Source organism: Aedes aegypti, chromosome 1 (genome assembly GCF_002204515.2).
Source record: "Aedes aegypti strain LVP_AGWG chromosome 1, AaegL5.0 Primary Assembly, whole genome shotgun sequence".
In the NCBI taxonomy this organism is placed as follows: Eukaryota; Metazoa; Arthropoda; class Insecta; order Diptera; family Culicidae; genus Aedes; species Aedes aegypti.
In genome coordinates this window covers 227051447-227181661 of record NC_035107.1, presented here as the reverse complement: position 1 = coordinate 227181661, position 130215 = coordinate 227051447, and the positions used below count along the sequence as shown (strand labels likewise).

The 130215-nt window shown below is 38.9% G+C and overlaps 1 protein-coding gene across 2 annotated transcripts; it reads right to left on the bottom strand.

The window, feature by feature from the left end:
* Positions 1-38879: 38879 nt before the first annotated feature.
* LOC5580178 (sodium-coupled monocarboxylate transporter 1) lies at positions 38880-119135 on the bottom strand. Of its 2 annotated transcripts, none has more exons than XM_021857725.1 (3): positions 118887-119135; positions 45328-45695; positions 38880-40434 (listed from the first exon to the last, which is right to left on the bottom strand). In XM_021857725.1, the coding sequence occupies exons 1-3, from the start codon at positions 118932-118934 to the stop codon at positions 38979-38981; spliced, it is 1872 nt and encodes a 623-aa protein (XP_021713417.1). In that variant the 5' UTR covers positions 118935-119135; the 3' UTR covers positions 38880-38978. The 2 variants fall into 2 exon arrangements, with proteins under 2 accessions (XP_021713417.1, XP_021713418.1); XM_021857726.1 differs by lacking the exon at positions 118887-119135 and adding an exon at positions 77435-78055.
* Between the last annotated feature and the right edge of the window lie 11080 nt (positions 119136-130215).

The window sequence follows — 130215 nt, the reverse complement described above, 5'->3', positions numbered from 1 at the left end:
TTTTGACCATTTACCATATTTGGATGGGTGGTCAGAAATTGCAACAATTTCTGAGCAGACAGAGCGGACCAAGTGTTGAAAAGCAAAAAACTGATAGATTATTGCATTTTTGGGTCAATTTCAGAGTCCGATAGAAGTTTATGGTAGTTCTATGGTGTATGTATGGAATGTGCTGGAACCCGCTCATTGGACCTGTGTATTTTAGTCGGTACACAAGGTTTTCACTTGGTCCACTCTGACTGAACACATATTTGAATATTTCTGGTCTTCAATGCTCCGACCCTGCAAAACCTTAATTTTCAAGCTATCATAATGCCACTGATTTCGGTATTGACGAACGGATTATTAAAGAAATTACGTTAGTGAACCATATATCTTTATAATCTGCTTGTATTAGAGATATGCACCCAGTTTGACCATGCAAGCATTAAGGTGAAACATCTCGGAATCCAAAGATGGCCGACTTCTCCCCCTACTCATGTTTTCATAGGCACAAAACTGGAGAAATAGTTGGCAAACGTTCTTGATCTTCTTATTTTAAGCTTTCTGCTAGTGCACAAAGCCAAAATAAAAAGTGCACTGTTGTGGGATGCTTTCTTCGCAAGATTTGTGACTTTGAAGTTTCAGTGCAATCTTAGAAAATGATTCCAAACTGTTTCAGCTTAAATGATTGTTATTTTCCTAGAAATTGTTCAGTCAGAGTGAACCAACTCACTGAACGGTGATCTTTAGTTCAGTCAGAGTGGACCAAATACACATAGTCCATCAAAAAATCGTTCTATCAGAGGTTTGGATTATGATTTTTCATGATTATCACTTCACATTATATTATTTGGAAGTAACACAAAGATGCGTAGAAATATTGAACCAAAATTTAAACGAGTTCGAAAATTACAGAGCGTTAGACTTTAAACCAATTTTTCTCAAAATATGCAAAATGTTACTTGGTCCACTCTGACTTAACGCCGACCATTTGTTTTTGCAAAAAGTGAAATGTTAAAGTTGAATTTGTAGCAAAATCTCGCTTAAAATTTCAGCAAGGCAAAATTGTACTTCGACCAGGTCCGTCCCACTCGGGCTCAGATTGGGTACCACTTCTAGTACTGCATTTGGTCCCTCGGTAGTGCAAAAGGTACCCAAGTTTGACAGATCGCAGTACACTTTTCACGGCATTCTAGATTACCTTATGAGACATAAAATTTTGGGCAACTGCAAGGGACCCGAAGGTCTTTAATTTGTCTTTGCTTCGACCATCTACTCGTAATGATGCTAGTAATACATTTTTTTCAATTGCCTGGGTCTCAAGAATTTTGAATTACCGCCAGATAGCCCTTTATATGCCGAACCACCTTGCCGAAGACACCAACCTTCTAGCTAATAAGCATATTAAGATACATTTTCAAATTTTAGTGTTACGTAATAAATGGATGCCGCATTTATGTACTTTAAAATTTATTTCAAAATTATGGATATACTAGTCTCCGAATAGTGGTCATTTAAAAAATCAAGGTTCGGTTCTGGCTTTTAAGGTGAATATAAATCGAAGCCAAACCTCAAATTTTCAAGAGCACAAAGCTGGAGAACCAAACACCCGTTTAAGCTGAAAACTTAATCGATTGATCACTAGCTGGTGGTGACCAATCGATTAAGTTTTCAGTTCAAACGGGTGTTTGGTTCTCCAGATTCGTGCTCTTGAAAATTTTAGTTTTGGCTTCGATTCATCTTCATCTTAAGGGTTAAAATATTTTAGAGAACATTTCTCATGGTAAGTCCATGATTTTTCAAAGATTTTTATAGGAATAGAATATTTACTGAAAATTTATCAATAATTTCTTCAACAATCAATCCTCTTTAAAGTGCCATCTTACAACCCTAACTTTCCTTTTGATATACACTTATCTATGTTGCATTCTCTTCCCAATTGGTGATATGAAACCATGGTGAGGGTCACCTCTCGAACAACATATTCAGTTTTTTTTTTACTTACCGTCATTCGGGGTGTAGTTGATCAGCGGGGAGAAGTTGATCATTCCCGTACCCACATGTATAGACTGTTATAAGAGCTATGACACGATTTCAATTATCACAATTTCTGAGTTGTGGCATTACCTGATAGCCACTCTTGATTTTCATAAATTCGGTTTGGCATTCAAGGTAATTATTTCATAGAAAAACAGATTTTTTAGGAAATGTTTTATGAACTGTTGAAGGGTTCTTCTCCAAACAATCGACTTTTTCCACGGCTATACAAAGCTACACATTTAATAAACTGTTTCATGCATTCCAGATATGTTTTGTGCACCCAGTTTCGAATTTGTATTGAGGATACAAATTCTATTTTTAGAGAAAAAATGATCTTTTTGCAAGAGGGTTGCTAATTTCTTAGAAAATTGCCTACCTTTAGGCGTTTAATGTGGTGTAATATGTAATTCACAACTTTCAATTAAAAAATTATCCGATTTATCAATAGGTTGTAAGATTTTTAAGTATTGATTCAGATTCAGAGACCCCAAATTTAGTGAATAGCATACTTCTTTATTTTAGAAAACCTATCGCAGTAATTGATCAACTTCACCCCGGAATCAAAAACACCACTTTTTGATCTCCAAAAATTGTTTTTTTATTACAATAATAATTCGTCAAAATTTCGTTTATATAATTCGCTTAACATTCAATCAGTACAGGTTTTAAAAATATTTGGATGATAATACATGCATCCCACTAGGAATTATAGCACAGAATCGCTCAAAAGTGATCAACTTCCCCCCAGTTTACGGTACTACTAGTTATTGTTACCACTCTTCGAAAAAACTCGTTTCAAAACTTATCAGTCGTAACAACTTCATTCAATCTTTGATAAAACTCCGTTTAACCTTCCTAATGCATTGAGAAAAAGTCACACATTATGATGGGTCAGGTACGAAGATACTTTATGCTCTGGGAATTTGATAAAATTCCCAACTCGGAAAGATCCTCGTCCGATAGGATTCAAATCCATGTCCCTCAGTTTGGTATTGCTCAAAAGCAGCGTGTTTATCGCTTCGGCTATCTTGGCTTCACAAACATCATATATATAAAATCCCAGAGTTGTCTGTCTGTCAGTAACGCTTTGAAATGTTTCATAGAAAAGTTTCGTTGAGCACTACAACAGCAGTTTAAGAGCACTACAACGGCCAATTTTAATATAAGAACAATACGATTGCAAATTGTGGAGTACTACGATAACTCTTTGACATAATATTCTGGAGTTCTCTGGAACTTTGTTCATTTCAATTCGTAAAATATTCTCGAACCCTTCATCATTGTCGTTTGTTTAGGAATTGGGTTGGTGACATGAACGAATCAACTTCAAGCAAATTGTAATTCGGTCGATCTTGAATCGGGTTGGAGTTATGAATATGAATCGAGTTTCTCCAGTTCCAGCTCAGGTTCAAACCGAGTTTGACATATCTAAAAGCAAGATAAACATGAATGGAATGAATGTGCGCCGAATATTCGAGTTTTATTAATATACAGTAGAACATCCATGAGTCGATATTCATCGATTCGATATCGACACATGGATGCATACTAAAAAAATATGCATACTATGATCGAGGATTCCTTAAAACAGCTTTCCTAAACATTTCCGTTCCATGACTCGATATTTCCTTGAGTCGATGGTCTTTTCACCACCACTGTGATTTTGAAAAAATGACAATGAATCACACTACTTTGCACTTTGCTAGAAGATTCTACTCTCTAATTCACAGAACCTTCTGGAACTTTTGAAATATTTCAGAACAGAAGAAACACTACAACAGCATATAAGGCTATAATTATTTCAGATTAGAACACTATAACATTATTGAGGCGACGTGCTTGATGGAGTATGGCCAGAGCATAAATTTAGGCGATTTTGAGGTCATCAGTATCATGCGATATGAAAGATTATGCATAGCTTTTTGCTTTTAAATTTTGTTGGAACGTGGCTAGCCACGTCGGGTAAGCTAGTAACATTATAATATCCGAATATCCGTTGTTGGGAAGTCACTACCAGGAGAATGCAAACGCCTTTTTAGTAGCCTGTAGTCAGCGCAGCTTTAAAGCTGAAAGTTTATTTTAAGCGATGGATTATCTCTAATGATTCTTTATATAGTAGTTCATCTTACGTTTACGTTTGTTCCTACAATTCTGGTGAACTTCCTAACGTAGTGCTGACTCCAACCGATCTATACTATGATAACAACGATGTCAATTGAGGCCTTATGTAATTTCAGATCTAATCACAGTTCCAATTACGTACTAGTCGGATCAGGTTTAGTCCAGTAATCCGTATAGCTAGCCGTGTATCGCTCCAACTGCTAAATATGTTACATTTAGTTGTAGTATAATTACATTTTAGCTTATTGTCAAACCTGTCGGCCGAGAAATGCTCCCCAAACTCTAATTTGCCACTTGTAGTATAATTTATAATAGAATTCACTTTAGTTGTGCAAATACCTTCCTAGCTCATAACACGTTTTGAACGATCTATGCTTCACATGACATATGGCTATGCTCCTATTCATACGTCGCTGACAGACGATAGACGTCAGTTTGCCAGATCTCGGTACTCACACTACCCAGAATCGGTCGCACAGTGGGTCCGACGACAATCCCCCTCCCGTGTAGCTCCGAGATCACCAGATTTGTATTCTGATGTCTGCCCCACATCCAGTAATGCTAGGTTCACAGCGGCACGTGTCTGCACCCCGTTTGATGTCAGCACCGTAGCTTTACGTACCTGACCATCCTTCCCTGTTTTAACATCCAAGATCTTTCCTCTGGTCCAACCGTTACGCTTGCCTTCGTCGATAATTATGACTAAGTCCCCAACTTCAAGTGGCTTCACAGGTTGATACCACTTGGTCCGTCTTGTCAACTCTGGAAGATACTCGCGTATCCATCTCCTCCAAAACTCATCTACAATGTTCTTAGCCATATTCCAGCTGTCTCTGAGGGGTGCGTGAGTATCTTTCAAAGGTATCGGAGGTTGATTGACACCCTGGGTGCCATATAAAAGGAAATGATTGGGTGTTAGTGCTTCGTCACTGGAAGAATCTAATGGTACGTAGGTTAACGGTCGGGAGTTTACTATTGCTTCCGCTTCCAGTATTACAGTCTCCAATACCTCATCGCTTGGGCGATGAATATGCTCGTTGATGGTGATCATAGCCGTTTTGACCGACCTCACTAACCGCTCCCACGCACCGCCCATGTGAGGAGCGTAAGGAGGATTAAAACGCCAGCTAGTTCTGGCATTGGTGAATGTCGCTGCACAGGACTCATTGATTTTCAGAAGTTGCTCTTTCAGAATATTGTTAGCCCCAACGAAATTAGTGCCATTGTCCGACCAAATAGTCTCAGGCGCGCCCCTGCGAGCAACAAATCTACGAATGGCCATCACACAAGACTGAGAGGTAAGGCTATGTGCGATTTCCAGGTGGACTGCCCTTACGGAAAGGCAGGTGAACAGCACCACCCACCGTTTCACGTTATTGCGGCCCTGTTTCACTGTTATTGGACCAAAGTAGTCGACACCGGTGTTTGTAAACGGACGGATGAACGATGATAATCTTTCCGTCGGCAGAGGGGCCATTTTAGGAGGTTGGGGGGTTGTTTTATGTATACGACACCTTTGACAGTCCCTGGAAACACGCTTCACCAGGCCTCGTAACTTTGGGATGGAGAATCGTTGCCGTACCTCGTTCAATACTGTTTCACTGTTCCCGTGCAGGAATTTAGAGTGAAAGCTATCAACAAGGAGATACGTTATACGATGATTCTTCGCCAAAATGATAGGGTGGGTCATATTGAAGGTAGTATTGGGGGCAGCTTTAATCCGGCTATCCATTCTAATAACTCCTTCACCATCAAGATACGGTGATTGTGGTACCAGGCAGCTTGACTTGTTGAGCTGCTTTGGTTGATCCGGGTGTTCCCTATTATGGTACAATGTTTCATATTCTTCTGGGTAACTCTGCATTTGTACCTGACGCCACAATAAGTTCTCTGCGTTACGATATTCCTCGCTGGAAATCCACGCAGATATTTGTTGTCGTTTGAACTTCTTGATTGCTCTCAATACGTATGCAGCTGTACGAAGAATCTTTGGCCACTTAGAAAAGCGGGCGGCATCAATCAATGGTTGACTAACTTTGTGATGCTGGAGGTGAACGGTGCGTAGCTCTTCGGTTACAGGTACTATGTGGTCGACAAGCACCGGCCAGTATTCCTCCGGTTTACTTAAGAATGACGGTCCGCTGTACCACCGATATTCCGGGTTGAAGCTTGGCCCAGATCCCCATTTCGTAGCATCATCGGCTACGTTGAACTTGGATGGTAGATGTCGCCACTCGTTCACTGCTGTGAGGCTTAAGATCTCTCCAACTCGAAAGGCCACAAATGGATGGTAGCGGCGACTGTCTGAGCGTAACCAAGCTAGTACCGTCGTTGAGTCGAGCCAGAAGAATCGTTGCTTAACGGGAATACTTAAATAGCCACAGAAGATATCTGCTAAACGACTCCCGATCAGCGCCGCTTGTAATTCAAGCCTAGGGATGGAGACCGGTTTCAGAGGGGCCACTTTAGACTTCGCAGCCAGCAGGGCGCAACGTGGGACTCCATTATCGACGATTCTCAAATACGCTACGCATGCGTATGCTTCTGGACTAGCGTCGACAAAAACGTGAATTTGCATGCCCTTCATTGCTATATGGTCTGCTCCACTGAAGAAACATCGAGGTACTCGAACGGCCGCCATTTCCTTCATGTGTTGACTCCATTTGATCCATTTATCATGCAAGCTGTCTGCTATCGGCTCATCCCATTCGGTTCCTGATCGCCAGATATCTTGCATTAGGACTTTTCCTTGTATCACAAAATGCGCTATCAATCCAAGCGGGTCAAAAAAGGACATCACGGTACTCAGCACTTGACGTTTTGTTGGGGCAGCATGCCGCGTAAGCAATTCCACAATTCCAGGTCTTAATGTTGTATCGAAAGTGAACACGTCTAGTTTTGGTTTCCATACCATTCCGAGGACTCGTTCATTATCCTGCGTTTCATCCAGATTCATAGACTTGACTGTTGTATTACCGGTCTCTCCCACGTGTTGCATTACCTCAGAGGAATTGCTGATAAGATTTCGCATCTCAAATCCTCCTTGTGCGTGAACGTACTGCACGTCATTCCAAAGTTGAACTGCCTCCTCGACTGTATCGACGCTATCCAGGTAGTCATCGACATAGTGACTCTTAATTATGGCATTTGCTGCTGCTGGGTACTGTTCTGCAAACTCTTCGGCATTCTTGTTCTTAATAAATTGGGCAGAGCTTGGAGAACAAGTTGCTCCGAACGTTGCCACGTCCATCACGAAACATTCTGGTGAGCAATCGGATGATCTTCTCCAGAGAAATCGTTGAGCTTGTTTGTCGAGATCCCGTATGGCTATCTGGTGGAACATCTCCCTTATGTCTCCACAGATGGCGATGTTCCTTTGTCTGAACCTGACGAGAACAGCTACCAGAGATGTCAGTAGATCAGGCCCTTTAAGTAGCATGTCATTGAACGAGACTCCGCCAGATCGTGCCGCTGCGTCCCAGATCAAACGAATCTTTTCCGGTTTTTTGGGATTTTGGACCACATTTAGGGGCAAGTACCAAATTCGTTTGTAGTCGGATGATTGTTTTTCCTCGTCGGTCAGTCGATGCGCATAGCCTTTCTGTTCGTATTCTGCAATTTGAGCATCAACCTTTTCCCTGAGTTCTGGGTTTTTAGAAAGTCGCTTTTCCAGTTGTATTAACCGTTTCTCCGCCATCTTGTAACTGTCTGGGAAGCAAACTTCCTCGTGCTTCCATAGAAGTCCTGTCTCAAACGCTCTACCTATTCTTTGTGTAGTACTCTCCATAATTTGCTTCGCTCGTCTATCGTCATCTGATTCCAGCTTCACTGTTATAGCTGCTTCTTCGATTGCAAAGAACCCTTTCATTTGCTCGTGGAGTTCCCGATTTGAGAGAATGGAATGATGATTCAGATGTCCTACAGATACATCGCAACAGGACTGTTTGCCATATACACACCAGCCTAATCTCGTTTTCGCTGCTACTAGATCATCACAACTGCCCTCTCTAACTTTCAGGGTAGTCAGCAGCCGTGCGTGTTCCATTCCGATGATGATCCCAGGGACCGCCTTTGAGTAGCTCTGTACTGGCAATCCTCGAAGATGAGGATATGCGTCTTTCAGAACATCGTATTGTAACGTCTGCTGTGGGAGACGAAGACTTTGAACAGTTCGGACATCGTTCAGCTGGAAACGATTCCCCATCTCACGTCCAGAAATCATTACTGATACACGTTTCGAGCCTTTCTCCTCTCGACTAACATTGCTTGTCCAGCTGAGCCAAAGCGGATCAGATGGACCATCTACTCCGAGTTTGTTAGCTATTCCCTCCTCCATAAGGGTCGAGGACGAACCATCATCCAAAAATGCAAACGTATGGACTGACTTCCCATTCGAACCCTCTATCAAGACTGGCAGATAACGAAATAGAACAGTCGGCAGAACGTGATGCACGTTATGGTGAACTATTTGGTTATTTCTCGAGACGCTAGGACCTGCTTCAATGTGATCTCTAGGGATATCGTCATCCAAAAGGTGTAGAAGAGCGTGATGACGTAAGCGACATCCGTTGACGCCACATTCTTTCCCAGATCGGCAAGGCCACCTTCGATGCGGTATTAAACAGATTCTGCACAAACCGTTCTTTCGCATTACCTTCCATCGTGTGTCAACGTTCAAATCCTTGAACCGCATACAACGATGAATTTCGTGATCTATGCTGGAGCAGTACGAACATCTTTTCTTGTTGTCTTCTAGTGTTTGGTGCATCTCTGGTTCATCCTGTGGCGCTTCTTCAGTGTGTACGAACAGTTTCGACTTATGGCGCTGACTCGTTGGCCTTGTCGACTTTGATGATGAGACCGAAAGGTCTGGTAATGTTACGTCGGATGCAGTGTTCACCAAGTCCGACATGAAGTTGCCGAAAGTTGCCAGATTCACAATCTGACTCGCTCGTTTGTAAGCCGACCATGCATCAACGAGCATATTCATCGCCCAAGCGATGAGGTATTGGAGACTGTAATACTGGAAGCGGAAGCAATAGTAAACTCCCGACCGTTAACCTACGTACCATTAGATTCTTCCAGTGACGAAGCACTAACACCCAATCATTTCCTTTTATATGGCACCCAGGGTGTCAATCAACCTCCGATACCTTTGAAAGATACTCACGCACCCCTCAGAGACAGCTGGAATATGGCTAAGAACATTGTAGATGAGTTTTGGAGGAGATGGATACGCGAGTATCTTCCAGAGTTGACAAGACGGACCAAGTGGTATCAACCTGTGAAGCCACTTGAAGTTGGGGACTTAGTCATAATTATCGACGAAGGCAAGCGTAACGGTTGGACCAGAGGAAAGATCTTGGATGTTAAAACAGGGAAGGATGGTCAGGTACGTAAAGCTACGGTGCTGACATCAAACGGGGTGCAGACACGTGCCGCTGTGAACCTAGCATTACTGGATGTGGGGCAGACATCAGAATACAAATCTGGTGATCTCGGAGCTACACGGGAGGGGGATTGTCGTCGGACCCACTGTGCGACCGATTCTGGGTAGTGTGAGTACCGAGATCTGGCAAACTGACGTCTATCGTCTGTCAGCGACGTATGAATAGGAGCATAGCCATATGTCATGTGAAGCATAGATCGTTCAAAACGTGTTATGAGCTAGGAAGGTATTTGCACAACTAAAGTGAATTCTATTATAAATTATACTACAAGTGGCAAATTAGAGTTTGGGGAGCATTTCTCGGCCGACAGGTTTGACAATAAGCTAAAATGTAATTATACTACATTTCCGTTCGGTCAAATTATGATAATTTGATAACATAGCGAATCGGCATCATTCGATAGGCCATTACTAATGATTTGCACCTATAAGTAAAAATAAGTTTTATCGCTGACGATTAAGAATATTTGTTCGCAAACGTAATTTTGGGACCAGCTCCAATATGGCTCCAGGAAATCCCCCGGAAAATCCTTCAAGAGAATCTTAATTGATTCCATCAAGTATTCCTCCCGATATAACTTCAGAAATTTCTCCAAAGGCTCTTCCTGAGATTTCTCTCGGAATTCCATCGAAGATATGCTGCAGAGATCTCTAAAGCGATTTCTCCGGGAGTTCCATCAGAGATATCACCAGTGATTCCTACGGGAAGAACTTAATCACTATGACTTTTGAGTCCAGCATCAGTAGAACTCCAGGAATACCTTTCGCAATTCCTCCCGAAATTCTGCCAGGAGATCTTGCAGAGAATCATCCACGGATTGTGCAGCGATTTCTGTAGGAAAATCTGTACAGGATTTTCTGTAGAAATTTCGCAAGGATTTTTCGTAGTGAATCCTTTATGCATTTCTCAAGAGAAATTTTTACTGGGATTTATCCAAGGATTCTTTCAGGAATCCTTACAGATCAATCCTGGAATTCTTCAAGCATTTTATCCTGATATACTTTCAGAGATTCGCTAGACTGCAGCGTATTGGGAGTCGTGGGATCGAAGCCCACCAGAACGATTCTATTATTTTTCACAATCTTACATCTAAATTTGTCCAAATTGACTTTTGTGTCTACGACCTTCAGGTTTTTTCAAAAACACCGTCGGCTTATTAGGCCGTAATAGACATGACAACCCTAGTTGAGGTCTATGAGCCTATGCATGCTATAAAACGTTTGACTTTTACTGTGAGCCCTGTTTTCAAGTTGCCCGTGAGAGAGAGCGAGACAACACCAACACAAGGCGCATTATGTTACTTCAGGAATGGTAGCGGCCGCTTTTCGAGGCACTCATAGACGTAGATCTTTTGATTGATGGTTTCCGTAGAGATGAAAATGTCACTTTTTATACCACATGTGCTTATGACATGTTGGACGAGGTATTTTTTCTGGAATTGCGACAGCTTGATGGTTTTGAAAGTTTAGGCCATCCCTTTCCTGATGTGGTTTGAAATTCCTGTCCCGGAAAATGTTTGAAATCCGCTTTCACATAAGTTTTGTGCAAGAACATAGGATTTTCTTGCTGCGCGAGCAAAATTTTACCACGCTGCTCCTCTTACTTGCACATCATTTTGAAAACTGTAGAGCAAAATATGAAAACTCATCATAGCAACCATTGTAAATACACTCAACTTTCAAATGCAGCATTTCAAGGTTTTTTAAACGCATTTTCAATGGACCTTTGCACGGGTTCACTATTTGACGTTTTAGCGGTGCCGTGTTATTTATGTGACCATGGAAACGAGTGAATTAGGCGCCGATCAAACGTCAATTTAGTAAACTTGTACATCCGTCCATAGAAATACATCAATTTGAAGTTGATTAATTTTTGCGCGTTCCAGTCTTTATCAAAAGGAAACGTTTGAAGAATACTTGTAAAAATCTCCGAAGGAATCTTTCGAATAATACCTGGAATTATCCCTGGAATAATTGCTTGAAAAGTTCCCGGAGATATCCTTAGAGATATTGCTGGAAGAATCTCAGTATAGATGATACTAGAGGAAGCTCTGGAGGAATCACTGACTCTTCGCGAAAGCTCTAGGAGCACCCTTGTAGAGATTTTCCTGCACAAATCTATTGAATAATCTTTGGAGGAATTCCTAGAGGAACACCTGACAAAAATCCTGGAGAAATTGCTGAAGGTATTCCCGGAGCCCTATCGGAACCGGTCTAAAATATCTAGTAACGATCAAAAGTTCTCCCTGAAGGAATTCAAAAAAAAATCTCGAAGGAATCTCTGGCGAAATCCCTAGTGGAATTCTGGGAGGAAAAAATAAAAAAAATTTGGGGTGGGTAATGTCTATTACATTACCGCGGGGTTGACGTAGAACTACGATGATTAATAATTTGATTTGTCAAGTGTATGAATTTGTAAGTGTACTAGTTTTGTGTTGTTATTGATCGGATGAAGTTTTCAGAAGTTAACTCTTTTTGGACTTATTTTGGTAGTCCTGAAAAGAACCATTTGTCGTTCTGTGGTTTCGAGAACCAGTGTTTGGTGTTCCAGGAATAATGCCTGATGATTGAATTTGTTTGTTTGGTCGTTGCTTCCTTGTGTTGCTTGGTTGGGTGATCGGTTTCTGGCCGGTTTCGCCAAACTCCTCCAGTAGATTAGATGTTTGATAGCTCGGGTGCTTCGATCGTGATAATCGATAGAATCGGTCCAGTGCTTTGGTCTGTAGCAATATCCATTGCATGAGCATTTAGGCTTTGTACATTGATACTCATCAATATGCAGGCTTGGCCGCTACAGATGTTTGATAGCTCGGGTGCTTCGATCGTGATAATCGATAGAATCGGTCCAGTGCTTTGGTCTGTAGCAATATCCATTGCATGAGCATTTAGGCTTTGTACATTGATACTCATCAATATGCAGGCTTGGCCGCTATGATCCAGTATTTCACGCAGTTCTTCTCAAAGCGTCACTAATCGATGATTGCCTGAGCGCTGCAGCTCATTCCTCAAGTCAACCCTCTTGGGGGCTGTCCATTTATTACGTAAGACATTTTTCGGGGTTTTTCAACCCCCCCTCCCCCAATGGTAAGATTTTTTGTATGAAAATGAAAAATAATGTTTATGGCACGTAAGAAATCTCAGACCCCCCCGCCCCCCATAAACCCTTACGTAATTAATGGACCGCCCCTTGGTAAAATTGCTGCCTTTGGCGTGATTGAACTAAAAAAGTAAGAGGTTGTTTCCGAGATACGACTGCCAAAGTGACGTTGGATAACATTAGCATCTTCTATTTCCTGGCTTGAGACCGTCACGAACTTATGAAAGATTTCTGAGAGAACAGCACCAATTTTCGACCCAACACTAACTTTCGACCGATTTTCGATACGGTTTTGGCCTACTTTGTATGAAAATCCGAAAATTGGCACAGGATTCTTGTATGTCGAAAATAAGTGCTCTTCTAATCAATTTTCACACTATTTGTTGCATGCCATTGTTGACCTATTATGAACATTTTGTGTTATTATTTGGTTGGTTCGATTAACTCTTCAACCGGTCGATGGAAGAAGAAGCATGAGCGATAACTTTTGCTCAACAAACAAATATTCCGCTTGAAGGTCCACGCATGATCCACTAAGATTGATTGCTTAAGTGGGTTCCGAAGTCTTTCAATACTCGTCGTATCCGTGGCGAACGTGCTGAAATTGCATTGAAGCACAATTTCAAACAACTGCCCTTTTCAGGGCCACAATTGATTAAATAATTAATTTAGTTATCAATTATAGTTTCGGATGATTAGTTTTCAACGGAGATAAATGGCAAACAAAGTTTAACATAGGTTCCCGTCGTTCGGGTCGGGCGGCGGTAGCAGTCTTTTCTGTGTGCGTATTTCCATTCGTTCGACAATGTCTTACCAAATCGAAACGTCAACAAAGCGGTTGCTTATTAGTTTTAGCTCTGTGTTCGACGAGTTGATACTGATCGCTCTAGTATCATTTAGGTAGCGACGGCGACAACGGCATTATGCGATCATCTCTAAATGCGAAACAAACCGGGAGGAATTCTTCATTCAAGTGCCGTTCGCAATTTATCCGACTCATGCACACACTGTCGAGGATCGCCCCGCGCGCGCACAATGGGAAATTTATTTCCCATTTATGGTTGCGTGCAAATGACTGACCAAAATCTGAATCAATCACATTCAATCATCAGTAATGTCGCTCTTCACGGTGGAAAATTCTCACAACTCTTTTAAAATGAAATTGTCGTCCTGAAAAGGACGGTTGGTGGTAGTCACCGTCGATCAAACTGGGTTTTCATTCCATTGTTAGACAGAAACACACCAAAAGATCACCGAAAACGATTAAATTAAAATGCGGTCGGTAATTTTGTGCTCTCTTGTCCATTCTTGTATTCGATGGTTTGCTCACTCCTCCGACGGTAATTATCAAGGTTTCTGGACGCATTCTCTACGAATTCGATGGGCTAGCTGGATGCCAAGGGCCATGATGAGCGATTACACGGAACCCGCAGCTTTTAGCTTGGGAATAAACAGCAGCAGCAGCGACGAACGTGTAAATTTTATTCCGATATGAGTCCTTCTCCGGTTGCTGGTCAACGATTGACTGATGCGCGCGTGAAGTCGAGTTTGGTTGGCTTCGACTGAACACGAGATAATAAAGAGAAGTAAGAAGAAGACCGAAAGGGGCGTTTCCCTTTGAATGACGAAAGTGGCTAAGATATCGCGCAATGATGTCTGTGTCAGGAATACACAAGAAAAATGTGCTTTTCTATGAAAAATAAGACATGCTTCGATATTTCCCAATTTTTCAATAGTTTAGTCATGATAATCAATAGTTTTCATTGTTGGAGTAGATTCGAAAGATTTCCAATCGATTGGTGCAAGAATCTTGAAAATCTATCCGGGCGTTAGTAAGTTATTAACAGTCAAAATCTAACAACTTTTCGTGACGCGAGCGATTTTTCGTTTTTCGAAATTGTACCCCAGTATGTTGCCGTAAGACGTTATCCAACGTCAAAAAATTGGAAGAGTTTGTCAAAAATAGTCCTTGCAGTGAAGTAACCCGCGACAAACCAACATATACCAATTGCTGATCCTGGCTTTTGTCATAGTCGTACACGACCTCGGGGAAAGTTCCACCTTGCGACTTATGAACAGTAAAAGCACAGGCACTAACCATCGGGAACTGAATGCGTTTGCATTTGATTATGCCGCACAGTTTGAAAGTAAAATAAAAATTCTCTATACAGGAGTGAAATTGGAGTTTTAAAAGCAAGAGCCTTACGTTGGCATGAAATATTTTGAACTCTTATAACTGTTTTCTGGTTTAACGAAATTCCTTGAATGGCACCTCAATTGAAAGACAAGACATCAAAGCTTCATGTCGTTTACTTACTGAATCCCACATAACTGTCTAAATAGTTTAATAACTGTTTTAGAAGAGAACGTTGATTTCAAGCAAATCTATAAATAGGGGTGGCTAGAGAAAATTTGACGTCATTTGCTTTCCATTCTCCGCTTGGATCGCATCTCAGCAGGCAACAGATCGTCTTGCTCTGACCGGGCGTGCTTCTCAGGCACAGACTTCGATAGCGAAGGACTTCCCCGTTTGTCTTGCTTTGCTCAAATCAAACTGTCGAGCGAGCGAGAGAAGATGCCGTCCGAAGCCAAAGTCATCACCGCTGCCGCCGCCAAGAAGAAGAAGAAGAAGAGAAAGCAGTCCACAGGAAAATTTGCGGTCGAAATGTGAACACGGTCGGGCAAGTCATTCTGGCTTTGTGCTTCACCGCTTGTTTGCGTTCACCCAGCCATCGTCATCGCCGCCATCATCAGATTTCAACTTAAGCCCGGTGATCCACTACCTGTTATTGTTGTGCGTCATCCACGCCACGAATCTTTCGGTTCGTCGTATAAGCAAATTACTTGCTCAAATTTATACATTTGAGTTGAGGATTCCCCGTTTGACCATGGCAATCAACTTATAACATCCCGCAGTGTTATTTATCTGTAAGAGCATCAAAGCTAACAAAGCCATCGGCCCTTTTCAGGGCCATCAAATTGGTGGAAAAGAGTTAAAAGAGAAATATTTCCGACTTTATATATGACTTCTTATATTCCTAAATCAATTTCACAGCTTCATACAAAATTTCATTTGTCATGAATAATTTATGACTAAACATTTTGAGACTGTAATCGCGGACGCTGCTGCAGTGCCGTCGGGGTGAGTGCTCAACATTCCACAACAATTGTAAAATAGAGTGGCATTTCCAACAGCGTCTTTGATGTTCCATATTTTGTGGGAACACTTTGATTAGCAAAATTATCACATGTAACAAAATTGCGACATTTTAAGAATGCATTTGAATAGACATTCTCATTGAACAATTGTAATAACTTTGGCACCCATGGATCAGAAATTTACCGTCATAATAAAGAAAACTATTGAATATCATGCGTGATTTTAATTTATTGTAAGCTATTAAAATAATGTTGATATTTTTACTGTCCATACGAACACGCATGTGAATTTTCCAAGATATGTAAATCCCTAACCAAGACATCAACTTCATGTACCTTATCCTAGATTGGTCAATCAGAAGAAGGCGAAGAATACGAAAGGGAGGAGCATCGTCTGCAATTCAAATTATGTAAAACATACCGTCTTTGACAGATTCGGTTCATTTAAGGGACGAATGACCTTCGGATTAAAATCCCTCTGTAACAACAACAGGATTCGGTTCATTTCATTTACACTTTCGAGTTAGTAAGAACTTCTCGTGATAATATAGCTAGTAATATTTCTTAATGTGCTTACCAAAAACTTGCTATAATCTCTAAATTCATTTCGTAGCATCATACAATATCTGATTTATCACGAATAATCGACAATACGACAATTTGAGGATGTTCCAAGAACGCTGCTGCAGTGCCGTCGGGATGCAATAACAGCATAATGCTCATCTTGTACATCCCTTGCCAAGAAATCAATTTCATATAGCCTATTTCTCAGATTAACGCAATAGACAACATGTAGAAAAATCAATTCAGATCAATAGTTGCTCATTACAATTGGTCAAGAAACAATTTATTGATTTTAATGTCGCAATTTTAATACATTTTCCAATTTCCGTACTCGAGAATTTTGGAAGCGGGGGCCGTGATGCTCTGGATGGATTGTCCTCCATGACTGGTCCCCACGAAATATTCGTGGGGAGAAACTCGACCCTTTACTGCAGGAATTTCATTAACAACTCTTTGGTAAAGCAGAAATTTTCCGAGGAAAATTCTGATAAAAGTGAACTTTTTCAAAACAACTCTTATTGATTGGAATACTGATCAACAACTCTTTGTTAAGTAAAATCATCCTTAATAACTCTTTGCTTCATCACCAAACCAAACCATTTCATTGAATTCATCATGTACAAGAATATGAATGGTAAGGAGAGGCAGATGGTGTATATTTCGCTGGCGTTACTTTCCAACAGGTCGCCGGTTGGCGCTGACTACTAATCCGTCCACTGAATGATTTTCAGTTGTTGCTTTCGCTTCGTTGATCTCTGGTTCCGTTCGCTACTCGCACACTGCTGTGGCTTTCACGCGCTCTTCTTTGCTGCTCCGCTGCTTGATCCGTTCGTTATGCCGTTCGATTTGTGAATGAGCTTGGGAGCAGAACAACCAGTGGTTTTATTTGCTCGAGCTCCGTTCACCGATGGCGAGTGGTGGGGTTCTCGCTTGGTTGTTTCGTCACTCCGTTTGTTACTCGCACGCGATTGGTTATTGCTTTCGCGCTATTTTCGTTGATGGTGTAATTCTTCGCTGAGAAAAAAAAGGCAACTCTATTGATTTTTCATGCAAAATAACCAACTTTGATAAACCATATCTTTATGGTTATTTATGAATCGATTTGAATGAAATTTTTACAGAATATCAGACATAACTTAAATTTTAACATATGTTTTTGAGTGATTTTTCCAATCACATGTTGAAAAGCAGTTACGGTTTGACTAAAGTGAATATTTTGACGATTTTTTATGATTGACATAACTAAACATATTGAAGGAATAGCTTCATGGTATCTTCAGCAAAGTTGTAGACTTTGACGAGATGAATAAGTTTGCTGAAGACAGTTTTTGTGTAAGGCTATGAAATTTTAAAATAAAAAGTTTTGAATTTTTCGTCGAAAATTACAGTTTAGTCAAACCGTTATTACTTATAAACTTGTGATTGGAAAAATTATTCAAAAATATATGTTAAAATTCAAGTTACATCTGATGTTCTGTGAAAGTTTCATTCGAAAATATTTCCATAATAACTGAGATCTAACTTACCAAAGTTGGTCATTTTGTATGGAAAATCGAAAAAGTTGCAAATGCATGCGAATAAGTTGGGGCCTTCCTTAGCCGAGTGGTTAGTGTCCACGGCTACAAAGCAAAGCCATGCTGAAGGTGTCTTGGTTCGATTCCCGGTCGGTTCAGGATCTTTTCGGAATGGAAATTTTCTTGACTTCCCTTGGCATAGAGTATAATCGTACCTGTCACACGATATACGAATGCAAAAATGGAAACTTTGGCAAAGAAAGCTCTCAGTTAATAACTGTGGAAGTGTCATAAGAACACTAAGCTGAGAAGCAGGCTCTGTTCCAGTGAGGACGTTATGCCAAGAAGAAAAAGATGTGAATAAGTTCTCTATTTATTCAACAAACCAGCTGAATAATTCATGGGTGCACAACAGAAACAGGGTAGCGGATCACAGGGATTTAGTTGAAATCTGGAAACGTAGCTCAATCTTGAAATCTTGAGCGATTTCACAAACCAGATTCTGGATTAACAGCTCAGCAAGCTTCTAGCAGCGAGGTACTTCTCGCTAAGCAAGTTCGGAGGAGCTCTTACCAGCTCGAAAGCGGAAATGGAATGAAACTGAATCCAACGAAGGCAGCATGTTTTATAACATTGGAATAGCAGATGATGCTCCTCCCTTTTGTGCTCTTCGCTTTCTGAACGACCAATCTGGGAAATGGGTATGTGCCAATAATGTGTTGTGCTTGGAATTACTTGAAAATTGCGGGGAATACTATTATGTGAGAAATTGGTCGAACATGAATTGTTGGAATGATTGGCATTCCCTAAATACTCAATACGAGCTATTGATAATTAATAGTTTTCTTTATTATGACGGTAAATTTCTGATCCATGGGTGCCAAAATTATTACAATTGTTCAATGAGAATGTCTTTTCAAAAGCATTCTAAATATGTCGCAATTTTGTCACATGGGATAATTTTCCTAATCAAAGTGTTCCCATAAAATATGGAACATAAAAGGCGCTGTTGGAAAAGCCACTCTATTTTGCAATCGTTGTGAAATGTTGAGCACTCACCCCGACGGCACTGCAGCAGCGTCCGCGAGTACAATCTCAAATGGTTGAGTCATAAATTATTCGTGACAAATGAAATTTTGTATGAAGCTGTGAAATTGATTTAGGAATATTAGAAGTTATAAATAAAATCGGAAATATTTCTCTTTTAACTCTTTTCCACAAATTTGATGGCTCTGAAAAGAACCGATGGCTTTGTTAGCTTCGATGTTGTTACGGATAGTTAACACTGCTCGGACCAGCAAAACTCAGGGGGCTTCTGGTATTTGCTCCTAACGGGATTGCTTTTTGACCACCAATGATGATTTCATCACGAGTCGAAATTTTGAAGCGCGGGTCAACAGCTTCTCGACCGATGAAATTTGCGGCGGCGATGACGATGGCTGGGTGAACGCAAACAAGCGGTGAACCACAAAGCGAGAATGACTCGCCCGATCGTGTTCACAGTTCGACCGCAATTTCTCCTGTGGACTGCTTCCTCTTCTTCTTCTAGGCGGCGGCAGCGGTGATGGCTTTAGCTTCGGACGGCATCTTCTCTCGCTCGCTCGACAGTTTGATTTGAGCGAAGCAAGACAAACGGGGGCGTCCTTCGCTATCGATGTCTGTGCCTGAAAAGCACGTCCGGTCAGAGCAAGCCGATCTGTCGCCTGCTGAGTGCGAGCCAATCGGAGAGTGAAAAGCAAATGACGTCAAATTTTCTCTAGCCACCCCTATTTATAGATTTGCTTGAAATCAACGTTCTCTTTTAAAACAGTTATTAAACTATTTAGACAGGTATGTGGGATTCAGTAAGTAAACGACATGAAGCTTTGATGTCTTGGCTTTCAATTGAGGTGCTAATCAAGAAATTTCGTTAAGCCAGTGCAAAGTTATAAACGTTTAAAATATTTCATGCCAACGTAACGCTCCTGGTTTTGAAATTCCAATTTCACTCCTGTATAGAGAAGAAAGACGTACTTCTACGTCAAAAAAAATGCTATTTGGCATGGTGTCTATTTAGATATGGATGAAAAATCATGAATTTTAAGCTGTCGCATGATCGTATCCTACCGGAACCGATTCCGCAATTTTCCGACCAAATCCGGCCACCCTTGGTGCTTTTGAAAAGCGGAATGTAAAATCATGAAATTTGAACCATCATATCATACATGCGTATGAACATCTGGATAAGATACAGTGACTGGCGAAAAAAAAAATTTGATTTAATATATTTTGAAAAGTATGAATTTTACAGAAAAAAAAGTTGTTTCTCTTGTTAAATCAAACATTTTTGCCCATTATTGCTCTCAAAAATAGTTCAAAATGAAAAACTTAGCATTTTTTACAAAATGGGGCATTTGCAAGTTCCACGTCACCAAACTTAGTCATTTAGCATGGAAACCGGTAAAATGGTCTTTTTCATCGCCGGTAACTGTATGTCGCATGATCGATTACTCTTCATCGGCCCTCTCTTCTGCGAATAAAGGTGACAAGATACAAATTTGTCAGCATTTTTTTCATTTTAGGACGTAAGATTACTTCGCTGCCTTGCGGTATGAAGTGAAAAAATGCTGACTAACTTGCATCTAGTCACTTCCATTTACAGAAGAGAGAATTGATGAAGAGAAATCGATCATGCGACTTACGCCTTTATTCTGGCGCACGCCTGATTTGGAAGACGTTTAGTCCAGATTTGCATCTCGGCCGACTTCAAGAATTTTTGTTCATATCCCAATATTTCTTAGCTTTATTTACAAATAAACCATCCCACAGTGAATCACCCTCACACAAATTCTTTCCATTTCTGTCACTAGCCGTTTTTTCAATCGTTTTCGTGCTATCTTAATGTTATCTGCACCACAACAGACTGTGACATTAGCCAAATACCGGACCCTCTGATAAAGGCCTTCCTTTCGGTTTACTCAGCCAATCAATGCCAGCACCAATTCACTTGACCGACTGTTGACGATTGATTTATTATTCTTTTTATCTGTTACCTCCAGTTATCTACATATAGAGTAAGGTGGGGCAAAAGTAGGACCTTAATGAAATAATCGACATTTCTAGAGATATTATACTGTTTCGCGTTAGAAAATGGGTTAACCAAGGTGCGAAGTATGATTTTTGACCAACTTCGCCGCGTCGCAAGTCGATTCTCAATAGTGCGCATGATGCACACGGCGGAGGCCATAGATGCGCACTAGAGTGATGCAAATTTTGAAATGTTTGCTCCCCTATGCTTAAACGTTTTTTATTAAAGTAAATAGCATCCTCCCAAAGTTTGAAGTGATTGGGGAGAAATTTGACTGTGCACACGCCATTTGAAGTTTACATGGAGATTACTTTGGAGAACGCCAATCTTTTGTGTTCAGCTCTCTATCTCTTCGTCATAATATTTTATGGAAAAGTGAACAAATTCTTCTAATGTGAAATCCTCCCAGCTACAACTTTGCCGAAGACCCCTTTTTGATTGGATCTCAGGATAAATTGTTATTCATCATCATAAAGTTGTTTTGCATGTAGCATGCTTCACCAACTGTTCGGCAGGCAACATTGGAGCTCCTGGCAGAAAGAATAGATCAAAGTAATCCAGGCTACTATGTTCTACAGCAAAAAAGCAGTGCTCTGAAAGTAATTGAATGATCATCTCAGCATGATTTAGACTTTGTTATCAATAATAACAAATTATCCTTACGTCCTATCAAAATGTGATCTTCGGCAAAGTTGTAGCTGGGAAGTTTTCACATAAGATGAGTGAGAAGTTTTCACATGAGATGAGGTTTACCTTTCCCATAGTAATTTCCATATAAACTTTAAATAGCGTGTGCACAACCAAATTTCTTCCGAATCGCTTCAAATTTTGGGAGGATCATTTTCATCATAATTGACATCGTTTAAGCATAGGGGAGCAAAAACTTCAAAATTTGCATCAGTCTAATGCGCACTATAGCGAAGTTACTCGCGACGCGGCGAAGTTGGTCAAAAATCGAACTTCGCACGTTGTTTCATCCATTTTAAGTCGCGAAGCAGTATATAACAATTGTAATGAAATAAATTCCTCACAGTGAAACTACAACATATTGGTTACAATTTTGGTTAACGAACTTGTGTTGAAAAATTAATACATTTTTGGATTTAAACCGTTATAAAAATGGATTGACACACCAAAGCTCGCTGACTGAAACAAATAATATCAATACTTTAATGGCGGACATACTTCAAACAAACCACAAACTTATGATTGCAGAAAAAATGTGGACTTCGTGGCCGTGTGGTTAGATTACCCAGCATTTACCCACATCGAGTCAAAGAGTGTGGGTTCTATTCCCGCTTTAGTCCGGAAATTTCTTCGTCAGGAACGTATTTCGACTGTGCCACTGGGCGTTGCATGCTAGTCCATTGTATAGTGCAGTGCTTCCTTCAAAGGACATAATCGTCCATTGGAAGCATTTTAGTGCCGGTGTTTTAAAATATATACTTGGTTTTTATCAAAAAATTGATCATCATAGCATTGATTTTAGTATATCCGAAAAATTCAGTTTTTGGTGAAACTAAGGTAAATCTTGATATTTTGATACCTTGTTTCGCACGATCAGAAATATTTCGCCAAATATATTTTTTTCCCTTACATTAGAAATTGTTTTTCTCTTTGCATCGTGCAATGAAAGATCGGCTGGAAATTTCAACTTTTACGCCTCAAACCAACAAAATAGCCATATCGATACAATCGAGTCTCTTACATGAACAGCATTGAAACGACCACAACATTTATGACATGTGTTTTGAATTGAGCTAGAAATCCTAAACAGAAGCTTTTGCTCCATTCGAAGTTTTGCCCCACTTTACTCTACTTACCGTGCGAGGGCTCACTTTTACGATCCTCCTTCATTATCATCATGGCTCATCCGGTTCGAATTGGTTGTTTACATTCCGAATCGGTAGGTGTTTTTCGTTTATTGAGCTTAATCCACCACCTTGGTGCTCTTATCTAATCAGTAGCTAAATGGTTCACATTGTATTGGCGGAAAGCGGCAGCTAAGCGTTGTGTATTCACGAGACTGAATGTGAGGAACGTGCTGTCGGTCACGTGGTTGCACGTGTCTTCAATGTACCGCATGTTACCGTAGGTCTGCATCCGAATCAGGGTAGGGTGGTTGAATGCCAACTTGAGCTAAATCGCATTTTACAGAGAAAAAACAATAAGAAGAATTAGATGCATATCATATTACAGCTATAATAGCATAGGCGGACTGTACATGTTAATGGCTGCTACTCCGTGATTTATAAGAACTGGTGAGGATTGCACTTAGATCCTAATGAATAAAGGATGAGACTTGCTGCTTACTCTCAAAGTGCATACCTACTACTATTACCATTCCCAACCCTGGTAGCCATTCTGAACCCGACAACTATGTCTCTATTCGTCTCTGGTAAAACTGTATTGTATGCGGAGTGGCAAAAACTGTTACATCTACCCTATTTTTAAATTTTAAACCTCTTAGCCCTACTCTCCACTAGAAGCCGAAACTCGCGTAGACGAGCCTTGGTTAACACGTTGGCGCTTTGGTGAATTGACCTTCTCTCGTATGACTTCGTGCTTCCACAGAACTATCCATCGATCAATAGCCAATTAATTCTCCACGCTGTGTGAGGAGAGGAGGCAGAGGCTTGTACGTCCATAAATCTATATTCATGTATTTACACCGTCTGAGGCTTGATACCTACTAAATTGCACATTAGACCGTTTAATTTTTGTCAGTGACATTGATTGCTTCGATCGTTTCTGGCATCTTCAAGGGGGCACTCTGCATGGCGCGCTAGAAACCGGTTTGCTACGATCCGGCGGTAAAGCCCATTAGTAGCACATTAGCAAATCGGAACTAACCGCTCGTTGGTTTTCAACACGTGGCTTTGCGGTGGCAGGCGGCATTTGGGAATTTCGCCTATCTTGCAAAAAAAAAAAATAACTTGTTTTCGCTTCTGATCGCTGCCAAAGTTGTAACTGAAACAGTATGATACATACCTACGATAATTATCTTTTGGCAGAATCTAGTTTTTTGTATTTACTTCCTGGTCTATTCTGCAAGGCATTTGCAAACACATTGACTATGGGGAAAGGATCCATCATCTTTTAAGATAATTGAAAAGCAAAGCAACATTCAGGATAAAAACTATGTTCACGAAAAAACAGTTAACTGTGCTCCTAAACAGAAATTTCCATCAAATGTTCGTCAAGGAATTTCTCCGAGGATTCCTTTAGTAATTTCTTAGGAAAATTATATTTCAGCAGAAATAGTTCCAGGTAGTTTTGCAAAGATTATTTCACTTTTAGTTCTTTTTGGAATTCCTCCAGAGTTTTTCTTATGGAGGTCTAAAATTTCCTGTACGGATTCCCCGGGAGAATCCTCGAGTTATTACTCGTTCATTTCAATTTTCTGGTTCATCCAAGATTTGCTCACAAGTTCCTCCAAGAATTTGTTCAATCGATTGGTTGCTGACTCTGTGTTCTCCATACTAAATGGTCTTTGTAGCCCATACATTGGCTCATATTGAACAAGGCTCACATTTAAATTAACTTTTCGACACGATTGAAAACCGTGAAAATGTTAAATTTTATTAAATATTTTCATGGTGGTTCTCAAATAATCATAAGCATTTATAATAAACCCTAAATAAATATCATGGATGTACACTAGGGCAATTCAAAATTAAAAATGTTTGAAAATTCAATCTTTCATATCTTTCTTACCATACCAACCATAAAAATAGTGTTCTGTAAAATTTTTAGCTTTTTCGGTGGTGATTTAAAGGTTAAATATAAAGACAATATGGGTTTATATGGAAATTACTATGAAGAAATTTTGAAAAAATGTAATGTAAGTATACTAACTTACCATTCCAAAGTTGAAACTCATTCTTTAAACCTTAATGAAGGGTGTTGCTGAAGATACAAATCCCCTTTGAGCTAATTTTGTTCGGGATATTTGTAGATGTTTCCAGGGATATAATCCCATATTAACCTAAACCTAGTAAATAAACTCTTCTGCTATCCGTCGGATTGAACTGCTCTTTTCAGCAAATTTCTTTATTATGTTTAGGAGAATTACTATGTGAAGCTGAAAATTCACAGAACACTATTATTACGGTAAGAATGGTAAGAAAGATATGGGAGATTTGATTTTAAAACTTTATTAAATTATGAATCGCCCTAATGCACACAGGCATCATAGTAGCACTAAAAATGCTTACACACCAAATAACAGCACTTCCACCGCTTATAAACTCTGTTACTGCATCATTAATGCTTCTGAGTCTGATGCTTACAGGCATTCAATAAGTGGTCATTAACAAATATCATATTTTCGATACCCACCCACCCTTTTGTGATGCTTTTTGTATGTACATTTTTAATGTTTTATATGACCTGTAACATCAAGAGAACATTTGTGAATACACCCTAAGCACTATATTGGCTCTATATTCGCATATAGGGCATGTTATAATGCTATCCAAAGTTTTAGCAGATATAGCACGTGCTTAACGTTTGCATTTAGTGGTACGAGGAAGCAGAACATAAATTTTCTCACTGGGAAGCCCTGGCCCAGTTGTTCCACCATACACTTAAGTTTATGCCAGAAACACATGTTCGCTCAATGTTTAGGCGTTTTTCGTAGGGTAGAGTCTAAAAAACTTTAGAATAAAGCGCATTGAACTGTCTATTAATTTGATGTAGATGGGTACGAAAAATGATAATTTTTCACATGGTTCAATGTGGAAATTAAATTTAATTAGAATATATACAAAATGAAATTCTTGTTTTGTGTGTAAGCGAACACCTTGGTTGCCATCTAACGGCACTTAAAGAAAACAGAAACGCGAATTGATCGATACCGTTTTGTCTCAAATTCCGAACAGACTCATATTCCGAACACTCGGTTTTTGTATGGCGATTTGGTTGAAATGTTTCGCTGAAATATGTCACCACATTAGAAAGAAATTGCAGTCATTTGCAATTCAATTTAAACGTCTTCTAATCTATTTTATACCACGGGAGTAGTGATGACTCTCTAGTTTGAGGCCAGTAGAACAAGTTAAGATAAATTGATATGCAAAATTATTCATTTGAATATGATTTATTCGTGCTGTTCGGAATTTGAATCAAGGTGTTCGGAATATGAGACAGAATGAACGCAGTGTTCGGCATTTGAATCAAAATGTTGTTCCATACTTTTACGTAAAAACAATACTAAAACTAACTAAATCAACATTATTATCGATACACCCAACAGCTAACAGTTAGACTTTGCGAAGAAATTAAAATTTAAACAAATATTAGCCAATTTATGCCCATCAGATGCACTTGAAGTCACTGTTGGCCTTAAGTGTTCGGAATATGAGTCAAAACGGTACATCGATGATGAAATTCATCGCGCCTGGCGGATATACCACATGTATGGCATGGATGTACACTAGAAGCTAGCTGCCTTCACGGCTGCACGCTGAAGAAAAGATACACTCAACTGAGTACAATCCACGCATAATTGAGCAAAATTGATTTGAAATTACTTGAAACATATATCTTAGTATTGTTTTAATTTAGTTTTAGTATTGTCTTGAATATAAGGACTGTTCATTGTTTAAAGTGAACACCTTGTTTATGCTATATCTCATATATTTATTAATGAAATCGTAACCTATGCATCGTTTTCTGTGCATCATTTAACTACTTTTCTACTATGTTTTGAAAATATAAGATTTTAAAAAGCGCTTTTGGTTGAAGAACTAAATAGTTTTTCTCAGAACTTTTAAGAAAAGTTGTTCTTGAAAGTTAAACATTATTTTTCACATCACAAAAATCCTCATTTTTATGAACAATTTACATATTGGTATGCTACTGAGGGTAGAGCTTAAAAACCACTAACAATATTCAAACACAAGCTCACACTAGTGATTAATCAGTTCATGGCCAAAACTAAAGTAAAAAGCATTGTTACAGCATTGTTGCCAATATTGATGATTTTCAGTTTTGCTTGCTGATAGATCTTCTGGAAATAACGCATATTTGTCTCTAATATGCTTATATATGACGTGGGGACTTATTACGTCACTCTTTAAAGACGAATGTTATTTTTCATGTAACGACTTTATTAATACTTCCGTAAGGACGTACTTAACACTTCAGTCGTCGCGCTGTTGTATTTTGTACAACATTGTTGAAAAAACCTCGCTTTTCGTTCACAACAGCAGCGTGGTGGTTCTGACGGTGGCAAACCGCGCGACGACTGGAAGGTTAAACCCAATAATTCTATTGATTTCAGTCACCTCTAAATTTAAAATATTTTTCTCTATAAAAATCGATTAAAATTGTATTTATGAACACGCCTCAAAATGCGACTGATTTGGAGCTGCCGAAGAGATTCACCAGCAGATCTGTTCTACGATCACTAGTTGATGTAGTTTTGAGTAGCTGGTCACTTATCTTTGACAGACTAGTTATCAAAGAACTTGAATATGGTCTCAAATCTTTTAGCGAAAACCATTTTCACAAACTGGGACCATTTAGGTAATCTAAGTCTAAACGCCTAGAGGTATGCAATGCCCTATGTTTTCATTCAATTTTGTTCGATTTATACTCCATAATCAAAGTAACCCCAAAACAGAAAACCGACTTTCGATTATATGAAAAATTATACATCAATTCAAAGAAAATCTTTTGGCAATCTATCAACTGCTATCGATAGCTAGGATGCCACTACTTGTTTTAAAAATATAAATTACATTTCTTTGAAACAGCATCCATAAATATTCAAATTTCTTCGAAAAAAATATCAAAGATTTAAAACGGGGTAACATTTTACGCTATCTTTACAAATATTAAATTACAGCCAAAAAATGTCATGTTGCCAAAATCTAACTGTGCCATAATTGAGCGGTTGTTTTTATTGGTTGTAGGCAGTGTCGTAAAAATTTAGCCGAATGATTCTTGATCAGTGCGAAAACGAACAAAAACGAACTCCGTTTGCACGAAGCCAATGTGACTATGAGAGCGAATACGACGAGAAAGAGGGTGGATGCAACAGACGCACACTTTCAGTTTCACCCTCTGTTGGTGTCATTTCAAAATTCAATTTCACCTAGCGGCACTGAAACTGAGAATTGAATATAAAAAAATAAAAATGAATTTTATATTACTGAAATATGCAGACACTGGTTGTAGGACATTTCCCAGAAAGTCAAAACCCAGAACGACATTCCCCAGAATCGTTTTCATTCATTTTCAAGGCTAGAAAAATTAAAATAAATTGGGTTTTTGTTCAGTTTTTCTTTTTATTTTTCGTTAAAAATGATTTGGCAGACGCTTCGAATCCCAACCTTAATTCACCCAACAAATATTATGTCTAATTTTACATAACGTAATAAATAGGTGCTGCCTAATACAAACTTCTCTATTTTAGGGGCCCCCAAATTTCATTCCGCGGTAGGCCCTAAAGACCCTAGCGCCACTGCATACAAATTTCAAGATGTTTGTATGGACCAAAAACCAAAAGGGGGAAAGAGTGGGGTGCCTTGAAAATCCAAGAAAATACCACATCGACAGTACCTAATGTACTCTGCCACACTTATCATAATCTTAGACGGAAAACGCTATTCTTACCTACACACCAAATTTGTATTGCTGGCAACTTGCAAAATCTTGCTGATTTTTTTTATTTATGTGCTGTAATTTCAGCAATTCATCCAGCATCCGGGTCCCGGAGGGGCTGGTTCTGTCCCAGAGGGGCTGTTTGGACGTAACGTCGGAAAAAAAGAAGAACAAGAAGAAGAGTAAGTGTAACGGTAGCATTGAAATTCAACATGTTGAGTGCTAACAAGGTGAAAAATTCATTCTACTACTTAAAACCAAGATGTCCGCCAGACTTTTTCACTCAACATAATACTCCTACTTTTCACCTGACTCGAATAAAACACCAACGATTGAATACTTTTTTCTTTGTTGTACAGAAAGTTATGTTTGCATTGATTGCACTCGCCATATATGTCAAAATCGTAGAACATGATTTAGAAAATCGTTCATTTCATAGGGTAAATACCATTGCTCACCTAGTTTTTGTAGCCCATCTAACGCATTTTTTTTTCAGCTTTCTGATGGTGATGTCAGAATTCAAAACTAGCGGTGCGCTAATGGTGAAAAAACGATTTTTCTATCAAAATTCAAAATGGCGGCCTAATCAAAAATGGCCTCCATTTTTTTTAACTTCAAATGAAAGCTATATCCTTTCTCTATACGATGCCACTAAGTTTGCTATGTGTTCCAAGCAAAATATGAGACATATCACGTGAAGAAATACCCAACATTTATCAAAAAATGGACTTTTTCGCAAACTGTTTAGCTACGAGGGGTCCGCCAATTTGAGAAAACCGAAAGGACCACCCTTAAGTTTTATCGAAAACTAGCGATCCGTGACATAAAATGGATCATTAAAATAACCAAAACGGCTGCTATGGAAAGCATAGATAGCGCCACCGTAGCCTTGTGTGTTTGACAGAACAGCAATGCTGTCACAATGTTAAATCCCATATACAGTGGCGCCTTTGTTTTGATGCGGTGAGCACTGTCAAAAACTATCTCCAAAGATCCATTGGAATTCTAACGATGGGTGCCAATGGCGGCCTGGTTTCAACGAGATTTGCTCATATGTTAATCACGTGGTGCTTGAGAACCGCAACGAATCGCAGGAGGAACAATTTGGGGCAAAGTTCACAATACGATTACGACTGTAGAGCTATTAGTGATCCAATAGTTATAAGTTTATTGATTTATTGAAGCACGTATCAATTTTGAGTGGTTAATAGATGAGCCAGAAGAGCCCTTAATTGCGTATTGGAAGTTGGAGTTCAAAATTCGTATTGGAAGTTGGAGTTCAAAACTACTTGTAATCGCTTACACTGAGGAACACGGATTTGTCTCAAGCACCAAAATTCCGCTATCTACTTAATTAAGGGGTGCTGAATTTATTACCATTTTCAGAAATATCATAGCACGTCTAGTTTTTGAGATATTGGCAGTTGAAAATGCTAAATTTGACTACTTTAGACAACTTGCATGCAAGTTTACCAGCTGGTATGGCAATTTATTTGCTTAATTTAGCTCAGAACTCAAACTCCATGTGTATAACAATACTTGTCAACAAAGTTCGTAATATTTCTGATGCTCAAAAGTTATTTTTTGTTAGTTTAGAAAAGTATTGTATTTTTCCATATAAAAGAAACATAAAATGTTGTATGGAGACTGTAAGCATGTTGAAAAAATCGATGGTATCTAAATTTAACCGAGAAATTTCAACCAAATTATATCTGAAATGAAAGTTAAAGTCCTATTTTGCATGCTTGGTGGATAAGAGGCGTAATATTTCTGATGCTCAAAAGTTATTTTTTGTTAGTTTAGAAAAGTATTGTATTTTTCCATATAAAAGAAACATAAAATGTTGTATGGAGACTGTAAGCATGTTGAAAAAATCGATGGTATCTAAATTTAACCGAGAAATTTCAACCAAATTATATCTGAAATGAAAGTTAAAGTCCTATTTTGCATGCTTGGTGGATAAGAGGCAGTGCGGGCTGCAATGCTGCAGCAAAGAACGCGACAAAACATGGAGCGATATAAAAGAACACTAAAGCGGTAAACCCGCTTATTTCGGGACAAAAAGTATCGACTGAAAGAAGCGGAGTGTGAAAAATTGTAACAGCTGCATCGTTCAAAAGAAACGCGAAAGTTCTACGAGAAGATTAACGCATTCCGAAAAGTCGTCGTGTCATGAGCCGAAAGTATAGGATGAAGCATCTTGACGGACGAACGTGAGTTGATTGACAGGTGGAAGCAGCACTTCGTCGAACACCTGACTGATACGGAGAAGACAGGCGCAGAGGGTCACGACAGTGGAGGAATTGACTACGTCAGCACGGCGGATGAAGGAAATCAATGTGTTCCCACATTGAGAGAAGTTAAAGATGCCATCAACCAGCTCAAAAACAACAAGGCGACTAATAAGGATGGTATTGGATCTGAACTCATCAAAATGGGCTCGGAGAAGTGCACCGGCTGATTATCAGAATCTAGGAAACGAAACAGCTACCGTAGGAATGGAAGCAAGGGGTCGTACGTTCTATCTACAAAAGGGCGACAAACTGGAATGTAAAAACTATTGAGCGATTACTATCCTGAATGCTGCCTACAAAGTGCTATCCTTGATTATCTTCCGTCGTCTATCGCCAATAGCAATTGAGTTTATCGTCAGTTATCGAGCTGGTTTCATCAACGGGAGCAGTGCGTCGAGAACGCCCGAGAAGTCGTCAGTTTTTTTTTCTCGGGTTGTGCTTTCTTAAGAGTGATGGAGAAAGCCCGAGTAATTTTAATTAGTTTTTCCTCGGGTCGCACGCCCTTTTTTCTGAGTGCTTTTATATGGCCGAACAAACGAGTGAAGCTGAAAGTGGATTGTGGCTGCTCAATCAAGGATAAAGGATCAATTGGTGAGCTCGTTTCATGCTTTTTCTTTTCAAATCTGTAGAATATGTACATGTATGTATTCTAATCGTTACATAAATATGATTTTTCAACAAACTATGAATGGTTCGTCACTGTAAGTGTCACTGTAACTCTTATTCATAACTTTTTTGTTTTATTTTTTTATATACAATTCCTTACCTTTATTTTTATAAATAAAAAAAGCTTTCAATGGTTCGGTCTGTTTGTCTGTGCTAGAAGTGTAGATTTGCAAAACGTTCATTTTATTCAAAAGACTGAATGGTTCGCCACTGTAAGTGTCGGCATAAGAATATTATGTGATGGTCCAGGCAATCGATTTTTTTTTCTATTTGAGTAAAATATCCTAACAGCTGTAAGAATAATGCTTTTAGCTATTTGTTCAACAAATTAACGACATTATTATCTCATATTGGAAAACTTTTCATGTCAATTGACAATATTATATTCCTAAGTAAGTTTATATCTCACAAATAATCATTTATCAAATGTCGTCAAATCGCTTATCAAAGTGAATCCTGTGACCCAACGATCCTCCCCATTGACCATGTATAAATAGAGGCACTGAATTATACACAATGAAGAAGATTATGGCCAATCCCAGCCGAACTTCTAGTTGATTCTTTGTGCATCTTCACTGACTTTAGTCAATCACGGAATAGCAACCATTGATATGTGTAGTTAGTCTAAGCTAAGCTAAGCTAAGCTATTTTGCATGCTTGGTGGATTAGATCACAATTTTTATTTAGGCTGTGATGCCAACCACTAACTTGTCATGTCCATCAGAACCCACTATGACCAGCATCCCGTCAGCTACTTCCACTGTCGTATTACCCGTCTCTAGCAAAATAAACACCACTACCTCGATGCTATCGACCACCTCGGACGGTTCGATCAACACTCCATCAAAAAATCACCATAAACGATAGAATCACGGGCACTGAAACTGACTTGGGCCAAAATGTACTCTCAGATTCAGACACAGCCTCCTCTGACCGCAGCGTTAATGTTGAATTTTATTCACCCAATCCGATGAAAACCATGGTTTCACCGAAAACACCAAAACCGACACGTACCAGAACCTCTCTCCCGAGTGAAAGTGAAATAACCAGCGATCAAGTCACACCTTCAGCGAAACGTCCAATCAGTGCCGTCTCCCGAACGGAATCCAACTGCAGAAAAAGACGAAAAAGAAGGCCTCCGAAGGTCTTGGGATCATTCCCAAGAAGCGGTAAGTCCATCAACCTTTTTCTCTATTTTCTCACCACCACCCCAACCCCCCAAACCTGACACCCCCGAAAGAGCCTTCCTTAATGGTACCGTAAACAGCAGCATACAGCCCAACACCGATTTCATGGCTTCTGGTCGTCGGAGCGCCGGTGAACTGGAAGTCTTGCCCCAACCAGCATCGCCGGACGGACTCCGGCATCATGCCCAACGTATCAGTCCTCTCAACTCTCTTGACAGTCGGGGCGCCAATGTACCGGACGCTCTACCCCAACCGGAATCGTTGGGTCGACCTCGGCGTCTTGAAGGAGAAATGGACGAAGAGCTCCTGATTCTTTCTGTTCGTTGCCCAGCTAAAACTCCCGGCAGCCAGAGCCCCGTCGGTACGGTCGTTTCCCACTCCGGAACTGGCAGACAACCTCTGGCGTTGGGAGAAGATCTGGAAGAGGGAAATCAGGCCTCTGAGCCAATTTCCCTGGACGACGTGGGAGGTGAAGGTTTTGAAGTAATCGGGACGCGTCGGGCTCTACCCGCTACCTCAATGGACAACGTGGGAAGTCAAGCCCTCTTTCTTCAAACGACTGCCAAATCAACCAAGACCAGCAATTTTGAAGCCCTATTACCCTCCAGTATACCTGCCGGCTCTTTCGCGATGCTGCCTGGGCACCCCGGGCACCCCAACCCGGGTGGTAAGTCCCACCCCGTCAATAGCTTTTCCGGTACTCTCAGCTCGCCCAACACCATGGTACCTGGAGTCTCTGTTAGACATCACATGCAACGCTACCCAAATCCCGTCGAAACTTCACTGTCAGCGAGTGCTCCTTCAACACCATCGTCAGGGTTTTCCGAAACATCCCTCTCGGACAACCGGCCCCAGCGGATAGACTCCCCCTCTGGGCTCCACGGGCACTTCAACCCGTGTGATAAGTCCCCCTCCGTCATTAGCGGTCTGACAACCAGGCCTTCCGAAACTGCCAGCTTGGCCACCAATGTTGCAGCGGCAGCTCATTCTCAGCACATCAACCTGGGCGACAGATCCTTTCTACGGCAAACGTCTCAGAACTCCAGCGGAACCTCATCGATTTCCCGAACTTCTTTTCCCACGCCAACTCTGCCAAAACCAATTATCTTTCTTCTTCAATGGAACATGATTGGTTTCTATAATAACCTCGCCAACCTCGAACTTCTAGTTCATGACACTGCACCGTGGTGCTTAGCTCTGCAGGAAGTGAACAGGGTATCGGTTGAGCAGCTCAACCGCTCGCTTCGTGGCCAATATCGTTGGACTATGCTCCGTGGCAGTAACTTGAGACACTCAGTCGCCCTGGGTGTATTAACGTCGATCCCTTTTGAGGTCCTCAGGCTCGACTCAGACCTACCCGTTGTCGGAATACGCCTTAACGGGCCTATCAGGATTTCCGTTTCAAACGTCTATCTCCCCTGCGGAACCTTACCCAACCTGCGTGAGCGGATTGATCGAATCCTTGAGGTGATACCCGGGCCTACCCTTTTCGTTGGCGACATGAACGCTCATCACCCTAGTTGGGGCGGGCACCGCTCTGATGCCAGAGGAATCGCCCTTCAAAATATTTTCGAGGAACATGACCTTATTGTCCTTAACAACGGTGCAAATACCTTCTTTAACGGGCATACCTCCTCAGCCATCGACGTAGCTGCAGTAAGTCGCTCCTTCGTTAACCGTTTTCAGTGGAGTGTGGACTCCGATATGTACGGCAGCGATCACCATCCTATTCGAATAGGCTCTTTTGCCTCTCCGCCGGCTTTGGCCCGTCGGCCTAGATGGATGTACGAGAAGGCAGACTGGAACGAATACACTCAAAGCTTTCGCTATCTTTCCCGAAATCACGCACCCACCAATTTAACCGATTTGACCAAAGTGATCCACAATGCCGCGTAATCATCCATACCTCGTACTCCAGCAGTAGCAATGGCTCTAGGCGAATATTTCGCAAAGCTAGCAGCCATCGACAGCTACAGCGATTTCTTTAAACGCCGTATTCAACCAACTCTCAGTTCTGTAGCTGATTTTTCCGTTCCTGATGATCATGATAACGCGCCAATCAACAATTCATTCACTCTTAGTGAGCTAATATGCGCAATCAAATGTAGTACCGGTAAATCTGCTGGCCTAGATGGCATCGGTTATCCTCTCATAAAAAATCTTCCTCCTTCCGGCAAACTACAACTCTTGGATCTCATCAACAAAACATGGCTCACGGACATGGAGCGAAAGCCTTATCATCCCCATACCGAAGACTAACAGTGACTCTCGTGGCCCATCCAAATTCCGGCCAGTAGCACTCACGTGCTGTATGTCAAAGGTGATGGAGCGGATGGTGAACCGTCGACTGAAACAGTTCCTGGAATCTCATGACCTCTTGGACCATAGACAACACGCCTTTAGAGCAGGGCACGGGACTTCAACCTATTTTTCCCAACTCGGTGATGTCCTACATACGGCTTACTCCAGTGGCTTGCATACCGAGATCGTTTCCCTAGATGTATCGAAGGCGTTCAACCGGACATGGGGTCCATTAGTTCTCCGTCAACTAGTTCAATGGAATCTATCGGGGCACATCATGCGTTTCGTGCAAAAATTTTTAAAACAGTGTTCCTTCCGAGTCCTTGTTGGTGACTTCCTATCCGACTCATATCGGGAAGAGACCGGCGTTCCACAGGGTTCCGTGATAGCAGTCACCTTATTTCTGGTGGCAATGAACGGAGTGTTTAGCTACCTTCCCAGTGGCATATATGTATTTGTATACGCTGACGACATCCTTCTTGTCGTTAGCGGTAAAACACCAGTTCGTGTCAGAATTAAAACCCAAGCAGCTGTCAACGCGGTATATAAGTGGGCCTCTGCAGTCGGCTTCGAGCTGTCCGCATCGAAAAGCGTTAGATGTCATGTCTGCCCATCTAATCATCGTAACCCCGTCCCAATTATGGTCAATGGGGCAGTTATTCCTTACAAAAAAACCGTCAAGGTGCTTGGAGTCACTGTTGACCATGGGCTCACCTTCCGGCATCACTTTGACTCGGTGAAGCAGAGTTGTCAAACCCGCCTAAATATAATCCGGACGATCTCACGCCCCCACCGAACGAACAATCGAGCAGTGCGCTTCCGGGTTGCGCAAGCAATAATCAATAGCAGGCTAACATACGGGTTAGAACTCACCTGTATAGCGTTAGACCGACTCGTTAGCACTCTCGCTCCCGTATACCACGGGTATATACGCATAATATCAGGGTTGCTCCCTTCAACTCCGGCGGACTCAAGCTGCGTCGAAGCAGGTCTTCTACCCTTTCGTTTTTTCATTTACACGGCCGTCTGCAGAAAAGCTGCCGCTATTACCGAAAAAACATCCGGAGACGACAGGATTTTTATCCTATCTGAAGGGTGCAGAATCCTCCAGTCGGTCGCCAACGTGGACCTCCCCCCAGTGGCCAAGGTTCACTGGTACGGAGATATTTGTTGGCACTCATCGAAACCAAACATAGACAACGCAATTGCAAATCACTTTCGCGCAGGTGACAATTCATCGTTTCTTAGAGCTACCGTCCTCGATTGGCTACATAACAAGTATCCCAGTCACGAAAAACGCTACACCGATGGGTCACTATCGAACCTTGGCGTCGGTTTGGGTGTTTCGGCCTCCGACATTTCACTAAGCCTTAGTCTTCCTCCTACATGCTCCGTTTTTTTCCGCGGAAGCCGCTGCTATTTTCATAGCAGCCACCATACCATCCGACCGACCAGTATTAATCCTTACAGATTCAGCAAGCGTGGTTTCTGCCTTGCAATCTGAAAGGCCCACACATCCATGGATTCAGGGAACGCTGGAGAATGCTCTGCCGAACACAACCTACGCATGGATTCCCGGACATTGTGGGATACCTGGAAATGTAGCTGCCGATAACCTCGCCGGGACCGGCCATTCTTCTCCTCGTTTCGAAGAAACGGTTCCTTTCGATAATGTGAAAAGTAGAGATGGTCGGGTCTCGGGTTTTCAAACCCGAAACCCGACCCGAACCCGAACCCGACGGGTTCGGGTCGGGTTCGGGTTTGAAAATTTGAAATTTTTCGGGTTCGGGTTCGGGTTGGGTTTGAAAGCTACAAAATTATCGGGTACGGGTCGGGTTCGGGCTTACAAAAAGTCGGGTTTGAGTCGGGTTTAGGTCGGGTTTGGTGAGAATTTTGAACAGAGTAACAACCTAAAAGCTTCCCTATGCATCAGAAACGATGAATTTACCATCTTTTCAAACTCGGGTTTTATTCGGGGTTTTCTTACAAAATTTTTTCGGGTTTCGGGTCGGGTTCGGGTTTACACAGCGAAAATTTTTCGGGTTCGGGTCGGGTCCGGGTTCGCTTTTCAATTATTGTCTCGGGTTCGGGTCGGGTCCGGGTTTGAAGAAATAAAATAAGTCGGGTACGGGTCGGGTTCGGGTTTGAAAAATGTGAAACCCGACCATCTCTAGTGAAAAGATGGATTTCGAAAACCTTCAAGAACGTATGGGGTACGGAATGGGCTCAGTCTTACTCCCCGCACCTGCGAAAAATCAAACTCTCAACCGAAAACTGGATCGATTGTCCTCTTCTCCACGATCAACGAGTCATCTCCCGTTTTAGAACTGGCCATACGCGGGTTTCTCATAACATGGGCGGACGTGGTCCTTTCAGACGGTTGTGCTCTATCTGCGGCGTTCAGAACTCCGTCGAGCACTTTATATGTACATGTCCGCAATACGAATCAGCCCGGAGATCCTTCGGAATTTCGGGAAGTATCCGCAGCGCCCTAGGAAACGATGCGGCCACCGTGTCAACTTTAATAGGGTTCCTAAAAGCTATCAAAATATACGGACAAATATGACCCAACACTACAAGCCATCTTAGTCCGGCTAAGTAGATGTCCACCAACAAAGTCGGCGGCTATAAGCAATTAGGTTATCAAATTTTTCAAAATAAGGAAGTTTCGCATTATGCGGTCCATTTACAATTAGGATATTTCAAATCAAGACTGTCTGTGGGTGTTACATGTAAAACAACGACAGGTCGAATGTCCAGTGAGTCATCTACAATAGCGTTACTCTGTGTTTGGCGAGACCCCTTGGTTGGGCTCGAAAGAGGCACCCCTTAAGGGTCCTCTTCTTCTTTTTTGAGGCACCATTTCGGTGACCTCTTCTGACGAGTGTTGAACTAGCTTTAAGTTAAAAAACACTAAAATAAAGAAAGAAAAAAAACAATTTTTATTGTCAAATCATTGTTCAAATTTTATATAAACATCAATGAAACCAGTGTTTTATGCAACTTTGGCGACCTGTAGCTAAAAATTGTGCGTGCTGGAAAATTTTTGAAAACGGCATCACATTCAGTAGTCCCAAATCTACTAGAGACACATAATTTGATCCTTGAGACACGCGAAAATGTCATTTTTGTTGCGCTGTGTTATCTGTCAAATATGAGAAGGAAATCTAGCAAAGATGGGTATCGCTAATATAAAACTTAAGAGCTCTTTGGTGTGGGAGTTGAGTGGAGAGTCGCATTAAAAAAAAAAGATGCAATTCGGATCGTTTGGAAAGTTTGGTCTCGCAATCAATATCCAAGTAGCAAATTAAGGAAAATTCCTCAATGATTGGTCTTCTGGATATAATAATCAATGACAGCAGCGTCAATCCTAGAACTTGGCAAAATCCTATTTAAACTACACGGACACGGGATACTACTCACTTTTTGGTTGTTTCAACGCAATTCCGTAGTTGAGCTCAATTACTCAATTTTGGTTTAACTTCCAAGGTCCCCACTACGTATTTTGCCTTTAATTCCATAAGAAAAATATATTCAATTTTGGGTCGATTTAATTCAAAATTGTGTTATTTCAACCCAAAAACAAGAAAAGTTGCATTAACCCAAATTTTGCGTATTGGGCTAAAGTAGATACAGCTTTTTCTATTTTTGACAACAATCGCGTGGTAGAAAGAGAATAAGGAAAGATTGTGGGTTGAATGTATAATCGCTATATTTAATTTTAGGTAAAGCAATCTCAAAATTTTCGTTAATATTTTTTCTCCGTGAGATTTCATTTTTTCAAATGCATTGAAGTGATTTCGGAAATTCAGATCAAAACTCAACTGTGAACCGTTTTAAGATAAGACAATTTTTATTACTATTTACAAACTTACATTGCTAGTCGGTTGCGTTGCTGTCAAATTACAGCAATCATCTCTCCTACATCAACTCTTACCGGACTCCTTATCGGTCATACTACTCACAACCACTACCTTCGCCGCGGGTGGCAGCTTATCTCCCTTGTTCACATCGAACGACCCGAACCGTTTGCCACCGAAAGGCGATCGCTCGTGTAGCCACCGCACTGCCGGATGCAACATCTTTGTATTGTACGCATCGACACTGCTCCACGTGGCTAAACTGAACACTAATCCTACGGCTACTGTTAGCAGGGTTCCGAACACACCGTAGTACATGTACGACACGGAGTAGATCCGGTAAAGGAACGAGTCGCCCTGGGCGGGCATAGGAACTATCCTACTCATCTGGTCCACTACGATGTACGAGGTGCTGCTGTTGGTGAGGAACTGTGCATCTTCGACGCAGCCTTCGATCGAGGTCGAAAGCAGCGAATCGTACACCTCAACGTACATCATGCGTCCGGTAACGATCCAGACGGTCACTGCATGGGAGACCAGCATTCCAAGAGCCGCTCCCTTCCAGTTGGCAAATGGCACGAACATTGCGAGGATGAAGACACCCAGAAGAGGTCCGGAGGTTGCCGATAGAATCAGCACCGAAGATTCGATTACTCCAGACAGAAGTCCAACGAGGAATCCGACGCCCAGAATCAGGATGGCGTAAATGGTACCTACCAGTTTGATCACAGTCAGTTGATAGCTGTCGGTCTTTTTACGGAAACCTGGGAGTAGCGATAGGAAGTCTTCCCAAGTAACCGTTGCGAGGGAGTTGATGTTGGAGATGTTCAAAGTGAGGGCTCCGTTGAAGAGCGTTCCAACGAAGAGTCCCCATACTCCGGGAACTTTGGCAAAGTAATCCATTATGAAATAGGGTAGGATTTGATCCATTTTCTCTATGGCTCCCGCCTTCAGAGGATCACAGGTGTAATACAGAGCAAATATGCCCATTCCCACCAGCCAGGGAAGCGAAAATAGCACCGCAACGAGTGGTATGTTGACGAGCATGGTTTGTCGAATTTTGCGCAGGGTTGGCATGCTCAAGTATCGCTGGACGAAGTTCTGTTGGCATCCCAGCAGACTAAGCGACATGAACAGCTCGCCAAGCCAAGCCGAAGTGGTCGTTACCCGGAGATGTAGGTCGGCTGCAAAGTTGAAAAAGTTCATCCGCCCCGCCTGCGCTCCGATAGCGACTGTCTGATCCACTCCGCCGCTCTTGACGCTACAGTAGATGACGATTCCGACCAACATGGCCGTCATGCTGAGACTTTGGATGACGTCAGCCGCCACGGCTGCCTTCATACCTCCGAGCGCGTTGAAGAATATACTGATGCAGGTGATGCAGAGGAGTGAGGCCCAGTACGGAACTCCGATGATGGTGTTCAGGGCTACCGTCGGGGTGTAGATGGTGACGCCTAGGCTAAGAAGCGTTCGGAGGATGTAAGTTCCGGATGCAAGGCATCGCACCAGACGACTGTTGAACCTGTTTGAATAAGAACAAATAATAAAATTACTCGGATTGTCTCGAAGCACTTTAAAAATGTCTAAGTGCTAGAACATTTTGAACTTATCAGATATGATGTATCAGAAAAAATGGTAAATGGCTGGGAATGACGTACCATTGGTACCTCGCGTATCTGAAGGAATAAAATATACCCCTCTGTGCGGACCTTAGCCTCCTACCCAGCAACTCCTCTCCCTTCCTCTTCGTTGTACTGGCCGGGGTACGAGTAACCTTATGGAAAATCGAAGGGAGGTTTGCCTCTGCAAACCTGGAGCGTTTGCGTTTGTACTCCATGTCAGGGGCGGCTGATCATCGTTCGAGTGCCAGAGAAGGACTCTAAGCTAAACTGTGCACAATGACCCTCCGAACCTTTAGGAGAAATGGTCATTCGGAAATCTAGGGGGTTGGTGTCAGGCCCTGCAAGACAGCCGTAAAAACACAACAGCCGTAACACGAATCGGAACAATCGGTGAATACCACAGCGACGTAAAGGGACTAGCGATTGGAGGCTCAGTACGTGGAACTGTAAATCTCTACACTTAATTATGTGTGTGCTAATCGCCGATGATGTGCAGATGGACCGCGGATTCGGCATCGTAGCGTTGCAGGAAGTGTGTTGGAAGGGATCAATGGTGCGAACGTTTTGAGGTAGCCATACGATCCACCAGAGCTGCGGCGACACACATAAGCTGATAGTGATGGGTGATATGCAGAGGCGCGTGATCGGGTGGTGGTCGATCAATGAGAGAATGTGCAAGTTGAGGATCAAAGGCCGGTTCTTCAAGGTTCATAATAAACGTGCACAGCCCTCATTCCGGAAACACTGATGATGATAAAGACGGTTTTTGCGCGCAGTTTGAACGCGAGTCCGACAGCTGCCCAAGCCACGACGTCAAAATCATCATAGGAGATCTAAACGCTCAAGTTGACTAGGAGTAGGAGTTCATACCGACGATTGGAAAGTTCAGCGCCCACCGGCTGACGAACGAAAACGGCTTACTACTAGTTGATTTCTGTTGATTACCTCCAGCACAGCCTTTCATACCGATACTAATTGATGGACGGCACTTTCCGACATTATCGACGTAAGGACCTATCGTGGCGCTAACATTGACTCTGACTACTTTCTGGTGATGGTTAAACTGCGCTCAAAACTCTCCGTCGTTAACAACGTACAGTACCGACGGCCTCCCCGGTATGACCTAAAGCAGTTTAAGCAACCAAATGTCGCAACTGCATACGCGCATCACCTCGAGGCTGCATTACAGGAAGAGGGTGAACTGGATGAATCCCCTCTTGGAACTGCTGGAGAACAACGAAAGCAGCCATCAACGATGCGGCTGAGAGCAACGACGGATACGTGTGACGGAGTCGACGGAACGTTTGGTTCGATGAGGAATGCAGGCAGTTTGAGAATAGTAAATTGGCAAAGAAAGTTCGCAGCTATTAATAAAAGGAAGGCTCATAGAATATTTCGCTGCAGATATTAAGCTCTGTCCCAGTTTGGACGTAACACTTGATGAAAATTACTTGATGAGAGAAGGGAAATTTATTTGCAAAATATTAAAAGCTCTTATCCAAAGATCTATTAGGCTTATTAGCTTAATGCAAAAATAGCCTATGTACGAGAGCAGATTATTTTTCGTTTAATATGTTTAAGGCTCTAACGCTAAAAATCTTCTCACTCAAATAAATAACACATTTGTAAAACAAAATATTTGTGGCAACACTTTTCAACGATTCGAAACAAATTTTAATTTTGGAAGTGTGCATCAAAAACACCGTCTATTATCGAAAGAAAGGAAAATTTGTGATTGAGATAATATTTTTTCCAGCATATCTTGGAATGAGATCATGCGTTTGTTAAAAATATGTTGAATATGGCAGGTTTTAAAGTAATTATCATTATAACAGCGTCTTGTAAGAATTGATAAAACGCAAAAAGTTAAAATGAACAACATTTAGCTTTATTAGATAATAAAATTTAAAAGAGTATAAAAATAAAGAACAGCCTAATTTTAAAAGAAGGCAAAATTTTTGATTAGACCAATAGAAGATTGGACGCGAAAAATTATTGCAGCATAGTAAAACGAAAAGAAACTAACAATTGCGTTCAGAATCAACGAAGTGATTGTGATACTTTTCCTCGAATGTCGTTTCTCCGAATGTCGGTTCCCCGAATGCCAGTCCCCGAATGACCGGTTTCCATGAAAAGTGGTGCAGTTTAAATAAGTGCTATAATAATCTTCAGCGGCTGGATAGTGAACGAGAAAGAACGATAAGCAATAAAAAAGAGTTATTCTGTCATTCTCGGCTATACACATGATGACAAAAAAGCTGAGGACGGTAAAACTCGAAAGAACCACCAATCAAATAAAGAAGGCTGCATATTAGATGGCCAGTTCGTTCACCACCCAGAAATGTATAAAGTTACGACGGTTATGAGTGCTAAAAACTTTTCGGGGAAATGGGCTAATCGGAGAAATGGGATATTTGGGTAACTGACATTTGGGGACCTGGCGTTCAGAGAAAAACGGCATTCAGGGATCCGACATTCTCCATATAGCTTTCTTTTGAGCTGAGCCCATTTATGAAAGAAGGTGAAATTTATTTAAATTTTAAATCAACAGTTTTTATAGCTATAATTATGATAACATCATATTTAGAAAAAATAAAACATAGAACATTTGAAAGAAAGGTAAATTTGTGCAAAAATTCCAATAGCGAAAGTCAAAAGAAGAATTAATATTTGAAAGAATGGTAATTTCTGGATAAATAATAAAATACTATTGGCAATATCTTTCCTAATATGCTTTAGTTTATTCAAGTTCATATGATTGTTGAACAAAGTGTCATTTTATGTCAATTGACTCCAAAACAAGCCTGATATCATCAGAAAGATGTAATAGAAATGTTAAAACGAATGTCATCTTAAGAAATTCTTGGTTTCAGACTCATTATGCCAAACGACCATTATGCCAAACGACCATTATGCCAAACGACTTTATGCCAAATAACCATTATGCCAAACGACTTTATGCCAAACGACTTTATGCCAAATAACCATTATGCCAAACGACTTTATGCCAAACGACTTTATGCCAAATGACCTTCTACCGCCAATGTCTACCAAGTGAGTAAAATTGGTTCTGCTTTTGCTCACGAGAATATACACCAGCACCAGCTCTACATTAAAGAAGGGAGCCATCAGTTGCCGTGTAACATACTATAGTGTTTGATATACTTCTTTCCAAATAGCCAGACGTGCACTCTTCCCGTGAAGGGAATTGTATGATAAATGTCCTGTAAGGAAAGTGACAACCAATTGTGAGGTCACTTGGAGAAATGAAAATTTTGTACCAATTTACAAAAAGTGGGCTTCGATCACACGACTCTCAATACTTTACTTATCAGTCACATTAATCAGTGTCAAAAAGACGAAAAGATATTGAATTCGGAAAGGTCATATTGGCGACACCAACTCTCGACTACCTGAAAAGCACTTTGCATCAAGTCGAATAAATTGCTTATGCACATACCAACTATCAAAGCTAAGAAGTCGTTGGCTAATCTAGAAGTTGGAAAACCGCTATTATTGAGTTGCCTCAATAGTGTATCTGCTACGAGATTCCTCAAAAGTGGTGATAAGACTCCCCCTTGAGGGCATCCGCAAACAATCAATTTTCGAATCGCTGCTTGACGCAATGTCGAGAAGAGTTGTCGGTTTTTGAGCATTTGATGAAGCCAACTGGTAATCATTGTAGGTAGCCCATGGTTTCGTGCGGCTTCCAATATGGCATCGAAAGACACATTACTAAAGGCACCCTCAATATCCAAGAAAACACTCAAGCGGAATTACTTCTGAGCGAATGCTTTCTCGATATCGTATACAACTTTGTGTAAAAGAGTCACATTTGACTTTCCAGATTGGTAAGCATGTTGATTCACACGCAGAGGCATGTTTGCCAAATAAACATCACGAATGTGATGATCGATTATGCATTCCAGACATTTCAAAAGAAAATAGGTCAGACTGATTGGTCTAAAACTCTTCGCTACTTTTTACGATGCACGCCCTCCTTTCGGGATAAACTTCACAGTAATATCACACCAATAACTGCTAATAAATAGCTTTTTCAAAATATGTTTGATAACGTCAAATGCCTTTTGGAGCAGAACAGGATAAATCCCATCTGCTCCTTATGATTTGAAAGGAGCAAAGCTATTGAGTGCCAATTGAATTGATTCAGTAGTTACGTTATTGCGAGCCGAAGCCAGAGACTAGTAACTACGTGTTTGGCTCATCCGTAGATGCTATGTTCACACATCCGGGGTAGTGTGTGTTGAATGAACATTCTTAAAGTTCTTCATCAGTAAAGTCTCCCATTTGGTAAGCGAATTTCGTTCACTCGGAAATCTTTAGATTTTGCAAGGATTTTGTCAGACTGACTTTACTCAAACTGGAAACATTTGTACACAGATTTATTCAGCAGGATCGTTCAGCATATCAAAGAGCCTTCTTGTAAGCCTTATGATCGGAATTCTACCACGGGGTCCCTCTTGTAGTTTTCACAGACCGCAGATGACATACTTCTTCAAAACATTCCTTAATGTAGGATGTTGTAGTATCAACGGCATCATTCAAATTACTTGGATTTCTAATGGACGGAGAGTATCCATGAAACTTGATCGCAACCAATTGTGTTGAATAAACATTCTAAAGTTCTTCAAGTTTCCTGAGGCAACGCATCGCACCAGACGGCTGTTGAACGTAGTTAAATGCTAACAAATTTAGAAACGACTCGGATTGTTCAAAATATGCCATAGTAGTGGACCGAATTGCTCCTACGAAATACATCTCCATCAACTCACCTCAGCTCCAGATACTGATAGACCGAAGTGATTCCCAGGTCGAAGTACACCGGAATGAACACGAAGCACACAATCGGATAGGCGGTCATCATGCCGTACAGCGTTTCCCACATGGCCGTCCCCCGATAGAAGAACTCACTCGGATAACCGAGCACCGAGATAACCCCGAGGGTGCCCCTCGCAATCGACAGCATCATCGCCAGCATCGAGATGTGACCGGCTCCGAAGACATAGTCCTCCTTGGTTTTCACCTTCCGGCTGCATAGCCGCTTGCGAATCGGTATCAGGGCGGACACCACAACGAATGCCACAAACGCCAGGTAGTTCCATAGGTTGCTCGCGGTGGTTGGCTCTTCCAGCTGCCGTTGCTGTAGAGAGAAAAAAAGAAGAAAATTTCAATCAATCCCTATTCTCAAACAAATTATGGATTCATGTTCACAACCGCATCTATGGCTTAAGCTGTTCAAATGGACCGATGCACGAGTGCACTATCTGACGTTTGAGCGGTGCCGTGTTATTTACGTGACCATGGCAACGAGTGAATTCGGCACCACTCAAACGTCAAATTAGTGAACTCGTGCATGGACCGATGCACGAGTTCACTAATTTGACGTTTGAGACAAGTGTGCGTACGTATTAGACGTATGGCACGCTTGAATAGCTAGTGTTTTTTCAGTTAAATCTCAGTGAAATCAACAATGAAAAAAATCAAATTGATTAATTTTAGAATTCTGAAGTTCTATCTTCTAATGATATGTTGTTTGTGTTATAAATTATTTAATCTCAATTGAAGAAACTTAATATTTGTGATGCTGTTCAATGTGAAATTATTTTTTGTTCCATGATTGTGTGCGAAATATGCAATTGTATTGGCTTGCGGAAATCAGTGTATCACAATGACAAATCTAAGTGAATGTGTTTTTGCGCTATGGCTTCTGTGTGCACTAACTCAATTATTTCAATTTTAGCAATACTACTCATGACGATTCATCCATTTTAAAATGTATAAATTGTCAACTTTCAATCGTTGATACTATCTATAATAGAAAATATTACGTGGGTTGCATACAACAGTTTGAGAGCACCTGATGTTCAATAATTCACTTGATCATCTATTCGCTCCGTCTACAACTACTACACGCACTGTGATAATATGATATAACGATAGAAGCGGAAAACAAATGTACAGCTGAATGCTATCCGAAATATACATACAACTTTTGCTCTTAAGGTGAAGATGCATTGAAGCCATATTTCGGATCTTTGAGACCACAAATCCAATGAACCAGATAGCGTCTTGAAGTGAAAACTCGATCGATTGGTCACCACTAATGAGTGATAAATCGATCAAGTTTTTCAGCTTCAATGGGTTCTCATGATTTGTGCCCTTGAAGATCTGAAGGGTGGCTTCGATACAACGATCCATTTTCACCTTAATATTATCTCAATGATATCGAACCTTTGTACTCTATTCTCCTTTTCTGTAAACTCGTCCACAATCGATTCTTTGTCATCGTTAGCAAGTGCGGTTTTTTGCACGCGGGTTGATTAAGTTTATTTAATAAAATTTGTTATTAACTAAAACTGTGAATAGTATGTCCGACATCGATTTTGAAACGGAATATCGCCTACTGATGTCACCAGCAAATGCATCTTCAGCAAGCAAGGATAGTGCTAAAAGGGCCGCTAACTCTCCAGCCTCTAGCGAGGCGAAAAAGTCGCATGTGGAGAATACAGATTTGAAGTTAGCGTTTAAAAGAAAAAATGCCGAGGTTGACCAACAATTCTTTGAGGCAGTTTGTTCAGCGCTTTCGGATATTCAAAGTGATATTCCCAGTGATGTTACTTATCCTGGATTTTATGGATCCGGTTTCAAGATGGGCATTGGATGGTTTTATGCCAGGGATGACGAATCGATGCTATGGCTAAAGTCAGCTTTGAAACGGATTGTGGAAAAACGGATCATCCCTGATCTGGAAGTGCTGCCGTACACTAAGATCTCTCCTCTTCGACGAGTTGTCTTCTCAGTCCCCACGATACCACGTCTTGGCAAGGATGCCAAGTCGTCGGTTCTTCGCAATATTGCTAGGCTAAACCCAAATCTATGCACGAACTATTGGAGAGTATTGAGAGTGCTTCCACCACAAGGAGGTCGGCATACGATAATTATGGAAATCGACGAAGGCTCTGTTTCGGCTATAGAATCACAACGATGTAAAGTATTTTATGCCTTTTCTCAAGTGTTTTTGTCAATCACAGCAAAAAATGACACCGCATAATGTATTTTCGCCTAATAACATCATGTAAAACAAGTTTGAATTGATTTTTTTTTCTTTTCATTAAGTAAGTGCTTAAATTTGAATAAAGTGAATTTTGTCGAATAATAGCTCAGTTTTTGAATATATATTCTACTCGTTTACGCTATATGCAGTACAATATGTAAATCTTTCGTGAAAAGGCTGATGTTTCCGCATTTTGGCACTATTTATTAGAAACAAATTTTAAATTCTCTAAAATAACTTTTTAAGTGTTCGATTTTATAATAAATGATGATTTTCAATTTTATGTAAAATTAACTTTTAAGTAACTCTTACTGATCAATTCGGATTTAATTTAATTGAACGTTTCAAAGAATTTACTACTGTAATATCTTAAACTTATGATAAAGAGCTCATGCTCTTCTTCGCTTTTGCATGTAATGTACTCTCTTTCCTTCAAACCTCTCCTTTTCTTCCTTTTCTTATCCTAATTTTCCTTTCCTCGTTCATCCTTTCCCCTCAGGTAAATGATGATACAGGCTATGAAATGCGATGGCACAAATCTCCCATTTGGAGGGGAACGTGCCGTTAGAGCCGACTAACTGATACCTGATACCTGATGGACCGATGCACGAGTTCACTAATTTGACGTTTGAGCCGAATTCACTTGTTTCTATGGTCACGTAAATAACACGGCACCGCTCAAACGTCAATGAGTGAACACGTGCATTGGTCCATTGAAATCTATCTATCTATCTATCTTCTATATAAATAAAAATGTAGTGGTGTTTGTATGTCACGAAATGACTTGAGAACGGATTGGCGCAAGTTTTTCAATGTTGCATTCCACAAGGGATGCGACGTGTTCGTGCGAGAAAAAAGTTCGGGAAACTCTCCGGAATAATCGGGAAAACGGGGGAAGACTAAGGTGTCATTTTGTATAGGGGATTCTTTTACGTTTTTCAACAGCCTACTTGATTGCAAGACGAAGTTTTCCGGGACCACTAATTTATCAATAAAGTTGCAATTGATATCCATTTATTTGTTCTTCATACTTGCAAATATGAATGATTAAATTAATCTACATTTAGCATCAATTTGCGTCAGCGAACTCGAGATGTGCGAAATAAAGGGCATACGTCCAGGGTTGCCACATTAAAATCTGTATTTTTTCCTTGTAAAATCTGTATTTCTGTATCCCGGAGAAAAAAATCTGTATTTTAAATCTGTATGTATACCTAAAAATTGATATAATCCTGAGATTTGACAAGAAATTCAAGAAAATACTAATCATTTGTAACTTAAATGCACAACAGTCACAACAGGTCACAACTCAGCTTGAATTTAAAGGCTTTCAAAAATATTTATTTTCATATTTGCTCAAAATCGGTATAAATCTGTATAATTTTAGCAAAAATCTGTGTACAGAATCTGTATATCTGCATTTTTGCAAAATATCTGTAATCTGTATATACAGATTCTTGGTCTGAAAAAAAAATATTCTCAAAAATCGGTAAAATACAGAAAAATCTGTATATGTGGCAACCCTGCATACGTCTTCAAGATGATTACTGAGAGTTATCACATTGAATCAAAACGGCCATGCGGCTCATTTGTGGTATCATCGACCCACCGCCCGACAGTCAAAACAACGCACATGGTGGCAAAACAAAGCGCGTTGCGTTTACTCGCCCTCGTCCAGCAGACGTGACGCTAGAATGCCGTGTGTGTGTGCAATATGCCGACTGTAGCCGCGACAAATTACTGCTAACTATGGGAACCGTGGGGCTATCGGTTATCTTGAATCCATAAAATAAATGCATAGTTTAAACCGTTCAAATTAGTGACATGAACCTGTGCCACGTTTGTTTGGAGTGTCGCCGTATTTCCGGTGCTCCGATTGAATCAATTCAAAAACAAACTTTAACGATAGAGAAGAAAGCTTCTACTCTCTATCGTAAATAAACTGCTGCTTAGAAAATCTGACGCAAAACTGATCGTAAATCTCGCATGCGTTCTTGAGATACGTTTGTTTTTCGCACTACTAGGAAGCATTATATGATGTATTCCATCATGCATCATCCTATGGTTTATCAAATATAAAAATGATATACATAATAACGTCTTTCTATGAGCGTGACGTAATTTATGGATGACTCCTGTATGCCAACAATAGTCGTTTAAATCATTCGTCAGCTGCTAACTATTAATCAAAACAGTTTGAACATATGGTTTACTTATAAACAAGAACTGACTTATGACCCACAAACTCAAACAGTCCTCTCTATCCTCAATTGCTATTACATCACATCGAACGTAATCTAGAACTCGAATCTTCGAAACACTGTAAGATTGTAAAATACCTATTTAGATGAAGCTTTCAGCTAAACCTGGCCCTCATAAGTCGTCCAGTAAACACAAACTCGTATACGATAGCGCATAAGAGTACATATGTGGAGGCGATATACGTACATGCGCCATAAGGCTGCGTGCAAGATGTACGTATATCGCCTCCACATCTGCACTCTTATATCCCATCCTATACGATGGTGTGTTTACTGGGCGTTGTCATACATGAACGTAACCAGACAAGAGGGAGGAAGTATCGGTCTTGGACGATGCTTCTCCAGTTGCACCGAACGTATAAGGTTTAAGATTCCTCTTACACTGTTAAGTTAACGTATTCATATTCATGGTCTTTCACCAAGTCGCCGACCTCTATCTGTTTTTCTGCTGAATATTATTTTCACATTTTTTGTCCCGAAATTCGCATTGAGTGACCAGCCTACCGAAGTATGCCGTATTTTATACGTTTTACAGTGTTTGCTTCTTGATACACTTAAAAGTGACTGGTTCACTGAGTCCGCACTTAATTTATTTCGCCGAGGACTGCAAAAAAATTGCCGAGATCCCCACAGCTGAGATTTTGGCAAACATCTCGGTAAAAGTTCGAAGTGCCGATTGAACTGCAAAATGTTAAATCAACCCAGCTGTCAAAATTTTACGAAAATATCGGCAATCGTTTGCTGAAAATCTCGGCACACCACTACCGAAATTCGGTAAATGGTATTTTTTTTTATTGGAAGAAGAATAAGAAGAAAACAAAACCACACACAAGTTTTGTGCTTTTCTATTTGAATGGTAGCACCACATCCATTTTCGCTGTACTTCCATTGTTCCAAGTACATAGTTCCCGGGGAATATTCCTAAAAGTGTAATAAAAATAATCATTTATAGGCACACCTGTACGTCATAATACAATAAGTTATGTGAAGTCGTCTCTCCTCATCTTGATATCGAAGGGACCATCGAGATAGGGAGAGATCGAGACATAGAACAAATTTTTAATGAATACTAGATCGAAAATAACTCCGTAACCAGGAAAATTAAAAATAAACACACGTCATTTCGTCTTTGCAAATTGTTTTGAATCACTAGAATCTAGTCTTTGATAATGGGCATATTGACATACGGAGAGAAAATCTTGAATGAAAATCTCATCGAGATAAGGAGGATATCGAGATATAGAGAGTTAAAATGTGTGCATAATGAAGGGACCGATAAAATCAGCGATATAAGGAGAGATATCGAGATGTAGAATATCGAGATATGGAGAGTGGACTGTAGTATACTTTCCACATATGAGCACGTATAGTGACACTTTTTCGAACCAATGCGGACTGAGTTTTATTAATTTGAAATTGTGAGCTGTCAACATGGCTGCCAAAACAAATGACAGGCTACTTACCTTAAGGTGACAAAAGTGAACTTGCTTTCATTCGAGAGCTTCTTGTCTAAATTCATCTGACTCGCAGGATAAGCCTGATTAAAAAAAAGGTATCAAGTAACGTCAATAACGTAAAGAGTCAATCGATTTTACTTGAGAGTATATGGAAACGCGTGTGTACTGGTTGTGCTCAGAAGAACTAATGAAAATTTATTAACACGTTTATACACACTAAACAACTAGGGGTCGCTACTAAGCAAGTGAGTTGCTATGCATAGCGACAGCTTTCGTAGGTTACTTCGTTTCACCATACCGCAACACTCCTCCTTAACCTACGATACCGAGCAGTTTCTTGAATGCCTCATGATTCTGCCTGGTTAGTGGCTTGATAAATCCGTCCGCTGGTTGCTGCTTTGTAGAAACATAGTCCAAAGTAATGTCCCCATCCGTGTAGCCAGTAAAATGTGGATTACCAGTCACCGAGTATTCCATACGATTATTTGAAGTGCCCTTCAGGTAACGCATTATTCGTTTTACTTCCTCCCAATGCCTACGACCAGGGTTACTGCTAAACTTACTCACCATGTTTACAGCGAAAGAAATATCTGGTCGTGTTGCTTGAGCGATGAACATCAATGACCCGACTGCCTCTTTGTATGGGATGGCCTGCATGCTCTGCACTTCTTTTGGTTCGGACGGACACATCGATTTATTGAGTTTTGCGCCGGGATCAACTGGAGTAGAAACGGGACTACAGTTCGCCATGTTGAACCGTTCGAGAACATCCTTAACGTACTGCTGTTGGTCCAACCAAATCTTGCCATTCACTCTATCACGTGTGATTTTCAGCCCTATGCAAAACCTTGCTTCTCCAAGATCTTTCATTTTGAAGCGGCTGTGGAGAAAAATCTTCAGCTTCTTCTTCATTTCCGAGTCGTTGGAGAACAAAAGGAAATCGTCCACATAAATTGTTACAAATGTCATCGATTCGCCGTCAATCTTGAAATATAGGCAGGTATCCATCAAAGAATGTTCCTATCCAAACTCACGTAAAGCTTCATTCAGTTGAAGATTCCACACACGGCTCGATTGTTTCAAACCGTACAACGCTTTCTTCAAACGGCATACCTTCTTTGGATTTTGAACAAAACCTTCAGGCTGTTCCATGAAAATGACTTCATCGGCCAATTTTCCTTGCAGAAAAGCGGTTACTGCATCCATTTGTTCTACACCGTGTCCAATATATTCTCATACACTTTTTCTTTTCTTTGGTATAACTTTACTCAATGTAGGATAATCCAATATTGTAGTATTTCATTTTAGTCTGGTAGTATTATACTAACGTAGAACAGCTTGTTTTATGAATAAGAAAAAATAATTGCTATGATAAGTGATGAAATGTCCATTGAAGTCGTGTTTTGCACTTAAAATGAATTTTTGTTCATATTGGTCTGGTTTACAAAGTGAAAATCAGAGCATTCACAAAAAAGTTTCAGAAACTTTAAGTTAATCATATTGCGTTTTGAAAAGATAAATATTGATAAAATTTGATAAATATATGTGCGATAACTGCAGATTGAAATTGGGCTCTGCCTATGAGCGTGCCGCTGGAAATATTTTTCGTAAATTCTTAAGTTGATAAAATAAGTTTATAATTGAAATATTTCCAAAATATTTCCTGTAGTGAATCAGTATTATAACCACTATCAAAAAATATTATCACCAATGATGTCAGTTAGACAAGCGCAAAGTAATGTTATCTCGAATTTGTATGAGAATATACAGGACACGGTGTATATCTAGGTTGTGTTGAGCCGCCAAAGACATCAGATAACGAATTGTCGAGTAACGTACGACAGGGGAGTAAACCTCTTCGAAATCGACTCCGTAACGTCCACAAAGGTCACGAAGTAACGGCTTCCACCAATCGACGAAACTTCTACCGGTCCGCAGACATCAGAGTGAACCAGATCCAACGGGTTTTGAGCACGCGAGGAACTGCAATGAAAAGAACTTCGAGTGTGCTTACCCTGAACGCATGCCACACAATCCGCTGTGACGCCAAATTGTTGCGGCATCCCGTCGACCATCGTTGTAAGTTTGCTCATGTATTGCTGATTCAGATGTCCTAGTCTGCGGTGCCACAAGCTTGAATTGTTCATCAGAAACACTTTTTCCGATTTCTTCGTATTCAGCTTGTACATCCCATTCTCTTGAGTACCGGTAACAACGATATCGCCAACTTCGTCTCGAACTTCACATCCGTCAAACTTGAACAGGACTGTCATGTTTTTAGCACATATTTTACCAATAGACAACAGGTTTGTCGTCAGATCTGGAACCATCCAAACGTCCTTCACCTGTATTGGTCCTTCTTCTAACTCCAGATGCACTGTACCTCTTGCAACGGATTTGATGCTTTGACTACTGGCAGTGTCGATCGAATGTACCCAGTCAGTATGCTTGATAAAACCTTCTACCGTCCGCGTCATGTGTGATGTTGCGCCGGAATCGAAAAACCAATCTTCTTCTCTTCCTTCTCCTGTAGCTAACATAGCACACAATGCCTTACCTTTCGGTTTTGAAAAACTTGAGCTTTGCTTCTGGGGACAGTTTGCTGCGTAATGCCCCGGTTTCTTACAAGTAAAACAGGTACCATTTTTCTTTTCTGCATCACCCTTCGTTCGCTTTATCTTCTGTTTTGAATAGAGTGCACCTTCACTGCTGGAACTCTTCAAAGGCCATTTAACATCTTGGATAATCTTCGTCTTTACTACATCCGCAGTCAATTGAATTCCTGAAGCTTGAAGACCCATTATCATCGGATTGTAATATTCAGGTAAACCTTTCAGCAGTAATGAAGCCAGCCATTGATCATTGACTTCAAAACCGATCTCGCTCAAATCATTTGCTGTAGTCACCAACTGGTCCACGTAGTCTTCAACAGATTCGCAATCTTCCAACTTGATAGTCGTCAATTTGTCCAGAAGACCGAACCGCCGGATTAGTTCATCGTCCTGGATCAGCGTTCTTGACCAAATTAAAGTTGTGCTTCTCCAAGCTCAAACAAATGGCCACAAGTGCTCGATCGCTCATATCCGGATCCACTGCTACATTCTCCAACGGTTTGACTGCACGCCACGTACCTTCGCGTATAAGTGCCATTTTCATTGAAAAAGCCCACGATGCATAATTCTGCCTTCCCTTCAATTTCTCCATTACCGGTAGGGATACTGCGCTTCCGAAAGTCCGAACAGTTGCTGTTGACCGCACACCGCTTCCACTTGCAGTTGAACCATCACCTCCAGCTATCTGTCTCGAGTTTCCGCCAGTCATTCCTCCGCTTTGAGAAGTTGAACTTGAATTATCCCTCGGAATCATCTCAGGAACTAGCACGAATTGCGGTCGTCGAATTTGTTCAAATTCTAGCCTGTACTGGGCCCATAACCACTTGAGAGTAAATGGAAACGCGTGTGTACTGGTTGTGCTCAGAAGAACTAATGAAAATTTATTAACACGTTTATACACACTAAACAACTAGGGGTCGCTACTAAGCAAGTGGGTTGCTATGCATAGCGACAGCTTTCGTAGGTTACTTCGTTTCACCATACCGCAACAATTTTGTGGAGGAGTCTGGGGGATCAACTAGAATATCACTCGTCGTATATTGGAGGCTCAAAGTTTGTTCATGAAATACAGATCAATGCAGAGTTCCAGTCAGAGATGCGAGAAGTACTGTAGAAACATTTATCACCTGCAAATTCACATGTTTCTTCACGATCATCAAAGCAAACCATGACCGTTCAAAACAAAAAAAAATGTCACGGTTCTTCAAAGCTGTAATCTTGCGGAATGTGGAAAGACTCAAGATCAGTACAGTCACTCTATTCACAGTTTGACGAATAGAAAATCCCAAGAACTGGCAACGTAATAATCTCACTAAAATCGCTGGCAACTGAACACAAAGCTCAAGCCTTCAAATTGCCGTCTTGTTTGAACAATGACCAAATATTTTTTCTTGTTCAACCAGTAAGTTTCACTAAAATCAAATTGCGCCAAATATTTCTGAATTGCACTTTGTTTCAATACCAATAAAGTTTTGTTAATTTTTCCTGTAATGCGGAATATTTCTTATATTTCGTTCATCGGAATATCTTTACGGTTACAGTACTGCCCACCGATTCAAGCACTCTCTACCTGTAATATTGTCTCTGATCCGATTGGCTCCAAAAGTTCTATATATCCGCCAGACTGTGAATAGAGTGAATGTAGTGCACGATTTTTCCGCTTTTCGGGGTTTTGGATTTTTGCTCGATAAAGGCAACTTAAAACTGAACTTGTTAATATGTATCGCCACGGAATAATGGTGCTCTTGCTTTTAGCGCTAATCAGTGTGGGTATACGGCTGTCAATTACGAACAAAGCTCGCCTAAAAACCTTCGCTCTTGTGTGCCGGCCCAAACAGCACAGGTCGAACATGCGGGCCAAACCAGGCAGCAAACGCTGATGCTTTTCAACAAACAACCAACGCACACTCAGAAATAAGAAAAAGTCACAGAATTGCTAAAGTTTATGCATTAAGGTGAAGATGAATCGAAGCCAAACTTCAAATTTTCAAGAGCACGGATCTGGAGATTCAAACATCCGTTTGAGCTGAAAACCTAATCGATTGGACACTACCAGCTTGTGACCAATCGATTAAGTTTTCAGCTTAAACGGATGTTTGGTTCTCCAGATCCGTGCTCTTGAAAATTTGAAGTTTGGCTTCGATTCATCTTCACCTTAATGACTATTTTCTATCTGCCTCTCTTTCATTCTACTGTGAATTTCTACACTAAATGTCATTTCGCATGGGTTGAAGCTTAGCGATGCTTCAACCCAGGCAAATTGACAAATAGGAATAAAATTCCCTGCAGATTGAAAGAGAGGCAGATAGAAAATAGTCATAATTTTTATAAATTTAGTCATTCTGTGACTAACCGTGTTTCTCAGTGCAGGTTATTTGGTGACATAGTTCAGCGAAACATTTCAACGAAGTCGCCATACAAAAACAGAGTGTTCGAAATATTAGTCTGTTATGAATTTGAGACAAAACGGTATTATATTAAAAAACATGTTTATCAGGGCGATTCAAATTTTCAAAATGTTTGAGAATCTAATCTCCCATATGTTCCTTACCATCCTTAAAATAAAAATAGTGTTCTGTGAAATTTTCAGCTATCTAGGTGGTGATTTAAGGTGATTATATAAGAAAGCCAAACTTCTAATTTTCAAGTGCACAAGACTGGAGAATCTGACAACAGTTCGCATTAAAAATCAATCAAATTACTTGCTTGCTGGTGGTGACCAATGGGATAAATTTTTAACGCGGAACGCTGTTTGGTTCTTAAGTGTAGTGCTCTTGAAAATTTGAGGTGTGGCTTCGTTCTTTAATCACCTTAAAGGTGGCCCAAAGACAACGTAGGTGTATATGGAAATAACTATGGAGAAATTTTGAGAAACTTATCATCCCATATTGAAAACTTATTCTCCAAACCATAATGAAAGATGTTGCTGACGAAACAAATCCTTTTTGTGCTAATTTTGTTTGATATTTTTGTACATATTTGTAGGGCTATAATCCCATATTAAGCTAAATAATGGAAAACAAACTCATGAATATCCTTCTGCTATCCGTCGGATTGAATTTCTCTCTTCAGCAAATTTCTTTATTATGGTTTGAGGAATGAGTTTTTACTATGGGAAAATAAGTTTGAACTTACATTACAGTACTAGCGTGTTTGGAACATGTTTCAAAACTTCTCCATAGTAATTTCCATATAAACCTATATTGTCTTTGGGCCACCTTTAAATCACCACCTAGAAAGCTGAAAATTTCACAGAACATAATTTTTATGGTAAGGATGGTAAGCGACATATGGGAGATTGGATTCTCAAACATTTTTAAATTTTGAACCGCCCTAATGTTTATATTTTACAAATTGTATATCATGGTCTAATCGCTTCCCAGACAACCAGAAGTCACATGAAAGTTCACGTAATAACTCGTTTATTCATACAAATTACATCAAACTCGCAACACACGGTGGAAAGAATCGTCAGATTGATGAGTTTCCTCGCATAGAACGCTTTTTTCTGAGTTCATCTGTACAATTTGTTTCATCCCGTACACTCGTACAAAGTAAGTCGAATCAATCCGTAGCAGCTGTCAAATCAACTTTTGTTATCATAAGTTAAGTCGCATAAGATCACAGGTTAGTTCGATAGAAAATTGATACACTCGCATTGTATTGCATTATTCATCACATAATATATGCACGTATATCGCCTCCATTATTATACGTAGAAGGCGTTTTCGCGACATCTTCTAAGTGAAATTTTGCACATGCAAAGCCTCCAGCTGATTTCTTTATACGTACATTTTGGTTGTCTGGGTTGAGATGTTGAGGAAAACACGGTCACCAAATAGCAAAAGTTACACACTAACATTCCTTCCCGCAATCCCACCTGACTGCAAAGATACAGCCGCCGCCGTTATTGGGCCTGTATAAAAAGAAGCACTGAAATATGCACACTGAAGAAGATTATGGCCGATTCCAGCCGAATTTCTAAATGAATCTTCGTGCATCTGATACTGACTTCGGTCAATCAAGAAATTGCATCCTTTCATATGATTAGTCAGTGTATAAGCTAAGCTAAGCACCCTTAGTTTTTCATTTTAAACATCACGGTTTACAATATTTATATAATTATATATTCCGAAAACTGACAGCTAATTGACGACGTCATTCCTATTCACCTAGAACAAATTTGTTGAAAAATAATTTAGTAATCCAGATCAAATTTGATGTTTATACAAGCAAAGAGACTGCCTTTTCTATGAATGCCGCGATTAAACATGAAATACCTCGCGATCTAAACTGGGAGTTCGGCTCGGAAAGCCCAGCCGTTTTCTCACCGCCGGTTTTCTACCAATATAAATATTTTCACCACTAGACAAAAATGAAAAACTAATTTGAAGTAAGAATCGTATGCCATCCTCCCCCTCATCCATGTATCGCATCACCGACCATAGGTTACTCCCAGATCTCTTCCATCTGTCACTAATAAACATATTTCTAGTTGTGATTGTGCAGTTGTGCTCTCGGTCTCTAGAAGCAACAGTCATTACACACTTCCATTCCAACTGACTGTAAGGGCTTGGCCGGCACCGTTATTGATCAATAATATGAGAGCTGCTAAAATGTGCTCTTCGAGAGTAAACGGAAAGTCCCATCCTTTATTGAATCATTCATAAAATAAAGTTTATTCATTTGTATCAAAGAGCAATGCTTACCAGTTCCGATCAATCACGGAGTAGCAACCATTGACATGCACAGTCAGTTTATGCTATGCTCACGGCATAAAAATTAACAAGGCAGGCTCTTTACTGATGTAAATATGAAGTTTCATTATAAACATGTGACGTCACTTCTATCGTACCATATACCGTTTTGTCTCAAACTCCGAACAGACTCATATTCCGAACACTCGGTTATTGTATGGTGATTTGGTTGAAATGTTTCGCTGAAATATGTCACCAAATAACAAGGAAATGACAGTCAATTGCAATTCAATTTTAACGTCTCCAATATCATTTATACCGCGGAAGTAGTGATCATTCGCTAGTTTGAGACCAGTAGAACAAGCTCAGATACATTCATTTGCGACATTATTCATTTGAATACGATTTATTCGTTCTGTTCGGAATTTGAATCAAGGTGTTCGGAATATGAGACAGAATGAACACAGTGTTCGGCATTTGAAGCAAAATGTTGTTCCATACTTTTTTAAAAAAAGACAATTTACACCGTCTTCAGCACATAGGCTGCACAGACTGAACGATCACTAACATAAGGCAACGGACTACACGAAACACCCAGTAGCCCAGCGATGAATTTTTCGTTCGACGAAAAGTTTTCACCGACTGGAGCGGGAATCGAACCCACACCCCGTGACACAATACGCCTAGACGACTGACGCCGCTAACCGCAAGACCACGAAGCCCACAACTTTTAGGTAAAAACGATACTAAAACTAATTAAATCAACATTTTTATCGGTACACCCAACAGCTAACAGATAGACTTTGCGTAGAAATTAAAACTAACACAAATATCAGCCAATTTATGCCAATCAGATGCATTTGAAGTCACTGTTGGCCTTAAGTGTTCGGAATATGAGTCAAAACGGTACCTTCCGGACCACTAGATCATTTTTTTTAGGAAATTTGTTCGAGGTGGATAGGAATGACGTCGTCAAGTAGCTGTCAGTTTTCGGAATATATCACCTTCTTAATATAGTACACCGTGTGCTATGCTATGGTCAATTCGGGACTACGAAGCTGCTGATGTTTTCTTCGGTTTTCTGTGAGAAAAACAAGGAGAGATATATTTTTTGCTTTTTTTCACGCACACGATGACAGTTCCTTACGAGGTTTTCCATAAGTCCGGGTGCTTTGTAAATCTCTTTTTGTTCGTAGTCGCGAATTACTGGGAGGGAGAAACCGAAACAAAAATGTATGTACGTCATAGTGACCCGAGATTCTGCTGTCACGAACTGTCACTGTGAGCCCAGATCTTAAAGAATGGATAAACATGAGAAAAGCGCGTAATTGATCAAAACATATTTTTGCATTTCAACACAGTTGACAACAATCGGTTGAAAATCAATTCCTGCACACCCAAAAGCAATGCCACGATAGCACCTCTTAATTTGATCCAATATAAAGTATTGAAACACACATCTTTTTACTCTTTTCCAATCAAAATTAAAATTGAATGCACATAAAACTATGGCCCTTTTCCCAAGTTTGTCCAGAAAGATCGAAGGTACACCACAAAAGTGGACTTCGTAGCCGTGCGGTTAGTGTCACCGAGGCATTTAGCCACATCGTGCTAAGGAGTGTGGGTTCGATTCCCACCTCAGGCCGAAACAATATTTTTTTATGTGATTATTTGAAAGTACAGAAAAATTGGAATCGAAAAGTACTTAAGTTATTTTTTTCTAGGTGGCATCAATTTCGAGATATACTCATATTTCATAGTGAGAAACTCAACCATTTTAAGCAACCAATACGGCTCAGGACGATTTAATTGCTTACGTTGGTAAATTCGATTGGTTTCCATACAAGAGGTAAATTCATCTGCATCATTGAGTTTGCCTCTTGTATGCAAACCAACCAAATAATGATTTTGTCACACATTTTTCGATTACTTCCACTGAGATATGAGCATACCGTAGATGTTTATTCGTACGAAAAATGCATGTCGATGTTCATGTTCATGTCGATTGGGTTTTAATTTGTATTGATTTCTGAAAAAAACAGTATCCGGAAAAGCAAAGCATTAAGCATGGGAAACTGGAAAGCCAGTAAAAACGCTCAATAATTTTACTGACTAAGTCAGTAATTTGCATCAATCAAAACATATTTTGGTTTACTGGGTTTTTTCGGTAATCGTAAAAATTACCGAAAAAACCGTAGTTCTAAAACCCAGTAAAATTTTACTGGGGTCGGTAATCTGAATTGGCTGTGTAGAACAACTTTGTTTGAACACTTTAATACATCTTGAACTGATATAAGTCATTGCGAAAAATGATATTTGTACAGCATCACGTACAACAAAAATAAATACCTCTGTAAAACGCCTCCCTTATCCTTAATATAATGCTGTATCTTCTTTCGTAGCACGTCAATTTCACAGGCAAATAAAGGTCACCTACAATCACTGAACAATCACTGTTGATACAACACTAATGCTCTCACGGTTTCAAACTTACCTGATATACTACATAGGTATTTCACACCACGAAGTTTTTGTACCGCATTTTTTTCAATGATGATTGCTACAGTGATAAAACTTGACAACATAGCGCATTATTTTTGTACCCATGAAGTAAGTTTAAAAAAAAAAGCATCGTTTTTCTTTTATTCATTTACCATGTCCAAATATATGGGTATGGGAAAAACGTGTTTGTTCATCATACCTACTAACACAGGCAAAAGTGATGAAAACCCTTGTGGAGCCTGTTTAGTAGAATGCCTGTAAATATACAAAAAGATGAGTAGTACTGTTCCTTTTAATTTTACTATTGTATCCTTCGACAGATACGCGTATTTCAACCTCAACTGTAAAGCCGTCTTCAGTGTTGTGTACTTGACTTGACTTGGTTTGTGTTGTTGAAATCAAAATAAAATTTTCCGGAATGGAGAAACACGAAATATGTTTGAAAAGGGCCTAATTTTCTTTTTTTTTTATTTGAAAATTTTATATAAGTATGAGCATATCTCGAAATTGATACAATCTAGAAAGTTTTAACTTTAGTACTCTTCCAATACATTTTCTGTACTATCAAATAAACACATAAAAAAATATTGTTTTCCTTTATTTCGATTTTTTTCAAAATGTGTAATATTTTATAAAATTATAACTTTTTTGTCCACAATTCTTCCATTATGAAACATTGTGCAATAAATCACATAAGTTGTCTCCTGAAACATGTCCAAAAATAATAAAAATCACAGATGCATTTTCATAGAAAACCGATTTTAATTTTTTTTTATTTTAAAAAAAATCTTTCATTATTTTTTACCGTGCATATTTTTTTCCAAATAGCCCTAAACAATACCTAAAACAACCGCAAAATATATCCAAAAATTAAAAACATCAATGTTGCGGTTTTTAAGAACTATTAGCTTCAAATTTTCATTTGAAAATATCGTTTATATTTTTTACCGTGCACTCTTTTTTCAATACTTAAGCATAAATGTTTTAATTAAACGATAAACGATTGAGCTACGATTCGCTCAATCAAAATATATTTTTTCTGGAATGGAGAAACACGAAATATGCTTGAAAAGGGCCTATTTTTCTTTTTTAATTTGAAAATTTTACATAAATATGAGTATATCTCGAAATTGATGCAACCTAGAAAAAAATTGATTTTTCGGTTGCAATTTTTCTTTACTTTCAAATAATCACATAAATAATTATTGTTTTCCTCTATTTCGATTTTTTTTCAAAATCTGTAATTTTTTTTGAAAATCATAACTTTTTTGTCCATAATTCTTCCATTTTGAAACATTGTGCAATAAATCACATAAGTTGTCCCCTAAAACATATAAAAAAAACAAAACTGCGTTTCTGGAGAAAATCGATTTTAAAATTTTGTTTTTGAAATAAAAAATAATCTGTAACTTTTTTACCGTGCATATTTTTTCCATATAGTCCTAAGCAATATCTACAACTTTGTAGAAGATCTCAAATCGATCGGACAAACCGTTTTCAAGTTACAGTTTTTTAAAGATTTGCTATGCATTTTCCGATACGTCCTTCTCAAAAATAAGGCGAGGTTCAAAATGGCAGTCTGAAGGTGCAAAATGGCATTTTTGGTCATAAAGAATCTGTATGCAAATTTTCAGGCGATTAAAAATACAAAAATAATCGGGTTTGCGAAACGGCGTGGAACCGCTCTGTGGTGCTTCCTTCAAAGGGCAAACAGCCCACTGGAAGCATTAACGTGTGGTGTATTTTTTTTAAAGAAAACTAGCGATTTTTCGCAAGCCTGCCTTGATTGTCGTTGGTGAGCTGGAGTTATCTTGCAATTTAAAAAAGTGTTGTGCCTCCCTCCCAGGTCAATTATAGCATGTCTGCAATTTGATGGAGGTCTACCATTTGGGGTCCTCCGATGGCTATGAGAACGACACTGTTTTAATAACCCAGTCAAATCGTTTTGGACTCTTTATATTTTGTTCAGGTTAAGTACACGTTCACGGTAGTCCCGTAGCATCCACAGTCTTAATTATTTTATATATAATGATTCACTTACAATTCAAACAACTAGATATTTGATTCAAAGTAGCACAAGACAAACTCGAATCATGCGATTCACATTAGCTTATTCTGAATCATGCTTTATTATATTGTTGCACTCTATGAGTCAACTGGCCTATTCCAACATAACGATAAACTAATTTGAAATGGTCCACGATGAGCTCACAAACTCTCCGATATAACCTATGCCTGTTCTCTCTCGGCGAAAACTTCAATGAACGGAGACACAATCTGCCTAGTTAGCATAACAGTTACGCTTTGCTGACGCAACTTTTGACAAATGTCATTCAAATTGGCACCGACATCGCTAAACCGGTAACCGGTTGCATCGAGTAGTGGGGTCATTACATGCATCTCGTGCTTCCATTGATAGATCCATCAGGTCCCTGACTGCCAGGATTGACGGGAAAATTAGTTTCGGCGCGGGAAGCGTGACTCGTCGGGACGTCGCCTATTTTTGGAGCCACAGATCAGTTACGGAGAATTAGGCGTAATTTGGGTGGCGGCGGAAGTGTAGAATTCGAGCAGTCAATTAGCTCATCATTCCATTTATTTACCTCCCGCAGCAGTTCAGTTCGGTGAAATCATGGAAATACCACAGGAAAGCTCAGTTATTGTTCATTGTCACAGATAATGGAACGATTTAGACAACGGCAGCTTCGCAGGGTTTCCACAGAAGAGCGCCCAGTAAGCGGTACGCGCCGACTGGATGATAAGCTTTACACATTTTTCAAACGGCCACCAACATGTATCCATGACCACTGTTCAGTAGCGTTGCTGGGAGGGGTGCGATGCCAATCATAAACACAATTTTCATTTTCCGATTTTGTGTTTTCACGCCGATAAAAATTTTAGCTTGAAAATTTATTTTATATTATAAAAAAATCGAACAAAAATAACATCTTTGCGTGTCTCAATTATCCAAATAGTAGATTTGGGGTTGCTGAATCCAATGCCGTTTTCAGAAATGTTCCAGTACATCACAATTTGATGCTGCTGGTCGCCAAAGTTGTTTTGGTTTTACTGATGTCCATATGAAATTCAAACAATGATTTATCAAACTTTTTTGTTATCTAATCCGCCAAACACGAAAAAAAGACTAAAGTTTTCATATAAAATATAATTGGGGTAAAATTGGGTAGCTTATATAAAATTGATTTTTTAACAAGCTTTCAGTTTCATAACACCAAAAGTAGTATGAATATTTTTGATGAGTGTTGTGTAAAATTTAGTCTGCATTTTGCGGCAAATTAAGCAAATTATGTGACATGCAAGCTGGTAAACATGCATGCAATTTGGATGAAATCGTCAAATTCTGCATTTCTATTTTTGATATTTTAAAAAACGGCAATAGATTCAGCAATAATAAATTAAATCATTTTGGGGCTTGAGACAAAAATGTATTCCGCAGTGTTATTCTTTGTAATCCTTTATGAATTTCATAAGCAATTCATTTCGAAAACAATCCAATCAATATATATCCATGCATTCCTAATTGCAAATTCTGCTGGGATTCTCTCAAAACCCCGAAAGATAAATTCTCAGTGATTTTTTACAGAAATTTCTCTAGAATTTTCTGCATTCAGTTATCTATGAATTCCTACAGAAATGATTCCATAAGTGCCTAGAGGAATACATCCAGAATTGACCCAAAATAATCTTCAATAAACCCATTGTGAGATGCCTTCGGAGATCTCTTCCTTGATTAATTCAAGAGGATTCCATGCATTGTTTTAATTTTCTCAAGAGAATTTTCCATGGATTATGTTCAGGATACTTGAATTTCTTCGAGTAAATTTGTTTGGAAATCCTACAGAGACACATCTAGGAATTTTTAGAAAATTAACATCAACATTCTTCCAGGAGTTTCAAAGTGAGTCCTAACAAATATTTCTTCGGGGATGCCTAGAAGTTCAACATTTTTTTCCGAGATCCTTTGATTTTATCATGAATCCATTTAAAATCTTTAAAGGATTGTTCTACAATTTTTGAATGGATTTCTTATGAAAAATTTCCATAAGTCAGTGAATTGCTGGCCTCTATTTTAAAATTTGTCACACACATTTCCGTGCAAGAGTTTAGGGTACCCCTAAAACATACAAAAATATTATGTGTCTTGGTGGATTTTTGTTGTTGTTGAATTTGAGCTTAACTGTAACTTTTGAATCAATAGTTTTCATACAACTTTTTACTACTAATTTACTGTTTTCAAATATGTATATCGCAACAATCTCAAATATACTCTATTTTCCTAGATGTAGAGACCCGTTATGAGTTTTATTTAGTAATGCTCTCTAATGTCGCACCATTTTTTGAAATTCTTAGCTTGGAAAATCTCTGAACGAACACCATGTTTGTTGAGAACCTACCAAAAATGTTTGCTATGGGCTCGGTGGTGTTGGTCTCGGTAAAAGCTTAAAAAATGCCGATATTTATTTTAAGTCAATCATTACGCCAAACGGCCATTATGCCAAGTGACCGTTATGCCAAACGACTTTATGCCAAACGGGGTACAATCAAAATTTCATGATTTTTCACACAGAAGTGATTGAACATCCTTCCATAATCTTCCTTTTGTTTCTGGCGTTACGTCTCAACCGGAACAAAGCCTAACCAATGATAAGTGTTTTTTGCATTTGATCAGTTTCTAAATTTAAACTAAATGTTAAAGATAAGCATTAGGCTCTAAACTGAAACAGGTGACACATTCTATCAAGTAGATCAATTTAACATGGGGTTATCAAGGTGGTTGATAGGGTTTCTTGCATTTCCCCATCATTTCCCTTTCGAAATACCCCAGATACTCTAACAAATTTGTACTTGCATCCGTAACCATCACCAAATTATTTTTTTTTAACGAATGTCTCAAAAGTATAACTCATATCTGTTTTTTTCCTAAAAATTTCATTAAAGTCGATGAGCGATGAGTTACAGAATATTGAATTTTCGATGTCGGCACCCAGTACTGTAAAAGTTGAAAGGGGACAAAGCATTTGTCATAAATGGGTCAGACAAAATTCGTAACTATGCCACAGATATATCGAATTGTACATGGGTCACAGTAAGAGATAGTTTTTATTATAAATTGCATAGCTCAATGTACAAAATCGTAAATAGAAGTGCTACATTTTGAAGTTGCGGCCCCCTTTGAAGATCTAGAATAATCTTGCGCACCCGTAAAAATAGATAATTTTGAAATTAAACCTTACACGCTTAAACGTAATTCAGCATAAAATCGATTTTCAGGATGTGTGTAAGTAACAAATGGTCCAGAAGAGTCCAAATTTGTGTAACTTTATCTCAGAGAGTATGAAAATGAAGGATTTTCCCATATTACAACTCAAATGAACTTAATAAAGGTCAAATATTAATAAATTGAAATAACTTTATTTTGCGAGATTTCCACGAATAATCTCAAGCATAAAACATAACAATAGGATCATGTTCACAAGATCGGTAGAAAACTACCGAAGAATAAATCAATAGATATTCATGGAGACAAACCCAAAAATTGGGTGTGTAACCCACCCCAGATAATTCAAGGATTCCGCTACGATTTTCTGGAGAATTCCAGTAAAAGTTTAGCCATGAGTGTACCAAGTACAATTCAGGACAAAATAATTAACCCGTATAGGCCTAAGTGAAAGAAATAATACTAAAACTGTCATCGCTCAGCGTATACTAAATGGGTTTCAATTACTTTTTCTCAGTGTACAATTTTAAGAAAACTTCATCAATGTGAACCTTTTGAGAAACGATTAAATTCTATAACCATGTTTTCTGCATTTGATTGATCCTACAAATAACAATTTGTATCTAAACATCTGTGCCAAACTTATGGAAACGCATTTTTTGTGAACTTTTATGTTTGATCTCTGCTTTTCGAGAATCGTACGGGTTCGTACCCATAAATACCATAGCCGGTTGTTGAGAGTGTGATGTCCGAGTAGCTACATCCAGTACATTGTAAACGGTTCAGAGCTCTTCATTTATAATGTTGAATATCATAGAGTTATGATATATATGATAAATGCAAATTGAAATCATTGTCATTTATCTCTATGTATAAAAATGGACTGGTGTTTGTATGTCACGAAATGGCTTGAGAACGAGTTAACGCATTTACCTGATTCTTTTACTGTTTCGTTCGTCAAGGGTTCCGACGTGTTTGCACGGGGAAAAAATAGGATTTTTCTCCGTAATAGTTGAAAACTATGGCGCCTTCAAACAGCCTACAACCAATGTAACACTTTTTGTAGGTGAATTCCGGCGCACATTTTCTTCGAAGAGAAGAAATTTTCTTCCATAATCCACCAGCAAGAAAATTCTCTTTTCTTAGAAGAAAATACGCGCCGGAATTCGCCTACTGGTGTGCATAACTTGTTGGCGCATGTTTAAAATTTGATGAAATTGTGAGTAGAACCAGTTAAGAGAGTAATGTTTACATGTGTTAACTTTCGTTCACGGAGGAAACGGAACGTATGAGGTACACAATTTCTTATGAAATAACGACATAAGAAGTATTTTGATTTTCATTTGAGAATCTTATAACATTCCACAACATACTAATGAAATAACACTCATTACAGAGACAGATGTAATTTCAAAAGAAACTCTTTTTGGTTATCATACGCATTGATCATTGGCTTTCATAAAACAATCTAATGAAGTACGATTTTCTTAACAATTTCATACAAAAATCTTATGAATTACGTGGAGCTATGCTTATAACATAATATTCACGATTGAGATTCACAAGCGCGCGTATGACTATGATTAGTAACACTTGTGAAAAACAGTCGACTTCCTTTTAAAATCACGTAAGAATTGCACACGAAATTCTTATGGAATAAAGACATAAGAAGCATATAATGAGAATCATGAGAAAAACTTGTGAACTTCCATCGACCATTGCGATCATAATATAAATGGGGATAATATCATAAGATACTCTTATAAAGGATCATAGATATCAATTATGTATTTTTTTAGGACCATTATGTATTTAGAGAATCGCTCTTTGAAGTTAGGAAAATAAAGGTATTCATAAGATCTTTAATGATAACGACAAGAATTTCTTGTGAATATTGGACGTTTTGTGTTTCATAAGAATCTTATGAAAGAGAGAAAACCTGTCACGAAATCAATTCACAAGCGCTCTCTTACACTGAGCCAGAAATTGCGTACGAATTTCATAAGAGAACGCTTGTGAATTGATTTCTTGATAGGTTTTCTCTCTTTCATAAGAAAAAAGTCGAAAGACAAAACGTCGAAAGATAAAAGGTTGAATTGACAAAAGGTCGAAAATGATTTGCTTGGTGGAGAATGTTTCCTTCTTTGAAAATATATTTTCGACATTTTGTACCTCCTCTTTTGTTCTTCGACCTTTTTATATTTCGACCTTTTGTCTTTCGACCTTCTGTCCTTTCGACCTTCTTTCATAGATTCTTGAAAAGCATAGATGGCGCCACCGTATCCTTGTGGGTTTGACAAAACAGCAATGATGTCACAATGGACCAATGCACGAGTTCACTGATTTGACGTTTGAGCGGTGCCGAATTCACTGGTTTCCATGATCACGTAAATAACACGGCACCGCTCAAACGTTGATGAGTGAACGCGTGCATTGGTCCATTAGGACTTTTCCGTTTCATGACTACAAAAAACACCGTGTGACTCAACTGCCTTATGTACGCTCCTCAGAGTGTGTGGACGACCTGAATAGTTATATATTGCATCGCGAGATGGCGCTTCCACACTGCTGGGAAGGTCCCTTTAAGCAAAGTAAGATCGTCATAGATATTCACGGGTTAACTTCGCACCGGGCCCCGAAGACCCTAGCTACACCGCTGCCACTGCCGACTGTTGTCACAGTCAGCTGCGAGACTCGTCGTACGATTATTGTGCATTCCATCATACCGAGACACACTTCTCGCTCGCAGGTAGAACACTTCCTTCTAAATCGCTTTTCGAACGATTCATCCAACCGACAAGTCCAGCGCAAAATACAGGACAAAAGCAGCTGACGCAGCAGTCGATCACGATTTGAAACACCGCCAACTGATAACAGACCTACACGTGTTCAAAGTCTTGTTACACTACGGTGACTGTTACTTGAGCTGCTTCCATAAGGTCTCACACCAAACAGTCCAAACAAAATAAACAGATCGGTCAACCTTCACGGCGACCAGAGTTGTTGAACAACGCGCCTCTAGTCCGTACATAAAACACTGGACACGGTGTGTCTAAAAGTGTTAATATCGAAAAAAAAGGACCAATAATTTTGAACGCACGACCCGAACATGGCGTCCTAGCATCCACTTTGGGAATTTTGAAATGTTTCATCTATGGAAACGCAAAATAATGTGTCATTTTGAAGGTACATTTTCAAGTTTGAAAACATCTGTACGGCACATCATTGCCACGTACATTACGTTTGTACTGTAATGAATATACAAGCTTATCATTACCACAATGAATACTCATTCTTCAAACATTAATGAAGGATGTTTCTGAGGAGACAAATCCCTTTTGAGCTAATTTTGTTTGTGATTTTTTTAAGATGTTTGCAGGGCTATAATCCCATATTTCTCGGGGATACGACTGTGATGATTATGTTGTAGGTTATGGCCTTCAGTCTATTATGCTCAAAAACGGATTTTACGTTTTACGATGAAAACGTAAAATCCGTTTTTGAGCATAATAGACTGAAGGCCATAACCTACAATATAATCCCATATGAAGCTAAATTATAGCAAACAACCCCATGAATATCTATTTTCATATCCGTCGGATTAAATTACTCTCTTCAGCAAATATCTTTATTATCGTTTGAAGAATGAGTTTTCACTATGGAATGAATGTCATTTTTGAATAACCCTTTAAACCAGGGGTTTTCAGCCTTTTTAGCTCACGGGGCACTTTTTGAAATAAAATTGTTGTCCGGAGCACTTGTTATTCATCATCACTCCGTTTGGAATCTGAATTATCTACACGCTTAAATGGACTTCATAAACCCAATCGTCGTGAAGTAATATGTGTTGTTCCATTCATTATTTATTTTGATTTTATTTTTTAATTTTAATTCGTTTCTTGGTTACAAAAATTTCCGACTTTTGTTGTTAGTTCAGTTGCTCGAACTTATGCGAATTTATGTAGCGAAGTATTTTTTTTTTTGTTTAAGCCCTAATTAATTTGTCTAAATGGGTTAATAACAAGTTCAGCACACTTAGAAATTTTCATAATTTTAATTACACTTCTGAAGTTTTCCTTATTTTGTATCATGGTGTCAAAATTTGGATTATTATCGAAGTTTCATGTACCTCAGATTTTTTGCAACGAGTATAAGTATCCCAACATAATTTTCACACCCTGAAAGTTTTAAAATATTCTGTCGGGATAAATTGGATTTCTATAATTTTGAGGGTTGGTTCCCATATTAAATACAAGAAAGCCCAATTTTCAGCTGAACTGTCACAATTACAAAAGCTTAGCCCACATGCGGAACGATTGCGTACAAATCTTCGGGGTACATGAATATTTAATAATGATCGAGACTTGACACCGTGTGTATAAGACTCGTGAAAACTGTATTTAATCATTCCTCATACGGTGAAGATGAATTAAAACCACTTTTAAATATTTTAAAGTACAAAACTAGAGAACAAAACAGTGGTCTTAAACGAAAATTCTATCGATTGGTCGTGAGCATTCAGTTACTAATTGTACAAATGATCAGCACGATCAGTTATTTTGTTCTTTTAATTATTACTCTTGAAAATTCTAGATATAGATTGGTTTGGTTTTACTAAAAGCGTATTTTAATACGAAAAGTTGTTCAAGGCAATGGTCTTCTTCTTTTTGGCGTTTCGTCCCAACTGGGACAAAGCCTGCTTCTCAGATTAGTGTTCTTTGAGCACTTCCACAGTTATTAACTGAGAGTTTTCTTTGCCGATTGACCATTTTCGCATGTGTATATCGTGTGGCAGGTACAAAGATACTCTATGCCCTGGGAATCGAGAAAATTTCCTTTTACGAAAAGATCCTCGACCAGCGGGATCCGAACCCACGACCCTCAGCATGGTCATGCTGAATAACTGCGCGTTTACCGCTACGGCTATCTGGGCCCAAAGGCAATGGTACAAATTTCTAAAAACTGTCGGGAAGAATCTGTCACGGCTTCACGGAGCACGATATGAAAACCGCTGCTTCAAACGATATGCTTTTGAGTAATCATTTTGCTTTTCGTAACGGTAACAGAACAAACTATTTTCTAGTGCCGCGTTGAACAGATATTCAACTACACACTCAATCACGATTTGCTTATACACTTTTTTTTTTTAAATACTGGGTACGAATTGAAAATTATAAAAAAATACCGAACTTTCAGCTTTTGATTGAAAACTTCTGAGGTTCAGTTATACTTTTTACTTTTTACTGAACCGCGGTAGCAGTCAGACCAAATTTAGCAACATTACACGGAAAAAAACAGTTTACCTAATTTTTGAGTTGACTTTACCCAAAAATAAGTATATCGATTATTCTCTCAACCCAAAATCTCTCGGTATTCTCTCATTTCCACACCAATTTTGTCATAAACAGAGAGAGCTGCACCTACCTAATGGGAGTAGTTGGGCCCAATAAGCCAAATTTGGGTAAATGCATTATTTTCAAGCTTGGGTTAAATGAACTCAATTTTGCGTTGAATCAAACCAAATTTAAGCCAAATTTTCTTATGGCTTCAAAGGCAAAGTACCTAATGGAGACTTTGCAAATTTAGCCAAATTTGAGTTATTGGGCTCAACTACGGTTTTGCGTTGAAACAACTCAGATTTGAGTAGATCGGCGTTGCCGTGTACCGAACAGGCCGAAAAGTCAGTAAAAACAATTACCGACTTTTCAGTGGTTGATGTTTTTTACTGAATTGTCGTCAAAATCGAATGAAAACAAACTGATGTGCATGCGGGAATGTGTCAAATGAGAATCTGCTGTAGAATCATCCGTCGCCAGGAGACACGTCTATGGCAACCAAGTTTTTTTCTGTTTTAAGCAACCTGTAGGGTCAGTGTTCCCTTAGTGGACAGTCCCCTATAGTCGCACTAGTGGCTTTATACGGCCGTTTTGCTATGAATCTTTTCAAAATATTTTTTGACATGAAGGTCAGGAGCTATTTATCTAAGTACCATTGATACACAGCTTGATTTTGTTCAAGAAATGATCGAAATAATTAGTTTTGCTTAAAATATGAGCTCCTTTGCGCCTATAGTTAACCTATTGTTCCTATAGTAGCACTACTGAGAGAAACTATTTTTTATTATACGAAATAATTAATGAATTAAGTACTTTTTTACATCAAACAAAAGCTATTGATCCACACTTTTGAGGAAAAATATAAAAGCTTTGTAAAAATACGGTTTTGATTAGTATATTGCCAACGCCGTGATGCTAGTGCTACTATAGGAACAGAAATTAGAAATAGTGCTACTATAGGCACATGTATTCCTATAGTGGCACAAGCGATAATAAATGCAAACATATGAGTTTTCGCAGTTTTCATATTTTTCCCACAAAACCAAGATAAAAAGCTTTCAGATGATGTAAAAATAATGACGCTATCGTTATTTTTAGATTTCATACGAATATTTTTTCTTAGCTATGCGGCTATTGGTACATCGACCTTAAGTGTTTTCTATTTTAAGCAACCAAAAAGGCTCAGCACAAGTCAAGTCGAGCACTCGATACTGAAGAAGTCTGTAAGTCGCAGACGAAATAGGCCTATCTGTCAAGATAAGCAACACATATTAGAGTTTAAAGGTATTTGCTCGCCTAACTAGTGATTTTAGTATTTTTTTTTTTTTTTTTTTTGCAAAAGTGAAGTGTTAAAGTTCAATTTGTAGTTTTAAACGTACCGTAAAACGGGGTAACTTTGATAGTGCGAGACCCACAACATATTAAATGAAATAACGAAGTTTCTGTCAATCAGTTAAGAATAACGAATGCAAAAGAAAAGAGTATTAGTATGACACTTCATGTCACAGCTATTTTCATTGAAATCAAGTTTATTTGAGGGTTTATAAGCATATATTAAAAATTTACAAGATTTTAGCATTTTTGCAACAATCTGTTCTACGAACACTATTTGATAAAGTTATAACGAGTTCGTCACTTGTCTATGACAGCCTAGTTATAGTAGACCATGAATTCGGTCTCCAATCTCTTAGCGAAAACCATTTTTACAAACTGGGACCATTTTTGTAATATAAGTCAGAAATTTCCATATAGCGTTAAACGCCTAGAGGTATGCAACGCCCTATAAATGTTCTGTAATTCATCCAATTTTGTTCGACTATCAAAGTTACCCCAAAACAGAAAACCGACTTTCGATGATATGAAAAATTATATATCCATTCAGAATAAATCTTTTGGTAATCTATCAAGTGCAATCGATAACTAGGATGTCAGTACTTGTTTTAAAAATATAAATTGTAATTTTTTGAAACAGCACGCATAAATATTCAAGTTTTCTTCGAAAAAACTATCAAAGTTACCCCGTTTTACGGTACTTGAATAATCCCTACCCTAAATTTAAAATAAAAAGTGTAGTGAAAATTTGAGTTTGCGTTTTTTTTTTGCGCTTTTAGAGATATGAAGGTTTAAAAATTGCTCTATTTTTCAAGTTTTTTTTTTTTATTTTTTCTTAATTTTTAAGTATTGTATTATTAAAATTTTTCCACCAGAGTTTATAATCGTCATATTTTAACCAGCAAAACGATTTACTAACTATCCGATTATGTCAGTAGATGGTCCTCGTTATTACAAAAAACTTTGCCGAAAACACCGAATGCCAGAAATGCTTCGTTACCGACTTGTTAATTTTGTCCCACCAGATTGCGTCCGTGGCCCATAGTGCAGTGATAAGTGAAGCTATGGATAATCGCGCCATTGTTTCTTTCAAACATATTTGTGCCAATTACGGAATAGCAGAAGATGTTTACGAAAACTTAAAAAATAAGTAATATAATTTGGAGTATAAATTTGTAACAAAGCTTATCATATTAAATTTTTTTTGTAAGGTTGCATAATATTCTGATAGCAATCAACTGCCAAGAGTTTATAAACCCCGAAAAATTTGATGAATATCAGTGAATCAAATTGTCATCAAAATAGACGAAAAACAAACAACAAAGCAAGCTCGTTCACAACCGTTTGTTGCAACTGTTGCGGATAAGGACAAAATCCAAAGCAAAATTGTCATGACAATCACAGGACGCAACATTGTTGCGATCTTTTCAACTCGCGATTAATCAATTATTTTAAACACAAAACCAAATTTCTTTTATGGATGCTGTTCGATAGTGTGTCAATGTTTACCAACATGAAGAAAGTTCTCGAAAATTTCAATGCGAAGCCCAGAAAATCGCTGCGCACGTGGTGATCGATGTTTGTCATATTCTGCTCAAGTGATGATAAACTGATGTTGCGGAATAAAATTGTTGCAACAAAAATAGGAAATGACTATGTCTTTGTTGCCGCGTGTTGGGTGACAATTGATTCACTGATGAGCATTGTAAAGCTACTTATCAACAATATTTCAACATTTCAATTTGTATAGTTGGTACAAAATTCCTACAACTGTTTATAAAAATATGGCTAATGCTGGTGAAATAATTATTTACTCACCTGCACCCTAAGCTTCACTTGCTGAAGAAGCTGCCAAATCTCAGCATAAACTTTTGAAAAAAAATAGGACTCACCATACAAGAAAACGATCCAGAGAGGCAACTTGCATGACGTTTTTCTTCGCGCTTTGCATGAGTCAGATCCAAAAAAAATTTAAAAAGTGTGGTGAAAGAAGAAGAAAAACCATTTGAAACGTCCAGATTTCTTAAGATTGCCTTCCTCTCGCTTCTTATGGCTTATTTTCATCGATTTTCAAAAAATCGAAAAATGCTTATTGCAACCACTACCCGCTTGCGCTCCCTCTAATTCTTCAAATTTTAGCTCAAACTTTGAGGTTTTTCTTATTATGTGATTTGAATTCAGGAGAGCGCACGATTTTTTGTTTTAAAGCATTCGAAAAATAAGCAGCACCCTAATGTCGATGTACAGTATTACAATAAACTTGCAACTTTTTTCAAATTTCCATACAAAATGGTCAACTCAAGAGGATTAAATCTGAGTTTGGACCGGTTTGAATAAAATCATATATAACAGGAATTTTATCACAAATTTTTAAGTGGTTTTTCCAATCACGGGTTCAAAAATAATAACGGTTTGACGAAAGAAAAATGTTTGACTACAAATTCTAAACGGATTTATCTGAATATATGAGAGCTCTACACAAAAACTGTCTTCGGCAAACTCATTCATCTCGTCTAAGCCTACAACTTTCTGATGACACCATATAGCCATCCATTTTTTTTAGTTATGCCAATTATTAAAAAATCAATTAACTCATTTTAGTTATACCGCTAGTGCTCTTGGACTCGTGATTGGAAAAACTTCTCAAAAGCATATGTTTATATTCAAGTTATGTCTGATGTGCTGTGAAAATTTCATTCCAATTGGGCCATGAATAACTCAGATGTAATCCTCTAAAGTTGACTATTTTGTATGGAAAGTCGAAAAACTACAGGGTGCGCCATCTTTTACGTCGGTATGTGAAAACTGAAAAACTTTATAAAAAATCAATTTCTATGATTGAAGTATTTTTATTTAATCGACCCCTTGGTTATTTATTTGAACTATTTCATGAAAACAGCATCAATCAAGAGGCTGCCTTTATTAGCCACAGCGAAATGAGCTCTATTTGCTGTATTTTTCATCACTTTTCGAGCTTTCCTGGAGGTTTTGCGATGGTTTCGGCACGGGTGTTTGCCTCGAGCTCGTCAATGATCCGAGATTTGCTGGCATAAATTTTACTTTTCAAGTAGCTCTACAAAATTAAATCAGATGGAGTCAAATGAGAATCCAAAAATTCAAATCAAATAACCCTTTTTTCACATCAAACATCCAGGGAATTTTCGTTGCAGAAACCAAACAGTTTGATTTACCATAAACTGTCAAGACCTTCTTCATCATTTGACGGCAGACATAATGAGCCAAAGATCCAAAGATATTGTTTTTCATTCCATTCCATTTTCCATAAAATTGCATTTTATGCGTGGAAACTCATAGATGAAACGATTTTATCCACCATTTAGTACGGATGTGATGCAATTTGTATGAGTACACGACTTTGTTCGTGCATTGTTATGCGACTTCTGGTTGTCTGGGTGACGAGATTGCTTGACGAGAATGAAAAGTCCATTTGAAAAAAAAATATCATAAGGCCTAGAACAAGATTGGACCAACACACATCTTGTGATTTTAAATTAGTTGAACTCAAACAGTACATAGAATCACGGTTCGGATGAAAACTTAGGCTGACGTTATTCGATTGAACTAATGCCGATTTTTTCGAAGCTTGGAATTTGAACTCGCAAGCAGTACACTAAAGCACTTCAAAACAAAACAAAAATGAATTTAAAATACTAACACACTATCTAAAAACCATCAAATTTAATGTCCATGGTTTAATTCAGATGATGGGTAGACAAACGGTATACACAATTTTTCTCAGTTGCATTTAGAACAGAGTCTGAATTGGGAAGGATTACTACAGGATCCTGTGCAGGATTTTCAGCAGCAATCAACTGTTTTCACTATTTTATGTATTCGAACCTTATAAGTAGAATTTCAATAAAGAGAATCGAAAAAGTAGATTTAAGTATTGTATCTTTTAATTCTGAATACGCGTATCTGTTGAAAGACAAGCAGTTCGGGCGGAATTAAACGGTACAATACTTAAATCTACTCTTTAGATTCTCTACAAATGTGTTCACTTTCTCTGAAGAAAACCTTTTTCGACTGACTGAGTTTTGTTCGATTTTGCGAAAATGCAGCACTCGTGCTTAATATTTTGCTGAATATGGCCCACTGACAATATTGCTTCCAAGATATGGCTCGTGGATCAAAACGATTAGGCAGGCCAGCCCTAAATCTTCAAATCACTATTACGCCCACATCCCTCGATGAAATATTTCTAAATTCACGGAGCGGGTACTAATAGGATGCCACATCTCTCAAGTGATATGTGCAGAATTGATGATCAATTTTCTTCTCTAACGACACGTCAGGCACACCATGCAAACCGCACTCACGACCATGTCCACTGTCTACAAAACAAACGAAATTCGGTAGCCAAATTACCAGCATTTTACAGTTGTCGATGTTTAGTCTTCTTCCCCCACTCTGCAGCTGCCACCACGCCTCCACTTGGCTCAAACAATTTCTTCCAAAACGTCGTGTAGTCGTTGGTCTTCACCTAACACCGCGACGCATCAATGCACATGGAATCGAATGCGCGAAACTAACTCCAACACCTCACTCGGGAGGTGCGAATTGGAAGCTGGGATTGAACACCCGAGCAGCCCCGTCAACAGCGGGCAGTTGACCGTTGATAACTGAGAGCTCGTGGCAGCCGCTCTCCTGTTGAGGCACTTGCTCCTACTCCTCAAAGCATCGACCTGACTCGATTGATGATTGATAACGGTCTTTAGATCACACGCGGCGCGAATAGATTTCTCAAACAACCGGAAAGTCCAAAATCTCGGAATCGCACGCTTTTGTCTTTCGATCTGATAAGGCGGCGGGAACTATTCTATTCGCTAGGGGTAAGTGTTTTCCAGAGGACTTTCACTTCCGTTGACCGATAGATTTGTTCATTCCCGTCGTCTCGAGTGAGTTAGCGAGCGAGTAGACCGGAGAACGAAAAGCAACTATTCGCGCGCGCGACAAATTTCTGCGAGGAACTGAAACAATTAAAAGCGCGTCCCACTGCTATATAGAGCCAGGCGCGCCCATCAGTCTCCACAGCCAGCCGCCGTCAAACTCAGAGTCGTCTGCTCGACAGCTGTTCTGAAGAAAGACTTGTGGAGAAGTCGCGCGCCGCGGCCTGGGGAACCGAATTGGGGGTCGACGAAAGTTTATCAATCTGCAGGGATGTGTCATTTGGCGTTGAATGACAACAGGATTGAAATTGGACGCAAATAATGGAATCCATATGGGGTCCGGAGAAAATAGAAGGCTCACGGTCACAATGAACAATGATTGAGATTAGGGTTTTTTGGTTCTGAAATCACGCGATTATATTCAAGATGGATTTTCTTTAAATTTTAAAGGATCATTGCCTATGGCCAACTCCAGTAGCGTAGCTAGGGGGGTGCGGTGGGTGTGGTCCGCACCGAGCCCCGGATTCTTAGGGGCCCCGAAATCATGGTGGAAATATCTCATAGCATTAGAAATTGAGTTTTTGACAAACTGAAATGTATCGGGGCAAGGAAAATCAGGTTTGGAGGGGCCCTGAATGGGTTATGAGTAGAGGCCCCTATATCAGCTAGTATATTGGTAAAGGTAGGGTTCAATTTAACATTTTAGAACAGTACTTTTAAACTGAACATCATGGTTTTGGATTCAAAAATACATTGTTCTATTAATCATCGAATATCAGGGGGCCCTCTATAGCTTGAGTCTTAGGAAGCCATAAACAGGTTGAGAAACATTTTATTATAAGCCATATGCTGAACTAAGCCGAAATGGGTATTCGTGAACAATATTTTATACACTCTTGAAAAGTACCAAAGCATATTTCGATAACGCAAGCAAAGGTGAACAAAAGTCTGTAAAGTCTATTTTTTATGTAAAAGATCTAATCTATGTAAATCATGCTTTTCTTTTTTTCGCATCGGAATGATTTTTGATGTAAATTCTTGAGGCTCCAGATTTTACTACGCAACTACTCTATAGGTTCAAAGATTTTTATCCACAGGAATTTTTCTAGACATTCATTAAGAATTTTCTTCAGGTATACGTACAAAGATTTATCCAGGGATTCCCACAAGAATTCTTATGGAGATTCCTCTAGCGAATCTCCCAGGAATTTGCCTTGAAATTTCCATAGATAGGATTCCTACAAAAATTGTTCCGCAGCCCAAGAACGGAATTACAACGAAAATTCTATCTGAAATTGTTTTAACGATTTCTCTATGTATTACACTGAGATATCTAAAAATCTTTCAACAGAAATTTTTGCAGGACAATAACTAAGGTTTATTCTACAATTGGCGCTATTCGTATTTTTACATATATAATCATAGAAGAATTCTTCAAAATTTTCTCATGGCAATTGTTCAGAAACGCTTCTAAGCCATTTCCAAAGCCAATCCTTCAATAATTACCCCACTGATTATCCCAGGAATTGCTCCATAAATTCTTCCTGGGATTATTCCACAAAATCTTTAAGGATTTTTTTAGAGAATTTCACAATAAATCCAACCAATTCATCATAAATTTCTCCATCAATAAGGATTGCTTTTAAGGCGAAGTAGGCCGTCATTGAAATTTGTACGCGTCATTGCTAATTCATTTCACGATTTCGAATCAAAGAAAATAAGTTGGTTTTGCACTGACACAGCTGCAAAAGTATCAGCATACCTCATGTATGTAGGTGCGTACAGTGATACTTTTTCAAGTCAATATACACTATCAAGACTGAGTTTTATCACTTTGAAATGCAAGCTGAAAAGTCATCATTGCTGCCAAAACGAATGACGGGCTACTTAGCCTTAAAGATTTCTGGAAATATTAAAAAAGTAATTTCTTCTTCGGTTTTTCAATTTAAAAATTTATTTAGTTTATATACAAAATCCACAAAATGCTTCAGCTATTATTGCTGTAGCTCTTTGAAGAGTTCCAGTCGAGATTTTTCAGGGGTTTCCTTTTGAAAATTTTGATTTGGTAATTTATGAATTTTTGCATATTTTTTTTTTTTAGTATCATTCCAAACTTTACATTCATTATTTCTTATATCTAGGTGTTCTGTGTTATTATACAACACTATCATCCTAATTTGGTAAAACAAATCTAAGATTTTATTAACATTTTGTTAATAACATATTACATTTCATTTGCCGTAGCAGTTCAGATTATTTACAGGTGAGGAAATCAACCTGCTTATAAGAGAAAAAAAAAACGCTTTGAATATACTTAACCTAACTTAACCTAAACATATAACGCATTAATCGTGGCAATAGAAGATTGTAACGATTTTTGCCTGAAATTATTGATTATTTTATTTGACATTTGTTCCAATGTTTCAACATTGGATATTCTATGTAACTCATTGGTACTATACCAGGGAGGAAGTCTCAGAATCATTTTCAAAATTTTATTTTGAATTCTCTGCAGAGCTTTCTTCCTGGTATTACAACAGCTAGTCCATATTGGTACAGCATACAACATGGCTGGCCTGAAAATTTGTTTGAATATCAAAAGCTTGTTCTTAAGACAAAGTTTTGATTTTCTATTAATAAAGGGATAGAGACATTTTACATATTTGTTACATTTGGCTTGAATGCCCTCAATGTGACTTTCGAAAGTTAAATTCTTATCTAGCATGAGCCCTAGATACATAACTTCATATGACCAATTTATTGGAACCCCTCTCATCGTGACAACATGTCTACTTGAAGGTTTCAAATAAAGAGCTTTTGGTTTATGTGGGAATATTATTAGTTGAGTTTTGGAAGCATTAGGAGAAATCTTCCATTTTTGCAAGTATGAAGAAAAAATATCCAAACTTTTTTGCAATCGACTACAGATGACACACAGGCTTCGTCCTTTGGCGGAGAGGCCTGTGTCATCCGCAAACAAAGATTTTTGACATCCCTGAGGTAACTCAGGTAAGTCAGATGTGAAAATATTGTATAATATTGGTCCCAAATGCTGCCTTGGGGAACACCAGCTCTTACAGGAAGTCTTTCAGATCTGGAGTTCTGATAATTAACCTGAAGTGTACGGTTTGACAGATAACTTTGAATTATTCTAACAATGTATGTTGGAAAATTAAAGTTTTTTAATTTTACAATCAAACCTTCATGCCAAACACTGTCGAATGCTTTTTCTATGTCTAGAAGAGCAAGACCAGTAGAATAGCCTTCAGATTTGTTGGAACGGATCAAATTTGTTACACGTAAAAGTTGATGAGTGGTCGAATGTCCATGGCGGAATCCGAACTGTTCATTGGCAAAAATTGAATTTTCGTTGATGTGGGCCATCATTCTGTTCAAAATAACCTTTTCAAAAAGTTTACTGATGGAGGAAAGCAAACTGATTGGACGATAGCTAGAAGCTTCTGCAGGATTTTTGCCTGGTTTTAAAATAGGAACAACCTTAGCATTTTTCCATTTGTCAGGAAAATATGCTAATTGAAAACATTTGTTAAATATATCAACTAAACATGATAAGCTACTTTCTGGAAGTTTCTTGATGAGGATGTAGAAAATTCCATCATCGCCAGGAGCTTTCATATTTTTAAATTTTTCAATAATAGTTCTCACTTCTTCCAAATCAGTCTCCCAGGCATTTTCGAAAACGTTCTCTTGATTGAGAATATTTTCGAACTCCTGAGTAACTTGATTTTAAATTGGACTAGTAAGTCCTAAATTAAAATTGTGCGCACTTTCAAACTGCATAGCAAGTTTTTGAGCTTTTTCGCAATTAGTTAGTAATAATTTGTTTTCCTCTTTCAATGCCGGTATTGGCTTCTGAGGTTTTTTCAAGATTTTAGATAATTTCCAAATGGGCTTAGAGCCAGGGTCCAATTGAGAAATTTTATTTTCAAAATTTTTGTTTCTTAAATCTGCAAAACGTTTCTTGATTTCTTTTTGCAAATCCTGCCATATAATTTTCATAGCAGGATCACGAGTGCGCTGAAATTGCCTTCTCCTCACGTTTTTAAGACGGATCAAGAGTTTAAGATCATCGTCTATAATCACGGATTCAAATTTTACTTCACATTTTGGAATCGCAATGTTCCTGGCTTCAACAATGGAATTTGTTAAAGTTTCAAGAGCATTGTCAATATCAATTTTAGTTTCTAAAGAAATGTTAACATCAAGATTAGAGTCAACATACGTATCATATATATTCCAGTCGGCTCGTAAATAATTGAAAATGGAGCTGATAGGATTGAGAATCGCTTCATGCGATATTTGAAATGTAACAGGGACATGATCAGAATCAAAATCAGCATGAGTAACTAATTGGCTACAAAGATGACTAGAGTCGGTTAAGACCAAGTCAATCGTAGATGGATTTCTAGAAGAGGAAAAACATGTAGGGCTATCAAGGTATTGAATTGAGAAATATCCTGAAGAGCACTCATCAAATAAAATTCTGCCGTTGGAATTACTTTGAGAATTATTCCATGACCGATGTTTGGCATTAAAGTCACCAATGACAAAAAATTTTGACTTATTGCGAGTCAATTTTCGCAAGTCAATTTGGAGCAAATTAACTTGCTGTCCAGAGCATTGAAAAGGCAAATAGACAGCTATGAAAGTATATTTACCAAACTGTGTTTCAACAGAAACACCTAAAGTTTCAAAAACTTTAGTTGCAAATGACGAAAACAGTTGATGTTTTATACGCCTATGAATGATGATTGCAACTCCCCCACATGCCCCATCAAGTCGATCATTACGATAAACAAAAAAGTTAGGATCTTTTTTTAGTTTGGATCCAGGTTTTAAATAAGTTTCGGTAATAACTGCTATATGCACGTTATTAGCTATAAGAAAATTAAACAGCTCGTCCTCTTTACCATTCAGAGAACGAGCATTCCAATTTAAAATATTTAAATTATTATTTGGATCCATTAGAAAAACGTAATCCAATAACAATTTGATTTGTAAATTTTACACCTACTTGGACTGCTTCAGTCATAGTGGTGGCTTTGAACATTGCATCAATCATTAGATTCAATTGTTCAGTTAGAAAATTAAAATCAGAGGCAGACATATCATCTGATGATTTCCCATTGGAATTTTCGGTAGACGAAGAAGCGGGGTAGGAGTTACCTGTGGCGGTAGGGTTTTTTCCATTTGATTTGAAACAAGTAGAATGGGTACTCATGGAACGAATAGGGGAAGAGTTCAAATTACCTGCTACGATATCGGCAAAGGATTTACCGTGGGTAGATACATTCGAAATCGAAAGATTCGAACGGCTACCCGACGGATTAAAATTTGTTTGTGAATGAGCATGATTATGATCTTCCTGGTGGGTATGATTCCTAATCAAGCGATCGTTAACTGAAAAATGAGCATTGTTCGATACTCTACCAGGCAAATTCCGGAAACGACCGTTATCGTAACGGATATTATCCTTCATCTGCCTGGCACGAGCCTCAACGACTCTTTTGCGTGAAGGGCATTCCCAAAAGTTAGCTTTGTAAGGGCCCTTGCAATTGGCGCATTCAAACTTTCTGGTATCTTCTTTCACAGGACAGTCGTCCTTAGCGTGAGAAGAACCTCCGCAAATCATGCATTTAGCATCCATGCGACAATTTTTTGTACCATGACCCCACTTTTGGCACCGACGGCACTGAGTGAGGTTCTGGTAATTTCCTCCAGGTTTCTGGAAATGTTCCCACGTCACACGGACATCGAACATAAGTTTAGCTTTTTCTAAAGCTTTAATATTATTTAGTTCTTTTTTGTTGAAGTGAACTAAATAATATTCTTGAGAAAGCCCTTTCCGAACAATGCCAGATTGGGTTCTCTTTTTCATAATGATTACTTGGACTGGGGAAAATGCAAGTAAATCATTTATTCCATTTTTGATCTCTTCAGGTGACTTATAGTCACTTGAGAGACCTTTCAAGACTACTTTGAACAAACGTTCAGTTTTGTCGTCATAAGTAAAAAAAATTTGTGCTTCTTCTCTTCAAGATGTTTGAGAAGAAGTTCACGATCTTTAATAGTTTCCGGCAAATCGCGACAGTCTCCTTTCTTTGCGATTTGGAAGGAAACCTTGATTCCCCTAATGGAGTTCAAGATCTCCTGCCTAAATCCCCCAAATTCGGAACAACTGACCACGATAGGCGGCACTCTTTGCTTCCTCACTTGAATCAAAGAGCCTGGGCTAGAGGCTGCTTCGATTTGGTGTTCGGAAAATTTGTCTAGAGCATCGAACTGATTGCTCATTTCGATACAATTATTCATTTCACCCTTAGAAGACACTTCGCATTCCGGGGAAGCGTCCTTTCTTCCATTATTGCCACGTTTAGTGACAGTTTTAAATCCCACTTTTTTGGAAGGAAGTAGTGAATTCAGAGATTCACTCTTCCTTTTGTTAGTTGTTGATACCATGTTTAGTTAATAAACGAGAAAGACGTGACCTTCGAGAGGTTTTTTCCCTAGACGGTGTCCAAGAAGGATTACCACCGCTAGCTTTCGCCAACGGGTCCAACGATAAATCGAAGGCACGGGTCCAAACAAGGATCGTAAAGGGATCAATAGTAGAAAAAATAGTACTGACAAGTACTGTTTAAGTAGCACTGAAAAGTACCGTTTTTAATTTTAGCACTGAAAAGTACTGTTTGTGTAGCACTGAAAAGTACTGTTTTATTGCTTTAGGTAGTTTTTAAGAAAACTTCCAAGAGCAGAGAGAATTCGTGTACGCACAGCACGAAGGTACGATGCGCACTGATTTTTTGCATCAATATTTTTCCTGAATACTTATCCAAGACTTTCTCAAAAGTCCAGAAGAGATCCGTGAATCTTTGAAAGACTTTTCTCTTGTAGGAATTTACCACGTATTTCATCAGTGATTTCGATTTCGTTAAAAGTATATCAGGTTTTTTAAGGAATCCCCTTTAATAACATCTGAAAAATGTCCTTAGCATCTTCTTTGGCAAAATCATAGAAAAGTCTTGTGACAATTCCTTTGGAAATTTTTCTGAGGGAATCTTTGGGAAAAAAAATTCTGTGGGTATCTTTGGAAAAAGTTCTTATTGAGTTTATAGATGTTCCTCGAATGAAAAATCTGGAGGAATTCCTTGGAAAGTCTGCAAAAGGAATCGTTCAATGTAATCCTGAAGAAATCTTCGAATCAATAATTGAAGCAAACTTCTAACAAATACTTCAATTACATTCGAATGAAATTTTTGAAGAAAATCATTGAACCCCACAGAAACTTTTAGAAAGATGCTTTCAGAGTTGTCTGGTGGAATTACTTGAGGAATCTATATCGAAATGAGTTTTTCCAGTCTCTTATTAGTTTCATTTTTCAGGCATTCACCTTTGTTCCATTTTAATGTTTGTTTGTTTATTTCTTTTGTTAGTATCATTTCAACCATAACGTTTATTTATCATATGGTCTGGTATCTGTGTAAGGCAACACTAATCTAAATATGGTAAAACTTACTTAAGCTTTTATTAACACTTTGTTGTAATATTACTTTTCATTTGCGCAGCAGTTCAGAATTTTTACAGGTAAATTGAGTTCACCGATTGTACCCCGTATGGCATACAGGGTGTCCGCAAATTATCCGTACAAACTTTGAAGACCTGGCTCTATACAATCAAGCATAATAAATTCAATATTCTTGCATGGATTTAAACATTGGCTTTTTAAGTTTGATACATTTCCGATTTCAAATAATTGTAAAACAAACCCAAATGTATAAAGGTGTCTTAAAAGGAGCTGTTTTCCGAGCTTTATGACGGAAGAGAAATATCCATAGAACTCACTGGATTTGAACCGAACAATTTTCTATTTCCAGTGTTACTTGAAGCCCCTAACCTATAAACTACTTCAAATAATAAAAGGACATTTGGATTCATCTCTTTTAGGTTTTGGAGATAACACATCTCCATTATGACTAGCGGTTGAGGGCCGTATCCGAAAAATTTAAATTTTGCTATCTCAGTAACAAGAAATCATTTTGAAATTATTTAAAGTTTTATTTTGTGTTAATATATAGATGTATAATGAACAGTACATGGACTTTGATTTTTGCGTAAAGTAGTTTGTCATAAGGTCGTTTGGCATAGTGACCGTTTGGCATGATGGATGATTTAAAATCAGCAGATTCAAACACAATATATCACATATTATTATTGATTTCTTCTGCACTTGTGAAAATTGACAAACTGATTTTTTTCCTTGAATATCGGTATTTTCGAAGCTTTTTACCGGGATTGGCACCTCCGAGCAAAGAGCAAAAATTTCAGACTAGTTTATTTATTTATTTATTTATTATCGTCAATCAAAGTAGACTACATGTTAACACTTAAATCTATATACTGCTATATCTTACAGAGTTAAAGTATATTCTTAGGTTACTACGCGACATTGTTAAGTCTATTGTTTCGCAATGTTGATTATATAAACTCATCATTCGGTTTAGAGGAGAAAATTTTGCATAATTAGTACGATGGTGATTAATAAAAAACAAGTTACGATTCCTCAATTGCCGGGAAGGAGTATAAAAATTTAAACTGTTTAATAGGTTAGGAGAATCAATACGATGCGAAACAATATCGTTCACGAATGAAACCATAGCGAATTCGCGGCGCTTTTTCAATGTCTGAATATCAATGAGCATGCATCTTGATTCATAAGATGGAAGAGGGAAGGATGTCCAGCCCAATTTACGAAGAGCATATAACAGAAATTGCTTTTGAACTGATTCAAGACGTTCTTCATGCGTCTTCATAAAAGGAGACCATACAATACTACAATACTCTAATATAGACCTCACGTAAGCGACGTACAAAGTTTTAATAGTGTATGGATCATTAAAGTTAGAACCAAAGCGTTTGATAAAACCAAGCATATTTGTTGCTTTATGTATAATGGTGTTGTAATGATCGATAAAAGTGAGTTTTGAGTCTAAAATTACGCCTAAATCTCTGACCCTATCGCATTTTTCAACGATTTGATTTCCTAAAACTACAGTTGTTTCTTCTGTGTTTCGCTTTCTGCTAAAAGTAATTAAATTACATTTTTTAACATTTAACTGAAGTAGGCTTTTACTACACCATTCATCAAAAATAGATATTTCACTCAGATAGATGTCAATGTCGTTAGCATACTTGATTTCCATGAATAACTTCATATCGTCGGCATAGATAAGAATATTTATATGCTTAAGAATGTAGGAAATATCATTTACATATAATATGAAAAGAAGAGGTCCTAGATGTGAGCCTTGAGGAACTCCTGATGTAACTTGGATAGGATTCGATTTTTTACCATTATATCTCACTATTTGTTGCCGATTTGTTAAATATGATTGTATCCAGTTTAAAGATGGTTTATCAAATCCTATTTTTTCTAACTTGAAGAGTAACATAGAGATATCAATGCGGTCAAATGCTTTGCTGAAATCAGTATACAGAGCCTCTACATAGTTACCATTGTCCATAGCATTCAAAGTATAATTGGTGAATTCTAGTGAATTTGTAGAAGTGGAACGGCCTTTAAAAAATCCATGTTGTGCATTTGTAATTCTGTTCCTTAATTGCCCAAACAATTTTCTATTAACAATGGATTCAAAGAGCTTTGGAATACAGGAAATTATAGCAATTCCACGATAATTACGAATATCAGTTTTCTTCCCTGATTTGTAAATAGGTACTAAGAATGATTTCTTCCAGATTTTAGGAAATTTGCCGGATTTTAGTGACATATTGAACAGCCAAAACAAAGGAGATGTTAATTCAACAGCAAGCTTCTTCATAAATACTGGAGGGATTTCATCAGGTCCTGCACTTTTTGTGGCATCCAATCCTTTCAAGCCTGATAAGATGTCTTGTACACTTATCTGGTGCACACTAATGTCATTTGAGGGGGCAGGGAAGAATGAAAAATAATTTTGGTCCCGATCCTTTTCTGAAAATGTCGTATAGATTTCTTGGAAAAACGTTGAAAAGAGGTGGCAAATTTCTTCCGGGTTGTTAGCGTCTTTATCATCAAGTTGCATTTTTGATGGTAGATTGTTTGATTTTAATTTTGTTTTAGTATAATTAAAGAAACTTCTTGGGCATGACTTTATATCGCTCTCAATTTTACTATTATACTCTTCAAGTGCAGAATTTATAGCAATGTTCAACTGTTCACATAAGTCCAGGTATTTCTGCATATTATCATCACTTCCATGTTTTTTATAAATTTTGTGAGCCTTTTGCTTTCGATTTTTTAAATTCCTGATATTTCTATTGAACCAGATGGGATTTTTTGAATTACCAAAAAGTTTTTTCCTTTTCAGAGGTACCTCTTCACGAATAATTTCCATTAGTAAACTGTAAAATATATCAACAGCTTTTTCGACATTATTTTCTTCTCTGATCAGTGATTGCCAGTCAATTAAGTTTATTCTATTTTTTATGTTTTCATAATTTGCATTATCGTATTCATAGATATCCTCATATTCGCACACTGTGGGTCTGCAGTTATTGTGAATAAATAATGAGTATTCCAGTGCTGTATGAAATGCTTCATTTTTCCACAAGGGTGCAATACTTTCAGTAACGTAGAAATCTTCTTGGATGTTTGTCAATAGAAAGTCAAGGTAACAATTTTGCCGATTTTTTACATGATTAATTTGGTTCAAGCCCAAAATTGCAATTTTGTCGAAAATTAATTGTAACGTTTCATTTTCCCCGACCACTGGAAGCATGATGCCCTCATTTTCAAAATCAGGAATGAAGTCAGCATTGCGTTGGTTGAAGTCACCATATATGTGTACTTTCACCTCAGGGGGAAGACCAGATATGATATCTTCAGCATTTTTGAAAAAGGAGTCGTAAGCATGTTTGTTGGCATGATCAGGTGGAAAGTACACTGATGCAAATACATGTTTTTCGTTTTCTATATTTACTTTCACCCAAACATGTTCAAACTCTTTGAATTTCGAAGAACAAATAATTTCAGAATTAAATTTTGAAGAGACTGCAATGAGGACCCCTCCTCCTGATTTTCTTTGTGACATAAGAAAATCGCGATCGTCTCTAAAAACGTTATAATCACATCCGAAAACTTCTTCGCTTTTTATAGATTCGTCCCAACTTGTTTCTGTGCCTAATATGATCGAAAAAGATGACGCTAATATGTTTTTATGGATTTGCTTGATTTTTGAAGATCCTCTCATACGATTGAAATTCTGACAATAAACAAGAGCCTCGGAAGCTTTTGGAAGGTCTACATCATGCCTTGCATTATCAGATTCATTTAAGTGTTCATCATTTAAATTTATACAATTCCTATCACAACTCGAATGGTTGCCGCAGTCATTTGAGCCTTCGTCATAGCCTAAATTATTAGCAATACATTCATTGCGTGTTAAGATACTAATATTACCTTCCTCTGTGAAGTGCGTCAATTCTGGCAAAAACACTGGCAGCAGCACCTTCCATTCAAACGTGCTGGTGCGGCATTTGTTCGGTGTGGCGTATTCGGTTGTCTGTCGCTAGGGTACGGGTTCAGCACTTCTCCTCTCTGGAATGCTATGGTTGGACGATACGAAGTGGGAGGTGGTCTCGAAAATCTTTCCTTCGCTGCTGCTAGTAATTCTCTGTCTAGAAGAGGAGTATTTGTTCTGAAGTCAATATCTCCTGCGGCATTAGTATTGCTACGGTTGTAACAGTTCCTACTGGTATTTCTCTGATGGATGATGGAACATCTGTTGTAGCTCGGCTCATTGTAGTTTCTTCCATTAGTTCTCAGCATACAGAGGAGAAGATCTAGTAACTCCAAGACCGATGTACGTCATTTTGTAACCTTCCTGTGTGGTGTGATCGATGAGAGCCTCACTCGTTTTATACACTTTTTCAAACTACACAACCAAAGAACTGCTTGTTTAAAGCTTTGATTGCAATCACTGTTTGACAAAAAAAGTCGATCTGAATGCACAGAGACCGGACAACCCGGGCTTGCCAGTATAAAAATAAACAAAAATAATGGCGTTTTCAGAATGTTCGTGTCTGCCCCAGGTCATTTTTAAAATATACTTGAACTTTTTGCATTTTTTATTTAAAAATCTAATCTAATCAATAAACCGACACAGTGTTTTATATTCAGGACAGCGGAATTCATGTGCCATATAATGTTCAAAACGTTAAGTTCAATATGAAGAGTTGTAATAAGATTTGCAGGAAGCCCTCCCCCCTTTTTTGCACCCTCCCCATTTTTAAAGTATCGCAAATGATGGAATATTTGATATACAGGGGGTTGTCAAAATAACTGGGACAGGCAAAAATTGGGCCAACTTTGGAATGCTGTAACTTTGACAAAAATTGACCTATTTCAATTCTTTAAGAAGTAATGGACGGGTCAACTAATCTAGTTTTGAGGTGCATCCACGGAGATGGACTATGACCACCGGATACCGGTGATAATCCGGATTTCCGGAAGCATGTCTTATGCAGTAAAATTATGACATGTTTTTAGTAAAGGTCTCGGCTAAAAATTCAAAATTTTATTACACATGAAGATAGAAGATCAAATTCTGAAGCAATTGGTGCGCCAAGTATTAAGATCGATCCAGAAACAACCAAGATATGGCCATTTCCCCGGAATCGGTGCCGGTAGTGGATCCGAATTGGGATCAAACAATTTATTCACTCAAAATATGTCGCGCAATATTGTTTTCTCCCTAGCTTATCATAAAATACCCTATTATAAATTGAGAAAGAGTCTTGTACAGATTTGGCCACTCATGGCGCCGCCAAGTGCCCTGGGGGAACCTTGCATAGGGGACATTTCGATTTCGACACCAAAGCATATTATGCGACGGCTCATTCTTCATGTCTTGTCGTAAATAGGGCAACTGTAGACTTAAAACGGATAGTTGACTACAGTGACTACTTCCGGGACCACCGGATGTCCCCGAGGGAACCTGTAATTAGGGACAATTGAAATTGAACTCCAATACATATCGTGCGACGGTTCATTTTTCATGTCTCGTGCTAAATAGGGCTAATGTAGACCTAAAATGGATAATTGACTACAGTGGCCACTTTTGGGACCACCGGAATTTCCCGGAGGAACCTGTCATTGGGGACATTTCTGTTCTTACACCAAAACATATCATGCGACGGCTCTTTCTTCATGCCTTGTCGTAAATAAAGTAACTGTAGACTCAAAATGGGAATTTATTTGAATTAGCCACTTTTGGGACCACCGGGTGTCACCTAGGGAACCTATGATCGGGGACAATTGGAATTGAGCTCCAATACTCATCGTGCAACGGCTCATTCTTCATGTCTAGTCATGAATAGATCAACTTTAGACCGAAAATGGATATTTAACTAGAATGGCCACTTTGGGGACCTCCTATAGTTCCCTAAGGAACCTATCATTGGGTTCTTCATGTCTTGTCGTAAATAGGGCAATTGTAGACTCAATGTGTATATTTAAATATTGTGGCCACTTTTGAGACCACCGGATGTTCCAGAGGGAACCTGTAATAAGGGAAAATTGAAATTGAACTCCAATACATATCGTGCGACGGTTCATTTTATATGTCTCGTGCAAAATAGGGCTATTGTAGACCTTAAGTGGATATTTGACTACAGTGGCCACTTTTAAGACCACCGGAATTTCCCGGAGGAATCTGTCATTGGGGACATCATAGCCTCCCTCAGGGATATCCGGTGGTCACAAAAGTGGCCACTGTAGTCAAATATCCACTTAAGCTCTACAATAGCCCTATTAAGCACAAGACATGAAAAATGAACCATCGCACGATATGTATTGGAGTTCAATTTCAATTGTCCCTAATTACAGGTTCCCTCTGGAACATCCGGTGGTCCCGGAAGTAGTCACTGTAGTCAACTATCCGTTTTGAGTCTACAGTTGCCCTATTTACGACAAGACATGAAGAATGAGCCGTCGCATAATATGCTTTGGTGTCAAAATCGAAATGTCCCCTATGCAAGGTTCCCTCGGGGCACTTGGCGGCGCCATGAGTGGCCAAATCTGTACAAGACTCATTATCAACTTATAATAGGGTATTTTATGATAAGCTAGGGAGAAAACAATATTGCGCGACATATTTTGAGTGAATAAATTGTTTGATCCCAATTCGGATCCACTACCGGCACCGATTCCGGGGAAATGGCCATATCTTGGTTGTTTCTGGATCGATCTTAATACTTGGCGCACCAATCGCTTCAGAATTTGATCTTCTATCTCCATGTGTAGTAAAATTTTGAATTTTTAGCCAAGACCTTTACTAAAAACATGTCATAATTTTACTGCATAAGACATGCTTCCGGAAATCCGGATTATCACCGGTATCCGGTAGTCATAGTTCATCTCCGTGGATTCACCTCAAAACTAGATTAGTTGACCCGTCCATTACTTCTTAAAGAATTGAAATAGGTCAATTTTTGTCAAAGTTACAGCATTCCAAAGTTGGCCCAAGTTTTGCCTGTCCCAGTTATTTTGACAACCCCCTGTATATCAAATATTCCATCATTTGCGATACTTTAAAAATGGGGAGGGTGCAAAAAAGGGGGGAGGGCTTCCTGCAAATCTTATTACAACTCTTCATATTGAACTTAACGTTTTGAACATTATATGGCACATGAATTCCGCTGTCCTGAATATAAAACACTGTGTCGGTTTATTGATTAGATTAGATTTTTAAATAAAAAATGCAAAAAGTTCAAGTATATTTTAAAAATGACCTGGGGCAGACACGAACATTCTGAAAACGCCATTATTTTTGTTTATTTTTATACTTTCAAGCCCGGGTTGTCCGGTCTCTGTGCATTCAGATCGACTTTTTTTGTCGAACAGTGATAGTTATGTTAATACATTGGCAATAGTTATGTTAATAATTATCAAAATAGTGTCAATTATACGTCGGAAGCGGCTGAGTACCTTAAAAACGTGATATTAAACACCTACGTGGAAGAATCCAAAAAGAAATCAAAAAAAGGCGGAAAATAGACCAAACAGGAAACAAGGAAACGAAACCTAATAGTAGTTTGATTCTTTATACCACCAGAGCAGATAGTTCTCCAAGATTCAAGACTTGTTTGAGAATTCTTCGTGATATTACAACAAGTATTACTGTATGTGTTGTTTTATGATCTTCTCTATGAATTTCATTAGGAATTATTTCAAGTATGTTCACATATTGCTTCGGAATTTTTTTAAGGTGTACATTTAGCTATTATTTCCCAAGGAATTTCACCACGAATATTCTTAGGGAATTTCTCCATGAATTTTGCTTAGGATACCTTAAAAGTTCAGAATAGATTTTTTCAAGAAGTATTACCGAAATGGAATTACTTCAAAGGTTATTTCAGAAATCAAAAAAAATCCTTCAAACATTCTTGGAGAAATTTTTCAAGAAAGCCCTAGTTTTTCGAAGATTCTATCTAGTGACTCATCCATAGATTTCCCTGGGACATCGTCTAAGTTTCCTGGCATTACCTGTTCAAAACATCTTCTAAAATTTGATCAATAACTTCTCCGTCAGGCACGGTAAATGGCTGGGCATGGCGTACCATTGGTACCTCGCGTACCTGCAGGAATAAAATAGACCCCTTTGTTGGTCCTTAGCCTCTTGCCCAGTAACTCCTATCCCTACCTCCTCGTGGTACTGACCGGGGTACGAGTAACCTTGGGGAAGATCGGGTAACCAACCCTCGGTGGGAACTTTGGTCGTATGCTGACAGGGAAGGGGGGATTTGCATTTGCTTTCGCTTATGCAAACCTGGAGCGTCTGTACTAGAGTGTCCATCCCGGGACATCCCGGGACAAAAAATCCCGGGATTTGACAAATTTTGGGATTTCCCGTTTCCCGGGATATTAGCTCTGACATCCCGGGAATCCCGGGAATGAATTTGATGAAAACCACTAAATTTCAATGAAAATTTCTGAACAAACATTTGAAAAGGGCTCAAGAGGTCTTGAGCCTTTTTTCTCAAACGTTGCAGTTGAGCCCTTTTTAGTCCGCCCACGCAAACTAACACCACTATCTGAAAGATTGGTGTCAGCTCTTCCTGATAGTGGTATTGGTGAGCGTGATTGAGTTGAGTTGGGCTCAACAGCGGCTTGTAAACCCAATGTTTACCAATGTCGATGTGCCCTTTTGAAATGTTTGTCCAGATTTGCCTCAACATCAAGCCTAATTTGATAAAATAAAGAAGTATCACGAAATATAAAATAAGCGAGTAATTATTTTCATGAAAAGACCAATTTACCAGACACATCTTTTTATTTGTCTAGTTGCAAAGTTTTAATGCTTTTCTCTTCACCGCCGTTTTTATAAGCCTAGGCTGATAAAGAAAATTGAAAATAGAACTAAACTCAGTCAACTATTTTCAATAAATAGCTTTAAGCATGATATTCTACAATACCTCCAATGATCTTTAGCCTTTTCTTTTGTTCTAAAGTTTTGATGATTTATTAAATGCTGAAGTATATTGCTTTAATACTATGAAATACTTCAATTCATAAGTTTTGTAGGAAATTTGAAAAAAAAAACCCCAACGAATCCATAATTAGTCAAGCTAAGTTTTGATTTTTACTAGTTTTATAGAAAATTTGAGAAATCTCGGGATCCCGATTTCTTAGATTGATGTCCCGAATCCCGGGACGAACCAAATGGTCGGGAAATGGACACTCTAGTCTGTACTCCATGTTAGGAGCGGCTGATCATCGTCCGAGTTCCAGAGAAGGACTCCAAGCTAAACTGCGCACTATGGTCCTCCGAACATTTAGGGGGAATGGTCCTCGGGAAATCTAGGGGGTTGGTGTCATGCCCTGCAAGCCACCCGTTAAAACGTCAAGCAACGAATAATCAACGAAAGAATACGAACCGGGACAATCGGCGAAGACCACAGCGACGAAAATGGACTTGCGATTGGAAGCTCGGTACGTGGAAGCGTAAACCCCTCAACTTCATCGGGAGCACACGCATACTCGCCGACGTGCTGAAGGACTGTGGATTCGGCATCGTAGCGTTGCAGGAAGTGTGTAGGAAGGGATCAATGGTGCGAACGTTTAGAGGTAATCATACCATCTACCAGAGCTGCGGCAATACACGTGAGCTGGGAACAGCTTTTATAGTGCTGGGTGATATGCAGAGGCGCGTGATTGGTTGGTAGCCGATCAATGAGAGAATGTGCAAGTTGAGACTCAAAGGCCGGCTCTTCAAATTCAGCATAATAAACGTGCACAGCCCTCACTCCGGAAGCACTGATGATTATAAACATGGTTTTTACGCGCAGCTCGAGCGCGAGTATCACAGCTGCCCAAGCCATGATGTCAAAATCATCATAGAAGATCTATACGCTCAGGTTGGCCAGGAGGAGGAGCTCAGACCGAGTATTGGAAAGTTCAGTGCCCACCGGCTGACGAACGAAAACGGCTTACGACTAAGTGATTTCGCCGCGTCCAAGAACATGGCTATCCGTAGCACCTACTTCCAGCACAGCCTTCCATACCAATACACCTGGAGATCACCACAGCATACAGAATCACAAATCGACCACGTTTTGATTGATGACCACCACTTCTCCGACATTATCGACGTCAGGACCAATCGTGGCACTAACATTGACTCTGACTACTATCTTGTGATGCTCAAACTGCCCCCAAAGCTCTCCGTCGTTAACAACGTACGGTACCGACGGCCGCCTCGGTATGACCTAGAGCGGCTCAAGCAACCAGATGTCGCAGTGGCATACGCGCTGCACCTCGAGGCTGCATTACCGGAAGAGGATGAGCTGAATGAAGCCCCTCTTGAGGACTGCTGGAGAACAGTGAAAGCAGCCATCAACGATGCAGCTGAGAGCAACGTCGGGTACGTGGGACGGAGTCGACGGAACGATTGGTTCGACGAGGAAAGTAGGCAGATTCTGGAGGAGAAGAACGCAGCGCGGGCGGTCATGCTGCAGCAAGGGACTCGGCAGAACGTGGAGCGTTATAGACGGAAACGGCAACAGCAGACCCGCCTCTTTCGGGAGAAAAAACGACGCCTGGAGGAGACGGAGTGCGAGGAGATGGAACAGCTGTGCCGGTCTCAAGAAACACGCAAGTTCTATCAGAAGCTCAACGCCTCCCGAACGAAGCCGTCTTCGTGCCGCGAGCCGAGATGTGCAGGGATAAGGATGGGAGCATTCTGACGGACGAGCGTGAGGTGATCGAAAGGTGGAAGCAGCACTTCGACGAGCACCTGAATGGCGCCGAAAGCACAAGCAATGAAGGTCAGGGTAACGGAGGAAATGCCTTCGTAAGTAGTGTGGAGGATGGAAACCAACCAGCCTCCACTTTGAGTGAAGTTAAGGATGCCATTCACCAGCTCAAGAACAACAAAGCTGCTGGTAAGGATGGTATCGGAGCTGAACTTATAAAGATGGGCCCAAAGAGGCTGGCAATTTGTCTGCACCAGCTGATAGGCACAATCTGGGAAACAGAACAGCTACCGGAGGAGTGGAAGGAAGGGGTAAAATGCTCCATCTACAAGAAGGGCGACAAGTTAGATTGTGAGAACTTTCGAGCGATCAGCATTCTAAATGCGGCCTACAAAGTATTATCCCAAATCATCTTCCGTCGTCTGTCACCTGTAGTAAAAGAGTTCGTGGGAAGTTATCAAGCCGGCTTCGTTGACGGCCGATCGACAACGGACCAGATCTTTACTGTACGGCAAATCCTCCAAAATGTCGTGAATACCAGGTCCCAAAGCATCACTTTTTCATCGATTTCAAGGCGGCATACGATAGTATCGATCACGTAGAGCTATGGGAAATCATGGACGAGAACAGCTTTCCTGAGAAGCTCACGAGACTGATAAGAGCGACGATGGAAGGTGTGCAAAATTGTGTGAAGGTTTCAGGCGAACATTCCAGTTCGTTTGAATCCCACTGGGGACTACGACAAGGTTATGGACTTTCGTGCCTGTTGTTCAATATTGCGCTAGAAGGTATTATGCGGAGAGCCGGGCTGTTTTCTTCGCTGATTGAAAAGGTGGCAGACCTGTATACCACCTGAAACGCGAGACAGCAAAAGTTGGACTGGTGGTGAATGTGTCCAAGACAATGTACATGCTAGCAGGTAGGGCCGAGCGCTACAGGGCTCGCCTAGGTAGCAGTGTTACGATAGACGGGGATGCGTTCGAGGTGGTCGACGAGTTCGTCTACCTTGGATCTTTTCTGACAGCTGACAATAACGTTAGCCGTGAAATACGGAGGCGCATCATCAGTGGAAGTCGGGCCTACTATGGCCTCCACAAGAACCTGCGGTCAAAAAAGATTCACACCCGCACCAAATGTACCATGTACGAAACGCTCATAAGGCCGGTAGTCCTCTACGGGCATGAAACGTGGACGATGCTCGAGGAGGACTTGCAAGCACTTGAAGTCGAGTGCGAACCCAGTATCCAGAAGGTGGCCAAAGCTGGAAGGATACGATGGGCAGGACATGTTGCAAGAATGCCACACAGTAACCCTGCAGATGATGTTCGCTTCGGATCCGGTTGGTACAAGAAGGCGTGGAGCGCAGTGAGCTAGGTGGGCGGATCAAGTGCGTAAACATAAATTATTGTTTTCTAAGTTTTTAGACTTTAGTATGATGAAGTATTCTTTTGAACAATCTCCCTAATCAAATGTTGGTAGATGAAAAAAGAATGTTTTATGTATTTTTTCAATTTCATACATAAATTTGTTTGAGATTTAAAGTTATGCAAATATTTAGGATTTCAATGGTTATTGTAGTAATTCTTTAAAAGTCAATTTTTCGCAAATTGATTGTAAAATTTAGCTCTAGTGAGGTTTTTTTCTATTAAAATATTATTGTAACTTCCAGCTAAGCAACATTCCTTCCTCATTTACTCCTTATATCCTTATATAGCTTTGCTGACAGTGTTGATGACTACAGGTGAATACAAGCTGCATATCGTGTGATGTAAGATGAATTGAATGAAATGATAAAATCGGCTTACTTCCATTTGAGATCAGTTCATCTCGACCAGCAAAACATAAATGAATAAGAAGCATCAAACGTTAAAACGCAAGCAGTTGGTCAATGTGCTGTGTTGTTCATCAAATTGAATTCATAATTGAATAATTGAAAATTATATAAATATGTAATTGATGGTTTATACTTCTCTCAATTATTTAATCACTCAATGAATCAGCGACAAAATGCTGCTCTTGATGATAATTGGACTAAACTTTGTTGCCATCCTTCCATTGAATCAAATGTCCTTACGAAGAAACGTCGCACAATGGCCCTAAGCTTGCCGAAAGTCAAATTTATGAAGTTTGCAAATTCCTTCTCGAATATTTTTCTTGATTTCTTCAATATTGAATAACAATTCATCAAAATTTCAGATCGATCGGTGCATATTTCAATTTTTCAGAGCATGGTACCTGGAGAAATATCAGCTTTTTGTATTTTTCAAATTTCATGAAGGTTGTTCTATAGAAATTGCAGTTTCTGTACTAAATCATGACCAAATCTTTCTCAACCGGTCTTAGGCTTTGTTTTGAAGATATTACAAACCATATTTGACATGTTTACCATTTGAGAATGTCAAGTAGTGAATAATATAGAGCTTATTCAAAAATAAGGCATTTTTTCGAAGGTGGTGCAAGATATCTGGGAAACGCTCTAAAATGATCATTAACCCCTCAATGTGTGGCAAATATTCCATAGTATTCGATGTACTATGGCTTCACTTGCGCTTTTTTTTGCGCCAAGAAACAACTTTTTTTTTAGTTACAGTGCGAATCAGCCCTTTAGTCCATCATACTTGTTATAAATATTGCATTTTTCATCATTATAAGCTCCCAAATAGATTCAAAAACCACCTCGAGCTTTCCCACGATATTTAACTTCCAATTGGCATCGAAATAATGATGTATCATTTGATTTTGATCTGGATTTCATTGATTGAATTAAACAAATGTGCTATTTTAAACCAATTCTACCAAGAGTATCGGAAATATCGATTTTCTGGTTCAGCGACCATTTCTATCAGATTACCTCTAAAAATCATGTTTTGTAAAACAATTAACAGTCTTCGCACCATTTTTGCATTCGTATATTCGTGAAGCAAGCACAAAAATACTTTATGCTCTGTAATCGAGACAGTTGGGTCCTAAAATGTTTAATGAATTCTTGTTTTTTATTTAATAATACAAAAGAGCATGTTCTTGCAATTACTTTAGCATTTTTTCTAACTCAAATAACGGCTATAACATTTTTAAACTTCAATTTTAAAAATGATTCCATATATGAACCTTGACACTTGTGATCATGTTTGACATTCACAGTTTCGACAAAAATGCCACAGGGCATATAGTTTTAACACTGGGGTTGTTCCTATCTGACATTTCAGCAGGGACACGGAAAACAAAATATACCCAAAATTTGAGTTTAAACCAAAGGGTGGGACAAAATCTCAAAGATCATTAAAAAAATGTTTTTTTGGACAATCAAATGAAAATCATTTAAAAATTGAGTAAACTTGTGTTTTTGCCCTAAACTTAAGCGTTTGGCACTAAAATTGGGACAGGGCTTTAGGACCCAATTTTCGAACCCAGGACCTTCAGCTTGTTCTTGCTAAATAACTGCGCATTTTCCGCTACGGCTATCTGTTAAATAAGGATTTTAGAACGAAGTTCCACTATGCTTTTACGCTGCTCAATGAATGTATCACCGATCGTGCTTTGTTCTGCCGCACATAATGATGCGATGATTAGTGCCACTTGATTTTTCCGAGCATCTGCATGTTGATAAAAGGTATTTCCACCTTTCTCAAGAGTGTCTTCCTCCTTTCTACAGGGGGTAATCTGCGTGGAACTTTCCAATTTGTTTGCAAACAAATTTTCATTGCCAATAGCGGCAGCTCGACTGATGACATGCTATATTTATTTGATTTGGTTCCCCACGCGGTTATCGAACGCCTGTTCGCCACTTGAGTCTGTTGGTATAGTGGAATCGACATAGGCGTTCGCTAGAAGTGGTTTCCTATCAGAGAGTAGGAGAGTTAACCGTCAACATATCTCTAGCGAGACACTCTATTGCATTCTTATTCCATGCTATACAAAACGACTTTTCATACTCTTAGCACGGACAAACAGATGTAACACTCTGATTATTTTCATCGCACAGCTGAATAACGCCCAATTCTTATATATGGTAGTTGGCCGACGGGTCACTCGTGGCGCTCGCATCACTTTTGTTCGAGTTTGCTTACTACCGCCACCTAGTTCACGGTTGGCCAAATGAAATATTTGTAGTATTGGGCGTACATGTTCACGTGACTATGTTTTCAATTGACACCTATTACGCCTGTTTGCCTGTGCTCTTAGCTCTGCACATCAAGAATCCTTCGACCTTTTCATCAAAACCATCCAAAGTCATTGAGTCTAAGTTCTTCAAAAACAATTATGATCCTACCATCCTACCATGATCAATTGTAGTTCCCCCTTCAAAATCACTACCGAAATCAAAAGAGCACTTTACCATCGCTGCTGATAGAGTTTGATTAATCATTGCCTATCGCCGCTTCTGGGTAGATGTCTCGCCTACAATCATTTATCACTCGTCGATCCTACAGTTCTGTGAGTGGAACGTTCTAAGAACGTTTTGACACCCAACATTGTTTCCAGTTGCTACCCATGGTATTTGGCAATTCTTTCTGAATTGTATCATTTTTTTCTAGAAAATTGTCATATGCAACTGATTTAAAAAATGGTCACGGTGCGATACTCAGTGGCTTGGTGGAGCAGTTGAAAGTGCTAAACGCGCTGATATCCAGCAAGAACATAATGAGGGTCAAGAAAAGGAGCCCAGTTGAGAATTTTCCAGATTTCTTAGGACATAGAGTATCCTCGTGCTTACCACAGCTGCAAAGCAACACACTACAAGGAGTCACAAAAGCCATTAAGTCGTCCTCCAGAGCGGGAAAGATGGCACCAGCCAAGTCACACGAACAAGAGGGCTTGGCAAGAGTAGTGTGGCTAATCTTAAGACCAAGAAAAAAGCGCTCCGGGATGGTTCAAACTAGTGATCCTTTATAAGAGAGATTCGCGAAAGCTGACACTTCTGTCAAAGTGTGAGCCAATCGAGCAGCGAGAACTGTCAAAGCGTGAGCCAAACGAACATGTGTTATGTTTGTTTTGAGCTTTTCTTGAGGAGTAATGTAATCCGATTGAAAATATTTCAGTAAAAGTTGTTTTGTATAGAACAAAAATATGAAATATTTTCCTTTTTTGAATTTTTGTCAATGCTATATTTAGTTGTTGATTTTTTCTGCTGTGTATCAGTTTGCAAATGTAGCTCAAAGATCTATAACGAAACAAAATATACTTTTTAGCCATGAGGAAGTCAAGTCGGTGTTACAATATTGTTCTCTATGCCGAGCAAACTCAGCACTGCTAGTCTGTTGCCAAATCTTTCCATTCTACTTCCGCGTATCTCTCATATAAAGGATCACTAGTTCAAACTAGTGATCCTTTACATGAGAGATAAGCGGAAGTAAAATTGAATGATTTGACAACAGACCAGCAGTGCTGAGTTTGCTCGGCGTCGAGAAAAATATTGTTACACGGACAAGACTTTCTCATTTCTAAAAAGTGTATTTGTTTCGTTTTAGATATTTGAGCTACATTCCCAAACTAATAAAAAATCAACAACTAAATATCGCGTTGACAAAAATTCAAAAAAGGAAAATATTCCATATATTTTGCTCTATGCAAAACAATTTTCACCGAAATAATTTCAAGCGGATTACATTACTCCTCTAGAAAAGTTCAAAACAGACATAACGCATGTTCGTTGGGCTCACGCTTTGACACAACTTGGGCATTGAGCTCTCGCCGAGCAGTGTCACGAACACATGCGCAAATTTGCTGGTGGAAAATACTGCCGTTTGATTTTGCTGGGAACAGCTGATCTTTGTTTATATTTTCCACCAGCAATCTTTAAGTAGTTTTGGTGACATGTTACATGTATGTACACGAGCGCAGAAACCACTATACTCAAGGTAAACTGATCATTAGCGAAGTATATTGACAGCTATAGTAGCTGTCAAAATACGTTGGATCATTAGTTGGATGTTTTCGACTGTTATAAGTTGCACCGGGGGTTTTCTTAGCGGCTTTCAGTCTCAACGGCAATCAGAATTAAATTATTTCTTCTACGCCCAACGATTCGATTGTATTTTCAATCTTCAATCCTAAAGCCTGGTTTGCTACTGACAAGAAAAGGAATCGCCTATCTCGATGCGTGGAAAATTTCTTCCCAGAAATGGTCGGCGTTAAGTCAGAGTGGACCAAGTGACATTTTTCATATTTTGAGAAAAATGAGTTTAAAGTCTAAAGCTCTGTAATTTTTAAACTCGTTTAAAATTTGGTTCAATATTTCTACACATCTTTAAGTTACTTTCAAACAATATAATGTGAAGTGATAATCATGAAAAATCATAATCCAAACCTCTGATAGGACGATTTTTTGATGGACTACGTATACGTGGTCCACTCTGACTGAACTAAAGATCACCGTACAGTGAGTTGGTTCACTCTGATTGAACAATTTCTAGGAAAATAATAATCATTTAAGGCTTGCATGGTCAAACTGGGTGCATAACTCTGAGATAAGCAGATTATCAAGACCCTTGACACCAGTATCGTGAATTCTTCAATAATCCATATCGTCAATACCGAAATCAGTGGCATTACTCAAATATGTGTTCATTCAGAGTGGACCAAGTGAAAATCTTCAATACCGATCATAATATACTGGTCCAATAAGCGGGTTGTGGCACATTCCATACATACACCATTGAACTACCATAAACTTCTATCGGACTCTGAAATTGACTCAAAAAATGCAATAATCAATCAGTTTAGTACTTTTCAATACTTGGTCCACTCTGTCTGCACAGAAATTGTTGCAATTTTTGACCACCCATCCAAATGTAGTAAATGATTAAAAACCAAAAGCAAGTGCAAGTGGTCCACTCTGACTGCATACTTTTTTCGATTTTTATTGATCATCCAAAGTAAATTTATTGCATACCTCTCGCAATTTACAGCATTCATCGAATCTGATCAAAGTGAAATGGAGGTAAGGTAATTTCACATCTAATGAAAGAATAATCAAATTTTCCCAAGTTTTGTACTTGGTCCCCTCTGACTTAACGTCGACCAAATGGTCCAGAAAATCACATTTTTCTGATCGCAGTACGCAGTTGAAAAGAGATGTCATTTCAAATGAGACTCTTCGTAGGAAATTTCTTGACCCATTCAGTCAAGGAATTTCTTTACTTTTCTTGAGCTAAACAGCATACTTAACTTAACCCTTGAAAATGATTGAAAATACAATCGAATCGTTGGGCGTAGAAGAAATATTTTATTTCTGATTGCCGTTGAGACTGAAAGCCGCTAAGAAAATCACCGGTAAACTGATCGGATTGCCTCCTGAGCACACAGCAGCTTCATGAAGTTAACTTCAAATGCTAGGACAGGACGTGACAGCTCAACTGAGACTGCCCCGTTGTTTTTCAGTCGATAACCTTGTCGATGCAAAAGTCAGTGCTACCAGAATCCCTTTTAGGCTAATCTTGGGAACAAATTGGAATATCAAGGTTCGATAATTTGATAGTTTCTTGCACGTTTCATTCATTCAATGCAATAGTGGATGCTAGCTTTTTAAGAATCAGAAAGCGCCAGAATCAGAAAGTGCCAGAAAGCGAGTCTGATTGTGGCGATCAATCACGCTCGTGAAAAACTGGAATAAGTAATTTGTATTTATTTTAGAATTGTAGGGGCACATGCGGTAAACTTAAAATCGAATATTATTAGATTTGAAACAAAAAGATTTCATGAAATATGTTCAAATTTTTGGTTAAACACTATTTTATGAACTAGCAACAGCCTAGCAACAAAGTGCCCTTTTGCAATTCAACTCAACGGTGTAAAAGTAGGCCTTTGCCAAACGGTCTTTTTTGACAGGCACATGGTTTCGTGTTTGTACCTCTACCTGACACGTTTAGTTTTAGTTCAAATGCTTCGGGAAGATCCATAAGACGTGAAATCACTCTTTTCCTCTCCTTCGGAAAATAGGAAAACAACGGTACCAGTGCCTGTCAAAATTGACAGGTACTGGCACCATTGTTTTCAAATTTTGTTGAAAAATAGCGTAATTCGCCGTGAAATGCTTAATGCAATAACTCCGACAGAAGTAAGTTATGCAGAAGCTGAGAGAGAATACAGCACACTGATAACTGGCATATTTTCTTGCCTTCTTTGACTTCTTTCTTTAATTCTGGGGTTGGGCACAACGGTCAGATGAACTTATTTTGGTCAAAAACATATTCACTTCATGTTGTTCACTATCAAAAAGGATATGAATACAAAAAAAATCAGTAGCAGTGTGCCGACACACAACTATATTTAGGTATTCAGCTTTTTAGAATGTGAAATTATTGAAAAACATCTAGAAATTTGAATCACGCTTACTTGTAATTTGACAATTTTTCACGCTCTGTCCTTAGAATGTGTGGTTTTCCAGTGACAGTTGGTGTCAGGTTTCCTTGACTTTTGGGAGCTCGCAATCTAAGCCAGCTGTCTCCTCTTTCTCAGTGCAGAAGATGCGGTAGTGAAGGCCATAGGGTAAGCGATTGTAAGCAAATCGCTAAGTGCCTAATGTATGCAGAGATTATAAAAGATACTTATTGGGTGAATCCATATGTCCGGGCAGCAGGGACGGAAGTTCAGGGTCTTCACGGACCCCCTCAGATTGGGGAGTTGAAGGATTGCCCAGAATGTGGTGGGATTCGCAGTGGGCTCTGATGAACCTTCATAAAAATCGGAATTCAACTCTGTCAGAGGGACCGGTGTCGCTTGAAGTACCGAAGCATCCTAGCCCAGACTAACAGGTGTACCAACCGGCACATCAGGATTGATGCCAGTAAGCTCTTGTTTATGGCATACTAGTCGCAACACCGAACGAACAATGCATGGAATTACGCTGCCTCCAGTACATTGGGACCAACGCCCGAACAGGCCCAAGTGTGTATACTGGCAACGTAAGACTAAGGAGAACTAACGGTATTGTGTATTTCTTTTACTACTGGACTGCGAAGTGCGGGATTGCATCGAATTTTGTTGGTGTCTTCAGAGCACTTACTCTTTGGATTGCGAAGAATGAGCCCGCTGAAGACACCGACTCGATTTGAGCAATCGCGCACTATTATTTGCGTTTTCGCACTTGTAAAAACTTCTGCGATAGTCCACTGGTGAAAGAAATACGCAATATATTGTTCGTTTTGTTGAGGAATAGATCTCTCGTGCACATTTTCAACGAGGAAAAATAAATCTAGAATGATTCGCGAATTAGGCGAAACTGACAAAATGAACACAATTTAAGAAACTATAGCGTTGAAATTGTAGCTTGATTGTCTATTCACTGCACTTGAACTTTTCCCCTATCGATAATTTAACTATTCAAAAAAACGCAAATTTGTAGAAAACAAAACTTCACCTCATGCAAAACCACACACTGTATTGATTACGCCTGTGTTTTTGTTTATCAAAGTGATGGGCGCATCTGAAATCGAAATCAAAACACGGCGAGAGTAAACGGCGACACTGCAAACAAAAAATAAACAAGGCGTACATGGCGGGCTTAATTGAAACCAGAATGTAAACACGGCGCAAAAGTAATAGGCGCCACTGAAAATAATATCGATTACAGGCTCATAACATTGGGCGATACTGGCATTCTTGAGCAGGGATGCCAGGTTGGAAGACATGTCTTCCATTGGAAGACATTTGAGTATTGTGGAAGACATTTGGAAGCCGGAAGATATTTGGAAGACTTTTCAGAATTTGTGAAGACATTTGGAAGACAATTTTAAATTATTAGCATTTTTAAAATTCCTAGATTTGGAAAAAGAACATACAGGTTGGAAATTACAGAAACTCTTCTAAAAGATTTTTGAACGTCTAAATCAAACTAAAGAGATCCCTCTGCGAATTCCGTTGAAAATTCTCCAAGGGCCCATTCACAAATTTCATAACGCTAAAGGGGGTGGGTGGGTGTCCTCGTGGTGTTACGGCTCATATAAAATTTGTAAAATGTTCATACAAAAAGCGTTACGAGGGGGTGGGTGGGTGTCGAAAATGACCATTTTTGGCGTTATGAAATTTGTGAATAAACCCCAAGGATTCCTTCAGATGTTGATCTAAGAACTCTGACAAGGATTGTTCTAGAGTTTCTTCTAGGAACTCTTGCAGAGATTTATCAAGACATTCTAATAATGTATTTAAGTATTATTCCATAGAAACATCAAAGCTTTTCAGGTTTTCCTACAAGCAGTTTTTGAAATCTGTTTCAGTGTTTCTCGTCTATTTATTTACGAATTCATAAAAAAATAGATTCTTAGGGGTCATGCACAAACTTTGTCACGCTCCAAAGGGGGGGGGGGAGGTGTTTGTGACAAGTCTTACAAAAATTATGAAGGGTTCATACAAAATGTGTGACAAGGGGAGGGGGCAGGGGGTCAAAAAAGTTGAAATTTAGCGTGACATAATTTGTGTACCATCCCTTACATGTCTTTTTCCTGAGATTGCTACAATTTTTGCTTCTGAAATTATCCCAGGGATTTTTGGAATGTCTGTCAAGATTTTTTTCATTAAGATGTTCCTGCGAGGATTTTCTACAGAAATTCATTCGGAGAGTTTTTCAGAGAATTTATAATTTCTCCGAGATTTCATCCAAGGTTTCCTCTGCGTATTTCATCCAGCAATTCATTCGGGATATTTTCTTCAGAAATTGTTTCGGCGATTTTTTCAGACAAGTTTTCAAAAGATTTTCTCCAGGAAGTTCTTTGGAGATTTGGAATTCCTCCGAGGATTTTAAGGATTACTCCTGGGATATCCCTCTACATTTATTCCAGGAATATATTAATTTATTCTCCAGAAATTCTTCAGAGGATTTTTAATAGCAGTTCCTCCAGGGATTTACTTCAGGAATTCCTCCAGAACATTTTCCGGAGATTTCCATCAGATTTTTTTTTTTCCGGGGATTTGCTACAGGAATTCCTTCGGGGATTTCCACCAGGAATTTCACCGGTGATTTTTCCTTAGAATTCATCCGGGAATTTTTTTGGAGCTCCTTCATGGTTCGTTCTGGATTTTTTTATATCTCCAGGATTTCTCCAGAGTTCCTCACGTACAGTCAAACCTCCCTGAGTTGATATCTGCAAGGACCACAGAGTCATGGAAATACCGAGCCATAGAACAGAAATGCTTTGGAAAGCTGTATGAGGGGGCCATCATAGTAACCATGTAATGATGAGTTTTTGTATGCTTTCATGTGTCGATATCGAATAATGGAACATCGACTCATGGGAGTTTCACTATGATTCCTAGGAAACACTCCACAGCTCCCTTAGGAGTTCTTCTGAAAAAATCACTACATTCCCTCCAGGAGTTTGTCCAGAGTTCCTCAGGAAATTTCTAAAAAAAATTCTCTGGGAATTTCACTAGACTGCCTCCAGGAGTTCATCCAGAGTTCCCCAAAAAAATTGTTTATGTCCTTCAAGAAATTATTTCGGATTTTCTCTGGCAATTTTTCTGGATTTCGTCCAGCAATTCATTGGAAAGTCCTCCGAATTTCTACAGGCAATTCTTCTAGATTTCTTCCAGAACTTCCTCCGGAGTTCCTTCAGCAATTCCTCGAAAGTTCCTTCGTAATTCCTGGAAGGTTCCTACGGCGTTCCTTCCCAATAGTGGAAATTGCTTCGAATATCCTCCTTAGTTTCTCCAGGAATTTCTCCGGTGTTCAAGCAATTTCTTTAAAGTTGCTTTGGGAACTCCTCCGGAATTCCTCCAAGAATTGCTTCATAGTTACTCCAGGATATTCTTTGGAGATTCTCTAGGATTTTGTCCAGAGTCTGCAGGAATTTCTTCAGATTTCCTCCGGAAATTCCTTCGGCGCTTCACCGGTAATTTTTCCGGAGTTCTTCCAGCAATTCTTGTGGATTTTATCCAAAATATCCTCCGTAGTTCCTCCAAAGCTCCAGGAGGAATTGCTGAAGGAACTCCTGAAGAATTGCTGGAGGACTCGAAAAAGAATTCATGGGAGAAATCCGAAAAAAAAATCCACGGTAAAATTTCTGGAAGAGTTGCCAGAAGAAAGCTCAGGAGAAATTTTCTGAAAAATCCCCGAAGGAATTTCTCAGTGAATTTCTGGATGAAATCCTGGAGGAAATCTGAATGTAATGAAATCTTTGGAGGTACTTCTAGAGTAAAACCCCGGAAGGACTTCCGGATAAAATCCACAGAGCAATTCCTGGACAAAATCCTCGAAAGATTTGCTGTTCTAAATCTCCTTAAGAATTCCTGGAGGAAATCCCGGAGGAGTTCTTGGGGGAAACAATTCTTGGAAAAAATCTCTGGAGAAATTTCTGGAGAAAATCCCCGGAGGAAACTGGAGCAAATTTCCAGAGACGTTTCTGAAGGAAATTCTCAGAGGAATTCCTTGGCGAAATCTCTGGATGAAATCCCCAGAAGAATTCCTGGAGAGAATCCCAGGAGGAGTTTCGGGAGGAAATCCTCGGAAGAAAAAAAAAAACCCTGGAGTAATAGCTTTTGAAAAGGAAACCCCGGAGGAATTCCTGGAGAAAATAATCGGAGAAATTCCCGCAGGAAATCTCCTAAAAAAAAAATCTCTAGGAAAATCTCCGAAATAATTTTTGGGGAAAATCCTCAGAGCAAATCCTTAATGAATTTCTAGAAGTAATCCCCAGAGAAAGTCCTAGACCGAATCCCCGCAGAAATTGCTATCCGATATCTTCTGAGAAATGCACCAGGATTTCCTCCACCAAAATCGTGGACGAAATCCACGGAGGAATTGTTATTGGAAATCACATGAAGAATTCCTGGAGAAAATCCCGGTGGAGTTATTGGGGAATCTCCGGGGGAATTCTTGGAAAAAATCCTCCGAGGAATTTCTAGACGACTCAATCGGGAATTGCTTTGGAGCTCCACCGGGAATACGATGAATTGATTCAGAGTTTCTCAAGGAATCCACCAGTATTTCCTTGGAAATCCTCCGGAGTTCCACTAGGAATCCTTCTAGAATTACTCTGAGTATTCCCCTAGATTTCCTCGGGAAATCCTTCAGAATTTTTCCAAGTATTTCTTTGAAATTCGTTCAGGAATTTCTTACGAGTTTCTCCTAGAATTCCGTCAGAGTTCCATCTGAAATCCCTACGGATTCCTTACTTTTCAAATATTCTTCCAGTAATTTCTTCGTAGTTTCTCCAGAAATGCTTCCGGGGTTCCTCCAGGAATTCCTCTGGAGTTTCTCTGAATATTCCTTCAGTCTTCCTCCGGGACTTACTCCAGAGTTCATCCGGAAATCCTTCATAGTTTCTTAAGGAATTCCTCCACAATTTATCTGGGAATTTCTCCAGAAATTCTTCCAAAGTTCATCTGGAGCTCCACCGGGAATTTATTGGCAGTTCTTCCGGAAAAGCGAGGTTTTTTCAACAGTGTTGTACAAAATACAACAGCGCGACGATTGGAGTGTAAAAAAATAAATAAAAGGAGTTCTAGGGTGACTTGTTCAAAAACTGTCTACGAAATTTTTAATATCGCTAGAAGATTTCATAGAGGAGCACATGAACAAACATGAACAAATTCTTGAACGAAGAACAAAAAGTTTCTCGATGATTGGCTAGATATATCATAGAAAATTTCTGAAGGAACTCGTAAAGAAATATTCTGCTTAAAATTGTAATAATTGAATTGTTCATTCAATTTATCCTTTGTGCAATGCTTAGAGGAATACATCCATATTATCTTGGAAGAATCCTTCGCTATTCTTTTAAATACATTTCATGTAACATCACTGAAGAATTCCGTGAATAAATTATTGTTGATATATTTTCAGGGTTCATGTAGCAATCTGTGAAGGTATTCTTAGACGAGTTTCTGGTTGAACTCCTGATGAATTCTCAAGAATAATTATTCATAACCAAGGGAACCTCCGATTAAATTGAAATCTGGTTGAAAATAAAACCATGCATAGTAGACTGGCCCAGCTCAGTATGGGAGAAATATAAAGTTGTATAATTCCACGGGGCACCCCCCAGAATTATGCCTTAGGGTTAGAGGAAGGCTTCATGAAAATTTCAGCTCATTTGGTCGTTCCATGAGCTAGCGCATTTGAATTGAAGTTAATATGGGATTTCTAGCTCAAACATATGAAAAACAGTACATCATCTACTGTTTGATTCAGGATAATTGTTGATCGCGTTCAATTGAATCCAGAATGTCAAAAACACTACTTTATGGTATGAACAATATTGTAGAAGGTGGTATCATGATTAAAATTGATAAAGTTGGTGTTTTAACTATCTGAAGTAGATCTGCAATACAGCTCTGTATTTCTTCAACATAGCATGATAATTACCATTAGGCGCATCATAGCCACCTATGACGCTGGGCGAGCTGCTGCGCAAGGCGCATGGATAAATGTGACTGTACGGGAGTTCTTATCTAAGCCTAACTTTCAACAACCGAAAGGGTAATGAAGATGAGTTTACATCCAGATACAACCTTCTGCAATTATGTTCATTAGGGTGTCAACAAGTGTAATTGTCATTCTAACCCGTGACAAAGGGTCAATTTTCAATATATTTCAAACGAATATCCCATATAAACTTGGGATTGAATGCGCCAGCTGGTGGCGCAACCAAATGAGTTGAAATTTAGAGAGACCTCTTTTCTTACCCTAAGGCACATATCTAGGGGGTGCCCCGTTGAGTTTTACAACTTTTTTGTTTTAGGGCCAGTCTAATGCATAGGTCCACTATTGCATGATAAGCATGGTTTTAAAACAATATGCTAGAGGAATAAGCTGTGGAGGATTTCTTTGAAGAAATTCCTCAACGATAATGTCAAATATGATAGAGGAGAGCCTAATTTTCTGACTCACCAGGCTTAACTAAAAAATGAGCAAATGTCAAAACTGAAAAAAGAAGTTTTCTGCATTAAAATCAAGAAATAAATTAAACACACAGCTGTTTTAGTTTGAAAGTAAGACAGTTGTGTGTATTTATTTTTTTAGAATTGGGGATTTAGAAGCAGAGAATTGATTTTTTCAGTTTTGACATTTGCTCCATTATTACTTGGGCCTTAACCCGAAAATTTGGACTTTCAGGTTACCATGATAATTGAAAAGTTTTAAGTGGAAGACATTGGAAGACATTTTTCCAAGCAATTGGAAGACATTGGAAAAAATCACCTGGCATCCCTGTTCTTGAGTGCGTTTAAGGCGAAACCTTATATTTTTTTTATTACGAAATAGCTAGGGAAATTGTAGGAGATGTGTGTGGTATTGATGAGGATTTTGAAACTAGGTTTATGAAATGTGTATTAAAGTGAAAAGGTTAAAGTTTGAGTATATTTTCTCCAGTTGGGATTAAAAATTGCACATGAAAATTTCATTGGTTATTGATTTGTCAGATAGGCCTTTATCGCGAATCCCTCTCGAAATACTCACACATCACTTTTATTGACTGTTTAACGATAAACTTGCGACGATTGACGCGCCACCATATTTCATACAACGGAGGCTATTAGAACTAACTTGGAGGTGATGATTTGGAGGTTATTTGGCAAGTTGGAGGTTTAAATCACCTCCAAACACTAGCGATTTTGCGGTGGAATGTTGACGTTTGATCACGAATAGAAGCACGCAACTCAATGTCATATATAACAGGTCCGGCTCTTAGTATGTGTTTGCTTGTACTAGTCACTAAAAAGATGTAAACAAACGATCAGCTGATGGTGACGACAAGGCTGCGAAAAATTTTGTTCGCAGCTTCCTCAACGTGACGTCATCTTCGGCTGCTTCGTGAACTTTCGGCTCGCCGAAGTTGGCATTGCACAACTACCACCTCAAAACTGATGTTATCACAAATACTGATTTGATGTTCGCCCGCACCTCTAAATACCCCACATCGCACGCAACTTGCATTCAATGTATAATCCAACAGAATGCGTTACTTGTTGGTTTTGTTAGATACGACGCCATTGAGCTCTCGCCGAGCGGTGTCACGAACACATGCGCAAATTTGCTGGTTGAAAATACTGCCATTCGATTTTGCTGGGAACAGCTGATCTTTGTTTATATTTTCAACCAGCAATTTTTAAGTAATGTTGGTGACATGTACCGTGTATGTACACGAGCGCAGAAACCACTATTCAATATATGGCAAACATGGTGGGAGAATATTTTGGTGTGACAAAATTATTTTGGTGTGAGTCTATTACAGGGCAAAATCCTCAATGTACTGGATAATATTTCAATACAGTACCAGATTAACGGCCTAACTGACAAATGTAAACAAACTGAGTTTTATTCACCTAACAGTTTGTTTGATAAATTGCAATCATCTAATGCACATCTGTTCCTTAAAAATAACGTTTTTCACGAAATAAGTAAGAAAAATATAAAGGCGCATTTGATATTCTCTTTCGATTCGAACTCTGATGTCAATTTCGCCCATCTTCCCCCTCTGTGCTACCAAGCGCATTTGAGCTTGAGTGTGGCAGCAGGGCGCATTTCAAACTGAGTGTGCAGAAGGGCGTTAGTGATAAAGGTTCGTGCGAGAGAGCGTAGCAGAACGGCGAAGCTGATGATAGTCAAACCAGAAGGATGAGGTCAAAAGGCGCAATCGCTGTTGTCAAACTGAAGAAGACGAAAAACCGAGGGGCGCAACAGCTCTAAATTTTGTTGAATGGCGCATGATGGATTTTTATTTATTTTAACATGTTATTCATAATATTCAAATAAGTTAAATGTTTTGCTACAAAAATAATATTGTAATGGATCCTACAAAAATGCATCATGCGATTAAATCGATCGGAAACGTAATATAGAATTTAAATTAAACCCGCAAACTTCGAACCGATTTTACTGAGAATGTATTAGTCTTCACAATCGCCCTAATTCTGACTCTGTATTGAATTTATCCAAATTATTTACTTTGATAATGACAGCGGCGGCATTTTATGCAGCCCACATACGCTCAGACGTTTTGACCAACATTGACTCCGTCTCCAAGTTAGTCAATTCGATTTATGTTGATGCAACCGTTTGACCGACTGTCAAAGTTCGTTGCAGCAAAACGACATTTCTTCCCATATTTTGAATGATCTCGGCAAGTGTAGTAATTATTTGATTGTTATTTCTTCGAATTCAATAGCAAGGGGGGGGGGGGAATTTTTCTACGATTTAAAAAAAACGTAGTGAGGAAGAGCAAAACTTTCGAAATTTAAGTACCGGAAAAAATGGATATTGATGAGGAATTCCGGTTATAATTTGCACGAAGGTGTCTGGCAAAACTCTAAAATTTTTAGAGGTGGTCTCTGTCTCTGTGTATTCTTTTAGCATATTCTTCCAGAGATTCCTTCAAAGGTTCCTCCTCCTCTACTGACTCCTTTAAAGATCAATCAAACCAAAATCCTTATGTTATTTCTTCAGGGTTCATTCCAAGGCTGCCTCCGAGAATTCCTGAACAGATTGCTTTAAAAATTTATTTGAAGATTTCTTCAGGAATTCCTCTAGAAATTAATTCCAAGGATGGAATCCATTACCATCGCATTACCCAGGAATAACATTACGAATTCTTTCAAATACTTCTCAAGGGATTCATAAAAAAATGATCACCAGAATCTCCAAAAGATTTCTTTCAGAGCGTCTTCCTAGGATTTCTCCTAAAATTCCACAAAGAGTTGCTTCATAAATTCCACCAGGAATTTCTTTCTTCAGGCGATTCTTGCTAGTATTTTTTCTACAGATTCCTCCAAAGATTTATACAAACACTTCCTGAGAGATTTCTTCAGTGATTCATCCAATGCTTCCTTCAAAAATTCCACCAAAATACCTTCCAAACATTTACTATAGAATTCCTCCAGTGAAATTTCAGGAATTTCTAAACAAATTCTATCAGGATTTTTTTTCTGCTATTCCACCAGGAATTCTTATAAAAATTTTTAAAGAGATTGCTCAAGAAATCCCTTCCAAGCAATGAATACAGGAATTCCATCAAAAAATTAACCAAGAATTTCCACCAGTAATTGCTCCTATCCATTTTTTTTAATTTGTTCTTCTAGTGATTTCCCTAGTAATTCCTCTTGAAAAGCATTCATCAATTTTCTCTATAAATTTCTTCTAAATTTCCTACAGAAATACGTGCAGAAATTTACTCCTGGAACTCTTACAATGATTCTACCCAGAATTTCTCCAAGGCTTCATCAAAGAGTTTCTCCAGGGATTCCACTAAGAAGTCTTCAGGGATTCCACGAGAAATACCGCAAAAACGTTCATCAAAACTACTTACACGGGATGTCACCAGGAATTGCTTTAGAGATTCTGTTTGCAATTTTTTGAAAGGTTTTACTAGGTTATCCTGGGTACTCAAGAATACCAGATCTTCTAGATAATCTTCGATAAATTCTGTGTTTCCTTCAAAGATTCTTCGTTGTATCCTACGGGGCATTTGTCCTGGGATTCGCAGGAATTAATTCTTTAATCTACCATAAATTTCGCCGAGGATTCTTGAAGTAATTAATCCATCAATTCTTTGCAGTATTTCTGGAAGGATTTTTCTCTAAGAAATCAACCAGGAATTTCCTACTCAAAAGAATCTTTTAGGAACTTTTACAGGGATTGCTTTAAAAGTTCATGCAGAGATATATTAAGGAATTTCTCCAGGTAATTCTCTAGGAATATTCCCAGTGATTTCTTTGGTAATTCCTCCAAGGATTTCACAAGGAATTGCTCCATGGATGTATTTTCAAAAAAAAAAATCTTTCTGGTGTTTCTTCGGAGATTCAACCTGAAGGCATTCAGAGAAATGCTTTGTTTAATCCTCTGAGTAAATATCAGTTAATTCTCTGGCGGATTTTCTGATAATCCTGAAGGGGAATCCTAGTAAAACCTTTGAAGTATTTTATGGTAGTACTTCTAGTGAAACTCTGGTAGATTTATCTGGTGGAAATTCTAGTGAAACTCTGGTGATATTTGTTATATCTACCTATCTCCAGTGGTATTAGTTATTCTACATCTTTGGTATCTTCCACTTGTTTCTACCTACGATATTTATACACTATAAATACAGGAAGTCGGCTTCCCAGACTGTGGACTGATTAACAAATCATTTTATTCTTTATTTGCGGGATTTAAAAATATTCTCACTGTTAACCCTTGAAAACCTTCAAATGAGACTCCTTAATAAACTTATCTTTCGGAAAAATACTGGATAATAAGAGAAGATAATGGTAAAGTCTCAGAAGGAATTAATGCCGGAATATTTACAGAAAATTGAGGTCAAATTCCATTGGAAATTCTTTATTGGTTCCTTGGACTGAATCCCAGGTGAATCTTGGAGGATTTTTCCAGAATATTTTGAAAGAATCTTTACCAGATTTTTTGAATACCCGGTGAAATATGGATGGAATTTTTGAAAATATTTCTAGTAGAATCCCTATGAGAATTTCAGATGGAATCTTTGGAGGCATCTCTAATAAAAATCTTGGAGATTTACCTGGGTGAATTCCAAATGAAATCCACCTGAACCTCTGGTAGAAACCTCAGAGGAATCCTTGGAGGATTTATGTGATTTATGATTTTTAGTTGGAATCCTTAGAGGAAATCCTGTTTTGAATCTCAGTAGAAACTCTTGATTGAGTCTTTTGACTAGTGAATTACTTTCAATACATTTTTAGTTGAATCATTATAATTTTTAGTTGAATCATGATAAAATCGCCAGGAGAATTCCTGAACACCCTTCAGAATTTTGAAGCTATTCCTTGAGGATTAATTCGTTAAGAAGTTTCGGGAAACATCCCTCGATTAATTCCGGGAGAAATCCCTTTTGGAATTCCAGGAGGAATCCCTTAAAAAAATCAGGGAGGATTCCCTTGAAGTGTTCCTGGTGGAATCTCTTGAAGAATTCTCTAGCTCCCTTAATAACTTCCGGGAGGAATTAATAATGAATAGCTTGATAAACCTCACAATAAACCTATAGGAATTCATAAAGGAAACTTAAGAAGAATTCCTGATAGAATCCCTAACAGAACTTCTGTTGGAGGATTACATAATGAAATTTTATAAGTATTACTAATGGAATCTATTTTAGAACTTCTGATGGAATCCCTGCTGGAATTGCCAATGAAATCTATTGCAGAACTTCTGATGTAATCCCTAGAGAAACTGATGTAATCGCTGAAAAAATTCCTGATGGAATTATAAGATAAACCCTCGATAGAATTCCTGTATGAATTCCAGGTAGAATCCTTGAAGGAACTTATATTGGAAACCCCAGAGGAACACCTCATAAAATCCCCCCTGATGAAATCCCTGGAGGAAATCATGCTGTAAACTCTAGAAGAACTTCTTATGTAATGCCTGGAGGAACTTTAAATGGAATCCTGACAGGATCCTTATAGGAACTCCTGATGAAATCACTGGAGGAATTCCTGATAATATGCCAAGCGGAACTCCTTGAAAAAATCCAAGAAGAAATCCTGATGAAATTCTCTAGAGAAACCTGGAAGAAAATTCTGGTGGAACCCCTAATAAATTCCGGGAGGAAACCGTAGTTAAAAGCCTGATGGATCCCATAATAACCCTAGAGGAATCCCTGACAGAACTTCTGATGGAATCCCAGGAGGATTTTATAATGAAATCTTAAAATTATTTCTAGTTGAATCCATGGAAAAACTTTTGATGGTCCCTACTGAAATTCCCAATGAAATCTATCAAAGAACTACTAATGAAATCCTGGAGAAATTCCTGGTGATATATTAGAGAAATTCTTGGTAGAATTCCTGTAGGAATTCTAGGTAGGACATCTGAAGGAACTCCTAATGGAAACCCTGGAGGAACTCGTGCTGTAATTCCTTGGAGAACTTCTAATATAATCTCTGGAGGCGCTCCTAAACAGCTGAAGGAACTCCTGACGGTATCCTAATAGGAACTCCTGATGAAATCCCCAGAAGAACCGTATCAGAAGTCTCAAGGCACTCCTGATAGAATCCCTGATGAAACTCGAAGGAACTCATAATGAAATCCTTGCACTATGTTGTATTTTGTCGATTTCATGCGCTTTTTGAATAGTACCCAAACCGTTGATTTTAGCAATATAGTTTGTTCAGAGAAGTTTCTTGGTATATTAAAGCACATCTTTTGATGCAAAAAGTTATTTATGAATTACTTCTTCCTCAAGGGGTAGTTTAGGCCTTCGGCGCAAAATGGCGCAGACAACTCTAACAAATCATGAAAATACCATATCTTCCCTTTCGGCAGTTGATAAAAACTTTTGTCTATAAGTGTCTTTTCACATGTATTTACTATCGAACAAATAAGCCTTATTAAAAGAATTCGACTGATAGTTCCTTTACTTTAAGTTATAGAGAGTTGTGATGTTCAGCAAAACCACGCGTTTTAAGATATCTAACAACTTTGCTGAAAACATGGAAAATGTAAAAAAACTACGTAAAAACTTATGAACAAATATTATTTTAAACAAGTTTTTTCATACAATTGTGTGTACATTCTGTTAAAAAAAATCGTAACTCTTTCACAAAATTTTTCACATGTTTTCAGTAAAGTTGTGTGATATCTTCAAATGCGTGGTTTTGCTGAAGATCGCAACTCTCTATCTTTTAAAGTAACTATCGATCGAATTCATTTTAATAAGGCTGATAGTAAAAACATGCGAAACTACGCTTATAGACAACAGTTTTTATCAACTGTCGAAAGGGGAGATATGGTACTTTCATGATTTGTAAGAGTTGTCTGCATCATTTTGCACCGAAGGCAGTTATAGGGGCCTAAACTAACCCTTGAGGAAAGAGTAATTCATAAATAACTTTGTTACTTCAAAAGATAGCGTGATGATGTGTTCAGCAAAAGCATGGGTTTTTCATGATAAACAACATTGTAGAAAACACAAAAATCTAGGAAAACAGTAATAATATAAATATGATTTTTAGGGGCCATTTACATACAACGGCATAGAGTAAGGTGGGGCAAAAGTTCGACCTTAGTGGTATAATCTAAGTTTCCAGGAAAACAATAGCAATTGAAACAATACAAATACCATACAGTGAACCTTCAAAATATTGGTCTATGGTGAATCGATGGAGGAAGTAGAATTGACAGCAGCGCACTATGGAGAGTTGGTGAATGGAAGAGGTCTATAAAACTATGTCAACAACCACAAGTCCGAGCAACTGGCGCTTGTCTGTGGAGATTGTACCTTAGAGTCCCTTAGGCAGCTTGGGGTAATGATCGATGGCAAGCTCAGCTTCGCTAGCCACGATGAATATGCCTGTAAGATGGCTTCTACTGCGATTACACCATCTATTACCTTCAGTTCGGAAAATTGCCCTATTAAACTGCGTGAACCCAGTTTCCCCTATATGATTGGATCAAGAGTGATAAGTGAATGACTTGACATAATTCTATATATAATCTAAGAAATGCTTCGTTCACGTAAAACACCCATAAAGTGTCCTTGCATTCGAGGAGGGTGCTACCAACACCGTAGATATCGACTTAACACAAAACGTGTCTTCTCATATGATGCAACCTTTCTCTTCACAAAAAATATATATTCGCATCGTTTAGATCCAGCCCACAGCTCGTAAGGCGACTAAATGTCTGACATCACTTTGTCTCTAACTGATAAAGTAAAGTTTTGAAAGTTCAGTAGCTAGTTTTCTACAGATGGAGGTTTAGATGGATATGAAGAACTTACCACAAATATTCCACAGAACTGAAATCCAGAATATCCGTTATCGAGCATTGGGCATCGAATCAGTCAAACAACTGTAACAGGTGATTAATTATCGCCAAACTACCGTACACCAACAGTAACCAGTTTGCTATTTTCGAACGCACGCTCTAATCTTAAGGTGGTGTCACCATCTCTCGCACAGCTCCGCACCGGCCGCCGGTTTCGTTCACTCTAATTCAAACTATCATCGTTACTTTTGATTGTTACCTACCCCGATGATCACGCTCACCGATTGTTGTAGCTCTTTTCCAAAAGCTTAAAAAAAGATGCCTTAAACTCTGTGGCTCGATTTAATGCTAATTTACGGTAACTACGTACGTACGTTTGGGGGGCTTCCGAAGCCTGGTGGTAGCGACTGCGGCTACAAAGCAATAGCATGCTGAAGGTGTGTGGGTTCGATACCGTAGCATGCGATTGGCCAGGTTGGCCCTCGCCAAGGGCACCAGCCTTCAGGGGGCGCCTTTTATGATACAGTTTCAAAAAATATTGATAGATACCGATATCCGAGGGCAAATTATTCGATTTTTTTAACCGAGACATTTTAAACCTCTATTTCACAACTTTTAGTTATGTTATGCTTTGGAATTCAAATACTGTAAAATTAATTTCAAAATAATCAATACTATATTGATCTCTATCAGTTTATGTAATCGATTTATTTATGATATAACTTTTAACATGTCAATTCAGTAGCGATTTTACACTTATCAAGGTGAAGATGCATCGAAGCCACACCTCAAATTTTCAAGAGCACGGATCTGAAGAACCAGACAGCGGTTTGAGCTGAAAAATCAATCGATTGATCACCCCCAGCGTGTGACCAATCGATTAAGTTTTCAGCTCAAACCGCTGTCTGGTTCTCCAGATCCGTGCTCTTGAAAATTTGAGGTTTGGCTTCGATGCATCTTCACCTTAATGAAAAACGAAGATAACATACGAGTTTAACTTAGGGGTGCACAAATGGAGGGCGCTATGAGATAACACTACAGCTATGGAACCAGGATCTTTTCGTAGAAGAAATTTCTTAACTTCCCTGTGCATATAGTATCATCGTACTTATGCCACAAAAGTTCAATCCAATGGACGCAGTGGCTTAACCTTCCCAACAAAAAAAAATCATCGTACTTGCCACACGATATACTAATGCGAAAATGGCAACTTTGGCAAAGAAAGCTCTGAGTTAATAACTGTGGAAGTGCTCATAAAAACACTAAGCTGAGAAGCAGTCTCTGTCCCAGTGGGGGAGTAATGCCAAGAAGAGAAAAGAAAGACATACATGTACAATGCGAAACAATATGTATCTCCAGTGCATGACCGGAGCTCGCTCCCGCCATTCGTTACAGTGATGATAAGTGGGTAGTGTAACTGTCGCATACACCCCGCCGCTCCCATCCCCCCGTCGCATAATTCACCCACTCTAAGCGATACTAATAACACTCATTCATTTCGTTGAGTATCATTAAACCCATTCTACTGCTCACATGCTAGGTATGTTCTCCTGGATCCAAATTAGATACGGTCGATCGATGCGACATGTCGTCATTAGCAAGCAGTAGGCACATATTCTTAAATAGACACTTTCGTACTTTTGTAAAAATAGAATATGATCCTCAGTGGAGGTTTCGTAGAGATGTTGAGTTACCCTATTTAATTCTCTTTATTCTATTCATGTGTTCATGCGCAAATGTTCCAACTTTTGTAAACAATAATTTTCATGATTATGGATGGCACCATTAAAGAATCATGTCTCACATGAGTTCCGAAAACGATATGAGCAAGAGAAATGCGATTGTTACTAAATATGACATCGCCGAAAACGATTCCGTTGTCAAAACTTCCATTGATATGTTCAATAAAGCATAATTCACAAATTATTATAAAGCGTGAAGAATACAATAATATACAAAGTTGAAACTATAACAAAAACAAGCCAACAAAATGTCAAAAAGTAAAACAAACGAAAGTCACAAACATTCACACAGAGAGTCGGGACAAAATTTCTACATAATTGCGACATATTATTTGACGAGACAGGTGAAAATCAAATCCTTCAGCGAATAGGGTTGAAGACCATAGCACTGTTTTGCCCATAGTTAGTTCGTCGCAATGGCAACCTCAACATAGCATTGTTACGCAACGTCCTAAAATGAGCACTCGCATTGATAGACTCCAGGAGCGCAGGACAGTCTATTCTTCCTGAAAGCAAATCAGCCACTACCATCGCTCTATTGTCGTCTCTACGGGTGTTTTTAATTTTAAAATAACTTACAAAGTAAATGACTTGTAAGAGATTGGGCTTCATATTCAGCTTCAGGGACCATGATTTTAGTATGCACCCCCGCTAATTTGAACGGTACCTCATGTAAACCATCGAGGTTCATTTTTAATTTGAACATCTAGTCACCCAAGAATCTTGTTTCTGGTAACCTCTTTCACTGTTTTGCTTTGATTTTGCGTTCCGTTCCACAGCGTTCCATTTCACTTTTCTCCGTTTCATGAGCAAAATGACGTTTGAACCATATTTAATCTGAACGATGTACAAATTAGCGGGGTAAAATTAAATTAAAAAGTGTTCAGATTAAATGTGGTCAAACCAACGGGGGTACCCGGTAATGATATTTTCAATTTTACCGAACGATGTTTTCATGGGTGATCAATGTTAGCCCATATAAGCTACAGTCAACTCTCCCTATCTCGATATTGAAGGGGCCATCGAGTTAGGGAGGTATCGAGTTACAGAACACAAATCCGATGCAAATGCGATCGAAGGGACCATCGAGTTAGCCATGAAAACTAACTTTTACTATCGTTCTCTAACTCGATATCGAGATACGGAATATCGAGTAAGGGAGAGTTAACTGTATCACTTACTTTTTTTTAAACATGCTTTAAACATTCAGAAAACAAAATACAGTACATAGACACGAGCAATGGGTGGCAGTACTTGTTTTAAACATAGAAAAATTGCAACACATGCATTTTCAAATCAAATGTATGGTATGGTAATCAAAAGTCCTTAGTTTTTAAAATGGCTTCATTTTTATCCTTCAGATGTTAGTGTAGTTTGAGAAAATGCTTCAGAATTATTTACACTTAGGGTAACCCGGGGCAAGATGGGTCAGCCTTAGAGTGTCCATCCTGGGCCATAAATCCAGGGATTTTATAAATTTCAAGATTTCTCGTTTCCCAGGATATAAGTTCTGACGTCACGGCAATCCCAGAATTCCCTAAGTGGAACGTTTGCAAAGCTCTTGGAAATTAGTCAAATAATATTGTGGGACTTATTCATACTTTCAAAGCGAATTCCTCCTGGTGCAAATCCATTCCTTCTATGTCTATTTTTTATTAACAAAATAATTCCAGAAAATGTTCCTGGATTTACATAAAATTTGAGGTAATCTTTTAAAAGTTCAGTTCTCCTCGAAATTCCTCCAAAAAACCATTGATTCTATCAAATTTTATGCTAAGATGTTTTGCTGAAAGTTCAATTAGATTTTTTTCTGTGAATGTCTTTAAATAGTTTTCTCAAAAATGTTATTACAAATTCGTCTGCAAAGTTCATCAAAAGTTCTTAAGAAATATGTCCAAAATACTTCACAAATTGCGTCAAAATTCGTCTATGTTTTTTATAAATTTTGCTTTAAATCCCTAGATTATTCAAAAATTGGCAAGAATATTGTTTTTGAAATGTCTCTTGCCTTCGAATCTTTAGAGGAAATTTATTGAAAACCCCCAGAAAAACTTTTGCTTTCAAAATTAGCATAGCGGCAAAGGAAAGCGTAGAGAAACTTGTAGCAAAGTAACTGGGAAGGGAGAAAAGATTTATTGAGATATTCATAAAGAAATTCGTATTCTTTAGAAATAATTTTATTGCTGTACGCAGTAAGATTTTTCACAAGGAAGGCGAAGTCAAAGATTGATTTTCTTTGCTAGGTTGGCGGTGATATCGATCATGGTTGCTAAGTGTCTTTTGATTAATTTGTTTCACCGCGTTTGAAGCTTAGTTGGACATAATTTGCACCTCAAACGCAAGCAGTAATACTAACTATGAACCGATGCACGAGTTCATCATTTGACGTTTGAGCGGTGCCGTGTTATTTATGTGACCATGGCAACGGGTGAATTCGGCACCGCTCAAACGTCGAATTCGTGAACCCGTGCATCGGTCCATGAACCGATGCACGGGTTCATTATTTGACGTTCTAGCGGTGCCGTGTTATTTAGGTAACCATGGAAACTAGTGAATTCGGCATCGCTCAAATGTCAAATTAGTGATCCCGTGCATAGGTCCATGGATCAATGCACGCGTTCACGAATTTGACGTTTGAGCGGTGCCGAATTCACTCGTTTCCATGGTCACATAAATAACACGGCACCGCTCAAACGTCAAATAGTGAACTCGTGCATCGGTCCATTGGCAGACTCCATATTTTTGGTTTGAATATGTGTGCGATACCAGGGCGGAATTTCTAGAGGCTTTCTAGCAGAATTCTTGTAAACCAGAAGACAAGGAAGGATGGATTTCAAGGATAATTTCTAAAGAAGATTTTGATGGTCCTTTTTTAGACATATTGTTATATTTACAAATTCATCAGAGAGGTTTTAGCAATCGCGTAATTTAGCTCTAGAGAAAATATTTCAAATTATCATTCATTGCACTATTGCCAATCGATTGTTTTACCAGCTTCAACATTTTGTTTTTTCTCCTTCCTTCGCATGACGTTTTGAGGAACTTCGTACAAAAATCTTACCATGCTCCAAAACGCAACATTTTAAAGAATCTAAAAAAATGTAAATTATGGGAGTTTTGAAAAATTTCAGTGTTTTACGTATGGTTTCTGATACCTGAATTTCTCAACAAATTTTCAAAGTAATGCAAAAGTTTTTCCCCTATGATTTAAATTTATTCAAAGCTTAAATTACAAATTTTACCACAATACGCCTTCCTTTAGGGTAGGATCAATATGTTCACCACTGTTCACCATAGTATCATGACACTTCGGAGTCCATACAATATATTATCTAAGATAGTTACAAATACTTTCAGTTAAAATCCCATCCATTTTAACACTAATCATTTTCTAGTATACAAAAAATAGAAAAAAGAACAAATATTTTTGTAGTACACCCTACAAAGACCCCAGCTTTTCTGTAAGGTGCATTGTCATAATGTTTAAGAAATTCTTCATTTTATTTCTTGTTTGTTTATCTTTCCATTCTTACGACAGGAATTTAGTATATTTTATTTTTAGTATTTCAAAGCTGGAATTATTCAAAAATTACCAACAAAGTTCTTTCAAACATTCTTGTGTGTGTGGGTGTATCTTTAGAAATCTGATATGGAGTGATTCGTAGAGGAATTTGTAAAGCAATCCCTAAAACATATAATTAGATATTTCTGGAATAGTTTTTGAATCGAAAAATGGTGAGTGGATATATTTTTAAATGTTATTTATAGAAGAATCCTGAGATAACCATGCGCAAACAAATTGTGTTATTTTCAGAACCTGAAAGAATACTTGATGGAACTTCTGGAGAGTTTTTTTAAGAAGTTGATGAATGAACTGCAAAATACTTGGATGCATATCTGGTATATTTTTGGAAGAATCTTAGGGAAACATAATTCTCTAAGTAATCCCTGAGCAAATTACCCAGGAAATCTTTGAGTATTTTTGCGGAAAATTTTTTGAAAGAACAGTTGAATGTGTTCCGCTAGGAACATTGAAGGAATGTTAAAATACTTTAAATATTTCTTAGCTAGACATTTCTTAATAAATAAAAAAAAAATATTCTCGAGAAAGTTTTGACGGAAGGCGAGCAACACTCCTTGATTTTAGAGAAATCTATAAAATAATTAACTATGGAAAAACATCAGATAGATCTGCGGAAATCGTGAATAACATTTTCTCAATTGAATTCTTTTTAATTGCTCATGAAATTCTTGTGGAATATTTCAAGGAATCCTTACAATAACATCTGGAAGAGTCAATCATTATTTTTTTTGCAGAAAGTTTGGATAATATTTGCTGGGATTTTTTCAAACAATCCTGTAGAGAAACTTTAGGAAGAACTTCAAAATCAATGTTGGAAAAATTGTTGGCGAACTCTCTGAAGAGTTCATGGAATAAATCCTTGCTTGGTGATCATTTTTGGTGAGATCCCTACATTTTTTTTGTGCTATTTTTTAGAGAAATCCTCATTTATTCCTGAAAATCCTAAACAAATTATTAATGAACAGAGGAAAATACTTTCAACTAACAATAAGAATTTATATGCAATAAGTACCTTCTAAGAGAAATGATCAAAATAATATCGAATGCATTATCTGGCGAAATCCTTCAAGCGATTTTTTGAGCAATTCGATAGAGACTCTTCGAGAAATTTTTTGGTGAGATCAGAAAGTGTGGAAATGATTTTCCGTGAGAATCCCTGGACGAACTCAATGTAAACTCATAAAGGAGTAGGAGAAAGGACTGAAAAACGAAAAACACGAAAATAATTCATGAATAAATTTCCGTAGTAATTCTCAGAGGAATCTTTAAAAAAAATGATAAAATACATGATAAATACGTAAAAGATTGCCGAAGCTGGTTTTTTTGTTATTCTTCAAGGATTTTTGACTGGATTACAAGAAGAATGAATCTTTTTCGTAGCGAAAATTGAAATATATGTCGCGAAATGAAACAAAATAACAAATAAATAAAATCAAAACAAGGTTGTTAAAACTACGTAATCTGTGAAAATCGTGATTATTGCGACCGACATAACTTCTGTAAATCAAGTATTTGCCAGGCCCCTCCTAGGCCCCCTCCAGAAAAAAATCCTAGCTACGCCAATGCTCTCCGCATAATACCTTCTAGCGCAATATTGAACAACAGGCACGAGAGTCCATCACCTTGTCGTAGTCCTCGGCGGGATTCGAACGAACTGGAGTGTTCGCCTGAAATCTTCACACAATTTTGCACACCTTCCATCGTCGCTCTTATCAGTCTCGTGAGCTTCCCGGGAAAGCTGTTCTCGTCCATGATTTCCCATAGCTCTACGCGGTTGATACTGTCGCATGCCGCCTTGAAATCAATGAAAAGGTGATGCGTTGGGATCTGGTGTTCACGAATTTTTTGGAGGATTTGCCGTACAGTAAAGATCTGGTCCGTTGTCGATCGGCCGTCAACGAATCCGTTTTGATAACATCTCACGACCTCGTTTACTACAGGTGACAGACGACGGAAGATAATCTGGGATAATACTTTGTAAGTCGCATTTAGAATGATGATCGCTCGGAAGTTCTCACAATCTAACTTGCCGCCTTTCTTGTACATAGGGCATATTACCCCTTCTTCCCACTCCTCCGGTAGCTGTTCTGTTTCCCAGATTGTGCCTATCAGCCGGTGCAGACAAATGGCCAGCCTCTCCAGGCCCATCTTTATGAGTTCAGCTCCAATACCATCCTTACCAGCAGCTTTATTGTTCTTGAGCTGGTGAATGGTATCCTTAACCTCCCTCGAAGTGGGGGCTGGTTGGTTTCCATCCTCCGCAGTACCGACGAAGGCATTTCCTCCGTTACCCTGACCTTCATTACCTATGCTCTCAGCACCATTCAGATGTTCGTCGAAGTGCTGCTTCCACCTCTCGATCACCTCACGCTCGTCCGTCAAAATGCTCCCATCTTTATCCCTGCACATCTCGGCTCGCGGCACGAAGCCGTTGCAGGATGCGTTGAGCTTCTCATAGAACTTACGCGTTTCTTGAGACCAGCACAGCTGTTCCATCTCCTCGCACTCCGTCTCCTCCACGCGGCGTTTTTGTCTCCCGGAAGAGACGGATCTGCTGTTGCCATTTCCGTCTATAACGCTCCACGTTCTGCCGGGTCCCTTGCTGCAGCATGACCGCCCGCGCTGCGTTCTTCTCCTCCAAAATCTGCCTACATTTCTCGTCGAACCAATCGTTCTGTCGACTCCGTCCCACGTACCCGACATTGCTCTCAGCTGCATCGTTGATGGCTGCTTTCACTGTTTTCCAGCAGTCCTCAAGAGGGGCTTCATCCAGCTCACCCTCTTCCGGTAATGCAGCCTCGAGGTGCTGCGCGTATGCAGCTGCGACAATCGGTTGCTTAAGCCGCTCTAGGTCATACCGGGGCGGTCGTCGGTACCGTACGTTGTTAACGACGGAGAGTTTTGGGCGCAGTTTGACCATCACCAGATAGTGGTCGGAGTCGATGTTAGCGCCACGATAGGTCCTGACGTCGATAATGTCGGAGAAGTGCCGTCCATCAATCAGAACGTGGTCGATTTGTGATTCTGTCTGCTGTGGTGATCTCCAGGTGTATTGGTATGGAAGGCTGTGCTGGAAGTAGGTGCTACGAATGGCCATATTCTTGGAGGCAGCGAAATCAATTAGTCGTAGGCCGTTTTCGTTCGTCAGCCGGTGGGCGCTGAACTTTCCAATCGTCGGTCTGAACTCCTTCTCCTGGCCAACCTAAGCGTTTAGATCTCCTATGATGATTTTGACGTCGTGGCTTGGGCAGCTGTCGTACTCGCGTTCGAGCTGCACGTCTTTATCATCATCGCCCTTTGAGCCTCAACTTACACATTCTCTCATTGATCGGCCACCACCCGATCACGCGCCTCTGCATATCACCCATCACTATGAAAGCTGTTCCCAGCTCGAGTATGTTGCCACAGCTCTAGTAAATGGTATGGTTACTCTAAACGTTTGCACAATTGATCCCTTCCAACACACTTCCTGCAACGCTACGATGCCGAATCCGCGGTCCTTCAGCACATCGGCGAGTATGCGTGTGCTTCCGACGAAGTTGAGAGATTTACAGTTCCACGTACCGAGCTTCCATTCGCTAGTCCCTTTACGTCACTGTGGTCTTCGCCGATTGTCCCGGTTCGTATTCTCTCGTTGATTATTTATTGCTTGATTTTTTTACGGCTGGCTTGCAGGGCCTGACACCAATCCGATGTGGTATATTTAGAGGTGCGGTCGAACATCAAATAAGTATTTGTGATAGCATCAGTTTTGAAGTGGTAGTTGTGCAATACCAACTTCGGCGAACCGAAAGTTCACAAAGTAGCCGAAGATAACCTTAAAGACATGGCCGGTGCCGTTCTGGACTTTTAAACTTTGAACTCGCAAATCGAATGTATAGCTATTCCTCTATGCAACTTGAATTGGTCTGGTCAATCACGGAGTAGTAACTACGAATTGTATGGTCATCTATGCTCGAGTGCTCGACCTGAAGAAGTCTGTAAGTCGCAGACGAAATAGGCCTTTCTGTCAAAATAAGCAACATATTAGAGTTTAAAGGTATTTGCTCGCCTTACTAGTGCTTTTTGTAAGCTTATTATTTTTTTGCAAAAGCGAAGTGTTTAAGTTCAATTAGTATTTTATTTTCTCTTAAACATACTCTAAAAATCCCTCCCCTAAATTTAATAAAAAAGTGTAGTCAGAGTTTACGGGTAATTCCACTCAAATTTTCACAGTCGCTTCTTTGGGACCCAAATGGTTAAACATGAGGGGTGTAACTAAAAATATTTACAATTCGTTTTTATTTTGTCATATGAAAATGCACCACCTTAGTAGTTACATTGTGTAGATTTAAATCAAGGAAAAGGGAAGATTATCATCTTCACATGAACTGAATCGCTTTCATAACCGGAAAGATTCTAATCTGCACCAGATGTTTAGAATGCGGAGATGAATGACAGCAATCTACAGGACACGACCGAGTGCCAAACTGTCCAGTAAAAAGTAGGTTAATCTTGATAAGCATTGCCATGACATGACATGGTGCTTCTACTGTTCTGACTGCGAAATAAAAGTAACTGACACTCACCGGAGAAAACAAACAGTTACCTTACTAGCGTGTTCGATGCAGTCAGTAAAGTGCATTGGCGAGGAAACAGTGCCAACTCAATGCTGATTCACGCCGAGCAGATGTTTTCCATCTGTGCTGGTGGCGATTTGATAGGCTTGTTGATTTTCCGTAATTGTGAAAATAATGACTAGCGCTCGGTGTTGGAGTGGCACGTGTAGATCGTTTGGGACATGCATACATCTGGACCTTTTGATCTCTGAGCTGATTGTTTGATTTTTGAGGCTGATTTTATAAATTTTATAAATGTGGATCCAACCCTTCATTTATTTCATGCTCAATGTACAATTTACAGATGATGCAAGCTCAGATTTATTGTATATTCTAATTTACTTGTTAGTACATTTCAGCCAGTGGCGCGGGAAGTGGGTAGGACATGTACTACGAACAAATACACATGGGTAGGGCAGTCAAAGGATTGTCCTACCCATGATTCTACAAATAAAAAATCAAGATCATCAGAAAGCTTAAAAAATAAATTAAACTAAAAATCATCTATTCAATATACTCGTTCAACATTGTACTCATTCTTATGGAGGATGAAAGACACGATAAGGTTTTTCATGGTATTCTCAAATCTAATTAAGCGTGACAGGGCTTGGGCATTTTTGAATGAATCAATTAATGGTCTCGCAAAATTTCTGCGGCCAACCCTGTTTATGTTCTGGGACAAATTGCGGTAAGTATTCCTGGAAGTAATTCTTGAAAAGTTTCTGGAACATCCATAGAGCATTATAAGAATATTATTGAAGCAAATAATGGAATATACTAAATACGTGCGATCACTCTTATCAAAGCATTGCTGAATATCTTGACGGTTTTCAAAGCAATTCCTATAGAACTCCCAGAACAAACTCTCTAGAAGTTCTTGGCTGAGTCAGCATTGCCGTAGAAATTCATGGAAGTAAATCTCAGTTAAACCCTGAAAAACGGTTTGATCAAATTTCAACTGATATTTTGTGGAATAATACATTAAAATATTTAGAGCAGATTATGACGATTTTTCTAAAGATTTTTTTTTGTGATATTGTTGAAGAAATTCCAGCAAAACATTAGATTCCCCGAATAAAAGCTGATTTTATTTTGGATAGTTTCAAGGTCTCCTACAGGGGTTTACTCAGAAATTTTTCTTAAGATTTCTCTATCAATTTTCCAGAAAATCTTCCAGTATTTTTTTAAAAGATGCTTAAAAGTATTTTTCCAGGATTTCAAATTCTTGAAAACTGCAAACTACTGCGTCCAGTAATTTTCTCAGCTAGTTTGTCTTTGTCCTTTTTCCAAATCTATCCTAGAATTTACTCCAGATATGTTTTACCAATCCTTCAACTGAATTCTCCAATTGTTACTCTAGGAAATCTTCCAAAGATTTCTACAGAATTTCTTCCGCGGAAAAACACAAAGGTTTACTCC

What these genes read in the sequence shown, in the direction of transcription:
- LOC5580178 (XM_021857725.1), bottom strand. Translation starts at nt 118,934, where the DNA reads ATGCTCGATAACGGATATTCTGGATTTCAGTTCTGTGGAATATTTGTG. An exon ending in AGTTCTGTGGAATATTTGTG is followed by an intron (nt 45,696 to 118,886) that starts GTAAGTTCTTCA and finishes TTCTCTCTACAG; the next exon opens with CAACGGCAGCTGGAAGAGCC. An exon ending in TATCAGTATCTGGAGCTGAG is followed by an intron (nt 40,435 to 45,327) that starts GTGAGTTGATGG and finishes TTATTCAAACAG; the next exon opens with GTTCAACAGTCGTCTGGTGC.